General features: G+C 49.9%; 2 protein-coding genes across 2 annotated transcripts; both read right to left on the bottom strand.

Moving 5' to 3' along the window:
• Nucleotides 1–9,539: 9,539 nt before the first annotated feature.
• On the bottom strand, nucleotides 9,540–10,220 carry FGFBP2 (fibroblast growth factor binding protein 2). The gene has a single exon (XM_062212947.1). The coding sequence runs from the start codon at nucleotides 10,218–10,220 to the stop codon at nucleotides 9,540–9,542; it is 681 nt and encodes a 226-aa protein (XP_062068931.1).
• Nucleotides 10,221–23,416: 13,196 nt separating this feature from the next.
• Nucleotides 23,417–121,067, bottom strand: PROM1 (prominin 1). Its single transcript, XM_062213392.1, has 25 exons — nucleotides 121,051–121,067; nucleotides 114,685–115,121; nucleotides 73,181–73,236; nucleotides 66,354–66,559; nucleotides 57,690–57,810; nucleotides 56,870–56,933; nucleotides 56,203–56,292; nucleotides 50,302–50,519; nucleotides 47,546–47,620; nucleotides 46,410–46,473; nucleotides 42,949–43,108; nucleotides 40,789–40,941; nucleotides 37,221–37,344; nucleotides 35,882–35,985; nucleotides 33,177–33,261; nucleotides 31,761–31,907; nucleotides 31,087–31,158; nucleotides 29,627–29,719; nucleotides 27,919–27,972; nucleotides 27,071–27,148; nucleotides 26,881–26,949; nucleotides 25,841–25,933; nucleotides 24,666–24,784; nucleotides 23,973–23,996; nucleotides 23,417–23,554 (listed from the first exon to the last, which is right to left on the bottom strand). Exons 2-25 carry the CDS (start codon nucleotides 114,905–114,907, stop codon nucleotides 23,482–23,484), a joined length of 2,565 nt encoding a protein of 854 aa, XP_062069376.1. The 5' UTR covers nucleotides 114,908–115,121; nucleotides 121,051–121,067; the 3' UTR covers nucleotides 23,417–23,481.
• Between the last annotated feature and the right edge of the window lie 21,950 nt (nucleotides 121,068–143,017).

Genomic DNA, 143,017 nt, shown 5'->3' with positions numbered 1-143,017 from the left:
TTTCATATTTAGCAGTTGTGTCCAGGCTGGTGTAGGAAGACCTTCCCTACAGTGATGGCAAGACTCATTCTTCCAGTTTTCAGAGGCATTGGCGACTTTATCCTGGAAGACAAGTTTGGATACAAACAGGTGTTTCCTTCCCCTTTGATTATGCCCGTCTATTTTCTACCTGTTTGATCATCACATTACACACCTGCACAGCACGGTGTTGTTGTGGAAGCCTTTCACATCTATTACTACATTAGCTCTTTTTTTCCTTATTTTTTTCTGTAAGATCTATTTATTTATTTGAAAGTCAGGGTTATACAGAGAGAATGAGAGGCAAGAGAGAGAGGTCCTCCATCCACTGGTTCACTCTCCAAAAGGCCAGAGCTCCGCCAATCCTAAGCCAAGAGCCAGGAGCCTCCTCCGGGTCTCCCACGTGGGTACAGGGGCCCAAGGAACTAGACCATCTTCGACTGCTTTCCCAGGCCATAGCAGAGAGCTGGATCAGAAGTGGAGCAGCCGGAACTCGAACCTGTGCCCATTTGGGATGCCACACCACAGGCGGTAGCCTTACCCACTATGCCACAGCGCCAGCCCTTACATTACTCTTTATAGCACTCTATACCGGTGGCCGTTATTTATACCTGGATTGAAGATAAGAAACTGACTCAAGAGACCTCTCTAAAGTCATTTCTTGCAGATACTGAACCTGCACAAAGACCTCCTGTTCCAGGTGCAATATTAGCTCTTGCTTTGATACCGAAAGATGAAAAGTGACTTGATGGTTCAGTTAGCTGAGGGCAGACTTCTGGGAAGAAAGCTTTCTGGCGGAAAGCTGCATGCGAAACATCTTGGAGAGATGTCAGCTCTAGGTCTGGCCATCCTGAGCCAGGAGGGGAGGTGGAGGGGGGAGAGGCGCCTCCTGGGGGGTGTGCTGCAGTGAGCAATTCATGGCCCGAGAGGGACGGTGACTGCGCTGTGCAGAAACTGCTCGCTGTCATTTAATAGGGCCCGAATCCTTTCCTACTTGAATTTCTAAGGCATTGATAGAAATATAATGACTTTAGGGGAACATAAAAAATACATTACTGCAGGAACAGCCACAAGACTTCTTGTATGTCTCTGGGATGGCCGCAAGCTTGGGCTGCATAGGTAGGAGATCTTGAGCTGCACAGGGAGGAAAGCATCCTTTAAAGGTTGTGTGATGCTGATCACCTGCAATCATTGTGGGTGCACAGATCCGAATATACGGGCAGCTTACACACTGCAGATGACTTTTCATGCTCATGCTTCCCCTAAGCATTCTGTTCGCTGCAGTTACACCCCATCTGTAATAAGGCATCTCTGGAATTTCTCAAGTCCTTTCACTGGAGAGTGTGCTGGTTGTTAAAAAGGGCAATAATTGGTCTAATGCCATATTGGCCCAAAGCTCAAAGAAATTTTGAATCACTGAGTGTAAGATGAAGATGTATTAGAAATCATGCAGGTTAATGCTATACACTTAAATTTATCCGTTCAATTAATTTGACAAATATGTACTGAATACCTTAAAAAACCCAGACAGGTTATGTGTCACATGTTGAGTTCTACAGAATAGCAGAGTTGGGTAATGCCAGTTGCTATAAAAACTAAATAAACAAAGCCTCAAATCTTGGGGACCTAACATACTAGAATCTTATTTCTGCTTCACATGAAGTCCACGTGGGATGTGTTTAATTCACAGTAGATTGTTGCCAGTTAAATTGATTTGTTGCCTCTTTAGCATCAGCCAGGCTTTGTGGACTGGATAAAGTATCAGTCCATTGTAGTGGACAAGGCTAGAGCCTTGTTCTCCATCTTTCTGATGTTTGGAACTTTGATGCCAAGTGTTTGAAGACCTTTTGCTGTACATGGTCCCCTGGAACTCCAAAACCTGCTCTTGGCCTGTCACAGCAGCCCTGATTTCTCCTACAGTTCGCCGTGAAGGGCTGGGTCAAGCGTGGGTCGAACCTTCTTTCAGAATATATGGGGTTCTACTCCATTGAAGAGACTCTGCTCATTAAAAAAAAAAGAAGAAGAAGGGGCAATATCCACGTAGTAATTCTGCCTGTGTGAAAGTGCAGGGGTGGCTCGTTTGTCCTGAGAAGATACAGAAAACAGCCATCCATGTAAGTCTTGTGAACATGTGGGCTGGGAACCAAAGATTGGAGCTTGAGGCCCTAAAGACAAAGTTACTCATCCCACAGGTATCTCTACCAAAACTGAAAGTCCAGAACTTAATTGGACTAACTGAGGATAAGAGATAAGATAGGCCTCACTCAAGTATTGTTTTGAGATCTAAGGATACATTAACCAGAAAATCCCAGGTTCCAACAGGCGTCTCAGCAACCCTACCCTTGAGGCTCATAACCCCAAGGACCTTGTGAGATTCAGGTTTGTGCAGCTGCTAACTCTACTGCATGGAGCCTCTGGCAAGGGGAGGAAGCCTCTGTCCTGAGTCACCCTCTGAGATATTGATCTCCAGGGACTTGTGGAGACCAGGTTCTTAGAGAGCACTACCAGATACCACCGTACCCAGATACCCCCTTCCTGTAAGGGTCCCTTCAGATGCTAAGAACAGCATTGGACAGGCAAATAGATTGTTCATAGTATGTGAGATGGAACATTCCAGAGAGGTGAGTCTGGTTCCCCAGGCTCGTTCTCGTTACACAAGAAGGTTGAAGCTACATCTTTAGGGGTCTACTGTCCTTCTCTTGATTGATTACTCACAGGGCATCCTCGGATTACATGGAGGCAACTCCTAGGATGTCCCTGAAGATACTTGGACTTGGTCCACTGGAAACTCAGCCCCACTGTCCACCTTGGTGGTAAACACCCACCTACCTCCAGTGACAAGTCTTCTGAACTACAACACTAGAAGCCTATAGCCATAGGAGCTTAATAGAAAGCCATTGCTTTTGCCCCAGACAATGCTCCTAAGGACCAGGCATGCCCAACCTTACCTACTTGTGGCTGTGACTAATAACCTACCTGGTGGGGGACAGCTAATTAAAGACGATCCTCTCTGAGGCCACCAGTTCTGAAAGGCTGCTTGTGCAGCTTGATGTGACACTTTTGGTTTGTGCATACCCTTGGGAAGAGTATATACCCAGATGAGACTGAATGGAACAATGTGGCTTATTGGGCCTGTACAGCACTACTGGCCAGAGCCACCACAATTTAGTATTGGACTGGATGGACACGATAATTTTGTCACTGACAACCACGGGTTCAATATTGGGCTTCTCTCCGTATGCCGTGAGGTAGAAATGGCCTGCCAGGACTGTGGTACATGTTAGCCGTTGGGAAAGGTGAGTTTTAGAGAACAGGCCCTGCTCTGACCAATACAGTACATGGGTCCTATCTCACCACCTGGTGGCCTTTGACTCCTAACACTGGTTGAGTCGCCATTCTGTGAAAATGGCTGTAGTATTGGGGAAGGGCCCAAATGAGGCTCTCTGGTTTTCTCAGCTCCATTTATTAGAAAGAGTGTCCCTTCCTGATTGAATGGTCTTAGCACCCTTGTTGAAAATCTGTGGTCATATGTGTGAAAGCTTATTTTCTGGGCTCTATTCTAACACAGTTGTTTATACATCGAGTTTTATGCCAGTAGATCACTTTTTTGATTAGCACAGCTATGTAGGAAGTTTTGCAGTCAGAAAGTATGGCTCATCCAGTTTGGACCTTCTTTTTTCAAGTTTTTTTTTTATTATTATTATTATTTGGAGGTCCTTGAAGTTTGGAAAGAATTTTAGAATAAATTTTTCTATTGCTTTAAGAGATTTTGATAGGAATTGCTTTCAATCTGTCGTTTGCTTAGGGTGGTATTGACATCTCATCTTCCTTCCCATACCTAGGCTAGCTTTCCATTCATTTAAGTCCTGTTTAATTTTTTCCCTTCATTGTTACTTGGTTTTCAGTCTACTAGTCTTTCAACACCTTGGGCACAAAATTCATTTGTAAGCTTTTATTCTTGCATTGCAATTATTTTCTTAATTTCCTTTTCAGACTGTGCATAGTTAGTGTGTGGAAATGCAGCTGCTCATATGTGTCGACTGGCATATTGTTATTTTGCTGAATGTGGGGCATCTTTGTCTTGTTTTGTCCTTGACATTAGCGAAAATGTTTGTCTTTCATTGGTGAGTATGGTGTTCACCGTGGAGCTTTCACGCATGGCTTCTGTTCTTAGTTGAGTGTTTTTCAGTTATGAAATGTGCTGAATGTTAATGCTTTCTCTGCAGTTAAAGTGCTGCATCTACTGAACCATCTACTGAACCATCCCCTCATTCTAAGAATAAATCCCACTGGACACGAAGTATTATTCTTTAATTTGCTGTTGAATTAAGTTTGCTAGTATGGTGCTGAGGGTTTTACAGAGTACTCATAAGGGACACCACCTCTATGTTTCTGGTGCCTGTCTGGCTTTAGTATCAGAGTAATGATGACCTCATAAATAAACTGGAATTGTTCCTTCCTTCTCCATTTTTGGAAAACTTTGAGAAAGATCTATTTTAGTTCTTTAAATTGGTAAAATTCACCAGGGAAACCAGTGGGTCTAGGACTTTTTTTTAGGAGAAAATTTTTAATTAGTTTCATTTTTCTTTTTTTTTTTTTCTTTTTTTTTTTGTTTTTTTTTTTTTTGTTTGTTTTGTTTTTTTTTTTTTTTTTTGACAGGCAGAGTGGACAGTGAGAGAGAGACAGAGAGAAAGGTCTTCCTTTTTGCCGTTGGTTCACCCTCCAATGGCCGCCGCGGTAGCGCGCTGCGGCCGGCGCACCGCGCTGTTCCGATGGCAGGAGCCAGGTGCTTATCCTGGTCTCCCCTGGGGTGCAGGGCCCAAGGACTTGGGCCGTCCTCCACTGCACTCCCTGGCCACAGCAGAGAGCTGGCCTGGAAGAGGGGCAACCGGGACAGGATCGGTGCCCCGACCGGGACTAGAACCCGGTATGCCGGCGCCGCAAGGCGGAGGATTAGCCTGTTGAGCCACGGCGCCGGCCCCATTTTTCTTAATAGTAATGACTCCATTCAGATTTTCTATTCCTTCAATATAAGCAAGCTGTGTTGGCCAACTTGCTGAGCCTTGCTCTGTGCCCAGCTTCATCCTGGTCATAGTATCCGCCAGTAAGCAGGTGCAATCCCATCCCTGCTTCTCAGAGAGGAGGAGGCTTAGCGAGCTTGTGTTACTTGCTCAAGAGCGAGCCACAACTGAACTGAGGTGTTCGAGGTCCGTTAGTCCACACTCTCTGTAAAAGACTTGGCAATTCAAGAGGCAAGACATGGCCCTTGGCACAGTGTTTGAGAGATTGTGAGGGGAAGAGAAAGGAAACAAACACTAGCCTAGAAGAGGACCATGATGCAGTGAGAGTTGCTGACTAGTGTCTAGGGAACCGTGGCAGCAGGGGCAGCAAGGGCTCCCCAACAAGGGAGATGGGCTTTGGGCTGGATGGCCTAGCAGCCTGCCACACTCGGAGCACCGTGGGTTTAGACTGTGTTCCACCTTTTAAATATGCTGTGAGCGCTACGGGGGTTTCAGTTTGAAGGGTGGGTAGAAATGCTGTGTGACGAATCCCAGACTACCCTGTGCTGTACGTGCACTGACGGCCAGCAGCTACCGAGCGTGGTGGATCCAGATTTCTCTCCTGTCCTCTCTTCCAAGCTCTGGATGACTCACCATTGTAAGCTGTCAAGTGCCTTGGTTTATCCTTGGAAACGAAAATCCTCACCCTACAGGGATGTGGGGCCCAGTGAAAGCAACGGAGACCATATGAGAAGCAAACTTCATGTGTCACAGTGATCATGTCATAGTGATGTATATGAGGGAGCTTTTACAAAGGTTATGGAAAAATGGAAAGGTTTGTTTTAGTATTAAAAAATCTGAAGTTCAAGCAGTTCTTTCTAATACTCATTTCCATGAACTTTTGGAAGACCCATCATAAAAATGGATATCACAATTTTTTTGTGCCAAAATAAGCTTATCTTTCATGCTATTTTCCATGAACTTTTTGAAGCCCATGTGTATTTTTTAGAAGTTCATCTGCAGCAAACTTCCTCTGAGCCCCTGTCCAACAGTGCACTGCATCTCCTCTGTGTCATCCCACATGAAATCGTAGGGTCCTCTTGGTCTCCACCACCTTGGTGAGCCCCTGGGAGGCGGGATCTGGTGTGTTAGTTAGCTCATGCCAGTGCACAGAGGATAGTGGAAGACAAATGAGTGTTTGTACCTAATGCACATAGAGACTCTTAGTAGTTCTCAACCCAGGTTTCACACGAGAATTTCTTGCAATACACTCCTGAGATTCTGATGTAACTAGTCTGCAGCAGTGTTTCCTAGCCTCGGCTTCACATTAGGGTCACCTGGGGAAATTTAAAATCCGACATGCACTGGCCTTAGCCCTGATGGGTTACATCACAGTGTCTGCTGGGGGAACCCAGGCATCAGTGTGTGTACTAAGTTCCCCCAGGTGACTTCACTGTGTAACTGGGACTAGGCACTAATGATTAGGTGAAGAGACGACTTGTGTACACAAGAGTGAATTATTACTACATTCTTGTACAAAGACAAAAATAAAATTAGGAGGGGAGTGAGTCATTCTTTTGCTATGACTAATAAAATTTTATACTCTGCCCTTTCCAACTTTGTTGATCTAATTAAATGCTGAGTTTGCCGGGTGGCCCCTTTCCAAGCGCACTTCTCTGACGTCTTGGCTCTTCGTTGTTGCTATGGGGTAATTGTGCCAGGTTGGATAGCGCCTCTCAAAATTCATGCACCCAGAACGCGTGAAGTTGACCTTATTTGGAAATAGGGTGTTTGCAGATGTAATGAAATGAAGACAAAGTCTTTCTTTTTTAGGATGGGTCGCAGGCCAGTGACTGGTGTCCTGATAAGAGGGAAATTTGGACAGACACACAGAGGAACACGCCAGGTGAGGACAGAGGCAGAGATCGATCGGAGTGATACCTCTTCAAGATAAGGACTGCCAAGGACCATCCACAATGGTAACGCACGAGGGGAGGGGCAGGGACGGACTCTCCCTCACGCCCTCCAGGAGGACACCTTGACCTCAAAGTTCCAGCCTCCCCCACTGAGCGGGGGTGCATTAGTGCTGCTTTAGGCCTCCTGGCTTGTGTGGTTCCTGAAGGCAGCCCTAAGAAAGTAAGAGGGACTGAGTTTTTACCTCTAGCACCAAGGTATCACATCCATTAAGAGAGCTGAGTTATAGTTCTACAATCATTCTTTTATTTTTCATTTGCACAGCTGAAGTTTATTGAGCTTTCTCTAATAACAAGCCCACGTTGCCCCACACAAAATGAGGCCAATCCGGGTCTTGTTCTGAAGGCTCAACTGGAAAAGAATGAATGTGTGAAAAGTTTAAACATTTGTAGGAGGTTCGGGCTGAGAGAGCAAAACTTCTACACGTGAGTTACAGCTGTGCGTGCTTGCCTCTCTTGCTGCCATGGAAACCCCACACTTGAGAAAGGCCGTGTCTGTCCCAGTCTGCAGAGACCCGGTGCGTCCAGACCCGTGTGGCTGGGGCTCCTTGGAAACCAGTGACTCCAGGTGAGAGCACGGCAGCAGGGGACGACGGTGCTCTGGCGGGGAGAGGCCAGCTCTAAAAACAAAGTGTGAGAAGGTCACTGTCAAGTTGTCATGGGCTGGGTTGCGTCCCCCTCCAAAGTCCCTATTGAAGCCCTAATCCCCAGCACCTCACAGTCTGCCTGTATCTGGACAGAGGGCTGCAAGGGAGGTGGTGACGGTGGAGTGGGGTTGCGAGTGTGGCAGAGAAGCCAGTATGACTGGTGTCCTCACAAGGTTAGGACGCAGAGAGATCGAGGCACAGCAGTGAGCAGGCAGCCGTCTGCGAGCCACGGAGAGAGCCTCAGAAGAAACCAAGGCCTTCGCCACCCTGATCGTAGGCTCCCAGCCTCCAGAATGGTGAGAAAAGAAATTTCTGTTGGTGAAGCCCCCCTCGCCCACCGCACCCCCCAGGCCTGTGCTGTGTCGCCGTGGCAGCCCCAGCAAACGAGTACAATGTCAATGTCAGGAGCAGCTCAGCTGCAGACTGGAGGCGCCGCGCTTGGGCGGCCTGTGGAGCGTGTCTGGAAAGGCCGGCGTGCTGGTGTACACGCAGGCTGGTGAAAGACATCACTTATCTCAGGCTGGGGAGACTGTGGGTGTGCGGTTTACGTTTTGAAAAAAGTTCTTTTCGGTTGTATTTTTAAAAATTACTTATATGTAAGTTTCGGTTAAATTTTAAAATACGCTTTCAAAGAAAAGAAAATCAGCAAAGATCTCTGCTCGATAGGGATGAGCAGTTTCTGGCTCGGGCTGTCCCTTTGCTCCTCTGGGACGGAACTGGAACGTCACACAGGCAGACCGCCTCCAGCCAGAGCAGCAAACCGAAACCAACTCTGACGTCACAGCACTTCCTGCTGTGAATTTATTCTATGGTATTAGTTATCAAAGTGACTTGTTATTAGGAAATCAGTTTTTTTTTGCCCTTTCTTCCATAGATAAAGTGAAAACCCCCCAGAAACTCTTTTTTAAACCAAAAAGTGCAGTAGTAGCATAGACATCTGGCTACACTAACTCCTTTCTAGTGCAAGACACTGCTTTTAAGGAGAGAGGTAAATACATCCTTATTTTCACAGGAGAGGAAGTTTGGTCTCCAGGAGGCAGCATTTGGAGGTGATTACACCTGTTATTAATTTGGTCTTCTCTTCTGCAGTGAAGGCTTTGAGAGCTGTGGGGGAGACTCAAGGGTGCTCGCCCCACGCCTTCCTGCCTGCAGGGCTCCCCCACGGGAGAGGGACACGGGCAGCGAGAAGTCTCCCAGGGACGCCTGCACCAAGGCCCACGAGCTCCGCAGCAAAGCAGGGCTTACACCCAAGTCTCCGGTCACCCACGAGCTGTGACTCCCTGCGTGGGCTCCAGAACACCCTTCTATTCACAGTCCCACTCTGTATCAGATCAGGTGTGGAGAGCCCCACATCTCCCTGGCCCCTGACCCCTGTGCTGTGTACCTAGTAATAGCGCTGAAGACAATTCAAGGCGTGGGGCACATACCCTGAACTGTGGCAAAACTCAGGTGCCCACAGGTAACCCCTGGTCTCTCTCACCCTGGCCCCAAAGAGCCGCAGCCCACCGGCGCGGTAGGAAAAGCCTCCACCCCGAATTCCAGTCTTCCAGGTTGGTGCTCTCACACCATGATCCTCAGCCTCAGAGGCACATTCAGATCACTTGGGAAGAAGTTCCTTTTCAGGTTCATGCTCCTGTGCCCCCACCGTGGAGACACTGGTAAAATGGTCGGGGGGGTGGTGGGGAAGTGGGCCTGGGCATCAGCATTTTTAAAGCTCCCCAGGGTCAAGTGCCACTGTGGTCTGTGGTGTCCTTAACCCACGTCCTCCGCGCTGCAACCGAGAGCCTCAAACCCACCCTCAAATGATGCTGAGCCCTCGGCCTGGTCGGAGCAGCTGTGAAGGCAGCGGGGGGGCCCCTTACCTATCTCTGTGAGTTACCTGCCAGGGGTCCTTCATTCTGTCACCCTCGGAAGAGACTGATGAGAAAGGCAAACACGGCCCGAAGGGGCTCCCAGAAGAGCTCTTGGGCCATCTTCCCTGCTTCCTTGTCCCCTCTGGGCCTGGCTCCAGGCTGGGTGGCCTTGACTGTGGGTTCAGTGGTGGCTTTGGCTTTTCCCAGCTTTTCCTCTGAGCCCTGTCTCAGCGGCATTGCATTAGTGGGTTTCACAGGGACCATGGGCTTTGGAGATGGCTCCTTGGCCTCGGCAGTCTCGGGGTGCTGGCTGGGAGCTGGGATGCTCTGGAGGCTGGAGGCCATCTGCTGCATGTGTGCCTGGGGCCCAGCCTTCCGGCACACGGATGGACTCAGCACCGGGGCCTCCTGGCAGGCATGGTTCAGGTGCTTCAGCTGCTGCAGGGCTTGGGTCCAGTAAAGCTTGGGGTTGGCAGTGAAGGCCGGACACAGGCCTGGCTGGCCACTCCACTCACACCAGTACACCTGGCCTTGGCCTCGGCAGTCCACACGGAGCTGGAACTCCCCCGCGCCTTGCCCCAGGCTGCTGGTGCGCATGCTGCAGGAATCTCGCCCTTGGGTCTGGAAATGGAATTCCTCCTGTGTGTGTCCTTGCGTTGGCCTCAGGGACTGTCCCCAAGTCCCCGGGCTGCACAAGGCCAGCAGCAGGAGGCAGAGGATGGACTTCATGGTGAGGAGGCTCCAACAAACCCGCCTGCAGCCGGAGAGCCCAAGGGGGATGAGCCGCCCTTTAAAGGGTGCTGCACAAAGGGCCCTCTGTAAGGCTGGGCAGGGTGCCCTGCAGAGAAAGGAAAACAGGACACAGACCTCAGACCTGTCGCATTTGACGTGGGTGGAGCAGCCACCAGGAGCCACCCACCATAGCACAGGCAAAGGGACCAGCTCTGCCAAGCACGTCACGGGGCCCTGCCACAACAGTGCCTATGTGGCACACAGAGCACCACCCGCAGGCCTGGGGTGGGGCTAGGGGGTCTTGTGTGTTTCCACACTTAGGGATCTTGCTCTATAATTGGCCCTTGTACGGGAATAGCCTTCTTTGTCAACATGGGGGATGTGCCACCGGGTGGCAGTGGAGTTCTACAGACAGGTGTGTGGCTTGGAGCCTGGGGCTGCCTTCTTCTTCCCCTGGGGGCCCTCACTGGGGGAACTTTGGTTTTGTGCATTCAAAGAATGCCAGAGTCTTGGGAGCTTAAGCCTTGTGAGATGGACTAGCAAACGTGAACGAGACTGAGACTGACAAAGCCAACAGCTGTGTGTGTGTGTGGGGGGGGGGGACACAAACAGCCTCACAGCCGCGGGGCTAGCGGGTCACCTGGCCTGCCTCTGTGGCACGCCCTGCCACCTCTGTGGTCACAGTGCCCACCACCCACTGAATGATGGTCATGAAAGCCAAGGCTATGTTGACGCTGGTATTTAAAGTCTACTTCAGACCACACATTCCATTTTCAGTTCAATTGAGAAACCACTGCATTTTAATTTATCGCAAGGAAAAAATGATTTTAAATATTACCATTGTATGAATAAAACGCACAGGAAGTTAAAAATAACTCGGTTCTATCTCAAGAATCACACGTTGGTACAGCCGTAGCCGTCTTTCTGTGACCCCTGCGAGGGCACGGGGGAGCAGACTCAAGGTGACCGCTTACTGTGCGGCAGGGTTAGGTTAGGGTTGGGCCGGCACTGAGCATCCAGGCTGAATAAGAGAAACTGAGTCTTGGCCTGATCCCTAAGAGACAGTGGGGCTCAGCCAAGTCCAGGCGTGTGGTGTGATGGGTCTCCCAGAAGAGGGCGCCACCCCAGCCTAATCAGGAAAGGGGGCAGAGGCAGGGAAGCCGTCACTCAGGAGCCGTGGGAAGGAAACGTTTCCTAGGCAGAGAGAACACTGCCTGCAGAGCAAGATGTTTGGCTCAGCAGTTAAGACGTGGCTTGGGATGTCCACTTCAGATCCGGCATCTTGCTAACGCACACCCTGGGAGCAACTGGTGATGATGGCTCAGGTCCCTGAGTACCTGCCACCCGTGTGGGAGAGCTGGGTGGAGTTCCTGGCTCCTGGCCCCAGCCTGGCCCAACCCTGGCTGTTGTGGGCATCTAGGGAGTGAACCAGTGAATGAGAGCTTTCTCTCTTGCTCTCCCCCACCCTCCACTCCGTTGCTCTGCCCTCCAAATAAATGTTTTGAAAAATTATTTTTAAAAAAGGAGGGAGGGGGGGTGTGTTCCTGGAGTATGGGCTTGTGGGTGGCAAGATGTCAAGGGGCAAAGAGGCAGTGGCCAGAGACAGGCTGGAGAGGTGACCGCAGGTGAGGCTCTGCTGTCCCTGCACCCACACACATGGCCCCAGGGTCAGCCGTGGTGTGCTCCAGGACACAGGAACCTGGCTCCCCCTTGTGGCCAGAGGCGAGCAGAGGGTGGTCAGCTCAGATCCCTTTCTCCACGCATAGCTGTCTTGGGCAGGAAGCCACCTCCCTGGCCATCTTCAGCTGCCCTCAGGAACTGACCAGTCTTTTCTGACACCCTAGGCAGCTTGATTCTACCCTGCATTGGAAATGCATCAAAAGGGAGCTCGAATGTTCTTTTCCTTTCTGCTTTTTGCAAGCCTCAAGGCCTTTGCTCTGTTGCATCCACTGCCTGGAACCCTGTCGTCTCTCTTTGCTGCAGGCTGGCTCCTTCCTGCCTCTTCCCTGTCTATATGACATGAAGGAGCTCTTCCATGATTCTGCCACGTCAACCTGCTTTAATGCTCTTAAGAGCTGTAGTTTTTGCTCTTCTTTGCTCGTCCATCTTCAGGCGGGGAGTGATATGATCCGCTTGCACTTTAAGGGACTTACCTGACTGCCAGGCTGAAAAAGGACAGGGGGTGCTGCAAGGCTGTGCACGTGGCTTGGGCGGGCAAGCAGGTCAGTCACTGGCTTGTATATGCTTGAGCTGCAGTAGCAAAAGACCCCCTCTCCTGAGCTGGTTGCCATGGTTTCAATGTGTGCCCCAAAGTTCATGTGCAAGACATGTAATCCCTAGTGTAATAGCATTGGGAGGCGGGGCATAGTAAGAGGCAGTTAGGGCTCTGCCCCCGTGAGAGAGTCAGTGTTACTGCAGGAGGGGTTTAAGTGTCTTGGGAATGTGATTGTGACAGCAGCGAACAACCTCTTCCTCACTCTCTTCCCAGCACTCCCCCCCCCCCCCACCAATAAACCTTTTATTTAAGGAATACAAACTTCATGCATTTCATAAGAACAACTTCAGGAATATAGTGATTCTTCCCACCATACCTGCCCTCCCATCCCTCTTCCTCCTCCCTCTCCCATTCCCAATCCCATTCTCCACTAAGATCCATTTTCAATTAACTTTATACACAGAAGACCAACTCTATACTAAGTAGAGTTCAACGATCTGCACACATGCACAAAAACTTTCTCAACAGTTGAGACAAGGGCTGCTCAAAGACATTGCATCTCAAAGTTAATTTTACTTGTTTTTTTTAGAAAATTAACTTTAAAGCACCTAATAATGATACATTTCTTGTGAGTGCTTAGACATAACTATGAGACATAAGAATATCCTCTACTTAATACACTAAAATAAAATAAATCTTTGAGAACAAGTTTTACTGTTAACTCTCATAATCCAATTCTTTGAGGACAGAGATCCTGCCTGGGAAGTTAGTGTACAGAGACTCCTGTTAACAATTAACACTCTTATGTATGACATCAGTGACCACCCAAGGCTCTTGACATGAGCTGCCTAGGCTATGGGTGCCTTTTGTCTTCTGAGAGCTCTTACCTGCTGTCACCCTGGGACAACACAGCAGAAGACTCTCACCAGATGCAGATCCCTCAGCGTTGGACTGCCCAGCTTCAATAGTGTAAGCAATAAACCTCTATTTTAGTTAAACTCCCCAATCTTGGGTTTTCTGTTACGGCGATGCAGGGTGGACTAAGACACCAGTCTCCCAAGGTTCACACTACGCAGTTCTTCTGACTTCACACACGACTTCCAAGAGTGGTCTGCTTGAGCCATTTCCAGGAGAGTCCAGGATGAGATACCTCATCCACATGCCCCTGGCCTAGCTCGAGTTACAGAGCCAGCTGCAAGGGAGGCTGGGACATGTAATGCCTACCCAGGCAGTTTATGCCCGGCCAGGATGCAAGGAGCTAAAACCTAAAAGGGACACGTGGGGAGAATGGCCAATAAAAAGCAGACACTGGGGAACCAGAAAGGAGGTAGCAGCAGTGGGGCTTCAGAGGAGAGCCTGGGACCAAGGGCGAGAGGGAGGGAGAGAAGAAGCAGACCTGGCTGACTCCCCTGGCTCAAGTGCCACAGTGAAGGTGGTGCAATTCCAGGTGGCACTGGCCATGAGAATGTGCGTGTGTGTGTGTGCACCTGCACGCATGTGCAGAAAGGGTAGGAGCTCCAGGCAGGGGGCAGTGAGCTGTGACCCACAGGGCTTGTTTTTGTCAAGTTTTCCTCAAACACATCCGTTCCCATTCTCTCCCAGGCTGTCTGTGGCTGCTAGGACAGTCAAAGGAGCTCACCACAGACAGTGTAGTCTGGCGACCTCTGGGTCAGGACACACAATGGGGAGGAGGCTTGCAGTGGGCACAGGGGTCGCTGTGATCGGAGAGAGAAGTAAGGAGGACTGAGAAAGGCAGGGGAAGCTAGGCTCACCCGGGAGAAAGCAAAGGACGGAGCAAGAGAGAACCTGCAGGTGCCAACCACATGTCCAGGCAGGAGGGATGAAGGGTGTTGTGAGGAGAGTGAGGGCCAGCCAGGCCCAGGAAGAGCCCGGGGCATGGGGATCCTTGGAAAGAGGCAGGGGTCAGCACAGCAGCAACACTGGTGACCCTGCCAGGGGCCCTTCGAAGGAGTGGTGGGGATGGGAGCCAGATGGCAGCGGTTCAGGAGCCAGTGCACGTGAGGGAGCGGGGGTAGGGTTAGGGTCCAGAGAAACTCCTTGCATGGGAACTGGGGGAGGAGTGTCGCTACCACGCAGCGGTGTTCCATGGAGAACACTTCACGAGCGTGAGGCCACTTAACACCATTTCCCGCCTCCCGTGTGTTTGGCAGTGACAGGTAATGAAAACAGGTAAACACAGTGGCAAGAGTTAAATGACGGAATATAAAGTTCCATCTTGAGGGCGGGAAGAATTCAAGTGTGACTCCTGGAACCTGAACTGTTCCCTAAGAAACACTGGCTTCAGATCTGAGATTTCGGGGTCTTCACAAGAGCCGGCTGTGAGGGAGGCAGACGGACGTTGATATGCACCTTGCATTGCATCCGTCTTATGGACATTTTAATAAAGCGAAAGCTGTGGAATAAATGTATAACCTAAGCCCAAACCTCATCATCTACCATGTGATGGTCTGTCTCTGGATCTACTCAGGGAAGCATTGCACAGATCAGATTTGACAAGTTCCTCTTTATTGAAATGGATCAGGATGGCGGCCTGCGCACGCAAAGGCCTGGGAAAATGCCTACAAGTTGACTTTAAAACACAGAGGCTGAATTTAATCTGCCCAGTTTTTTACTGCTGACCCCAGGTAAAAACCTCAAAGGAAATGGATATTTACTTTGTGCTTTTAAAGACCAAGCTGAAATGACTCACTCACATTGGGTACCAAACCTAAGAATCCCAACAGGATCTTCTTATACTTGCCTTTAGTATCCAGATGTCATTTATGTTAGCTGCATCCAATCATCGTTTATCCTGATAGATCAGAAAGCTCCATTAAAGTGTACCCCATAACTGGCATCTGTCTAAATCACCCCACTTTCTGAACAGCATCTCTTTCTCAAGATCTCTCTCTCTCTCTCTCATGATAGATCAGAAAGCTCCATTAAAGTGTACCCCATAACTGGCATCTGTCTAACTCACCCCACTTTCTGAACAGCATCTCTTTCTCAAGATCTCTCTCTCTCTCTCTCTCTCTCATTTCCTGGACAGAATAACCACCTTGCTCTCTCGGACTGCTCTTGTAGCCTATTTCCAAAGAGAACTTGACACATCGTGGGCAAAGTAGATGCACATCCCCAACAGGAAGTTCACACTGTGGGTTGGTTCTGTGTATTCTCAGCAAAAACGGATTCTTTTCAGCAGCACCCATAAGTCAACACTGACCCAATAGGGAGTTCATTGAGAAGAAAAATCCTACAATACTCACTTGTGTAAAAATACTCTGATTGTGGTAACAAAAGGTCTATACACAATTTATTAGACACAAAATGCATCTTTCCTGTAAGCCAGATGGTGTTCTGTTGGAAACCCAGCCCCCACAGCTCAACAGCTGCTGACACCGAAACGCATGAACAGGATCCCACACCCTGTGTGTTGTAGTGTCTCGACAGGAACCCGGTGTAAAAAAGTAAAAGTACACAGGCGAGGGGAGGGTCACGCCTGAACAGGGATGGAGACACGGCTGTAGGTGTGATTGTGTTCATTCCCAACAAAGCACAGCCCCGAGACCAAGGACACACTTCCTGGTGCCCGTGCGTCGCTGCATTGCCACCAGAGCTCCTCCAGGACTGGGGAGATCCGTGCAGCCCCAGAAACTACAGAAGTCTGCGATGCTCGCCACTTGGAGTGTCTTGATGCTGAAATGGAGGCCAAAGAACATTTTAGAAACCAGCTTTGAACTTTTTAAAATTTTTCTTTAAAGATTTATTTCACTAATTTGGCAGGCACAGTGACAGAGGGAGACACAGAGATCTTCTATCTGCTGGGTTATGTCCCGAACAGCTGCAGCTAAAGCCAGGAAACTGGAACTCCATCTGGGTCTCCCATGCAGGTGGCAGGGCACCCAAGTATTGGACCGTCTACTGCTGCTTCACATTAGCAGGAAGCCAGATTGGAAGCAGAGCAGCCAGGACTCTGATCAGCACCCCAATCTGGGATGCCAGCGTCACAAGTGGCAGCTCCACCTGCTGTGCCATGATGTGGATCCCAGATTGTGAAGTCAGAATGGCTTTGGGTTATGACAGAGTAAACCAGGAATGCAAAATCTGAACATGGTCCCCAACAGGAACCAAGAACCACAGGAAAGAAAACATTTATTCAAGAGGCCATTTTCCCGGTCTACTCTTTTTGTGTCATTTCATTATTATTTTAGTCTCTGAAATAGCTTTAAAAAATCACCACAAAAATAAATTGTGAAACATTTTTTTGAAACACAGAAATATATTTTTGAAAACTGAAGACCATAACATTCAGATTACATGGCTGATATATAGATACCTATATCTAATTTCTAACTGTAAGTAAAAATAAATGCACACACACACATACTTATTGGAGTACTTCAAAAAAGTTCATGGAAAATGAAATTAAAAGATAAGTTTATTATGGTATAGAAATTTAGCAGTCTATGCATAGTTTCTACATAATACACATTTTTCATGCACTTGTATGCAAGAATTTCAAAAAATGCAGCAAAATAAAATTATATTTTAATTCTACTTTCCACAAACTTTTGGTAGCACCTTCTTTGAATTATTGGGCATACAAAAGTCATTGTATTTTGTAATTGAATTTTGGTCAGTGTGTAAACCTACATACTGACCAAAATTCCACTTAGTATTTAGGATTAGCTATGTTTTCACATTCTCTAACAACTAAAAACTATAATTCTATGAATTCTCTTATATGTAAGCATCAGACTTACCTCAAGCAATTTCAACACCAGCTGTCAATAACGTAAGGGTCTAGAAAACAGAAAACACAAACTGTAACTCTCCCGGCACAGCTGTGTGCTCATAGGCCGGCATGTAGCTCAAGGGAGCAGATGAGCAGGGACCCACTGCTCAGAGAGCTGAGCAGGGGGAGAGTTTGCAGGTGAAAGTTCTGGTAGGCTGTTCTATCTCCTGTTTGTATTGCTTCTAATGAGAAGAGGAGAGAGAGAGAGAGAGAGAGAGAGAGAGAGAGAGAGAGAGACACTTTGACGAGGGGAACTGTGACTATTCAGTCCAAGGCTCAGAGGGGTAGGAGTCACTGGGGACACGTGTTGAAGATGTTGGACTCCCAGAAACCAGGCCATGGCGGTACTTGTCTACCGCACCTGTCTACCGCCCACCTCCAGGGCCAGGAGACAGAAGCACAGGTGAGCCACAGACGGGAGGCCACACAGTGCACCTGTACTCTGAGCAGCCCTACAGTAGTCTGAAGTTATCCCATGATCACGGCCTTGGCAAGCGCAAGAGGTGTACAAGCAAGGGGAAGGAGTGACCCCCACCGGGAAGCCCTGAAAGACACACGGTGCCCGGCCTGCGGTGCTGAGAGACACAGGACATGGCGAGGAGGTGCGCTGAGGACATCAAAGCACCTGCAAGGCAGGACGGTTCTTCCAATGCAGCGATTTTGCTTCAGGACCCCCGCAACACTCTGTTCTCAGTAAAGAAACATGTCCTGTACAACAGGGGCTCTGTCCGCAGCACGGGGCCCGGGGCTGCACACTAGCAGGGACCGCATCTCTAAGGAGCATCTGCTTTGCCTGCCTGAGCAGCAGGATGCTGGGCACGCCAGCTGCACCCCAGGCTCTGCTCGGGTCCCACCACACCGGAGCGGTGCTCCCGGAGGGACCTCCAGACCGCATGTACTGCGCCTTCCCAGTACAAAGGGTGCTCTGGAGACCCAGAAACCAGGAAATGGGCAAAACAAACCAATCCAAGCAACTAAGCTGATCCTGGAAGCTACTGACATGAAGGGAATGATGGCTTCTTAGCTGGGACCGTCGCCACAGGACACGTTTCTTTAGGCCATTAGGATGTGGGCTCTGAACTCTGCAACTTCCTGGCTGCCCAACGTGATCAAACAATGAAAGAAAAGAGGCTGATGCCGGACAGCCAGGTCACCCTGCTCGCCAGGGCAGACATCACTCCCGAGGGCAACACTCGTAGAGGAAGTTTGGATTCAGCCTCCAGAACTCCATCAACACAGGGCTCTGGGCAGCCTGACCCACAGCCGGGAGGCAGAACTTGTTGGCCACAGATGCACTCTTTCTTGCCTTTGGGGAGGAATGGTCCTGCCCTGTAAGACCTGGAACACCACTCAGCAAAGCTCCCAGCACCTTCTGCAAGACCACGCGTGCCGGGGCGTGTGGACCAAGCAGCGGCTGCTCTCTTCCTCCTTGGTGATTCCCTGGTTCCCATCTCCTCCTTCCAGCCGCAGAGAGCCAGCTAAGTGCAGCCTCCCAGCTCAATCAAAGCATCCCCAGCACCCTGCGAGAGAGCTCCCTCTCCAGCAGAAGTAACAAGGTTTGCAGAGGCACAGACCTTGTTGGAACCCATCGTATCTTTTCTCAGCGTCATTAACACTGAAAAGGGACATTTCTGGGGGCCAGCATAGTGGCGTCCCAGATCAGAGTGCTGCTTCGAGTCCCAGGTGCTCCACTTCTGATCCAACTCCAGGCTAATGTGCCTGGGAAGGCAGTGGATGATGGCTCTATAGTGCTTGGGCCCCTGCCACACCCACATGGGAGACCTGGGATGGAATTCCTGGCTCCTGGCTTCAGGCTGGCCCAGTCCTGGCTGTTGTAGCCATTGCGGGGAGTAAACCAGCAGATGGGAGCGATCTCTCTCACACATGAGTCAAATCAATCAATCGGATCTCCCCATGCCAGAGAAACTAGACTTTCTGGCAATGCTCTCCTCACGTGTTCGCCTCTCCGTCAGCTGGAGGGTGCTCAGAGAAGAGTGCGGAAGACTGCTGGGTTCCTCTATGGTTCTCTCCACTTCTTTTCCATGCCTGCCGCCTTTGGGGGACCCAGAGAAGGGTGAGCGTGAACCTCAGCTCGGCCCCCCGCTGGCTCTGGAAGCCTGGGGATGCCTCCTCTCCCCCCAGCCATGCTATAAGAGGGAGGCGGTGTCCTGTAGGAGGGCTGACGTGGGGACTCTGGGGACGATGAGGCCTGCCACTCACACTGTACTCTGCTCCCTCAGGGCTCCGTGGCTGTGCCTGAAGCAACTCTGGGTCGTGATGGCTGGGGCCAGCGCTACAGAGTCGGCGCCTCTCCACGGAAAAATACATAGAAATCCCTAGAGAAAGCACACGACCCTGTGATCCACTAACAGGAGGTCAGTGAGGACCCATTTCACACTCCCCGGGTGGGGGAGCCTCTGCTCGCTCTGCGCACTTCAGCCAGGCCTCTGGGACAGCCTCACGCCTCTTCCTTCAAACCACAGCGACCGGCCAGCCAGTGGCGCTGCGATGGCCTATATCGAAGTTTTCAGGGTCCGTGCGTGTGTGCACATGTGAGTACGGACTTGAATGGAGAACGGCCAAGCCGAACTCACTCCCCACCTTCCCAAACAAGAGAATATTTTCCCGGGGACTCCTCAGCAGGGGAGCTTGGCTGTCCCACCGCTCCTGCCCAGCGAGCGCTGTGGCCGGTGTGCGCAGGGGCCTTCCTCAGGCCTTCCAGACACCTGCAGCCCAGTGGGTGTCGTGAATGGAAGCTGAGGGAGGCCAGGCTGCCAGACCACACGCTGCACCAGCTTCTGAACTGCCCCCAGGGCCCATCAGAAAGTACTAAGGAAATGGAATTAATCCTAATTTTCACAAGCCACAAAGCCACAAGTAAGGGCTTACAGTGGTCAAAGGGTATTTCACCCTCACTACCCATTTAAGTCTCGTGAACATGTGCAAACAGGCCCTCGCTATCCCCCTGTACAAGCGGGGAACCTGAGGCTCCAGAAAATGCAATCAAGTTTCCAAAACGAGGATCTACTCTGAACTGGTCCTATGGGAGGTACCTGTGGGACAGATGTGATTTCCAGTTGGTCTCAAAACTTCCTTAGTTTCTTCAATTACTGTGCCTTCAAAAAGCTGAGTATCTAGAAGATCTACCAGGGCTCCTACTGGAAGACGGGGTATTCAGAAAGGAAAACAAGTCCTGACTTAACGGGTACTGTGAACACTTTCCAGGGAAACTTTGATATGTTTATCTAATTGAGACAAACCAGTTTGGTTTGCCTTCTGGACTCTATTGTTGGTCATAAAACCCAGGCAGCAGAAGGCATTCACCTGTACTGTGGACCACCGATGAAGGGCTTTCAACGTTCAGTCGTCCTGGCTCCATCCCACACAAGCACAGGAAGCCCTTCCCAAGGACAGAATTTCCACCCACTCACAAAGGAGAATTATCACCAAATCACCCTAGAACCTTACTGTATAATACGGCTGGGGTGCTTCATCCACCCTGGATTTTCACAAGAACCACACGGGAGCCAATGTCCATGAGCAAGCGGGAAGGGTGGCGTTTGCTTTGCAACACCAAGCTGTCCCTGCTTCCTGTCATTGTCTTTCCCCTTTCCCTGAGCAACAGATTAAATCCAAGAGTTACCAAGTCCTGCACTGTCCCAGTTTCTGAGGGTCAAGATGGATACATAAGGAGAAGCACCCCACGCTTTTGAGAATTCCGCTCTAGGGGTCGTGCCCCTGAGGCGCTAAAGGGGGTCTTGCCTGTTTATGGATGCTAAAATGCTAGAAGCAGTAGTACGCCATCCTTAGTAGCAACGGGCTCGGCCGGGGCATGGCCAACCCTGCTCTGCTCTCACTCAACTCCAAGGCTGAGAATGCAGGGACCCTCTAGCTGGCTTTGATGCTAGCTCATTCCTAAATGACAAAGGGTCCATGCAGTCTACGTGTGCTGTGAGGCTGCTGGCACCTCAGAGACGGCCACATCAACTTGCAAAGTGACCCCTCCCTTGCAACCCCAGACAGATTTCTTGGAAGCAACACACTCTTTTGGCCCACCAGCCTTCTCCACAGGAGCCACAGGGTTGTACTTTCCAGAGTCCCCTGCTAGCAAGAAGAGGAGCCAGCTGTGGAGACTGTGGTCAACAGAGAGTCCCCTGGCCCTGGCAACCTTCAGGGTCTGGCTCTGTCCAGGGATTCTGGCACTATGGGAGGTAGCCATACAAAGGCTGTTTAGCCAAGGAGGGCAACTCTTGAACAGACAATACTTGCTGCAGAACTGCCCACCAGATGGCCAAGGCTTTGGCAAGCCCACCTCGACTTTTCTCCCGTCGTTCACAACCATGGGTACCTGTAAGCAGCTTGCATGCCACACTGTCTCAGCACTGCTTCCAGAACCCCAGCCTTGCCCACCCAGACTTGCCTCTCTCTCCAGCGTTCTCAGGCAGCCTCAGTGCACTTCTTAATACAGGGAGGACATCTGGAGATTTCACAACCAGGAAGGAAGCACCAGGAACCAATGCTACAAATTCAGAAAGTATTGGGCAGGGGAGGGCTTGGTGTTGTGGCACAGTGGGTTAAGCCACCACCTCCAATGCCGGCATCCCATATGGGTGCTAGTTCAAGTCTCAGCTGCTCCACTTCTGATCCAATGCCCTGCTAATGCGCCTGGGAAAGCAGCAGAAGATGGCCCAAATGCTGGGGTCCCCGCACCTGCATAAGAGACCTGGATGGAGTTCCAGGCTGCCGGCTTTGGCCTGGCCCAGCCCTGGCCATTGTAACCATTTGGGGAGTGAACCACTGGATGGAAGATCTCTCTCTCTCTCTCTCTTTCTCAAATAAGTAAATCTTTAAAAATAAAAAAGCAAAGAAAGTTCTGGAAGATCTGATGTTAAGACAACATAGGTGGTTGAGAACAGGTCTCCTCTGACCTTGAGATTTCCAATCTGTAAATAGCAAGATACCATCTGAGCATGCCATTCTGTGAAAAGAAGGCCAGGATTTGACACAGGCAACGATACTGTCTACTCTGCTCAGAGAAGGCCTGGCTAAGTGATACGTGCCCGGAGTCAGTGTTCACATCCCTCACAATGGGGCGCTAGCATCCAGGTCTAGCACGTTGGAGGTGGCGAACAACAAGTCAATCTGGCATTTCAGAACTTTGTCGTTCCTGGATTTTATTATTCTTACTTCTGCCAAGGACTGAATAGTCATCTTCCTGCCCCCAAATTAGATACTGAAATCCTAGTCACGAAGGTTGGGTAAGTGAAAGTGAAAAATTGCGAAACTCCATAACGCTGAAAGTTGTAAGTCAGGTAAGCCTATATCCTTCGGAAAGGACACATTTTAATAAATTTCTGAGCATTTTTAGAAACCTGATGAGGGTGGTGCATCAGCTGTTAGCAGCCAATACTGCTTAGGACAAGGATGTCCCTGACTGGTCACTTGCACCTGGGCCAGGAGGCCCACGACACAAACACCTGCTGGCAGCGCTGGGGCCTGCCCCTGCCTTTCACGTGGACGTGGCCCATGTGGATCGAGAGGCTTCTTGGACACCGTGGCTCACCCTATGCATCCATGCTAGACTCACTCCTTTGCTCCTGACATCACGTGGGGGCCCACAGACCACTGACTCAGGGCCAGCTGTGTGGACATGAGGAAGGACCATGCCCACTGAAGAGGACGGCCCAGGCGCATACGGGTCCCGCCTCTTCTGAGTGACAGATTCCTGCGTGTGTGTGTGTGTGTGTGTGACGCTTAAGTGAGCCTGGGAAGAGAGGACCCCTGGCAGGGAATGCTCAGTGCTCACTGATAAATACCCAGAACCAAGGGAAACTCCTTAATCTAGAGACTGTAAATTCATAAAGATTTTGGAGTCAGGGTTGGGCTCTTTTTCTAATTGATTACATTTGATTTAGTAGAAGAAAGGTGGAGAGGGAGAGAGAGAAGGAGGAAAAGGTCTGTGTTTATTTGATGCTGAGATGGTAACAGGAAGTATGCATGCATTCAATCCGCAGCAGGATCTAGGGTCCCACAAAGCATTTTAGGGTGACACTCCATTTCAGTCGGTAAACAATCCCACTGTTGAAGAATCTGGTGAACATTTCCTAATGGGGCACCAGGGAACCCTGTGTGGGCATGACTATGGAGGGCACAAGAAAAGTGAGGGTTATATATCGAGAGCGTGCAGAAGGCTCATTGCCACAGCTATAGCAGGTCTACCACGGGCAGGCATGCACCTGCCAGATTGTTTACCTGGTCAGCACAGGGTTGTGGACACCATGGAAGTGGTCTTTATGATAACTATTATTACCATATTCCACACTGTAACAAAAATACATACAGCGAATACACAATGTTATCTCTAAGGTGAAGATGCACTGACATCGTGGGTCACAAAGACAAGAGAATGACCGTGAAAGGCGGGGGTTGGGGGGTCATTTGTTAACTCCACAGGAGGTAGAAGAGCACACGTACAGTCTGCTCCCTTGTAAAACCAAAGACTGAAACTATTACATTACAGGGCAGCGAATACGGCACACAGAATGCCCGCTAGTTCACAAGGGCTTCTTGTGTCTTCTACATGCCAACCCTCTTTTAAAAAGGCACCGCAATTGATTTCCTGCATGTATCTGCTGTTTTTATCTCATTTAAGATGTGACTGATTTTTAAAGTCCATCATATAATAATAAAAACTTCCCCTGTTCCACCTATGAATATAGTTAAAATAAAAAAAGCTTACTTTTTCAGGGGTACAGTTTCAACACTATAAAATACAAAAAAGGGAGATATAATAATTATTATTTTTTGACTATTGAAGCTCAACAGTTCCACCCTCTACATTTTTCCACAAATTCAGACACTGACAGTGTGGATTCCAGAGAAACAGGTGTTGAGATGGGTGAAATGAAAAACCAAACACAACACACTGGCCAGACAGACAGTGCGGGGCAGGCTACAGAGGAGCCGTGACAACAGTTATCATAAAGTGAAATGCCAGGTTCCCGAGGGAGAGGAACTGCGAACGAGAAAGAAGAGGGCAGGTTAGGCGAGTGAAAAGATCGAGCAGGAGAAAAACCCCAGATCAAACAAGCCCAAGCAAAGTGGCACCGGAGAGAAACCACGACTGCTGAGCAGAAGTAGGCCATACTTAAAAACACAGAAGGTCAAGTTTAGCAGAGCTCATCCCTGGCAGGTCAGCACCACAGAGAAAATGACCCCCAGTTGCCACGGTCAATTGAATGTTTTCACCACCAAAAGAAAAAAATATAGTCAGGGGGGATGGGTCTGTTAATTAGTTAGATTTAATAGTTATATAAGGTATATACAGCTCAAAATATCACCCTGTGCCCCCATAAACAGACACAATTAGGAGCTGCCATTTAATATTAAATAAAAAATACAAGAAGAAGACCCACAGCCTGCACATACTTACTCGTCGTCATACACATCCTCTGACTCCATCCGACGATAGTACTTGGCCAGCTTTATACCAAGAATTAGAGCCGGAAGCAAAAGCAAAGTAGCTTTTCCTATGCCAAACCAAAACAAATTCTGGGGAGGAAAAAGGAAAATTAAATGCTTAAAAGATAGGAATTGGAAAGCAATAGTTGTTTGCAGAAAAATAATTGTGATTTTGTTACAAGTTTTCATTTTGTTCCTTAATACCATTTGTGAACCTATCACGAGCCGGCCACTATGTGAATTACTGCCTGATTTTGTAGCTCATTCTTTCTAAAACTCTGCGCAGATCCTATCGTCTTTGGTGGAGGCTGGATCTGAGTCTAGGACCCTCCCAACCAGCTCCTAAGCAGCCCCATTGGGTGGCCTGCCTTTGTCATCCCAAGAATCGCACAGTCAGAGCGGGGTTGGCCAGCAGGTCCAAGCTGAGTTCCCTTTCAGGAGCTGTTTCATGGTAAGATGATGGATCTACCTCATGCAGAAGCAAGGCCTGGTATATACTAAGATCTAAACAAACGCCTCATGTGAGTTCAACCAATGTTGAAGGGCCACCTCGGCCCCAATTCAGCCACTTTCCACCAAAAAAAGCAACAGTCAAGCATTCTTTTTTCCAAATGGCTGCTAACATTTGTAAGTCAGCTCCCACGTGGAAACCTGGACTTGACACAATTTCTTTAAAAACTAGAAGTTCTATCTCATGGCACTGAACCCTTGGTTCCAAGACAATGGCCAATGGCAGCTGACCAAGCCCTTCCTGCAAGAGGGGCCGTTGTCCTCAGTTTGGCACAACCCACACCACTGGTGACACTGAAGATGATGTAGGCTTAGGAAGCAATCAGAGCAGATGCAGTGGGCCTAGCTCGCATGACCCAGTGGGCACTGTACACAGTTGGACACCACTTTGGCCAGCAGCGTCCCCTTGGCCTGCCTTGGAAACCTACAACCTGCCAGGTTCCTATGGAAGCCCAAGTCTGAGGCCGCTGCTTTAGAATAGCACTATAAACAACACCATAGCCACTGTCCTCTGCCAGCAGGAGACTGACTGCGGCTGGGACCCACAGCAGCCGTGCAGTCCCTCCTGTCTTGCTCTGGGCCGAGGCCAGTGCTGCACGGCAATACCTCTTTATCTTCAGAAGATGAAGTGCTTACCAGAGGGTCGGTGAGGTAGGTACAAAAAACGACTTGGACAGTGGAGTCCAGGGCCGTGGCCACGGGTTTGCAGGATGCCAGTTTCTCAGTGATCTACAGGGTAAGAAACACAGGCAAATTCCAACTGACCCACACCCGCAATATCCCAGGAGAATTAGATGTGCATTCCCCTTTGGCCTGGTTCTAGCAAAAGGATCTCCAGGAGCGTTCTCTACAATGTGGAGCTGACGGTGGACTTGCCTGGGTGAGTTCCACAGCATATAAAATCACACATGGTTATGCGTTGCTTGGGGACAGGGAATAAATTCTGAGAAAGGCAGCACGAGGCAATGCCATCCCCATGCAACATCACAGGGTACACGTCCCAGACCTGGATGGCACAGCCTGCCGCACACCTAGGCTCCATGGTATTGCCTATTGCTGCTGTGTTGCAAGGCAAACCTGCACGGCACATTCCTGTGCTGATTACCGCAAGCCGTGTTAGCACAATGGTAAGTGTCTGTGGATCCATACATATCGCCATGTAGAAAAGGCACAGGGAAATACAGCTTTCACGGCTTCATTACAAGTCTATGGGACCACTGTGCCATGTGTGGTCTATCACTGACCAAAACGTCATTTTGCGGCTTATGACTGCGCTCCAGCACAGAATCATCATTGCCTCATTGCTTGCGAGTGTCAGGTCCCAGCCTCCCCATCTATTATCTGGAACCATACGAGCCAGCACAGCATTTCAGTCCTAGCTTCCCACCTGACCCCTTTGTTATCCACCCGAAGGATGCAGGAAGCAAGTGGAAGACCCCATCTGATACAGGTAAGTCTTAGAAGTGACAAGGGAGGCCTTGGTGGGTGGGGGATGTCCTCACACCTGGTGGTCAGGCCCCGGATGTCTTGGTCATCATCCAAGGATGTCTCCAGCGGCCTTTTGCTTACCTCCTACCAAATTATTACTCAGTTTATTTGCTCCAGATTGTGTTCTAGAAAATGAGACACCCAAGACTTGGCGCCCCCTTCTGTTCATAAAAAAATCAACTACTTACAGCATACTCAACCCACTGCAGATAATATTCAAAATGTGATGTTATAGTTCTCCCAAACTTCTTAGTTTCCTGCAAAGAAATCAAACATTGGTAAAACCATTCAAGCGTTGACAGCATGTTTGAACACTCTACGTGCTGCATTTAATCAGGAAATGCCCTCCATGCCCATGCATAGACATCAAAAACTCACTTGAATAATAATAGATGAAATATTTCTTGTGACGAAGTTCTGGGCGTCATCCAAAGAGTAAAGGGTCTTGTTCACTCCCTTTTGAAAACAAAACAAAACAGCAACAGTGGGCAGTGGATGAAGTGAGAAAAGGATTTAATTAGTGTGCACAGCGGTTTAAGAGGCATTGTCCCCAGAACCCCAAGAACATTCATGGTCCCCACTGGCTTCACAGCCTTCCCTGCACTTACAGCCCCATCCTGAAGCAGCAGCTCCTGCCCGGGCCACCTTGTGCTGTCTTAGAAGAAGAAAAGTTCACAGGAGGAATGGAAATACAGGTGGCCCTGGGAGTGATCCCCTGTGCACACACAGGGCTGACAGGCTGGGCATGTGACTTGCTCTGGACAGGGCAACGTCAGCAATGGTGGCAATGCAGGGGTTCTGAGCAGTGGCTCCAAGGACTTCCTGTGTTTCCATTCATCCTCTGAGCTCCTGCGCTTCCCTGGGTGAGCATGAGGTGGCCCGGGCAGGAGCCATTCCTTCAGCCTGCGGAGAAGCCAAGCAGTGACCACGAACCTCTGCGGTGGAAGACATCGAGGTTGTGGACAGATAGGCTAGGCAACGTTACCTCCTTAAAAGTGGGCCCCTCACATTTTAAAGCTTGCTTCCAACACATCAAGTCACAGATTTCACCTACGTACCAGCAACCTGCAGAAATAAGGGCTGCAGGAAAGAATCAGCAAGCAGTTTGGTCAACTGCTGAGCCTTGTCTGTTCTTCCGTCAAGTGCCTACAAAGGTCAATGCCTCCGACTCTCTGCTGGTGTCGTCTAACAAAACCTCACAACAGCCAAAGGAAACCAAGGCTTACCTGCAAGCTGCCGCTAGTGCGCTGCAGTGTCTTGACACTTCTGTGCAAAGTGACCTGGAGCACAAACACACACAAAGTTTGCACGCATCAGCAAGACCACCTGCCTCGGGTCCCAGGTCCTCCTTCCCCCCAACACAGCCATCAGGTCCGGCTTTACTGGGTAATCATGGTTTCCTTCTAGAAAAAGCAACAGACACAAGCAGCAAAGCGTGCCTCTGATGTAAAAAGTTTAAAGACCACACGTTCTCAAGCTTTGATGGGCAGTGCATGGCAGGCCAAGCTGTCCAGGAGATCCCTAGGAACTAAGTTTGCCCAGAGGGCGAGGCACTAAAATAAAGGCCAGGGATGGCCTGCCTGCATGGCTTAGGTCAGAGATTGGCAAACTTCATCTGTGCAGGGCCAGACGGTAAAGACTTCGGGCTTTGCAGGCCATGGCTATACCAAAGACTCAACTTTCCCTCTGTAGACATAGCAGCCACAGACAGCTTGTAAATAAGTGAGGGTGGCTGTGTTCCAATAAAACTGTATTTAAAAAAAACTAGCAACATTTTGAGTTGGCTGCTGGGCTCTGGTTTGTGGGGGGCCCTAGCTTGCCAATCCACTGTATTATCTTCTTAAAAATTTTTAAAAGAGTTTATTTATTTGAAAAGCAGAATTACAGAGAAAGAGGGAGGATGAGAGAAAGATCTTCCATCTGGTGGTTCACTCCCCAGATGGCCACAATGACCGGGGCCAGAGCAGGCCAAAGCCAGGGGCCTGAATTCCACCCTGGTCTCCCATATGGATGGCAGGGGCCCACGCGATTGAGCCAAGGTTGCCCCAGTCAAGGAGTCCTGCCTACTTCAAGTTTCCTTTCGCATTCACATTTTAGGAAAATGCAAAAACAGCTTCAAATGGTAACAAACTTGTGTTGGACACAAACAAGGACAGCAGAGAACCGTGATGAGCACAGCACATAGATTGAGAACATTTAATAGGAGGACTTTGTGAATACCCGGATGAGTTAGGAAATCAGAGGGAAGAAACAAAAAAGAGAGACAGAATACAAACGAGATCCAGAAGGTTCGGACGTCGCTTCTCTGAACGAGCCACTGACTCAAGAACCCAGTTTCCACACAGCTGCGACCTTGACAGAGACAAGCCACAGGCAAGAAGAATGATAATTCCTCCTACTGCTGGGGCCCTCAGAGGTCAGGTTTACATCATCCTGAGCCAGGTAAGAGCCAGGCAGAAATTGCCCCCCTCCTTTAATTTTATTTAATTGTAAGTTTAGATGAAGAGACTGAGAAGTTGTAATATTTTGGAGACGCAGGATTTGAAACCAGGGCTGTCTTTATCTAAAACTGCTTTGACTGCATTGAGGCCAGAAGCCAGAGGAGCTGAGACGGGAAGGGGACAGGAGAGAGAAGAGGGGAGGCCCAGGCACTGAGACAGCCCCAGGTGCTAATGGGTGCAGAACTAAAAGTATCTGGGAAAGAGGCCTGATGGCTCCTGCCTGTCCCCATGCAAATGGGAAAAGAAAGGAAACAAGAGGCGCACTGTGCCATTTAAGTTCTGCCATCTTTCAAGTTCAGCTCAGTTTCCGAGGCTGAGGCCGGTGGGGTGGGTTGGAGCAGGTGTCTCTATGCTACATGTGGGCCAGCTAGGTGCAAGCGGCTTTGCTCGGGGTCCAGTGAAATGCCAGAGGCTGCCAACGAGCAAGCATTACCAGTGACTGTTCCATCGGAATGACTTGCTGCTCATGAATTGCTGTAATATTTTGTGCAGCCTCCTTCATGGAGTTTTTCAAATTTCCTGGGGGCTACAAGGAGAAGAAAACACACACAGATCAACACCATCTTTCCAGATTCTGAGGGACTCTCTCTACGGTCAGGAGCCCAAGCAGCCACAGCATAAGCATGCACACCACTGTGGGTGTGCACGGGGCTGCAAATCCAAGAACAATGGGCTCTCGGCATCACCCCACACTCATGAGCCCTTTCTGAGCACCAGAACCCGTTCTCTCTCTCTCCACCCCACTGCAGTGTAGCCACTATCACGTTCCCATTTTACAGATGAGGGAAGTAAGGCACAGAAGGATGAAATATGTTCCCTGCTAAGCTTCTACTGTTAGGAAGAGGCTGAGTCAGGATTCACACTCTGGTCTTCCTCTAGAGCCCGGGTTGCTCTTGATGGTGGGATGCTGCTTCTTGGAGGGGACCACAAGGCCATTTGGTCACCAGCTGGCCGGGGAGTTAATGAAGGGGAGTTAATGGAGGAGTTAATGAAGGGGGAGCTTTGGTGGCTCTACCCTCTCTGCTGTGGACTCTTGTGTCAATGTGGCTGAACTGAGCGATGCTTAGATGGCTGGGCGTGTCTGTGCAGGTGTTTCCAGGAAAGCTTGGCCTCCATATGGGAGCCCCATGCAACCACTGGGAGGCTGGGTGCAAAATGACAAGGGGGAGATAAAGGGAATCCCACGTCCTCACTCCCTCTCTGCCCTGGAGAAGAGAGTCAAGCAGATGTCCTTCTCCTCCTGCCCTTGGACATCAGGACTCCAGGCTCTTGGCCTCTGGCCCCACTCCCTGCACCCAAGGCGCCCACCCCTAGGGCTCTCAGGCCCTTACCTCTGACTTGGGGCCACACGGTTGACTTCCCCGCTGGGGCTGTCATGCTACCAATTCCTCTGGCTCTTCGGTTTGCAGTTGGCCTAACGTGGGACCTCTCATCCTCCAAGACTGTGGGGCCGATTCCCCTAGTAAGTACCCTCAGTGTTTCTGGCTCTCGGGGGAGTGCTGTCTAATACCCCCACTATCCACTTCCCTTCAGGGGTGCAAAGCTCTGCATCGGAATTGTCCTCCCACATCCCCGTTGCTACTCCCTACACTGTGAGAAAAATGTCATGTGCGTGTGCATGTGTGAGCACACGTGCATATGTGTGTGTGTGTGTGTGTGTGTGGAGGTGGAGGGGCCATTGCGGTGAAAGCAGAGACACAGTGAAAGCCAAGAGGCTGCCCTGCATACTGGCTGCTCACGGAGTTCAGACCATGCAGTGATGCCGCCGGCAGGAGCTGCTGCCGCTCCCAGGGATGCGTTCAGCAGGGAGCCACCTTCACTGCCTGCCCTAAGAATGGCACTGCCCTTGACATCTACGACCATGGCAACACAAATGGGACTGTGTGAACTCACCAAATGGTTGGCTTTGGCTTCTAGATCGTATGCAAATGATAAAAGGTTCACTTTTGTGGGGGATTTTCCAGTCTACAAGAGAAGTTAAAAAAAAAAAAAGAAAGGTGTCATGGATACAGGATTTTTCAACCTTGACAATTATCTGACAGGCAGCAGATTGACCATGAACCCATACCATAAAGTAATAAAGGAAGGTGAGAAACCATAGCACAGCTGACAACATCCGCATTTTCATTTGTACACCTTATTTTTATTCAACCACGTTATTTAACCAAAAAGGGGAAATGGTCACTACAACAAGGATGAAACTCAGCACACGAAGTCAAAGAAGCTGCACACACAAGGTTACATATGTAGGACTCCAGCTGTATGAAGTTTCAGGGTAGGTAAATCCACAGAAACAGAACACATATCGGTGGTTAGGGTAGGAAGAAATGGGACAAGTGCTAATGGGTACTGTGCTTCCCAGGGATGATGGCGACGTTTGGGAACTAAACATAGAACAAATGCCACTAAACCGCTTACTTTAGAATGGCTGGCTTTAGGTTATGTGAATCTCATCTGAATCAGAAAAACAGAAAAAAAGAAACACACATATCCAGTGTTCTAACTCCCCCACACCACCACCACCAAAAAAAAAAAAAAAAGATCAGGCACACTCACACGGGTCATACCTGTGTGAGGTAGCTGGCATAATCGATTTTGTCTATTCCACATTCAGAAAATTCCTGCAGGTTTCTTTTTCCTGAGTCCCCCAGCAGAACGATGCCGTCAAGATTTATGTTCATGCTTTCAAATTCCCTGACTAGTTTTTGAGTATGCTGCATGAAAAAGAAAGGATTACAAATCAATCCATTATTCTCCAAGGATGTCACATCCTTAGTGCTTGAGGACAGCAACGAACCTGCATGGGACAAAAACAAGGATGACAGTATGCACACACATAACTGCCATTCTTCCTGGTACTCCTCTCCCTAGCTTTCCTCCCTCCTGGACTCCCTGTTCCTCCTTGGTTATGCCCTGGGGGGAGGTGGGACACAAAACAGAATGCATGCCATCTCCACCCTCACTGACCTCAAAGGGGAGAGGCTGTGTGGCCAGAGTAAGGAACCGCATCAGGACACCAGGGGTGGGGTGGGCAGAGGCCTCCACAAGGGGACAAGGGAGCACACTCAGGAGCATGGGGCCTGTGCACCCCAGCTCAAAGAGATAAAAAAAGGATGCTCAAAGGAACAAGGTAGGCAGTCACCTGGGAGGGGACCAGCCTCAGGGTCTTAACACTCAAGACTGGGGCAGGGGTCCAGGCAAAGGAGGAAGGAAGTCACTCTGTTCCACCTGCTCCCAACCCCTCTGCCTCCTGCCAAGTGTCAGCACAGTTCACTGGAGCCCGCCTTGGAGCTCTGGGGGACACGCATGATTCACAGAAATGAGGACACAGTGAGCTGTGGTCTCCATGCCAAGTCCCCAGTTCCAGACCTGGAAGGAAAGAGGGGCTGGTCTTGGAGTGCCAGTCCCTGTGGGAAGCAGGTGGGGCTTGTTCCCATAGGAAGGCAATCTGACACGAGGAGGGGTTCCAGCTGAGACCCTGCGAGACAGCTGGTTGCAAGGAGGGGAGTGAGAAAATGTTTCACAACTCGCGAGGGGTGAGGATTTGCACAACCTTGTGAATGTGCTCAATGCCACTTTAAAAAGGTTAATTTTAGGGACTGGTGTTAAGGCACAGTGGGTTAAGCCGCTATTTGCAATGCTGGCATCCCATATGGGTGCCAGTTCAAGACCCAATTGTTCCACTTCTGATCCAGCTCCCTGCTAAGGTGCTTGGGAAGGCAGTGGAAGATGGCCCCAAGTGCTTGGACCCCTGTCTCCCATGTGGGAGACCAGAATGTGGCCATCTTGGGAGGGAACCAGCAGATAGAAGATGTGTCTCTATCTCTCACTCTGCTTTTCAAATAAATAAATAAATCTTGGGGTAAAAAAAGATAATTTTAGTTTACATGAATTTTGATCTCAAAATAATAATAATAATAATAAAACCCAGCCAGATTTAGAAAGACAATTTATTAGTTCCAGGACTGGTTCTAGGCACTCACCTGTCCGATGTTGAGCTGTTCGGTGATGTTGAAGCGGTTCTGCAGCTGAAGTGTGGTATAAATGCCTTTATCATCTTTGCAGTCGCTATGGGAAGAAACAGAGAAATCATGACTCAGGACAGCAGCCGTAGCTACTGGCTACCACCGTCCAATGCTAAGGATGAGAACAGGCGACTGTTGCCCTCTGTACAAACTGGATGTAAAACGAGTGGTCACAGGAGTCTCCTTCAGCCCCTAGCCCCTGTCATTCCTGACTTTATTCCCTGCTTTGCCAATGGTCCCATTTTTGGAATAGATATGATAGGATGGATAAATTTCCTTCTGCTCTTGTGCTGTTTCTAATACTGCTGTGGACAACAAACTGGGAAGAAATAAATTCTCATTAAAATCCCACAAAACGATACTTGGTGGGAAATGTGCACCGTGAAGTAGAGTCACATGTCATTTACTGGTGAGGATTTGTTCTGAGAGATGCATCCAAGGGCGATTTTGACATTGTGGGAACCATCAACAGGGTGTACTTAGACCAGCGACGGCAGCTGTGATGTCACCCGTAACGTGCTCTTAGGGACCACTGGCTGCAACCTCTGTCACTGATCTCAACGTCGGTATGTGGACCACAACTATGTCTCACTGGCTTCATTAAAAGACTCCTGCAGGTCCTTGACAAAACTGTTTCTCCTCCATATTTCCAGGGCTGGACTTCACTTACTACATAGATGCTTAGACACATATTCTAAAGGTGATGAGGAAGATAAGAAGGGGCCACAGGCATCCAGACGTTCAGTGTAGTTTGGCTGTCAACCCAACTTGGCCACCTGTGTGAAATGGCCTCACTGCTCTGTGCCTCCATCCCCTCTCTAAATGCCTGCTCAGCTGAACCAAGAAGACTGGTCCCCATCCAACGTGTGCCCCGCCACAAAGACAGGTACATTCCAGAGCTCCAAACTTGGGAGCCAAGAACTCAGTACAAGACTCCCACGTGGGTGGCAGGAATCCAATTACATGAGCCATCAACGCTGCCTCCTAGGGTCTGCATTACCAGGAAACTGGAGTCAGGAGCCAGAGGCAGGAGTCAAATCCAGGCCATGGGTGGATGTGGGCCATGGGTGTCTTAACCACTAGGCTGAATGCGTAGTGGCATTCTACCAACATGCTTACAGGTCAAGGATAGAAAAATCTATATGAATGAACAATCATAAGAATAGGTATTCTTACAATGTGTTGGGCACTGTTAGATTCTCAAGTATCTCACTGAACCCTAAAATACTCCCAGCATTAGATTCCTGTTATCATGATTCCTGTTAACAAAGAGGAAGTGGAGTCGTCACAGGGTCCCCAGGAGTGGAGCTGGGACTGGAGCCCACGTGGTTCTGGCTGCACAGAACAGCCCTTTGGCTGCATGGCCACCATCACATCTGTGATTTGGATCTGTTCAGGGAGTTCTTGTCATTTGGCTTTGATCCTGGGCGAGGCCGTTCTTGAACAAGGCTTCTCATGGGATCCCGTGAATGCTTCTTAGGGTCACCCCAAGGACAATTGGAGAGAGGGACCCTGAGATGTCAGCATTCCAAGTTCTCAAAGGTTTCCAGTGTACTTAGGGTCACCCCAAGGACAATTGGAGAGAGGGACCCTGAGATGTCAGCATTCCAAGTTCTCAAAGGTTTCCAGTGTAAGGATTCTCTTTTTGGTCAATTTCTACAATCTCTTTTCTTTTTTTTTTTTTTTTATATTTTAATTCTTTTTTTTTTGACAGGCAGAGTTAGACAGTGAGAGAGAAGAGACAGACAGGAAGGTCTTCCTTCCGTTGGTTCACCCCCTAAATGGCCATTATGGCCGGCGCCCCAAATGGCCATTATGGCCAGCGTGCTGCACTGATCTGAAGCCAGGAGCCAGGTGCTTCCTCCTGGTCTCCCATGCAGGTGCAGGGCCCAAGCACTTGGGCCATCCTCCACTGCCTTCCTGGGCCACAGCAGAGAGCTGGCCTGGAAGAGGAGCAACCAGGACAGAATCCAGCGCCCCAACCAGGACTAGAACTCGGAGTGCTGGTGCCGCAGGCGGAGGATTAGCCTAGTGAGCTGAAGCGTCGGCCTACAATCTCTTTTCTAAGACTAAAGAGCAGCTTATCTCTGAAATTGGAATTTCTTACCAGTAAGGTAAAAAATATTTTTGAGGGGCAGGCACTGTGGTGTAGAAGGTTAAGCCTCCGCCTACAGGGCTAGCATCCCATGTGGGCACCAGTTCAAGTCCTGGCTGCTCCACTTGTGATCCAGCTCCCTGCTGATGACCTGGGAAAGCAGTGGAAGATGGCCCAAGTGCTTGGGCCCCTGCACCCATGTAGGGGACTAGGAAAAAGCTCCTGGCTCTCTTGGCTTCGGATCGGACCAGCTCCTGCCATTGTGGCCACTCGGGGAGTGAACCAGAGGATGGAAGACCCCTCTCTCTGTCTGTAGCTCTACCTCTCAAATAAATAAGTAAAGTCTTTAAAAAATATATTTTATCTTTCCTATGTCATTAATAGTTGCTTTTCACTGGAGCCTTGAAGAGGCCATTTGGGGAGTGAACCAAATGATGGAACATCTCTCTCCTTCTTTCTCTGCATCTCTGCTTTTCAAATAAATGAGTAAATCTTTAAAAAATACTTTTGAAAGCAAACTTTTTGCCCTGGAAAAAACATTTTAAGTAGAAAATGTCATGACTGATACCTGTAAACTTGTTCAAAAGTGAGCTTAATGTCTGGTTTACTAAGAACCAGGCCAGAGAGGTAGTACTTCCATTCCTCATTCAGAAGATAGGGTGTGTCCAAAACCTACAACACATAGAAAAGTGGGTTCTTTTTAAAAAAGTGTATGTAAGGTAAACAAATTTCATATATACAGATTTAAGAATATAGTGATACTCCCACCTTACCCTCCCTCCCACCCATACTCCAATCCTTCCTCCTCCTTCCTCTCTTATTCCCTTTCTTAATTTTTATAGCGATCTACTTTCAGTATACTTTATACTCACAAGATTAACCCTACACTACATAAGAAGCTCAACAAGTAGTAAGAAGGAAAAAAACACTGATCCTCAACAGCAGAGACAAAGGCTGTAAACAACCACCAAACCTCAACGTGTCAACTTCACTCCAGTACATGGTTTTACACCTACATGCATGAAACAAAATGAATATTCTGTTCAACTTGTTTTTGAGATGCTTTTCATATGCTTTTTCTCATTAATTTCTAACTTAGAAAAAATAGTGTGGTTGGAATAAATCAATTGACTACTGGGTAACACAAACCAGAATTATCGAAATGATTTTTATTTCTTGAGAGCTCTTAGCTTTACGTTAGTAAAACAAAGACACTAGAAACAGGAGTGCAAGAGCGAGCTTGATTCGGAATAACTAACTAAAGCCAGAGTAGCGGACTCAGCTCCTCTCTACCTGGACTGGAGTAAAAACTCACCCACTCTCCGGCTCTGCACCATATGTATTTGGTGAGAAATTTAGCTCACAACTCTGTATGTGCTTGAGAAAAACAGGCTGACTCTCACGTTTCCAAAATGCTTGGGACCAGCACTGGTTGCCAATCTCGGATTTGTGCAGATTTTGGAATATCTGCATGCGTACAATGAGATACACTGGGTATGAGACCACGTCTAGCCAAATTCCTTTGTGTTTCATACACGACCGACACGTGGAGCCCACAGGCACGTCTCTGAGAGGAGAGTGGCAGGGGCACCCGGGCATTCATGTTCGATGCTCTCAGTGACATTTGGAAACTACTGCTGAGGAAAATACCACACCCTCCCTCCCGCAAATACTACAATCCACACCTTAGTGAGCATGCCTTAGCCCCTGGCACTGATTATACTTACCATTCAAAAATAAGAATACCACCTTTTGTTGTCATTGTTCTTACAAATAGAAAGAATCCCAAGTTAAGGAATTAAAACCAAACTGCTCCCACTGCGGAGCTGCCCTGGAAGTAACACACAAGACACTGCGGGGTTTCCACAGAAACGTCCTCCCATCCTGAGTAGGAAAACCACATTTACCCGGAATAGCTTCCTGTTCGCGTAAGGTTCACAGATCAGTTTTTCCATATTTGCACCAACGATAAAAGCAACAACCAGGAGGAGCATCAATATCCAGGAAAAGAGGAAGCTCAATCCAGCCCCTCTGGAAACAAACAAAAATAAGTCAGTAATTATGCAAGGGATGCGTCAATATTGCCTACCAGCAGTTAGCAGATCTAACTACTCTGCCTAGGAGATGGAGGTGGAGTCTCCAGCAGCTTGTGGGCTGAACAGATCAGCCTACCCAGGAGTGAGGAGAGAAGGGCTTTGTACCATGATCTCTCAGCATATCCACAGACCATACGGTCTACTCGCTGTCTGGCGTGAGGATTAGAGCTTGGGCTCTGGAGTCAGCTGAACAGCCAATGCAGAGAGCAGAGGATACAGCAAGTAGGGAGGGTCAGAGCCTTTGAGAAGGGGCTAAAAGGGGACAACGTCTCCCTCCTTCCACAGGGATGGTGGGCAGCGGCAGGAAGAACAACCAAAGAGGCAGGCAGGGGTGTGCTGCAGAGGGCCTGGGGGCTCCAGGGAGGGGGAGCCTCTGAGGGGCTTAAAGCACAGGAGAAACACAGCCCATTCTCTCTCGGAAGAACACTCTCCGCATGGCGTGAAGGCTGGGTTTGACAGGTGCCAGTGCGGCTGGGCTACCCCTGCAGAGGCTCTTCCCAGAGCCTGGGGGTGGAGAGGAGTCAGTGGGTGGAGGAGATGTAAAAAGGGAGGGGATGGTGAAGGCAAGGCTAGGGTCCAAGGGTGACGCAGGAACACGGATGTTCTGGGCGGGAAGGGAAGATGGAGCGAGTGTGGGTCATGGCACCAGCAGCACATCACAGGGGCGATGCGTGGGAGTGAGATGCCCCTGCGGAGCTCAGCCGTCTGGGTTAGAGACATACATCAGAACACTGCGGAACACTGGGGTGGGAGCTGTCAGGAAAGAAGGGGCGGGGTGGGCGTTTGGAGCAGCAGTGAAGATGCCACTTGGGATGCCTCCATCCCAGACCGCAGTGCCTGGGTTCGAGTCCTGGCCCCTCTGCTGATTCCACGTTCCCGCTCATGTGCTCCCTGGGAGGCAGACTGAGTGTGGGGCTCCTGGCTTCAGTCTGGCCCTGCCCCCAGCTCTCGCGGGCTTTTGGAGAATGAACCAATGAGTAGAAGCTTTCTGTTTCTTTGTCTCTCTCCCTCCCTCAAATTAAAAGCATAAATAAATAAATAATAAAAAGTGAAAAAAAAAAAAAAAAAAAAGGAAAGAGGAACGCAGGTGCAGTTTTGGCTGCCGCAGGGCTCAACACGCGTTCTGGTTTCTCCAGCGAGTAAACCGCTTTACGGAGGAAGCAGCGCCATTGCCGACCCTCGGATGAAAGTGACTGCGCTTGTGTCGTCTCCCACTGCGCATGTGTCCAGCTGCATCCAGGAGGCCTTTGGAGCCAGAGAAAAGTCGGCCATGCAGGGGGGTGAGGGTGGGAGTCCCTCAGGAAAGAACTCGGAGCCACCCGAGGGCCGCAGTGCGGCTGAAATGAATCTGGCAGCACCTGAACGTTACCAGCCTTTCTCCCACTGCTGAGATAAATCCCTAGAGGCCCCAAGCCGCGGCTTTGTCTCTGTGAGTCCGGCCTCTGCAGCAGTATCTAAACAGGTGCCTCCATCAATTTCTTCATGGCTTCTCCTCTTTCCCATGAAGCTGGATAACAGTGTATTGAGTTATATGTCTTCTTTTATTATTTTTATTTTTTGGTAAGATTTATTCATTTATTTAAAAAGCAGCTGGCCAGGCAGAGAAAGAGAGCAGGATCTTCCCTCTGCTGTTTCACTCCCTAGATCATAACAACTGGGGCTGGGCCAGGCTGAAGTCAGGAGCCAGGAGCTCCATCCAGGTCTCCAATGTGGGTGGCAGGGGCCCAAACACTTGCACCATCATCTGCTGCCTTCCCCGGAGTGTTAGCAGGGAACTGGATCAGAAGCAGAGCAGCTGGGACATGAACTGGCGCTTCAGTATGCGATGCTGGCATCGCAAGTAGTGGCTTAACCCGCTGGACCGCAACACCGGCCACTTCGGGTTAGATTTCTAATAAAGTATGAACAGAATTTTATGAATTTTTTTCAGAGCAACTTTCTCCTTCCTTTAAGCAGTTAAAGAGGTCGATTGTGTACACTCACCACCAAAATGCTTATAAAACAGTCAAGTTATCAGGATTATTAAGTTCTTAACATCAAACTAATTTTCTACCTACAAAAGGCAACACAAATACATTTTTAGTTGCCAGTGTGATTTCTTCTTCTTTTCCCTTCTTTGTCCAGAAGTACTGGCAGTTAAGTATAAGGGAACTTCAAAACAATTTGTGGGAAAATGGAATTAAAAGATAAGCTTAGTTTGGTGTAAAATGTTTTAAATTCATGCATAACTTTTCATAAGATGCATTTTTTCGTGAAATTTTTGAAGCCCTTTTGTTTACGCATGGATTTAAAATTTTTCTGTGCCCACATAAACATTTTTTAATGCCATTTTCCACAAGCATTTGAAGTCCCCTTGTGGGGACTCAGTTTAAGTCTGTGAGCAGGTGGGCTTCTCCATGGGTGCGGTCCTTTGCCTAGTCTTGGCAGACCCCAGGCCATTGGCTTCACACTTGCTTTCTAAGACTTTTGTGCTTGCATTCATGTTAATGGAAGCTTGTACCGCACTGGGGCTCGATTGTATTAGGGAAAGGACTTAGAGCTCACGAGAAGTCTGTGACTCCTTGTTTAATGCATGTCACTTGCCCTGTGGCTTCTTCCACCCCACATCAGTGAAACAAGAAGTTAAACAGGACTGAGGTCCGTTCTCTATTCCCTAACCTCCTCGAGCCCCATCAGGCTCCTCTCACTGATTCTCAATGAGCTCATCACAAAGGAGGCTGCAGACCTGGCGCACACACAGCTTCCTTCCCTTGAAGCCTTCAACACCAACAGCTGCTTCCTAGCTTACCTTTCTAGAGCCATCTCCAGGTGCACCTGGTCCTTGCCTGCCCTGATGGGTTCAAGGTCTTTTCATGCCCATGACTCGGGTGTGGACGGCTTTGAAGCAGACACCGTGGCTCCAGGTGCATTCCCCACTACCTGGCACCTGCTCTCCTCCTGGACTCAGACTACTGGGCTAAATGCCAAGCTTGCTGGGCTGGCAGCCTTTGTCCCCAGTCAGTTCTGGAGTCTCAAGCTAGGGATACTACCGACCATCTGCAGCAGTGTCTGACATGAGGTCAGCTCATCTTCTGGTGAATGAACGGATGAATGAATGAAAAGAAGGAACAGAGGAATCAAGGACATCAATTTGGGAATGACTTCCAGGACAGCTGCTTTATCAAGGAGCCCACTATGTGTACACAGTGCTTTTCAGCTCGTCTATCAAACCGCCATCAACTTAGAATTTTCTTTGACTTCCTACACTAGATGAAAATACACAAACCAAGGAAGGTTCACTCACACCAAGACGTCTACTACACTGGAGCCCCTAGTGTGTGACCTTGGTCCCCTCCCTGTGTTCCCGCCCGGCACAGGACAAAGAAGAGCGGACACTCACACCATGAGGAAGATGCCTCCAGTGTTGGAGACGCAGCCCCTGGTGGTGGGGGTGGCCAGTCTGTTGTAGCCACATACGCCCAGCAGTAAGCCCAAGTTAAAGAAAATTATGATGAGAGTCAACAGGAAGCAGATGATCAAGCAAACCAGCCACCTGGTGGAGCAAACACAGTGACGTTACATAAAACTCATCGGGCTATGGCCAGAGCAGCTGAGAGCTACTTGACAATCTACTCACAGAGGGCCACACTGCTGGGGAAATTTCCCTACCCACCAACTCCTCCAACCCAGCTAGAAACAGCCATTGTTCTTGTAGGTTTGAGGTTCTCTCTCTCTCTCTCTGGACATGGCACTATTGCTTTCTTCCTTATCTTGAACCCCAAAGGTATTACATGGGTTCCTTGAATAGGGCTTGGAAGTTTCTCCAAGGCTACAGATCGAAATGCCCCTTCCGACTTTGAAGTGCCTTCCGTGTCCCTGACGCCGGAAGTGCCTATGGGAATGCTAACCAAGACGTGGACAGATCATGGTTAACCTACAGATAAGGAAATGGTGTGCTCTTTTCCCCTGGGCTTTCTCTCTTTAGTAAACCAGCAGCACTCAATGTGGCGGATACGTGGAGTATTTAGCATGTTCCGAGCATCCCCAGTCAGATGTCTGCAGGATGCAAGGCTCCTGGGAGACAGCTGAGGATAACTGATCCTCCCCACCAAGTCTCTCGCATTCCCAGAAGGTGCAGGTTTTCCCAGAAGCTGATGGGTATCCCAGGGTACAAATTAAGAGGCTGGAAAACCGAGAATTTGCTTCTGCTCGGTTCCTCTTGACAGAAGTCACCGCTGAAGCTTTTCATTGGATTAAGAGCAATCTTGTAATTACACACTAGCCGTCAGCAGCTGTGCTATGGAGGCTCGTTCCAGATATTGGAGACACAAAATTAAATAAGTCATAGAGTCTGACCTCAGGAAGTCTTTTAGTGTTAATAATAAATCATCTTCTTAGTTAAATTTCTTTTTAAAGCAAGTTTAAGCCCTGGGGCAGGAGGACGAAGGTGGGAGAGTGGATGGCAGACAGGGGGACAGATGGTGCTATGGTTCTTTCTCATTTGTGAGATGGAGCTCGAATGAGATGGTAAGGTCTCGGACAAAGGGTCTGCTTAGGTCTGTCCTGACACCTGCTGGCGTGGATGCCCGGCAGGGATCCAGGGAGCTTGTCGAATACAGGGCAATGGCTCAGCCGCACAGTTTGAAAACCAACCTCTGCCATGTTCTAGCTGAACTTGACTTCCTCGAACCCACATTTCCCTGGGGGGCTCAGATTTTGGTGAATATTAAATGAGACATCGTGTACAAGGTGCTTTGTGGACACACTGTAATTCTCCCCAAAATGCTAGCCATTATTGTTACTGTCTTATTCTTTGTTCTCTTGCGTGAGAAAGAACCCCAGTGGGAACGAGTCTCCCCTTCTCATGGGCTGGGGCAGCATGCATGGTTCTGCTGAGAGGCCCTGGGCTGGGACTTCACAGGGGTACTGCGACTGAGGTGTCAGGGAGCCTGTCAGTCTCTGCACCCCCCAAGTCCTTCCCTCCCCAGCGCTCTGTCTGAGACGTCAGCCATCCTGTCATTCCCCCAGGGCTGAGCCTCATCTGCATTTCTAACCATTGGGCACAGCGGCCACTCACCTAAGCTCTCACCCAGGCAATTTATAGCTAGGAAGAGGATGCTCTTTTAGTAAGAACTATCCTCTATGTTTTTTTTTTTTTAATAAACCAACTTGAAGAGAATATTTTTCAAATGTCCCTCTTCATTACTTTTAAGCTTCAAACTCCCATTGTATGCCTGAAAATTATAATGAAGATTCTAGAAGCCACCAATGACATCAACATTGCAGGGCATTAAATAGGTGGCTTTCTCCAGTCTTCAACATTTTTAGAAAAAGGACACTTGACAAACTCACATGGGGAGCCACACAACTCTGCTCCGAGCCACTCCAATTTCAGTGGCCATTTTACCTAAGGGACCAGATATTGCTCTTGTTATGAACATCGCCTAGGGCTGACAGGATTTGCTCTCCTAAGATTATCCTTGGGAAACCTCACACATTTATCCTGTCCTGTACACCAAGTTTCGTTCTCCTCGTCTACGAGCTCAAAGGAGGCGCTCACCAGTAGGAATCAGCTTCTTCCACCTTGGGCAAAATGTCGTGGAGGTACTTCTCAGATTCATTCATGTAACCGATGAAATTGTCCAGGGTCTCCTTGATAGGGAGCTGCTGGGTTACACTGTCGATTTCTGAACCAGTGGAATCCAAGACCTTTTTGATCTCTGACAACAAAGGCACCTGGGTTATGCATTTTTCAAACATAGAAGAAAAGGCAAACTTGGACTTTTTCCCATGCTGTGTGTGTGTTTAACATGTTAAGATTCTACAGCAAGCATCAGTACAGCCGAGACCATGGCAAAGCAATGAGTTAACCAGAGAGCAAGGTGGGACTACAGATGGCAGTGAGATAGCAAAGTCAAGCCAGGGTGTTTTTTCTTCTACTTACTTTGCTAAAAATAACAACAATAACACTAAAACGGATCCCGTGGTGAGAATGTCTACTGTGCCAACCACATGCCAGGTGCTTCCATAGCCACAGCTCACTTGTTCTGCTGATGTCAGCATTGCCAGTCCCCCCTGGACTCACAGCCACCAGAGGCAGGGATGTCCCATTACCTGCCCACACATCTCTTTTTCAGAAAGCACTGGCAATGGGCCTGGAACTGGTGTGAGTCTAACTCGGAAGTCCTTGTTCCATGATTTTGGAAAATAAATAAAAGCGATTCCTCCAGGTATGGTTGTATTTTCATTAACATTTCACTTGACGTACAAATTGGGACTTCTTTAAAAAGTACCTGTGTGGCCCCTACATGCAAAAAACCAAGAGTATTCCTGGTCCTCACACAGGAGACAAGATCAAAGAAATGTCAGCTTTCGGGAAAGTGTCTGTCACCTGTGACAGGCCCTAGCCTAGGATCAACACTTCCTGGGGTGCACTCAGCTGCACCAATGCTTTGAGGTTGGCCACATGGAGGCTTTTGATAGGGACACACTAGGACCCCCAGTGGTCCAAAGTCCCTGCTCCCTCGGTGGGCTGGGGCAGGGTGGGGGAGGGGTGGAGCTTTTCGCCTCAGCAGGCAGAGGGCAGAGGAGCAGTTCCCAGAAGCGTCCTGGCCCCGGAAGATGGCAGCGTGGTCCAAAAGGCCACTCATTGGGCAGGGAGCTGCTCCCAAGTGGGCTTTTCAGAGACTGAAATGGAGGCATCAAAGACACGGAATGGGGTGGCCGAGCCCTGGGGGTTTGCTCGCTCCACAGTGGTTTGTGTGAGAAAGCACCCAAGGACCCTGGGCTGAGACAACTCTGCGGAACTTTGAGAGTGTGATGTGTAGACTCGTGGCGGCTGGGGGCCCTTGTCGCGTGGCATGGCTGCCCCCACGCACCATACAGTTCCCCCCGGCCAGGCTACCCTGGGCTCTCGCATGTGTGGCTGGGCCTTCTCAGCAAACCCCTTTTGCAGGCTCAGTTACAGGCTACTTTCTCCAAGAAGTCTGCCCTGCCCTCTCCCCACCTCGGCTCCCGGCGTGGTCCGTGTGACAAATGACATGTGTGGGCACGCCTGGCCGAAGGTCAAGCGGGGGACGTGCCTTTTGCATCCCACATCCCCAGCGCCTGGCAGAACCTGGCACGAAGCTGGCGCTCAGAAAGTGCGTTTGGAGTAGGACAGAACAACCCCAACGTGGGAGCCGAGGAGGTGACCATGAACGCCTGACTCCGAGGCTGGCGGGGCCTCCCGTGTGTTTAGGCAGCGACCCCACGTGCCGTGGGCCTCGCTCCTGCATGCTGTGCTCTTTGCTTGGTCAGACTTACAAGGGAAGGTGCACACACGGGCAGGAGAAGTCCAGAGAGGGGAAACAAACAAAATGACAGATTAGTAAGCAGGTGGCTACAGCCACACAGCATGCGTTTGCCTTCTGATGTTAGCGGGGAAAGTTCACGCTGGGAACTCCGTCTTCAACATCTCCATACTTCAAAGTAGAATCTTACATTAAACACAAACTATCTAAAGCCTAGGGAACAGGATCAAGATCTTTTTCCCAAACTCTTAATGGGGTGAAGGAACACCATTAGAAAAACAAAAAACACACACACACAAATACTCCTACCCGAATATTTTAAAAACCACTTGGTCAGGGGAAAAAGAATCAATGAGGGGGTGATTTTCTGACAAACACAGAAGGTAGCCGTAACAGCTTCAGGGAGTTCTCCAAGCAAACGGCCCAGCCTGGTGCCCCTCAGTTCTGCACTAAGACTGTGGACACTGCGTTCTCCCTCTGTGTGCTCACTCCAGATGCCACCACTGGATGCAGCACAAAGCCACTATCGAAGGCATTGCCTCTGCTCTCCCCGCCCCCAAGCAACCTTGGGAGCCCTAAACACCCTGTAGCAGCTTCAGCAGACAAACAGGAACCTTCCTTAAAGACAAAATAAGTTCTTAGCTACAGGATTCCTAAAACAAAGCAAAAACAATTTTAAGTTCTTTTAGAAAATACAATAATGCCCAGCTTTTCCCCAGTGAAAACAGTCAGGCTATAATTCTCTTTTCTATGGCTGTTGTCTGCTCTGTAGGAACGCACAGGGATTCACCCCAGTGCAGCCCTCACCATATAGCACTGGCCACCTAGGTGATGTCACAGTGTTAAATAAAAGCATTATTTTGATTTATTTATTCATTTGACAGATAGAGTTAGACAGAGAGAGACAGAGGGAAAGGTCTTCTTTCCGCTGGTTCACCCCCCAAATGGCTGCCACGGCCGGCGTTGCACCAATCCGAAGCCAGGAGCCAGGTACTTGCTCCTGGTCTCCCATGGGGGTGCAGGGGCCCAAGCACATGGGCCATCTTCCACTGCCCTCCCAGGCCACAGTAGAGAGCTGGACTGGAAGAAGAGCAACCGGGACTAGAACCCGGTGCCCATATGAGATGCCCGTGCCACAGGCAGAGGATTAACCAAGTGAGCCACGGCGTCGGCCCCAATAAAAGCATTATTATGTTTTTAAAATCTACATCGTTTCTCTAATTGAAAAGCTCTGATGTTCATTTGGTTTTCAAGGTTTAACTGAGAGACCACTTTTTATTTACAGTTTTTTCTATTTTGACCAACAGCTTAATTTTTAAAAAATGTATTTGATTTCATTTTATTTGAAAAGCAGAGAGATAGATAGAATGAGATCTTTTATCCTCTGATCCACTCTCCAAATGCCCACAACAGCCAGGACTGGGCCAGGCTGCACCCAGAAGCCCAGAGTTCAATGCAGGCTTTTCACTGAGGCCACTGTCTCCTGCCTCTCAGGCATATTGGCAGGAAGCTGAGTGGAAAGTGTGGCAGCCGGGGCCTGACCCAGTGCTCAGATACTGGATGCAGGCGTCCCAAGTGGAGACTTCAGGGCCGCACCACGTGCCTGAGCCTGACAGTTTTTTTAAGAGGAAAAGGGCAATGCCATCCTTAATGACACATTTCCGTGTACTGTAGCCATGCAGTTCCCAACAGTGAGAGAGACAGAATGACCTCGGAGTGGGAGGCTCACCTGCTATGACGGCCGAGCTTTGGTTTTGTACCCTCTCAGGTATGTCATTGAAGGATTTGTAGCCCTAGAAAATATTTCAAATAAATGGACGCACACAGGAAAATGAAGACCAGATGACTTAGTACTCATTTTTCTGCTTGAGGTGGAGTAGAGAAATAAATTGAAAATATAACACTTTTCTTGAAGCTGAAATTATAATATGGTCATCAAGAATCTAAAAAAGAAAAACCCTCAAGAAAACATTTTTTTTAATTTAAATCAACGATCATGTTAGAAGCTTTCATACAGACCAATGACCAAGCCTTTCAAATGCCTGTTTTGTCAGGACACACAGACAAGGAGTTAATCAATGTGAGATGCTTTTGAGTCAAGCATGAAACTTCCCTCTCCCTTTCCTGTACACCGAGGGCACGCTATTAAACCATAATCTACAAACATGTTTCCTGTGGAGGAGGTACCTACTGGTTGCCTAAATAGCAACAACTAGTGAGCTCCTAGGTAAATCATGGTGTTCTAGACCACACTGTCCCGACTTTTGGGGGCTAACGGCCTAGCAGGGAGGACAGAGATGTTAAAGAAATAATTACAGTTAGGAAGAACTTAGCAGAATATTTGCAATGCTGCGAGAGTGTATTAGAAAAGGTTTTGGCCTGGCCAAGGTGCTAGGAAAGGCCTGTTTAGAGAAGCGATGTAGGAAGCTTTAAAGATTAAATAGGTAGGTGAAGGAAGAGGAGAAAGAAGAGAGAGCCAGGCAGAGGCATTGCAAGTGCACAATGTGGCAGCCAGAAAGCAGCGTGGCTGAGGCGTCGGCAGAGTGGGCAGCAGTTGGAATCAGAACTCCTGTGGGGTCTGGCACTGGACCTGCTAAGTTCCGTGCCCAGGAAAGCAGAGGGTGTTTGGTGCTTTCTCTAGCATATGGGGCTTTGCACTTAGTAGGAGCTTAGCAAAAGTGTCTTGAATTGAAATGGTGAACAAAATTACCTGGAAGATAATAGCTACCCCCCTTCATGACAACCCTTGAATTTCAATGCTTTGGTGTTTTTTGTTTTGTTCTGTTTTTTGCTGGTTTCTATTTTCTTACGTACTACTGATATAAAACAAGCTACCGCATTTTCCCCAACAAACAAACAACATACCTGTTCAACCATGCCATCCAAATCAGTACTCAGAACATCATTAACTTTGTTAAGTTCTGCATCCACTGATGGGAGCTGAAATTTTATAAAACAAAACATAAGGCAAGGAGGTTACCCACAAAATAATTCCTCATAAAAAAAAGTCCTTTTGTAGCCAAGTTGCAAAGCGACAATATTACGGAGCAGGGCCTCAGTTTCTTTTGTACAATACAGCATTGTTGGGGGAAATCACTTAGCGCTCAGAACGGCCCCGACAAGTACCAGCCTGTGGCCGTCTGGAGGTCTCTTGCTGTGACCAGCTAGAAATGAGGCATAGAAATCAGTACAGATGCAGCATCCGTGACCTTACACTTGCAAGAACTGCATGTTGTTGGAGAAAGTAGGATGCAACCTTTGAAACATGACTTTGAAAAGTCACCCAGTCAGTGGCTGTATTCCTGCGTAGACTGGACTGGGTTTTCCACTGATGGCCCCACACATGAACCTGCAGGGAGTGTTTCAGTGATCAGCAGGACGCAGTCTCACTCTGAGACGTTTCCTTGGCTGGCACTGTATGAGAAACTTCCATCTAATCACAAGAGGACATCAGACAAACCTGAAGGGGAGGCTGCTCTGCACAACAAACGGCCAGCTAAAAAAAATCAGTGTCGCAAAAGGAAAAAGACTGAGAAACTATTCCAGATGAAAAGGAGAGAGAGCCAACTACAACATGAGCCAGGCCTGGACCCTGGGCTGGAAGAGGAAGAGACCCTTGGAAAAGGCCGGGGCGGTGTGGGTCAATGTTCCGTGCCCTGATCTTGATAACCACATAATGGTTATGTAAAGTGAGGAAATGCCCTAAAACACGTAGGGGCAAAGAGACATGAAGTCGGTAACTTATCCTCCACTTATCTTTTCAGGAAAGAACAAAAGGCCTAGCATTGTATGCATTTATGTAACAATGTGAATAGATGGGCAAACAGAGAAAATGATATGGCAAGGCAAATGGGACATGACCAAGGCTGCAGGCTGGTGTTCCATGTCCTACGCTTGTAGCTTTTCTGCATTTTGAAGCCTCATTAAAATAAAAAAAAATTACCTCTGAACAACTTACATGCAGCTCAGCTCTAAATAACTGTCTGAGAGGCAGATTGCTAGGGTGCAGTGGATTTAGCCATCGCTTGGGACGCCCACATCCCACATCCAAGTGCCTGAGATGGACTCTCTCCACCTCCGGGCCAGCTCCTGGGAGGCAGCAGATAACGGCCCAAGTGCTTGGGTCCCTGCCACTCATGTGGGAGACCTGACCCCTGGCTTTGGCCTAGCCCAGCCCAGGCTGTTGCAGGCATTTGAAGAATGAACCAGTGGTTGGGAGATCCATCTCACTCTCGTTCTCTGTCACCCTTCCTTTCAAATAAATAAATAAAACTTTAGAGAATAAATAACTGTTTCAGGGCAGGCATTTGGCCTAGTAGTTAACATGCTGTATCCCACAGGGAGCACTTTGATACTCAGCGCCTGAATCCAGCTTCCTGCTAACGCAGACCTCGGGAGGCTGCGCTGACGACTCAAGTCACCAATCCCAGCCACTCATGTGGGAAACCCGGACTGAGTCCCCAGCTCCCAGCTTCAGCCGAGCCCAGCCTCAGCTGTTGTGGGAATTTGGGGAATGAACCATCGAATGGCAGCTCTCTCTCACTCTTTCTTAAATAAATAAGTAAATGAATTTAAAAGACCACAAAACTTCAGAAGAATTAAAAAAAACCTTAATAATTCCAAAAGGGATGATAGTGGATTGCAAACCGAGATGTCGCCTAGAAGTGCTTCATAGGAGGTCGATTGATGAAATATGAAAGTGAAAAAACTATACCTATTTTAAGCATTACTTTTTTACATTAATTCCTGTTTCTATTTTAAATTTAATTATTTTATAGCCGATTCAATGAGATTTGTAGATACAATTCTAAGAACATAATGATTAAATTCCCTTCCTCCCCCTCCCTCCCACCCTTCTTCCTTCTACTGTTCTTTTTAGTTTTTGAGATAACATATTTTAAATATACAGTAAAAAGGCTTAGTTAGTACTTCACCAAATAAGAAGTTCAACAAGCAAAAAGCAAAATGACCCTAGTTTAGTGGGAATACAGACGATGGCTATAAAAAATAATTGAATGGAAAAATGACCATTTCACCCATATACAGTAATTTTTAAACTAATCACAGATCATTAAAACCACAGTAGTACAACATTTTTACTTTTTGAAAGAGTTATTGATTTGGGAGGCAGAGTGACAGATAGAGAGGGAAAGAGCTCTCATCTGCTGGTTCACTCCCCAGATGCCCACAACAGCCAGGGCTGGGCCAGGTCCAAGCCAGGCACCAGGAACCCAGAACTTGAGCCGTCCCCTGCTGCCTCCCAGGGTGTGCATTAGCAGGAAGACAGAATTGGGAGCAGAGCCAAGACTCAGACCCAGGCAGTGCAACATGGGGTGCAGGTGTCCCAAGTGGCACCTTAACTATTATGGCAAATGCCTACAGCAGTATTTTAAATGTTAAAAATCTACATGAATGTACTCGGATTCCTTTCTTCTTTTCTAAATAGCAGGAACTCCCTTCACTCCACTGCTCCTGCTGCAGTAATCCTACATGGTGGTCAGATGACCCAGGGAGGCGTGGAAGTTAGCCCAGTCCAACTCAGCCCACTGCGCCCCTGACAGGTGCACCCACGCCTAGCCCTGCCCAGGGGTCCCAGCACACCGCCCCCAGCCCCTGCTCACCTGACCCAGCTCAGAGTTGCCCTGCAGTTGGCTCAGAGATGTCTGGATGCTGTTGCAAGTCTCCATCCCCGGCGGCACCAAGCACAGGGGGTCGTTGAGGGACTGCTCCATGCTGGTTTTGACGTCCGTCAGACTCCTGTTCAGCTGCTCACTGCCGCTGTCCAGGCTGTCCAAGCTGCTCTTCATGTTCTCCAGGGCCTCCTTGGTCTCTTTGATGGCTGTGGAGATACAGCCTGCTTCAGAGCAGAGCACGCACGCCCAGCACACGTGCCGTCTACAAGAGAGCTCCAAAGGCAGTTGAGATGAACTTGGAAATGACATGGGATGGTAGCCAGAGAAGTCTGCTGTGAAGGGGAGTGTGGGGGCACTGCTGGCCTCCCACGCCAGCTCCCCCAGCCAGCTCAGCTCCCTCATATGGGTTTCTCTCAAACAAGAAGCAGGGGGCAAGCGCCAGCCCAGGAACATGTTGGGGATCTTGGTGCAGCATGAAGTGGCTGCCCGCAGCCAGCAAAGGTGTCACTGCCCAAACTCAAAGAGCTCAGTCCAAACAAGTCCCCATCCCAAGCAGCTACAGCCCACATAGAAACGGAGCCCACCCGGTCATGTCGGGGCTGGAATGAAACCCAGAACAGTGGCTAAGAGCACGGATTTACATCCAGGCTGGTCTTCTGCAGATCCCGCAGCCTGGCTACATGCTGTGTGACCAGAAGTAGATTCCTGAACCACTCTGAGCTGATTTCCTCATCTTAAAATGCTGACACGAAAGGCCAGCCTTGTGGCACAGCAGGTTAAGCTGCCCCTTGCAATGCCAGAACCCCGTATCACGGTGCTGGTTTGAGTCCCGGCTCTTCCTTTTCTGATCCAGCTCCTTGTTAATGTGCCTGGGAAGGGAGCAGACAATGGCTCGAATACTTGGGTCCCTGCCACCTGCAGGGCTCAGCCCTGGATGTTGGGGCTGTATGGGGAGCAATCCAGCAGATACAAGATCCACTCTCAATCTCTTTCAATCTCTCTCTCTCTCTCTCTCCTTTCCTGCCACTCTGCCTTCCAAATAAGTCTTTAAAAACAAAAGTCTCTGTGGGAAAAGCTGTGATATTTAAACCAGAGGGCGTTATTCTTCTAAGATCTGGTAGATCTCCACTCTGTGGTCACAAACATGTGGCACTCATTGGCTGTTACAAGCAAAAATGGGAGTGCCCTTAAAAATTGGCTGCTCTACCCTTCCCTGGAAACCACATAAAATCTGAATATTAAAACCAGACATTGGCTGGCGCCGCAGCTCAATAGGCACACCAGGTTCTAGTCCCGGTCGGGGCGCCAGCTTCTGTCCCGGTTGCTCCTCTTCTAGGCCAGCTCTCTGCTATGGCCCTGGAGTGCAGTGGAGGATGGCCCAAGTGCTTGGGCCCTGCACCCGCATGGGAGACCAGGAGAAGCACCTGGCTCCTGGCTTCAGATCAGTGCAGTGCACCACCGCGGCGGCCATTGAAGGGTGAACCAATGGCAAAGGAAAACTTTCTCTCTGTATCTTCTCTCTCACTGTCCACTCTGCCTGTCAAGGAAAACAAACAAACAAACAAACAAAAAAACAAAAAACAAAAAAACCAGACACACAGGGGCCGGTGCTGTGAGGTAACAGGAAAAGCCACTGCCTGTGATGCCAGCACCCCACATGGTGCCGGTTCATCTCTTGGCTGCTCCACTTCCAATCCAGCTCCTTGCTGATGCACCTGGGAAAAGCAGTGGGAGATGGCCCAAGTGCTTGGGGCCCTGCCACCCACACAGGAGAGCCGGAAGAAGCTCCTGGCTGCTGGTTTCTGGCAGCCATGTGGGGAGTGAACCAGCAGATCGAAGATCTCTCTCTCGTCTCTCTGTAACTCTTTCAAACAAATAAATTAATCTTTAAAAATAAATAAATGGGCCAGCGCCGTGGCTCAACAGGCTAATCCTCTGCCTTGCGGCGCCGGCACACCGGGTTCTAGTCCCGGTCGGGGCACCGAATTCTGTCCCGGTTGCCCCTCTTCCAGGCCAGCTCTCTGCTGGGCCTGGGGAAGGCAGTGGAGGATGGCCCAAGTGCTTGGGCCCTGCACCCGCATGGGAGACCAGGAGAAGCACCTGGCTCCTGCCTTCGGATCAGCACGGTGCGCCAGCCGCAGCGCGCTACTGCGGCGGCCATTGGAGGGTGAACCAACGGCAAAAGGAAGACCTTTCTCTCTGTCTCTCTCTCTCTCACTGTCCACTCTGCCTGTCAAAAAAAATAAATAAAAATAAATAAATAAGTAAATAAATAAAACCAGACACATACATGCATACACACACATGAATGAACTTCTAAAAGTCTGTGGGAAGATAGCATTGAAAGTCAAATTTGGTTTGGTGCAAAAAGACTATGAAATCCACAAACAGGTTTTTTTGACAATATGCCCTTTCTGTGAGCTTTTCGAGGAATCTTTGTTATGTGTGAATTTCAAAATATTTTCGCAGCTGATTTATGTCTTTTCACTGCATTTCCCACAGGCTGTCTGCAGCGCCTTCACGTGTGTGTGTGTGCACCCACATACCTGCTGGTGCTGCGCGGACTCTCGCCAAAAGGAGGTTGAGGGCTCATGCCAGGTCTGCTGCCACCTGGCCGTGGCACCTCTGGCAAACACCTTCACCTCTCAGGAACTCAGTGCCCTCGGCTGTACATTTGGGAGCTCGGGGAGTTGCTTCCTCATTACTCCAAGAGTCCGTGACTCTATGCCCCGGCCTAACAGGTTTGGGGGCTGAATTCTCTGGAGATGACGTCACCGTGCTAACCAGGTCTCACCAGGTGGCACAACCCAGAGACAGAGGGAAGCCTCTGAATTGGGCTGTCTGACCCTTGGTCCCAAAGTCTATCACCTTATCTGAACAGAACACCTCCGGATTTGCTTCAAGCAGTCTTTGCTCTTGAACTTCGGTCCAATCATTATGTTAACATTAAGACGACCAAACAGTGCTCGGGCATCAGCTTCTGTCTCCTACTGGCCTCCAAGCGTCCACAGCAAAGCGTGAAGCCTGGTGTCCAGCTCACAGTAGAGGCTCCATAAACACCCACCACAGCAACACAAAAGACAAAAGCTCAGCAACCAGTAGCCCAGAAGGGAACGCAAGAGCACCTGCTGAACGACACCTCACCACACACCTCCCGCTTCAGCATCCTGAGGTTTATCTCTCATGGCCTTTTCCACTCTGACTTCAAGATGAGTAATTTTGGGGCAGGAAATCAACAACAGCCAAGATTAAATAAACCGATGGTCCAGGAAGGTGGCATTTAGGCACCCCACATCGACGTTGTGAGTCATAAGTAATACTTGGTCACGTCCCAGGAAGGATGTAGAGGTAATAAATAGGTACTTTCCAGAAACCTATAAAATATTCACTGGCAGTCCCTCCAGGCCTATCAAAACCACATGTATCAGGAATCTGAACTGAGTGGAAAAGACATTTCGGATTCTCGGTTTTGGTTCATTAACATTTCATCAGCCCAGAGCCCATTTCCTTCTGCAGCACCTGCAGCCCAACACCACGGGCACAAAGGAACTGGCGCGTGTTTGCCCTCCTCAGCGTCCACTAGCTGCAGAGCACTTTTAGCAAGACTATTCTGGGTCAGATTATTGAACATACTTCATGAAACTCTGTCAACACCCAGAGGCTGACCTTTAACTTATTTAGGCTGCCTTAAAAAGAAAGAATGAAAATTGGCAGAAAGAAAGGAGAGAATGGAGGAAGGAAAAGAACTTTAATAATAATTCAAGAAGCCCTCAAAGAAAAATAAAATCTAATGTGTCTTTTATGTAAAAAGCGCTATAATTCAAATATTAAAAATTGTCAGAACATTGGCAGAAAGGAAAGGTATATGCCAGGCACAGTGCATTGTTTGTACGCCTTTTTTAAAAAATGACTTGTTCTTTATTTATTTGAAAGGCAGAGTTACAGAGAGAGAGAGAGAGAGAGAGACTCTTCCACCCGCTGGTTCACTCCTCAAATGGCTGCAATAGTCAGAGCTGGGCCAGACTGAAGCTCGGAGCCCAGAACTCCACGTGGATCTTCCACATGGGTAGCAAGGACCCAAGCACTCGAGCCGTCTTCTGCCGCCTTCCCAGGCATATCAGCAGGGAACTAAGTCAGAAGTAGAGCAGCTGGGACTTGAACTCTTGCTCCGATATGGGATGCAGGCTTTGCGGGCAGTGGCCTATGTCACTGCACCACTGCACCAGCCCCTGATCGTGTACTTTAGCACAGCCTTTCTCACTGCAGAATATCTGAGCTGGAAACAAACCTTAGATCTTTCTCATGCACTGAGGCTCAGGACCCAGGGTGCAGGGATGCCGGCATCACCTGTGGCTGCACAAACCCCAGAGTCCCAGAGTCCCAACTCTTTGCCAAGGGACCCAGTGTGGCCTTGCCATGGTTGGCACAGCAGCATCACGCATGCAAACACTGCCTGGCATACACAGGCTTTCGGTAGACTGGGTTCTGTATCCCAACTCCACCACTCCCCCAGTTACCCCACTGCCGGGGCTGAATTCAGGGCTCCCACCACCAATCCCTGTGCTGAAACCCTAACTCCCAGTGTGAGTGCATTTGGAGACAAGGCCTTTAGGGAGGAAACAGATTAACTGAGGTCACGAGGGTGGGGCCCTGATCCAATTGATCCAATAGGACTTGGTGTCTTTCTAAGGAGAAGAGGAAGAGACCCAGTGTTAGTCTCAAACAGGAAGTGAGACTGGAGTAACAGACAGGGAGGTGTGGAGGGAGGGAGGAAGCAAGGAGGAAGGAAGGATGGGTGGATGGATGGATGGATGGATGAGAGGGAGGGAGGGAGGGTGCACTTTTTGAAAATTCATGGTTCTGATCCTTATACCATGACTGTGTGGTTTAAGATACATAGAGAGATTCCTTGCTGCTAAAAGTTGTCCTTCCAAGGGGAAAATGAAAAGATAATAATCAAGAAACTCCAATGAGGGCAGCATTGTGGCATAGCAGGTCAAGCCAACTGCTGTGATGCCAGCATCCCACATGGGCACCCGTTCGAGTCTCGGCTGCTCCACTTCCAATCCAGCTCCCTGCTATGGCCTGGAAAAGCAGTAGAAGATGGCCCACGTGTTTGGGCCCCTGCTACTCACATGGGAGACCCAGATGAAGCTCCTGGCTTCACCCTGGCCCAGCCTGGCCATTGGGACCATTTGGGGAGTGAATCAGCAGATAGAAGTTTCTTTCTCTCTCTCTCTCAATTTTGAATTAATAAGTAAATCAGGAAGGAAAAGGAAAGGAAAGGAGAGGAGAGGAGAGGAGAGGAGAGGAAAGGAGAGGAAAGGAGAGGAAAGGAGAGGAAAGGAGAGGAAAGGAGAAAGAAAACGTAAAGAACCTAGAATTCTATGGGGGTCTCATCTTCTGTACCAGGGGTCCACAGCTTTTTCCTGTAGAAGCCTTGAGAGCAGACATTTAGGGCTTGTGCCTGCGACAACCACTATATCCTCTCAACACTGCCGTCACAGTACGAAGCCAGAGATGACAGTGGGACAAAGGCACACGGCTGTGTCCCCATAAAACTTTTTTGTAATAGAAAGCTTTTATTTAATAAATATAAATTTCACCCATAATATTTTATTTGAGAAAAGAAGTGGTGGCCCCTAGCAAAAGCCGCCACCCTGTTTGAGATGAGTTTCCCCCCATCACCACCGCAGCTCCGGCACAAACGTAACAGAAAACAAAGAACGCCAGGTGCAGTACAACCCAGTGTCTTTGCCTGGTCTGTGTGTGGTCGCAGACCCCAGCGGTCCCTCTGGCCAGCCCTCTGGGAAACGAGGGAGGAGGACAGTGCCCTGAGGCCCGGGGGCCTGGGTGGGACATTCTCCATCATTTTCGCCACGGGCTTACCTGAGGCCATGGCCTTGATGTCATCGAGGACTGGAATCACCACAGGCTTCAGTTGTTCACAGATCTCACCTCCCAGTTTCGAGTTAACATCTAGATTCAAAGGAGCAGAAGGCAGAGTGAAGGCAGGCTCCCGGCATCCGCACAGCCCGCACCACCTGCTCTCCTCCCACGGCCTCCAGGCTGGGTTTTTCAGTCCGGCCGTCAGCCAGGTGTAGACTCCAGCATGTAGATTTTTGTCTGACTCTTCAAAGTCTCCCCAGAGGCTGGGCCCCGTGACCAAGTCGCCACCACAGACGGATGGGGTCCATATTTAGAGAGGGGCACACGGTCGCCTGGAGCTATGTGGACTATGTGTGACTGCTGTGTCGCTGGCCAGGCACTGTCCACTTTCAGACCAGACACTCTTTGTGGTGGGCAGGGCTGCGCTTCCTCTCACGCAGGGCGTGAAGGTGCTGTGCCTGCAGGAAAGCAAATGCTTCCCAAGAAACAAAGTCAGGATACTACTAAAAGGCCCTGCTCACCGCAAGACAGCCGCTTTCAACCAATGTGAGGTTCTGCTCATGGAATTGTAAGCGGTTTCTTTGTTTGCCCCCTCCATTCCCTCTTCTATGGCCAAAGCAAACAAAGAAGCAAACCAAAGTCCAATGCAACTTGCAATTTCACTCACTGTTCAAATCGGAGAATGCCAGGTCCTTGGTGGTGTTGTACTGGGCCAATATGTACTTGATTTGCTGGAAAAACAAACCAAAAAATTGCATCTCTCCTTCCAAGGTTCAAAGCCACAGGAGAACGACAAGATTTAACACAGACAAAAGGATCCTGAATCAAACATTTTAAAAAGAAATAACCAGGGGCCGGCACTGTGGTGTAGCGAGTAAAGCCGCCACCTGCAGTGCCGGCATCCTATATAGGCGTCAGTTCAAGTCCCAGCTGTTCCACTTCCAATCCAGCTCTCTGCTATGGCCAGGGAAAGCGGTAGAAGATGGCCCAAGTCCTTGGGCCCCTGCACCCACGTGGGAGACCCAGAGAAAGCTCCTGGCTCCTGGCTTCGATGGGCATGGCTCTAGCTGTTGTGGCTATCTGGGGAGTGAACCAATGGATGGAAGACCTCTTTCTCTTTCTCTCTCTCCCTCCCTCCCTCCCTCTGCCTCTCTGTAACTCTTTCAAATAAACAAATAAATCTTAAAAAAAAATAACCAGTAAAAGTTATTGGTGATTTTTTTAAAAAGTTAAGCAATTTTAGAATTTGTACTCTAACTTTTTATGCCAAAATAAAATAAAGCAACATAAAAACACCAAGGCCAAAACAATGCTCTTGTATTCTTTTGAAAATGACTCGCAGAGTCTTTACTTCCTTGCCCTGGACATTAACCAGTAACAGCCGTCTACACCGATTCACTGGGCTTCTAGAAGGTTCCACCATGCACAGGAACTCTGGACAGCCAAAAGCACAAAGCTCTGTGGGACACGCAGATCGCGCTCCTCACCTTCGGAGTCTCGTTCAGGAAGGTCCGCAGGTCTCTGAAGGTGTTGTCCGCCAGTCTCCGCGTCCTTTTCACCCGCGTCCTCACCTGGTGGTTCGCCACTAAGCCGTAGATGATACCAAGGCTGTGCAAGAGGAAGGGACAAGGGCCATCACCGCGTGATGCGGGGGCCTCCAGGGAGCAGGAGCCACTCGGCCCTGGTCCCCCACCCCCAGCCACCCTACAAACAGGGCCTCAGACAGGAGCCAGTCCTCTGAGAAGACGAATTTCCACTGAAGGAGATGCATCTTGTCCACACGGACCCTCCTCAAAGGAGCGACGTGCACGCAACTCTGGGGACAGAAGTCACCCGGGAATAAGGCACACGTGTGACCTGGCCTTGCTGGTCCAGGTGCAAGCGTGTGGGCGCACACACACACACATGCATGCCCACACGTGCACACCCACACCCACGCGCACACAGAGATGCACACACATGCACACATGTGTACACACACGCATACACACCTGAACACATGTGCATACATGCACACGCATATGTACACATGTACGTACATGTGCATGCCCACACACACATGCCCACACACACATACATGCACACACACACACTCCCCGCACACCTCTGTTCTGCCCCAGAGAAGACTCCAGGGAACACGTCCACAAGACCAGTGACTGAGGCCTTGCTGGTCTCTCGGTAACTGTCTCCTAGTTTCCGTGTGGCTCAGGTTGAACACAATAGCTCACCTACTGTATTGTTTCACTGACACAAAGCACAAAACAAAAAATTGAGCAAACTGACGATGTTAAATCCAAGTCAGCGGTTACACGCAGAGGAGGGGTGGCTAAGGGGCAGGTGTTCTGTTCACAGGTGTGTTCACCTCATGGGAATGCATGTCTATGCACTTGGGAAAAGACACTGTCCTCCATGCAAAGTGTACTTCAACCACAAGTTTCCAAACCGCTCTATGGAAGGCACCTTGCAGGAAAGACTACTAGATGGAAAATCAAAAAGCAAATTCTCAAGCCATCTAAAATAGCCATATTTCACAATTTTAAGAACTCCTGGCCGGTGCCATGGCTCAATAGGCTAATCCTCCACCTTGCGGCACCAGCACACTGGATTCTAGCCCCAGTCGGGGCACTGGATTCTGTCCCGGTTGCCCCTCTTCCAGGCCAGCTCTCTGCTGTGGCCCGGGAGTGCAGTGGAGGATGGCCCAAGTGCTTGGGCCCTGCACCCCATGGGAGACCGGGATAAGCGCCTGGCTCCTGCCTTCGGATCAGCACGGTACGCCAACCGCAGCGCGCTGGCCGAGGCGGCCATTGGAGGGTGAACCAACGGCAAAAGGAGGACCTTTCTCTCTCTCTCTCTCACTGTCCACTCTGCCTGTCAAAAAAAAATTAAATAAATAAAATTAAAAAATAAAAATAAAAAAGGAACTCCTAATGTTGGCTAGTTACTAATAATCCTTTGACTTAATTTGACCAGTTGCTTTGTTTTTGTGACAAAACCTTGGACTACTGACAGCTAAATTTAAAAGTGCACATTGCCAAGGTCCTGTGGAATTTGGACACTAGGGGGCAGCATGGAATTACACGAACACATCACAATATTTTACCTTCAGAAGCAAATAACAATATAACCATCCCATGGAAAATGCACATGCTTTGAGAACCAAGTTTTACAAGTCATGCGCAAACTTGTGGGGGGGACAGGAATCAAATGCAAAAAACGAACGCATTGCCTCCTAAGTCGTTATCGCGGGACTTTATGCATGCACACATTTACAGGGAGGGCGACCAGTCTCCCATTTTCTGCCCTGGAGATCCCGTGCCCCCAGACCAGTCCGCAGTCCTGGGTAAAGGTGGACAGCCATTCACCCCCTTGCAGGAGCAGTACACGCCAAGGAGCCCTGACTCTGTTGGTCCCACTTAGGACATATTTTCCTGCAACGATATTAATAGGTCTGTTAGCTTTCCGCAGCTGATCCATCTGGTGGATGTAACCCAACCCTGAGCCACACCTGCAGGGCTAACAGGCTGCAGAGGAGGGGGTACTGGAGCAGGAACATGAGGTTTGGGTTCTGGTCGCCTGACTACTACCAGCTCACTGTGCAAGCTTGAAAAAGACCCGTCTTCTGTGAGCTTCAGCTAACATCTCAGAAATGAAAAGATCTTTAGCCTTAATTTGACAGATTTAGATCTAATCTAACAGATAAGTGAATCTTTGGGAGGATATTGGGTCTGGCGGTTAATATACCCACATCACATATTGCAGTCTGGGTTGGACTGCTGGCTCGCTCCCGAGGGCTCGTCCTCAGGCTCTGAGGGTATTGCTCACTTCCTGCTTCTCTCCTGTCTGTATGCTGCATTTCCGAGATGGGAACTATTTCTTTGTCAACTTTGCCTAACTCAGTGGTGTCCACAGTGGGTGCTGGGTGAAGGTGGTTGGAGGATTGGATTTCAATTTCCTGTGGCCTGTTTAGAAGATTAACCACATGTCTGAAGAGCCTAAGTCAGAAATGGTCTTAGTTCCTTTATTAGACAAACGCCTTCACTCACAAGAAGATCAGTCAATAAAATGAAGTGCAGTGCAACACTGAGTATCAACACTACATGGTAAAGAAGACCTACAGGGCGTGCGCTGTGGCGTAGCAGGTTAAGCTGTTCCCTGGCCACACCAGCACCCGATATGTGCACTGGTTCCAGTCCCGGCTGCTCCTCTTCCAATCCAGCTCCCTACTAATGTGCCTGGGAAAGCAGTGGAAGATGGCCCAAGTCCTTGGGCCCCTGCACCCATGTGGGAGACCTAGAAGCTCCTAGTTTCAGTCTGGCCCAGCCCCAACTGTTGTGGCCATTTGGGGAGTGAACCAGTGGATAGAAAATGTCACTCTCCCTCTAACTCTGCCTTTCAAATAAATAAATAAATAAATAAATAAAACCCACATTTCTGCTGAACAGGGGATCCAGTGAAAATGAAAATATTCATGATATTTTTAATGTACCATCCAGAATTCTAGAGTGGAATTCAGCGACATTGAAAGCCGGTTTTCAAACTCATGCGCAGTATACATTTTATGTTTGAGTTAGGGATGGCAAAGCCAGTGCCTACATGCCCAGGCTGAAAGCACAAGGGAAAGCAAGAGGCAGGGTGATGGGGGCAGCACCTGTGTGGGCCTCTAGGGCACCACCACAGCGGGGGGGCGCCAATGGCAGACCAGTGTTGCCCCATCATCCCCTGAGCCACCAGCATCGGGAAAGCTAGATTCTTTTTTTTTTTTTTGGACAGGCAGAGTGGACAGTGAGAGAGAGAGACAGAGAGAGAGGTCTTCCTTTTTGCCGTTGGTTCACCCTCCAATGGCCGCTGTGGTAGGTGCGCTGCGGCCGGCGCACTGCGCTGATCCGATGGCAGGAGCCAGGTGCTTCTCCTGGTCTCCCATGGGGTGCAGGGCCCAAGCACTCCCTGGCCACAGCAGAGAGCTGGCCTGGAAGAGGGGCAACCGGGACAGGATCGGTGCCCTGACCGGGACTAGAACCCGGTGTGCCGGCGCCGCAAGATGGAGGATTAGCCTATTGAGCCACAGCGCCGGCCGGGAAAGCTAGATTCTTATGTGAAGTTTGCCGATCTTGAAAAATTAGCATCTGATAAACACTTAAAATACTACCTAGACACCCTGTTAATGGTCTCCAATTGTAATCTCTAAACCTTTTAGTTACACAAAGAGAGAGTAAAGAATTTATCATTTTTGTTTCCAATTCAGATACTTCCTATTGTCCAATATATTTTTAAGCCAAAAAAAAAAAAATAGCCCATTAATGTTTTTGTTTTTAACAGTCAGCAGCCAACTGCTTGGATGTAAGAAACTTGGCAAAAATTCACATAATCAAGAAAGGAAATAAAATTCTACGACTCTCAGTTCTCTGGCATTTGACATAAAATATGAGCTTTTATGCAGTACCACAAAATCTGTTGAAATTTTTAGCTTTATAGTATATTAGCATATCTATACTTATTATGGAAAATCTGACTTCTCACATACACACTTGTAAATAAAAAAGCTTTTAAAGAGTAAAGCTAGAACTTTAAAATTTCCCTCTATTTTCTACTGTTATTGACATTAGTCAATGAAAACCAAATAAATGCTTTCAGTCTGTAACTGACCTCTTATTTTCTAAGACAAAATTTTAATTTAAATTTTAAATAACTGGAACTCACTCTCTTTAAGAAAATCTCATGTGGCCGGCACTGTGGCATAGTGGGTGAAGCCGCCGTCTACAGTGCCAGTATCCCATATGGGCGCCAGTTCGAGTCCTGGCTGCTCCACTTCTGATCTAGCTCTCTGCTATGGCCTGGGAAAGCAGTAGAAGATGGCCCAAGTGCTTGGGCCCCTGCGTTCACCTGGGAGACCCGGAAGAAGCTCCTGGCTCCTGGTTCCTGGTTCCTGGCTTCAGATCAGCACAGCTCTGGCCGTTGCAGCTAACTGGGGGGTGAACCAGTGGATGAAAGACCTCTCTCTCTCTCTCTCTGCCTCTCTCTCTCTTCCTCTCCTTCTCTCTCTGTGTAACTCTGACTTTCAAATAAATAAATATTAAAAAAAAAAAAATCCCATGATTTCCAGGCACTGCTCTCGTCCCTTTTTCTTTCTGTTTCTTTTCTTTTCTAGAATTTTCTAGATGTGACACTCACATCCTAACCCAGATGAATGCTGTCTGGGATGCAGTTCACCATGACACCTAGTTAGCAAGGCTGACTTAACCGAACTCCGAAACCCAGGACTACAGGGAAGTCAGGCGTGGCTGCCCTTTTTCTTGCCGTGAGCTTTCTGAAATTCTGAAAAATGCGGGGATGACAAGTGTGGAAGGAAGGAAGGAGAGAGGCCTGGCTTGTTTGGGGCACATGTGCAGCAAGAGGTGGACACTCCGTCTCCTGCGATGACCAGACAAACGCCGAGATTCTACGTGCCACAGCCGCCCGGGGAGGCTCACAGCACAGGACCACATGTACCCCACATTCCAGGGAGTAGTTGAAGAGAACGGGTGAAAAATTAACAGTAATCAAGACGAATTTTAAAACCCATTCCATTCCATTTCATTGTAATACTTAAAGCCACAAAACGGAATTGAACCCACTAAAGATATGTGGAATTTTTTTAATACCAAGTTCATTTACCCAGAGCATCCGGTCTCTGCTGAGGTCCAGGTAAGCAGGAGCCCTACACCGGACAAGAGAGCCACCAGTCCCTCTTCTCTGTATCTGGTTTTATGATCTGGCTGGCACACCTGCTTCCCCACTATCTGCTCATCGCACAGACACCTCCGCTTTCCCCAGGAACTTCCTGGCCGGCTTTGATTACTTGCCAACATAGAGCTAATAACAACTCACAGCGTTTAAACACTTGCAAGCCGGCAGGGATTTCAAAAGGAAGGCAGCCACACAGTAAACTGACAAGTTCACAGCAGAACAGCTTAAGCTGCTCGTCTGAGTTTAATAAGCGAAACAACAAACACTCACATCCTTACTCTAATTTAGATCTAATTATACATGAATAGTAATATATATAACATATCAATTATATACAAATTCAATATATTATGAAAATTCAAAACTAGTCATAAACTTTCCACTTAACATCAAATAGTTGCTCAACTTTGGTTTAATTATGCCAAAATCTAAAATCATGATTTTTTTCAAATTAATGTTTTACTCTGATGAAAAAAACTTAACTGAATATGTAAAAGGCTATAGATACAGTATTTTTTTTTTAAAGAATGTTCTCAGGGGGCCAACGCTGTGGCACAGTGGGTTAACGCCCTGGCCTAAAGCGCCAGCATCCCATATGGGCATGGGTTCGAGACTCGGTTGCTTCACTTCCAATCCAGCTCTCTGCTGTGGCCTGGGAAAGCAGCAGAAGATGGCCCAAGTCCTTGGGCCCCTGCACCCATGTGGGAGACCAGGAAGAAGCTCCTGGCTCCTGGCTTCGGATCGGCAGAGCTCTGGCCGTTGCAGCCATTTGGGGAGTGAACCAACAGATGGAAGACCTCTCCCTCTCTCTCTCTCTCTCTCTCTCTCTCTCTCTCTCTCTGCCTCTCCTCTCTCTGTGTAACTCTGACTTTCAAATAAATAAATACATCTTTAAAAAAAAAGAATGTTCTCAGGGCCAGTGTTGTGGTAGAGAGTAGAGCTGCCTGTGACACTAGCATCCCACATGGGTGCCACAGAACAGGACCACTTCTTGTGTGAGAGTGGGTTCCCGACTTCCAAGGAAGCGCCCTGCGAGTGGGCCTGGGAAAGCAGTGGAAGATGCACGTGCTTGGGGCCCTGCACCCATGTGGGAGGCCCAGAAAAAGCTCCTGGCTCCTGGCTTCAGATAGGCTCAGCTCTGGCCATTGCAGCCATCTGAGGAATGAACCAGCAAATGGAAGACCTTTCTCTCTGTCTCTCCCTCTCTCTCTGTAAATGCTGCCTTTCAGATAAATAAATAAATCTTTTTTAAAAAAAAGTTTTCAAAATAGAAGGAAAAAAACATCTCAATTTGTTTGATGGGTCTGAATTTTCAAAAATAAAATTATAGATTACTTATGTATTTTGATATCATGCATTTTCAATAATTATATTATAAATAATTCAATTAGTTCAGGGTGAACTCTAACACATATAACACATAGTTACATGTAATGCAAACAGAAGCCCAGTGTAAAAGGAAGAACTCAGCATACATGCCTCATTCAGAAAAAGAAAACTAACGAAAGGTCATTATGACCAAAGTAAACACTGCTCGGGTAAATGAATAACTGCACGCAATAAAGAACCTACAATAAAGAAACTACAACGTAGGCATTTACATCGAGTGAACACTATGACCTGGCCAGGTAAGTAATCACTCTAGCCAGGCTCCATACGGGCAGTATTTTCAGCTGGCACTGTGCCTTCTCAGCCTCATCTGAGATGTCCTGGAGAATGGAGGGGAGAGACCCGGCTCCCTGTTGGGTCGCTGACACAGCTCTGCAGCGCCGAGGGTGTAACCGCCCAGGCTGTGGGGGTCTGTGTTCCTGAGAGCACCCGGAAGGCAGAGCAGGCAGACAAGGACATCTGGAATCCCCAGAGGCTGGGGCCTCCAGGGCCTTTCAGAATCTAATGCGAAGAAACAGCCAGATCCACGTCATTTCCAGAGACAGAAAAGAGAGAGAGAGAGACAGGTACAGAAAGAGACAGACAGGGACGCCCACACCCAATCTCGCAGAATGAACACAGAGAACTCCCTGGCCAACCCACAGCCCATAACAGCAGCCAACATGCTCCTTGGATCCTGTGGACACAAACAGTCGTTAAGGGTAGTACTGCACCATTTCCAGCACAATCCCGTCTGGCTTGACCACCAGTGTCCTGGAATGACTTTGGCTTTTGTCTGTTGTGGAGATTTCTGCGCTGTTCAATGAGCAGTCAATTCCACAGGCAACACCTGAGCGTGGCCCAAACCCAACGTAGGCCAAACGTCTCTGTGGGGCAGGGAGTGAGTGTCTCCCCGCCTTCCACTGGCCCCCACGCCCTTTCCGGAGGAGGGCCCCCGTGGCTGGCTTCTTGCCAAGCCTTTCACAGACAATGGGCAAGTCTGACCTGGTCTTCTTGTCTCCCTCCTTTCATTCTGATCGGAGTTAGCGCGTTCTACACTCGGTCTGCAACCTGCTGCTTCCACCGCGTCTCGCCCAGAGACTGTCTCCTAGCAGCCTGGCTGGGGCTGCCCAGTCCTTCTCACCTGTGCGCCTTGCTCGCCAAGGACTGGGCACCCCCAGCCACCTCTGCTGTATTGGACAATACTCTCAGATTTCCACTTCCAAGGACTGCACTCCTCCATCACGATTCCGTGGGAATCAAGGAGCAAAATGGCGAGCAAGCGCACGGGTGCTGGCTTCCTCTCAGCAGCGACATGAGAGGGAGCTGCTGGCCAGGAGGGTCCTTGTTTCTACAGCCCCCGGCTACAGGAGGAAATCAGCGCAACGGGCTTGGCTCCTCATGGAGCTGGGCAGCTCCCTTGCAGGGCTAACTTCAGGTGGTGGCACCTTTTTGATTCTCCCTAGACAGCACTGGCCATCTCCCTCCTCTGCTTCAAGGCGCTTTCTTGTTGGCACTGCTGAGGCTGTCATTTTGTTCTGTTTTCAACTCAAGGCTCTGCAGGTGAAACATGAGACATTCCTCACCGCCCTAAAACACCATCAGCAAACACTGACGGAGTTTGTGGACTCAAAAGGCTTCCATAGCCTTGGCAGCTCATGTCAAGAGCCTCAGGTGATCACTGACGTCATAAGTAAGAGTGTTAATTGTTAAGTCAACAACAGGAGTCACTGTGCACTAACTTCCCATATGGGTAGGACTTCTGTCCTTAATGAGTTGTACTATGAGAATTAACGGTAAAACTTGTTCCCAAACAGTACTTTATATTTTGCGTGGGTGGGTGCGTGCAAAGTGTTGCAATCTTAGGATAGAATTGGTCTCCTGTGCATAAAGTTAATTAATGAAGAATGAAATGGGAGGGGGAAGGGAATGTGGGACAGGGTAGGGGTGGAAGGATGGGTATGGTGGGAAGAACCACTATACTCCTAAGAAATTCGTATTCATTAAATAAGAGCTTTCTTATAGAAAAAACCACCAGCCGTGGCCCGGAGTCCGCTTGCCTGATGAGGATGCTGATCACCAGGAGGGCGGCGCCCAGGCACTTCCTGCGGAACAGCATGTCCTCTTTCTCCCGCTGGTGCATCTTCCCCCCGCACTTGTTGCAGCAGCGACACACGCAGACGAAGCAGCCCACCAGGGGCATCAGGAGGATAAAGAGCAGTCCCAGGAAACTGCAGATGATGATCCCCATCTCGTAGTAGACAACCTGCAGGTCAGGCAAGAGAGTCAGAACACGCCGTCACACTGCGTAGCAACAACACCGCGGTGCACCCAACACCGCCGCGCACGCGGTTCTTTTTTTCCAACCTGTTCGCCATCGTGAGCGGAATGTTAGGGTGCATGCGCAGATTTTTCCAGCTTGAAGCTCCTTCTTGAAACAGAGGTGGAGAACTGTGTCATTAGAACCTGGGACACAGTGCTTATTGTCTTCCTTTCAAGTCCTAGCATGAAGCCCCTCTGCAGGGTCCAATTGCGAACTGTGTAATGGGAACCCCAAAAGTATTGTTTGCTTTTCAATAGTCTAGAACAACCAGGCAGGAGCACCTGCACAAACTGTCTACAGAGGAGGCACCTTACATTGGAGAGGTTGAAGACCTGGAGCAAGTTGGGTTGGATACCTTAGTCACAAATTCAGAGTTGGTTGCAAAAGAATCTGGAACATATTTAAATTTAGGGGGAAAAAAAGGCTTTCTGAGTCAGACAGTTAACCAGGACCACTGGGGCTGGTGCTGTGGTGCAGCAAGTTAAAGCCCTGGCCTGAATTACCGGCATTCCACATGGGCACCAGTTCGAGTCCTGGCTGCTACACGTCTAATTCAACTCTCTACTAATGTTCCTGGGAAAGCAGTAGAAGAGGGCCCAAGGGCTTGGGCCCCTGCACCCATGTGGGAGACCCACAAGAAGCTCCTAGCTCCTGACTTTGGATCAGCGTAGCTCTGACCATTGCGGCCATCTGAGGAGTGAACCAGTGGATGGAAGACCTCTCTCTCTGTCTCTACCTCTCCCTGTAACTCTGCCTTTAAAATAAATAAAATAAATCTTAAAAAAAAAAAAAAGACCGCTCACTTAGCTTTTCCATCATGCACTGGAAATAATAGTGTGTACTTTGTCACATTGCTGTGATAATTAGAGGTGACCTCTGTTACAGACAACGTGCCATGTCCAATACCAGGCACACAGCACAGTGGAGCAGTGTGGCCCCTCTGCCACCATGCCCATGAAGCTTAGCCCTGCTGAAGCACGAGGCTCAGAGCCTGAGTCCCAGACAGTTTTAAGTCTCTAAGAACCAATATAACTTCTAGATACGATCAGTCATGTGACCTGAATGTATTTCCATTATCATTGCTGCGTTTATTCTGGGATAAACGAAAAATGAATGCAATTAGGTGACAGAAGTCGGCCTCACTCTAATTCACGCAGTCACATTTCCAAAGGATGGCAGAAAGTTACAGGTTGGTAGTTTGTGACCGATGGACAAGTTAGACAGCCATGGCTGCCAAAGCCCAGCTGAGCAAAGACAACCCAAGTCTTGTCCTGCAAATGCATTGTTTTGGAAGACGACCTGAACCTGGAGCCAGAAGACCTGACTGACATCCCAGCCTGGGGTGCTGGCTCCCTGAAGTGGGAAGTGTTACATCTGCATTGACCTCGGATGCACCTTGTGATGGACAGGTATTAGGAGAGTCAATGCGAAAGCAACGAATCTCACGTCCAGCCTGCAGTAAGTATTCAATGAACAGCAGTTAATTCCATGAGCAAATGTTGGCCAGTATTAGATTATGTGTACCTGGCACTTGAGTACTTCAATGTTAAGGCTAAAGTGTAAAAAAGAATAAAAAGTGACTGCATTTTGTTACATTCATCAAGTTCATGCTCATTCTCAAGCTAACCCTTGTCTCATGTCCACATAAAGCCATCATGAAAAAACTCTAAAGCTTCCTTAAGGACTAGTATCACTAGACAATTAAGAAATCAGTCCAGGGGCCGGCACTGTGGCATAGTAGGCTAAGCCTCTGTCTGGCGCTGGCATCCATCTCTGGTTCTAGTTCTGGCTATTCCTCTTCTGATCCAGCTCTCTGCTATGGCCTGGGAAAGCAGTAGAAGGTGGACCAACTACTTGGGCCCCTGCACCCACAAGGGAGACCCAGAAGAGGTTCCTGATTCCTGGCTTTAGATTGGCCTGGCTTTGGCCGTTGCAGCCATTTGGAGAGTGAACCAGTGGGAGGAAGACTTCTGTCTCTCCCTCTCTCTGTCTGTAACTCTATCTCTCAAATAAATAAAAAAAATCAGTCTAGACACTCCAAACTCATGTCTTTTTTTTTAAGGGAGGGACGCAGTGATGAGAATGAGCGATCTTCACTGGTTCACTCGGCAATGCCCACAACAGCCAACCCTGGGTCAGACAGAGGCCAGGAGCCTGGAGCTTCATCCAGGTCTCCTGCACGAATGGCAGCACCTACGTATCTGAGTCATCATCATGTGCCTCCCAGGATGCATTAGCAGGAAGCTGGACTGGAAGTGGAGGAGCTGAGACTCAACCTGTCTCTCCAGTATTGGAGGCACCTACCCTAAGTGGCAGCTTAACCTGCTACACCACAATGCCCACCCCACAAATTCTTAATTACATATTTTACTATTATTTCTCAACAAATATTCTAAATTATTTACTATTCTTGAGTGAATTTTAACTTTTTAAAAAATTCTTATTTATTTGAGGGGTAGAAAGACAAGAGTTCTCATCACTGGTTCACGCTTCAAATGCCTGCAAGGACTAGCGCGTGGCTAGGGCCAGAGCCAGAAGCTGGGAACAAAATCCAGGGCTCCTACATGGATGCCATGAACTTGAACCACTACTGCTGCCTCCCAAGGTTCCCCATTGGCAGGAAGCTGGGACTGGGAAACTGCACTCAGGCACTCGAATGTGGGGTGTGGGCGTTACAACTACTGAGATAAACGTCCACTCCCTAAAGAATTTTAAAGTTCTGAACTCCAGGATGTACTGATAATATATATGACTGTATGAGTGAGCGAGAGTATATTGAAATGCTTTAAATGCACTTTTGAAAACACACATTTTCATCTTTCATGCACAGCTTTTCCAATGGCACTGGCTAAATACCAGACAGCATCAGGAACAACCTACTCCTTTTCAAGAGGTCGCTGCTAGGCTTAAGTCTAGCCAAGGAGGGCAGTTTCTATATTTCCCGAAGCACCAAGATCTTACAGCACTGTGTAGAGTGTTTGAAGGGCAGATCAAGACTGAAATGCACAGAGGTATGATGCTATCCACTCGAGCACTATTAAAACAGAGAGAAGGTTCCAGACAACGGCGGAAACAAAAGTGGAATGCTTTACAATCACAGGAGAGCCGACAGAGACCAGGACGTTGTGACAAGTGACGCTGCCGCACACTGGCTTTAGACAAAGCAACACAAAATAGTCAGCGGACGAGGACTTTACCTTCAGAGCCAGGACTATGTTTTCTGGCTGTGGAAGTCAAAGCAACGGAGGAGGTAGCGGCAGAGGCAGCATCAAGAAAACAGAGAAAGTCACATGAGTGATTGACACGGCCCAGAATGTTCACATCTCACACAGAGAAAAATCTAGCGGTGGAAGGACCAATGGAGAAACGGAGTGAAGATGCTCGGAACAGCGTTTGAGTAGAGTCCAGTTCTGGGATTAACATCTGGATTTCTTGCTAGGTTCTTATCAGCGGGCTGATGAGTTGTGGAAAGAGAATTGGAATTGGAAAGGGTGCTGCAAATGCTCCACTCTTGACGCCTGTGATCTTCATACAACAGAACCAGCTACTGCCTCCAGCCCCAAGCCTTGTCTTCCAAAGTGCCTTTCAAAAGTGAAACTCTGATGGCGGCGTCCCTTCCTTCCTTAATGGCATTCAGTGGGTTCCCGCCATTTTTGATGCACGCTTCTCAACGTGGCCCTATGTGCCCTAATCCCACCTCCAGACCCCCATTCTTCTTGGCTGTCCCTTATCGTTCTCGTCCCCAGGAAGCACCAGGAGTTCTCCCCTTCCCCACTCTGGACTCTTCTGCTGCCTTCTCTTCCCCAGTGAAGCTCAAACCTAATTGTAGACGTGACCTTCTCCAGGAAGTCTTCCCAGCTGTCCTGGAGCCCTGCACTTTACTCGGTGGACAGCACTTTACTCGGTTCCCATGGGACCACGTCCTGCCTAGTGCTGCCCATCTGGGAAGCAAGACCCACGCCTGTCACACTCACCACTCCCTGGCATGCACCCAGCATGGGACCTGGCACCCTACAGTCGTCCAATCAAAATCAGACAAACTGATGCATGCAGGAATGGGAGTCTTCCCCTCAGACCAACGGTCCCTACAGTTCAGTGCAGAGACAGAGGCTGCACGGGCCAAGCCGGTGAAGCGAGTGCCATGACTCTTGTGATACGGCAATGTGAGTTCGCCTCCTAAGCCGGTCCTTCTGTGGCCATCCTGTGTATGAGGGGGGCGAGGCTGGGATGGTTGTCGGGGTCGATTTCAGACACTCTTCTATGGCAAAAGAGAGCTAGGTGGCTCTGGGTCTTTCTCTAGAGCACTTTTTTGAAATTTCCTGGTCCAAGAAACGCAAGAGGGTAGGAACCCCTGCTCTCCGGCGGCAAATCTTCACCCATGGGAATGAACGCTGCGTGTGATACCAGATGCTCTCATGTGAGGCATCCCAAAGGCTGGGTGTGGGGGCAGGGAGAGGTCCAGCCTTGGGCATTCCAGCAGCATCTTCACTACCCCTCCCTTCCTCACCTGGGCGAGGCTCCCTGAGGCTCTCAAAGGTGCCAACCAGCAGCAGCTTGTGGGTGTTGGAAGGAGCCCCGTGTAGGGACATGTGACCCATGTGAGGCAGCAGCTTGAAGCCCAGCTCCAGTGCTTAGCTTCCGTGATTTGCTACTCCAGCTGCCATCACCAGCCAACCCTGCCCAACTATTTCTGAATCCCTGGGGAACAGGGCTTAGGTGTTGCCTCTAATAGGCTGGGAAGCAACAGAGGCCACCGGTGATGGCGTCGTTGGGAGAATGCCCTGAGAAGCCAGCAGGCACATAGGTCTTGCTCTAAGCACTTCGGTTGTACGTTGTAGTGTATAGTGAGTGTGACGTGCTCAGGGCAGCACCTGCCGGAGAAGTCATTCAATGCGCTTGGGTGTCATGCTCGTCTCCAGCCTCAGAGAAGGACTCCCAGTCACATGCTACCTTGTTCTTGCCTCTTTCTAAATGTCCTCTGAGAGCCCCAAAATGTACCTCCCTCACGAGGGATGGAGAGCGTGCAGCCTTGCTGGGGCGGGGCAGAGGGGGGACAAGAAACAAGCAGCTAAGTCACTCCCCTCTCCTGGACATGCAAGTGGGATCCAATCAACATCACAACCCACCAGTCCCCCTCTGCGTGATGACCTGGCATTGACTGAGTGCCAGCCTGGCAGGTGTCCAGCGACGTGAGTGGTAGTGGACAGTCAGGTCTGGGGGACAGAGGTGAAGGCAGTGGTGCGACAGCCTGAGACGCACCCACAGGGAGGACCCTGAGCACCAGGGACTGGCTTGTGCAGCGCTCAGCGTCTTCTACGGTCTTCCCGGCTGCCGAAGGCACACATGGCATTTAAATGAGGCTTTCGCTTCGGTTTCTGCCCTCACTTTTCTCTTGAGTTTTACTGCACTGCAAATTGAGAACCCTATGGGGCCCTTCGTCACCTCGGTGACACCGTGTGGCAATGCTAGCATTCAGCCGGGCCAGATGCGGGCCAGTACAGAGTGCCCACCTGCACGTCCGCTTTGGGCCCTGGGTGAGCAGCTTCATGGCAGGAGAGACAGAGCCAGGCGCCCAACTCAGCCTGCAGTGCTGCGAACACGGCAGATTTTACCCACTTTCATTGTCCTACCGGCAACGCAACCTCTGTCCGTTTGTGTCCTGGGCAACCTGCACGCGTAACAAACCCAAATCAAAAGATCTGTTCTTCTGTGTAGGTGCTCAGTCATGGAGGGCCATGGGGTGATGTAGCAGTCCGTGGGGTTGTTAAGGAGAGACACACGAGGCGCGGTGACACTTCCTGGAGATACTGGCCCCTGGCCTCAGTGGGATTGGTAAGTTGCCAACCACCCCACCCCAACCCACCCGCCCAGACTCCAACTCCCGATCCTTGTTCCTTCCTCTCCCTCGACCAAGGGCTCCCACAGCCTGTGGTGTGCAGAGCGGCCCCTGCCCACCGTCCTCGGCCTTCTTGGTCTTTCTGCAAACCCCCAAGGTGCTTCCTCTGGGGACAGCTTCTTCGCAGAACTCAAGACTCTGCTTTCTCTGCCTGTAACTCACGGGTCAGCTTACTGCACCCCTCCTCCTTAGAGTCACCAGGTACCACCTCTGCCACTTTGGGGACCGCCACCTGCCTCCCGATTTCAGTACACACACACACACACACACACGGCAGGTGCACAGTAACCTCTCTTCCAACCTGATGTGAACTCTTACAGTCTTATAAAAGAAAGCACAGAATTGCTGCTTCCGGGAATTCTCAAACAACTCTACTCAGGGCGTACTCCTTCCTTCCCTAAATGTTAGTAGCATAATATTTCCTTTTAAAGAATTAAAGTTTTTAAATAACATGCAGCTTGCAAGGTTTTCTTCACACGCTACTTTTGAAATGTCTGTAGTTCAAATGGGATCTATATGGTGGTTCAACAGTCCATAAAAATCTTACTCAAACAGGATTGCTAAAAATTCAGATTAAACAACTGATGGCTAAGAGATTTATTTTCAAGTAAGTCATAATTGTTATCATATATCTTATTTTTAATAACAAATATATCAATAAAAATTACCTTTTCATAGTCAACTGAAGGCTCAAACTTCTTCTGTATGATTTTTCTTACAGTATCTGGAAAAAGATCCATAAAATAGCAAAATCATTTTTTCAGTAAGAGTACCAAATGCATATTTAGAAAAGGGAGACCTATGTATGTGAACAAGTTATTATATGTGCAGCATTCTTATAATTCCTACTTATTTTTCTAAAAGTTTATTTAATTTGAGAAATGAAGAAGGACAAGCAGAGAGAGCGAGCGCACTTCCATCTGGTGGCTCACTCCCCAAATGCCCACAACAGCCCTGGCTGGGCCAGGCCAAAGCCAGCAGCTGGGAAGTCAATTCAGATCTTCCATGTGGGTGGCAGGGACCTGAGCACTTGAGCCATCACCTGCCGCCTCTCAGTGTGCACGTTAGCAGGATGCTGAAATCAGGAGTAGAGCGGACTTGAACTCAGACACTGCAATATGGAACGCGGGGCTCTCAGCCGCTAGGTTAACCACCCATCCCCACCTCCTAATTCACGGTGTAGGCAAATGATTGCATTAACGAGCCTCTATCCAGAAGCAGAAAATGAAGGGCTCACGTTTTTGATGGGCAGACTAAAGGGTTCTCATGTTTAAGAGCTCACAGTGTCTCATCATGCACCTTCATGTTTGCTGGCAAACCACACAGAACTCATTAATAACCACGGCTTAAATGTAGCATTGAAATCACACATTCTTAACTACCTGGAACCACAGATGCAATTTATTTTTCGATAATCCCGCATTTGCATAATATTGTTTAAAATGAAAGGAATCTTAGAATTGACCTAATTCAAGCATACTTATGATCTGAGAAATCCCTCTCTTCCAGTCTCTGAACAGGGCATGAAAACCCTGGGATGCTACACAAAATTGGATTTTTTCCATCCACGTCCATCTTAAACCTCAACAAATTCTCCTGTAGGTCTCAGACGTTAGTGTGAGCCACCATCCAGGGGTGACTTGGGCAGCCGAGGCCTGGACAGACTTGAGAGAGGCCAGAGCCAGGCCAAGGGCGCCCTCCCTCACGTCGTCTCCCCTCCCAGGAATGAGCTCCTGAGAACAGAGTTTAGATTCAGAGGCTTGAGAAAAAGCACACTTCCTACTAGGTCTTTCTGGAAAACTACCTCCCTCCTGTGAAGGCGGAGGTGAGAGCAGATGTCTACAGATTATCTGCAGGACCAAGGGTTTTCCAACTGGCTGATGGCACAGGAACCCCAGACACTGCTCTGCAGAGGGAACCCAGGGAGAGAAGGGAGCCTGAGGCTGCCCCACCCCTTCAACCAGTCCACCTTGCTTTGCTCTTTTATAGATCAGACTTCTGCATGTGGGGCCGGTGCTGTGACACAGAAGGTTACACCTCCGCCTGCAGGGCCAGCATGGCATATGGGGACCAGTTCAAGTCTTGGTTGCTCCACTTCCCATCCAGCTCCCTACTAATGCACCTGGGAAAGCACTGGAAGATGGCCCACATACTTGGCCTCTGTACCCGTGTGGGAGACCTGGAAGAAATTTCTGGCTCCTGGCTTCAGATTAGTGCAGTTTCAGCCATTGTGGCCATTTGGGGAGTGAACCAATGTGTGGAAGATGGACTGATATTCATTCTCTCTCTCTCTGCCCTCCCTCTCTCTCCCCCCTTTCCTCCCTCCCTCCTTCTCTCTCTCTATTTCTGCCTCTCAATAAATAAATAAATCTTTAAGAAACTTGCACTGGGTGGAAGGTTCTATTGTTGACTAAAAGTGATTAAAAATCATGCATTTCTTAAGATCCACTTAACACAGTCATGTCCATGACATGTTGCAGTTTGGGATCTTGACCTAGCATAAGAGATAGCAGCGAAGTCAAGCTCCACCACTTACCAGGTAAGTCCCTACTTGCAAAGGGGACTTAGCTTAGTGCTAAGTGAGAGAATATCTGTAGACAAAACAATACTCCAGGACCCAGTGTACCCTGTGGTTGTGACTATAGAAAGGGACTTAGCAAACACAGATTACAGAAAGTATACACGGTAGGTAGTGTAGTTCACTTTTCATTAAAGAACATTATTGGGGCAGGTGTTGTAGTATAGCAGGTGAATGCCCCCTTGGGACACCTGTATCCCACACTGGAGTGTCTGGGAAGAAGTCCCACATCCGCTTCCCATCCAGCTTCCCGCTAATGCACACCCTGGAAGGCAGCAGATCATGTGTCACCTCTGATACAGTTAGAGCTTTACAGCACAAGGAGGAGGAGCAGGGTGGAGAGCGGGTGGGAGGGTGGAAAGAGTCACTATGTTCCTAAAGTTGTATTTTTGAAACACATGAATTTGCATACCTTAAATAAGAGGTTTCTGGGGGGAAAAAGGAGAAAGAAAGAAAAAGCCCAGGAACCACTGTTCTAAAAAAAATAATAAAGCAAATATTGGAATTTTGCAAAGTTTGTCTCCACTGTGATGAGGTGAATAGCATCCCAATACTCACACTTGTCTAATGAGACCAGTGAGAATTAGGGGATTGTTGATATTATACAATGAAACATGTCTACATTTGGAAGATCTATGGCACTCAGGAAATCAACATTTTCCAAAATGATCAACGTACAATGTTACAAAATCCTGCCCAGGAAAAGATCCACGCAGAGTGAGAAACAGACCCATGGGCTCCAATGTATCAACCGAGAAAAATTCATTCCCAAGGTTCCTTTTTGCAAACAGCCTTCAAAAAAAAAACCCAAAAAGTCGCCACTTGCAGATACAAGGACATGCACACATACCTAGAGAGACTATTAACATACCCTCTTGTTTATAGCCACACACCCCAGCGAGACGGGATGCTGCTCTTAACCCAAACAGACATCCCCAGGAGAGCCAGCAAACTCCCACCAGGCCAGATGTTAGAGAGATTTGCAAACACACAAAACCCAGGGCTGGTCTTTTCATATTTTTTGGTGGGGAGGGGCGGGGGGGGGGGAGGAGCTGGAAATGCATGTACTAATAAAACTGTGTGAGACTTGTGGAACTTACCAATACATGTAAAAATATTCTCCATTTTCCCTCTAATATGGGGAATACTGATAGACACAAATGGAAACCTTCTGGGGCCCACAGCAGCTTTTTTTTTTGACAGGCAGAGCAGACAGTGAGAGAGAGAGACAGAGAGAAAGGTCTTCCTTTTTTTTGTTGGTTCACCCCCCAATGGCCGCTGCTGCGCTGATCTGAAGCTAGGAGCCAGGTGCTTCTCCTGGTCTCCCATGGGGTGCAGGGCCCAAGCACTTGGACCATCCTCCACTGCACTCCTGGGCCACAGCAGAGAGCTGGACAGGAAGAGGAGCGACCGGGACAGAATCTGGTGCCCCAACTGGGACTAGAACCCGCTATGCTGGCGCCGCAGGCTGAGGATTAGCCTAGTGAGCCGTGGTGCTGGCCCACAGCAGCTTTTAAGAGCTAAAGAGCAGGGCCAGTACTGTGGTGTAGCAGGTAAAGCTGCAGCCTGCAGTGCCGCTGGTTCGAGTCCTGGCTGCTCCACTTCCGATCCAGCTCTCTGCTATGGCCTGGGAAAGCAGTAGAAGATGGCCCAAGTTCTTGGGCCCCTGGACCCAAGTGGGAGACCTGAAAGAAGCTCTGGGCTCCTGGCTTTGAATCGGCTCAGCTCCGGCTGTTGTAGCCATTTGGGGAGTGAACTAGTGGATGGAAGACCTCTCTCTTTCTCTCTCTTTGCCTCCGCCTCTCTGTAAATCTGCCTTTCAAATAAATAAATAAATCTTCAAAAAAAAAAAAAAAAAAGAGCTCAGGAACTTCGAGACTCACAAGGGATGAGAGCTTCCAGACTGCCCTGCACTGGACTGAGCCAAGCGGCACATGGCCAGCCCCGACGTTCCGCCATAGTGCTTGGCCCTGGAGTGGGGGAGCAGAGTACCAACTGCAGCTGATGAGAGGGACCCAAGTCTTGGCTCTACGGGGAGAGAAATGCACTCGCTTTCTCTCCGCCCCCCCCCGTCATCCCTCCCCCCGCCCTTCCCCTCTCCGTCCCTCGCTCCCTCCTTCTGTCTGCCCACTCCCTGGCTGGTGGAAGTGGATGCTGATCTGGAGCCTTGACCAGGATCCCCCAAGCCCAAGCAAGAGACTGAGAAGGAAGCCAGCCCCTGAGAACCAGTGCCCAAAGGCCCTGGCTGACAGGACCAGAGTCTCGCTCCGAAAGGAAGTTTTTCCACCCTGCGCTGCGGAGGAGGAGGCATCAGGGACGCGCTGTAGCCCAGGAGGGCGCCCAGGCTGTCTTTGCCGAGACACCTGCTGTCCTGAAATGCGACTGGCTGGCACAGGGTTCAGCGCCTTCCCACCAACCACGCAGACGGGGCCTTCCTTGCTGGTCTCTGCCGCCTTCCAGGGAGTGAACCGCAGGAGCTGAGTCTCTGGAGACTGTTCTAGAACTCAGGGCCTCTCTGTCTCTCCTTACCCCCACCCCACCCCCTGAGGCGTGGGCCAGCATCCACAGAAAGTGTACAGTTTTGCGAGATTCTATCGCATTGTGCTTACTGCACTCTGGCAGGGCTTCGACAAGAACACAAGCAGCAGAAGTTTCTCCCACAGACATCAGAGAACTTGGATCTGGGCCAGTGGGGGCCCCAGGCAGGCAGATGCTATGCTGAGAGCTCCCATTTTGCTTACCTTTCTCTCTTCAGCCCTGATAAGGAGTGCACAGCGCAGCAAAGGGTGTAAAAGCCGAGAGAGGCGCATCCTCCATGTGTGGGGAGTGTGCTCTTTGTTTGGACTTGACCCAGGCCTCAAGGTCATTCAACAATATACAGCCATATGCCCAGTGCCCGTGTTGGGACACAGGACAGGAGGGAGTAAGTCCCAGATGCCATCGTAGGGAAACCAGTCCTGCCCCGCCCACCAGGAGACCCAGCAGTGAGGACCTCCTTCCCGATCCCTGGCAGCGCCCACTGAGAAAGAGCTCTGGGCCACGTGGTGTGGAGCAGACGCCTGTGGGAGGCACTGTCTGGTGACTCACTTCCCACCGCTCCAATTTTAAGCTCTTTGGCACAGCGAAACATCGGCCCCTAAGATGCTTGGCTGGGAGGGCAATATGGAAGCCCGGGGATGAGGACCGAATTTTCCTGGTACAAGACCGTTTCTCAACATCTAGTCTCAGGAAGTCACGAATGAGCTCCTCCCCAGACAGGGACTCCATGAGTCATTTTAGAACCACGGTGACTGCGGACCTCTCTCCAGTCACCTCCATATGTTACAATGTCTCCTCCCCGGCGCTGTGCTTTAAATCTCACGGGATGAGATAAACGAAGAAACACAGCAGCAGCAGACGGAATTCTGATCCCGCAAGCTCCCGTTCTGAGCCCTCGTGTCTGCCCTCGGCTGATGGGGCAGCGTGGTTGGGGTTTTTGGCCTGTGTGTGTAAAGCTCCCTCTGAGTTTCCCAAAGTCTGAAGCCACAGAGCAGATTCCTTTTCCTATTTTAGCCAAAGCTCATGTTTGGCCAAGACATTTCTGGCCCCTAACCGGCTTCTCCTAGGTGTGAGGACAGGTGCAGGTTCTGGCCCGAGCGGGGCCGAATGAAAGTCCACCTCTGTAACGTTTCCTTGCAAAACGCGTATGGTCAACTTAAAATCCCCAGTTGTTTGTGGTGGCTCTGTGGGACTCGTGCCAAGCTGAAGTGCTCTTGGGGAGACCGTGCCGATCCTATCTGTCGTCGGGCCTCCTGGGCTCTTGTGTTGATTTGGAAATACGGTTCATCAGGAGCATAAGGAAGCACCTGTCTGTGGAGGGCCCGCAGGGCCCCTCTTGTCACTGGTTCATCCTAAACACACAGAGTGGGGGTCTTTGGGGGGGGGGGCTCCCAGCACATGGCTGTGGGCTAAAAAGTCTGTCATGTGTTCACTTGTGTTACATTAACACTGAGCCAAGGGTAAATCATTCACATTTTTACTAAAAGAATTTGTTTGGGAAATAGAGTGACACTTGAGTTCAATTTAGAGTCTTGCAAATGCTAGGTTTGTACCTGCCTAAGTTTAGTAAATAAAATATTAATTAAAACCCAACCATAATTATTTCTTTCCTGCACACAAAGGCTTTTTACGGGCACTCAGAAATAAATTTGAAGAGCTGGTGCTGAGGTGCAGCAGGTTAAGCCAATGCTTGGGATACCTGCAGCCCACATTGGAGGGCCTGGGTCTGAGGCCCACCTCAGCTTCCAATCTAGTTCCCTACTAATGTGCATCATGGCACATCAGCCAGGTGTGGGCCAGGCCAAAGCCAGGAACCAGGAACTGCATCTGGGTCTCCCACAGGGGCGGGGTGGCAAGCAGCCAAGGACTCAGCCATCATCTGGGGCCTCCCGGGGTGCATTAGCAGGAAGCTGGAGAGGAAGCAGAGGCAGGACTTGAGCCCAGGCACGGTGAGATAGGGCACAGGGGTCCCGAGCAGTGGCCTAACCAGCTGTGCCACAGGCCCACCCCTAACCTTTGGTCTTCTAGCAGAAAAATACACATTCACTTGGCAATCGCTCATTTGAGACAAAGCCAAGTCCTTTTTTGAGATTGGATCTTCTGGTTACACTAGAGATGAGCTAAGATAGCAACTATGGTGAACGAAAGTTACTGACTTATTTAAAGGTAGATTTGTGCCCTCAGCTGTTACATAAAACTGGAGGCCATTGTCTGAGAGTAAGTTCCTGTCATTAGGCCCCTACAGACAAGGCTAAAAAATCAAAACAGAGGGTGGGCCTTTGTTGCTGTAGTTCAGACACCACGTGGAATGCTGGCATCCCACATCAAAGTGCTGGGCATGGCTTCCAATTCCAGCTCCAGCTTCCTGCTCTTAATGCGCAACCTGGGAGGCGGCAGGTGACAGCTGGAATGCTGGGCCCCTGCCACCACAGGGGAACTTGGACTGAGTTCCCGGCTCTCAGCTTCAGCACGGTCCAACATCAGCTGTTGCGGGAACCTGGGGTGTAAACCGGCAGACGTGAGATCTTTCTCTGTCCATCTATCTGTCTCTCTGCCTTTCAAATACATATTTTTAAAAATATCTAAATAAGGTAGAACTTGCTAAAGTTCTGCCACACCAAACTGAAACTAAGCCGCTTATCTGATCTTCCAAGAAACCAGGAGAAATGAGAGCCAACAGCCAGGATGATCATAGTTTCCTGTGCCTTTGAGCCTTACAGAAACTAACCAGGGGTAACCTGATGTTAGCCAATCGGGTATTTTTCTATTGTTCTCTTTCCCTGTCTCACACGGAAAATTACTGAAATGTCCAGTGCAATTTTTGTTCTTTTGTTTCTGCTTTCTTCAGCCTTTCCATCTGCATAAACAGCCCTGTCCGCCCAGCCACCCAGTACTTTTTCCACTTTATGGAATGGAGTGGTGCCAACTCTATAGTGGACAGCGAAGCCCACTAAGATCTAGAAACCCAACGTGTTTTTGGACACACCCCATCTCCAGACCTCAAGCTCAACACAGGTGAGGATGGCTTCCCTGGCTCCCAAGGTCACAGGGTCTACTACAGTATCGGGTACTTCCCAGGATGCACTGGGTGGTAACAGAGCCTGCTTCAAGACCCAAGGACTTTGCTTATTTGACAGCTCAGTGACAGGCTACATTGCCCCTCCCCACCCTAATCCCTAATCCCCAGACAGTGGGAATAACAGCCCATGTCTTCAAGTTCTCCAGAGACCCAGATCAATAAGGGACAGAGGCCAGCAGACAGGGACAGAGGCCAGCAGACAGATATAGAGCCAGGTAGACGCTCACTTTTAGGCACCACGGAGGCCAGTGAGCCTAGAACACACAGGGCAAGCTGGCGACTGGAACCCACACAGGTACCGGTGCTGCAGTCTGGAGGCAGAGTTTCTTCTTTCTCCAGGAACCTCAGTTTTTGTGCCTAAGACCTTCAACTGATTGGATGAGGCCCACCCACCTTGTCAAGGACAACATCCTTCATCTGAAGTCAACTCAGTGTAGCTGTTAGACACAGCAACCAAATACTTTCACAGAAACACCTAGAGTAGAAGTGGATATGACACACAGCCTGGCCAAGCTGACCGAAAAGTAGCCATCACTCTCCCCAAGCTAGTTCAGGCTGAATGTCATGGCCAGTAGGTGTGTCAGAGAGGCCCTGTTTCAGAGCAGGTGGGTAAAGCCTCAGTAATGACAACCTGGGCTCCAAACACAGGGACTGGACCCAGGCCTGGGCAGCAGCGGGGCACAGTTAGGGCAAGGACAGAACACACAGTGTTGGAAAACAGCTGACCTTGAACGATGACACTTGACCTGCCCCTCAGGAATCCGTTTATGTTTGATGTGTACTAGATTAAAAGGCCAGCAAATACATGCCTTTTGAGAAGGTTTCCATGGGAATTGACAGAGCTAAAGAAGTCTTCTCACTTGAAAGGTTAAGTGTCACTAATCGGAAAAACTACTCACCAGCCCATCATCTCGCCGCAGGGCCACTGTGCACCTGAGTTCAATGCCATGTGAAACAGAACACGCACAGTGTGCTTGATCCTGGGCTCACACTTCCCTGAGGCTGGTGTGGGTGAGGCTGAGACCAAAGAAGAGATTTTGCTGGAGGAACTCAAACCGCACACAACCTTGGGTCCTGGAGGCCACCAGGTGCCTTGGTTGGACACGTTTCCTTTGGATGTGGCCCAGCCCAGCCCATCTGAGCTGAACACATGAGTGACACGCATTCAGCAACCACTTCCTGCCGCAATCGTCAGATTCTTGGAGCAGTTTTCATTGAAATGTTCAAGTCCTCATGTAGATGAATTAATAAAAGCATCGAAGCTTCAGGTATTCAGAAGCCAAGTCAGTTTATTAAATCCTTTCATTGACGGGGAACGACGCCCTGCAGTGACACACACACCGGCTTTTACTGGAAGGAAAGGCAGTACTTAGCACGGTACTCACACGCTCAGGGAGGAGATGCTGCCCGGGAAGTTATGTTGTGAAACCGCCCGGGGCCAGCCTGGCCCCCTTAGCCTTCTGCCAGCCACATGTTCACACCGCCCGGTGCCTGTGGACACGCCATGTGGTATGGTCCAGCCTCTGTGTGGGCAGGTCTGCCCTTCAGTCACCCCATTCCTAGGGCTGCACAGGCCCAAGCTGATAAGAGCTGGGGCTCGGGGGCCTGCCTGATGCTGGGGTTGGGCTGGCTGTGCCGGCTGATGAATCCAGAAACAGTGGGGTCAAGATCATTGCCAAAACACTTGCGGATTCCCGAGGTATTTCCTCCCCTGAGACATTCCTGGAAAGCGTGGATTCTCTTTTCCACCTCTGTCTCTCCTGGGCCTGGGGGCTCTTGGAAAAGGAGATGGGGGGAATCCCAGTTTCTGGTCTATACTGGGGATCCCATGTTCTCAATGACACAGCTGTGAGGACCACGGTCAATTCAAACCACGTTTGTTCTGCCTGACGCAGGTTTAGCTGTGGGCAATGGCTTCCCTGGACAGCGAGACTGGGCCACAGGGAAAGGAAACTTGTTTTCCTGTATATAGTTTGAATTCACTTGATTTTTAAATTATTTTTATTTTTTAAAATAAAATAATTTTATTGCTATATGTTTCTAATTCCCGCCCCTCCCCCGCCAAAGGGTACCTAAGAAAGACCTTTCTTAGTACAAAAAAGTGACAAACCTGGTTCCTCTAAATGTAAATGTGTAGGATGTATGACCTAGAGCAATCTTTGTAGCACTTCCACATATGGTACAGTATTTGTCACAGGGAAAAACTCTCCAAACGCCTGGCCATCACCGTATTGAAAAGGAGGGCCACTCCCCTTAAACTAGTCCATACGTACAAAGGTCTTCAGACGGTTCGCGGAGAATGCACGGCACCTTTTAGTTCTGTCTCCACAAACTGTGTCAACCACCCATTAGTGCATTACAACACCCGCCCCTGCTCTCCAACCTATAGACTAAGTTTCCTCCTTCTGTGTCTTCCTCCCAGTGCTTCAGAGGAAGCCGAGTGGAGAGCAAAGAGGATGTGCTTCCATGGCGAGTCGCCCACGGAGCCAAGTACTTGGTGCCCTAGCTGAGTGGCAGAGCCAGAGGGGAACGCATTTTGGGATCTGGGAGAATTGGCTCCCAGTGCTGGCTCCAGAACTCATGGGCTCTGCCCCTGGTTTGAATACAGGTCAAGTCACAGACATTCCCTGGGCCTCAACCTCCTCATCTGTGACCCGAGAGACAGCAATCACTCCCTTGCAATCTTACCAGAAAGAAAAAGATAACACCCGGGGGTCCCTTCCCAGAAGGCTCCAGCAATCCTGCAGGGGAAACTGAGGCTCAGGACAGGTGAAGGAGAGGCGGAGATCACTGTCAGTGATGGGTGGGAACACAGGATCTTTTTCTGTGTCTATTTGAAAGGCAGAGAGTCAGAGACGGACAGACAGAGATCTGCCATCCACTGGTCTACTCCTCAAATGCCCACAACAGCTTGTACCTGGGCAAGGCCAAAACGAAGAGCCAGGAACACCACCTAGGTCTCCTCTATGGGTAACAGGGGTCCAACAACGTGAGCCATCATCCACTGCCTCCCAGGGTGTGCATTGGCAGGAAGGTGGAATCAGGGGTGGAGCTGGGACTGGAAGTAGGCGCTTCGATGTAGGATGCAAGTGTCCCAAGCAGCATCTTCAATGCTACACCAAACACTGGCTGCAGGATCCTGTCAGTACCAACGCCCACAGCTCTTTCCTCATCATTCAGTTCTGCCCTTGTGTCTGTGTGTGTGCATGAGGAGTGACAGATTTTACTTTTTTCTCTGTACTTCCGTCTCTCCATCTATAGAGCGTGATAGTACTTAACATCGCAGGATTAGTCTAAGCTATGAAAATAACTTGTGTGCAACACTTAGGACAGTACCTGACCCAACAGGAACCTAAAGTGATGGTGGTGGTAGTGGCAGCTACACTGGCAGGTCAGGAATAGAGAATTCTCTGGACTTCTCAATCTAAGACCAATATTGGCAAAACATCTGTGCACACAGGCAAGAGGGTAAGACTGGGAGGTGAGAGCTTGGGGTCTTAGCTCTGGTCCTCCGTTTCCTGGCTCCATTATACTGGGCAAGTCACTTACTTTTTCAGGGGTCCATGTCTGCCTACATATACATGAAGGGAGAGCAGGCTGTATGTCCAAAAACGTTTAATAGGCACGAACACAAGTACGTCCCAGACCTGTGCTGGGGAACAAGGACCCCAAAGTGAAAAGATGCAACCCGTGCTGGAAGTGGGCTCCTGGTCTACTGGAAGACAGAGAAGGAAATAAAGATGTAGGCGAGCTGTGTGGGCGATGCACCACACAAGACTCAGCATCAGCGGGCTAAATGGGAGGGATGGGCACAGCAAAGGCTTACAAGAGCACAGGACACTGGAGTTGCGTCTTAAATAAGAAGTAGCGGGGGTGCTGTCGTGGTGTCTGGGTTAAGCCACGCCTGCAAGGCTGGCATTGCATACAAGCAGCGGCGCGAGTCCCAGTTGTTCCTCTTCTGATTCTTCTGATCCAGATCCCTACCAATGGCCTGGAAGAGCAGAAGAAGATGGTCCAAGTACTCAGACCCCTGCCACCCACATGGGAGACCTGGATGGGGATGCCCTGGCTGTTGCTGCCATTTGGGGAATGAAGCAGCAGATGGAAGATCTCTCTCCCTTTCTCTCTCTCACTCTCTCTCTCTCTCTTTTAAAGATTTATTTATTTATTTGAAAATCAGTTACACAGAGAGGGGAGAGGCAGAGAGAGAGAGAGAGGTCTTCCATCCGCTGGTTCACTTCCCAACTGGCCACAAGGACTGGAGCTACGCCAATCTGAAGTCAGGATCCAGGAGCTTCTTCCAGGTCTCCCATGCAGATGCAAGGACCCAAGGACTTGGGCCATCTTCTACTGCTTTCGCAGGCCATAGCAGAGAGCTGGATTGGAAGTAGAGCAGCCAGGACTTGAACTGGCACCCATATGGGATGCCAGCACTGCAGGAGGCAGCTTTACCCGCTATGCCACAGCGCTGGCCCCTGTAAGATATCTCTTTACCTCTCTCTCTCTTTCTCTCTCTCTCCCCTTCCTTCCCTCCCTCCCTTTCTCCCTCTTTCTGCCTTTCAAATAAATAAATTAAATAAATCTTGGGGAAAGAAAAGAAATAGAAGTAGAAATGCCCATCTATTAAGTGATGGGAGGAACTCCAGGGAGAACAGCAGGTGCAAAGTCAGAGGCAGGAAATGAAATGACAGGCTTAAGGAGCTGCTTAAATAAAAAATCCAAAATAGATGAAGAAAGACAGGAAATGAGCACAGGGGCTAAGGATAGAAAACTCCAGCCCTGCTGTTAAATGGCTGTGTGGCCTTGAGCAGGTGCCTTAAACACTCTGTGCCTTGGTTTCCTCATCTTTAAAAGCCAAGCCATTATTGTCAGTGACGTGCTGTTGAGTTCCAGGGACCATGAACAAAGGATTAGCTCTGCACTCTCCAACAGTTCTAAATACCCTTCACCCCGTGAAGTGGCGGGTGCCCCTACTGTGTGATGGATGCCCCTACTGTGTGTCCAGCCTTCTCTAAGCATGCACTGAACACATTCTGTCCTAAAATGCTAAGTGCAGGGCTTTGCCTACAGGCCAGGTGGGTCAGGGATGACTTCCTCGGGATGTGCTTTGGGAGTTCAGACTCCAACCTCCTCTGTGGTGACCCATTGTGGCTGACTGGTCAGGTGGCCAAGATCCAAGGTTGTCTTTGGACACAAAATTACTTTTCTCCCAAACAAGCAAACTGGTACCAGGCTTCTGACCATGGCTTAGTGAGCCAGCATTTTGATGAAGTCTTCCAATTATTCCTTACCATGTGATGAGAGAAGAGGCAGAAACTCAGACTGAGGGCACTGGCGTTGTGGCAAAGCAGGAAAAGCCACCACCTGCCATGCCGGCATCCCAGGTGGGTGCCAGATTGTGTTCCGGCTGCTCCACTTCCAATCCAGCTCCCTGCTAAGGGTCTGGGAAAAGCAGCAAAAGATGGCCCAAGTGCTTGGGACCCAGCTACCTACATGGGAGACAAGGAAGAAGCTCCTATGTCCTGGCTTCAGCCTGGTCCAGCACTGGCCATTGTGGCCATCTGGAGAGTGAACCAGAGGATGGAAGACTGCCCCCGGCCATCTCTCTCTCTCTCTTAAGCAAATAAATCTTTATCAAAAAGAAACTCAGAATGAGACTGGGATTAGTAAGAGCCTGGTAGTCCCTGACTTCCTAGAATCCAACACAAATATGACTTCTTCCTATTTTCTTTGGCTCTTTCCTGCTTCAAGCTCTTTAATGTTAGGAAAAGGAAGGGCGTGGAATGCCCAAAGCCCACCTTCTTTCCATTTAAACACAAAGTAAACCAACTTCTGATGGACTTCTACCCATGCCTCTCTATTGGCTGTGGGATCAGAAAGCCTGCTGCCAGTGCAGAGATAACAGGGAATACTTTCTGATGCCTGAGCCTGAAGCCCTGTGAGTGCCCACTGAGGCTGTCTGGGGAACAAAGCCACAGAAGAAGCACACAGTCTTTCCTCCCCTTTGCTTCTACATCCCCCTGCTCCTCCCCTCCCCCAGAATCCAAAGCCCCGAGCTCTCCTGGATCATTCACAAAATCACCAGCAAGGTTTTGAGAAAGGCTGAAATATGCAGGCTTTCCCAGACCTGTAACACAATAGCAGATGCCCCTGAGAGAGCAGAAAGACTACCAACAAATGAAAAAAGAAAGAATAGAAATAGAATATCACCATTTTGCAACCAGTATACTGGTGGTTTATCAAGGCAAGAATTATCTATGGCTGCTAAATGCAGGAAGCATATAATTGCTGGATGAAAGAAAAATCTAGAAGAGACCACCTTAATCTAATAATCCAACTTAATTTCACCAGTGATGGGATCAACTGACATTGTGTACCTCCTCAGGGTGATACACTGAAAGGATATGACATTCATGTGACACTCCTATTTAGTCTGAACAAACACTATGAAGAACATTAATGTGAAAATTCAGAAGTGTACACGTGGACCATAATATAGATTATAGTGTTGTCCTCAGTGTCTCATCTGCATGTGGTTATCTAAGAGAATGACTCATGTGATCATGCTGCAGTATCCAGTAGGAGAGCAAAATATTAACAATGGATGAATCCAGGTATAGCACAGACAAGCGTTCATTTGTACTATTCTTGCGCTAGTTCTAAAGGCTTGAAATTATTCACAATAAAGACTTGACCCGCCCCCGCCATGCATCTTTCTCCACACTTTCCCTTAAACTCTACTTCTAAGACTCAGTCATCTGAGTCTTAGATTTTCTGTCTCTGATTTTCTGAGGTTTTCAAATTCAAAACCTTTCGACTCAGTTTTTTTTTTTTTTTTAATTTCACATGTAGAGTTATACACAGTGAGAAAGAGACAGAGAGAAAGGTCTTCCTTCTGTTGGTTCTCTCCCCTAATGACCACCACGGCCGGCGCTGCACCGATCCGAAGCCAGGAGCCGGTACCTCCTCCCGGTCTCCCATGCAGGTGCAGGGACCCAAGCAGTTGGGCCATCCTCTGCTGCCCTCCCGGGCCACAGCAGAGAGCTGGACTGGAAGAGGAGCAACCAGGACTAGAACCCAGGGTGCTGGCGCCGCAGGTGGAGGATTAGCCAAGTGAGCCACGGCGCCGGCCCTCGACTCAAGTTTTTAAAAACACAATGTTTTATGGTTTCTTCCTTATGACTCAAGGGAAAGTGAAAAAAAAAAGTAAAAAGATAATTGGGAAAATGTGGGCATTAAGCTTAATACTTATAATGATAAAAATTAGGATTCTTATTCATTTTGATAGGTTGAAATGAGATTGGGGATAGTAAAAAAATCTTCATTCTTCAGAAATGCATATTATGGTAGAAGGGGGAACTGAAATCAGGCTAGGTTTGCTTTAAATGCTTCAGCAAAGAAAACTGGAAGGAAAAAAAAGAAAGACAAGAGATGAGGCGAATACGACAAAACCAGGGATTTATTGTATTCTTTCCAGTTTTAAGTCAGTTTGACGTTTTTCTTGAAAAACAATGGGTAGGAAATCTTACCTCCCTTGGACTCCATCAGTCAGCTCAGCTCTCCATCACCACTAATCCACCTTTAATAAAGTCACCTCGAGGCCAGTGTTCTGTGACTCTGGCATCCCATATGGGAGCACTGGTTTGAGTCCTGGAGCTCCTAATCCAGCTCCCTGCTAATGCGCCTGGGAAGGCAGCAGAAGATGGCCAAGTACTTAGGATCCTGCTACCCATGTGACAGACAGCGCCGGCTCCAACACATCTTTTAAGTAATAATAACAAAGTCACCTCCTACTTATTCCTTAGGTACTCATCTCTCTTCCACTTCCTTCTGCTCTGTATAGTGCTGTGAGCTTAATTAGCCCTATAATCAATTTTAGAAGGAATTTACCAATTATCTTTAAAGCTACTTTTACTGCGACCCTGCCCTTCGAACTCAAACTCAGATCATAGTGATGTGGGCTTTGGAGTCAGGGTGACCAAGCACATGCCTTGGTTTGCCCAAAGGATCCTGGTTTAAATTCATCCTAGTGTAATCATTACCGATATTCTCTTTTACTCTCAAAATGTCCTGCAGATGTTATATATATGTTACAGGATAAATGATATGATTGTGATAAATTGAGGGAGCCCAAGTGCAAGTTCCAAGTCTAGTACTCAAGGCTGTGTAATCTTGGCAAAGTAATTAACTTCCTTGGGCCTTAATTTTCTCATATGTAAAATAGAGGTAATAATACCCATCATTAAAAAAATACTATAAAAAGCCCTTATCAAAATGTCCAACACATTAACAGACAGTTGCTATAATTACAATTTCCTTCAACAAGACCTCACCAGTCTAGCCAGATCCCTGACCCCTAAAACATGCCTCATTCATGACCCCTCTGCGGCTTCCTGATGCTATTCCCCCCCCACCTATCAAAGCCCCTGCTATCCTCCGGAGTTAAAATCTGAGTTCCTCAGCCTCAGCTGACGTCTCTCATTATCAAATGCCTCTAACTCATCACTCACTTGCGACATCAAATGATCCAAGGGCTTACTTGTTCCCAGAAATACTTATGCTATGTAATCTCTTTGGTCTCTTCCAGTAGATAAACTGCGCATTCCTTCAAAAACTATTTCCCCTCCCACATAAATTCTGTACCCCCTAGCCAGTGCCATGTGCCTCTGGCAAGCACTCAGTTGCATGCCCTAAACAAGACACCTCCATGAGAGCTAAGAAGCCAGTATTATTCTAGGCAGGAATATTTCCCTTGGGAAAAAAATCTGAAAATCCAATCATGCCATGGTCTTAACATGTTTTAAGAACTTTCTGCATTTGCTACAGCTCAGTGTCTTCATTTAGCACCAAAGCAGCATGGGGTGGAAAGTCAAGGACTTCTTACAAATGAAAACACAAATCCCCAATCACCATTATCAAGTAACTGTAAAACCCCAGCCATTCCAAGGGTAGATTAAACATCAAATAAAACCCGGAGCCGGCGCTGTGGCACAGTGGGTTAACTCCCTGGCCTGAGCGCTGGCATCCCATATGGGCACTGTTCGAGACCCAGCTGTTCCCCTTCCAATCCAGCTCTCTGCTACGGCCTGCGAAAGCAGTAGAAGATGGCCCAAGTCCTTGGGCTTCTGCACCCACGTGGGAGACACGGAAGAGGCTCCTGGCTTCGGATTGGCGCAGCTCCAGCCGTTGTGGCCAACTAGGGAGTGAACCATCAGATGGAAGACCTCTCTCTCTCTCTCTCTCTCTCTCTCTGCGTCTCCTCTCTGTGTAACTCTTTTAAATAAATAAATAAATCTTTTTAAAAAGACCAGATACAACCCAATTTCCCTACAGCTGTAAGTCTATCATTCAGGCTAATTTTTAAAGGCTAAACTCAGCTTTTAAAAAGTTTCATATTTTAACAAAGAACCATTAGATGCTCCTGTGCCAACAGCTCTTGATAATCTGCATACACAAGAGACCTGTGGGTAAATGGCTCAAAACCAGACCTGATCCAGAACTCTGCTTTTCTTCTGGGTCATACCTTTGTGCTTATAGTCTATATGGGGAACAGCGTGAATGTAGCCATGAAAACGAACAAGAGCAACAGGAAACCCTCTGCCTGGGCAGGGGAAGAAGTCTGTAAGACAATAGACCAAAATGTAAAGAAGAAGTTACCTTTGGGTAGGGATGGACTCTTATGTTTCTTTCAGTGTGTCTTATTTGAGCACTTGCCATTTGTAAAACAGAAATAAATAAAGGTATGCATGTCCTGGCTGCAGTTGTTACAAAAAATAAACAATGTGGCTCCTTCGTCAACCAAGCACACTGGTGCAAGAACAGCTCCTCCTATGCTCCACCTGCCAGGGATCCAATTTGGAACAACAGCGAATGGGACACTGATCATACCCCCTTCCCTGCCTGCATATCCTACCAGCTCTCATTCAAGTGGAGGCTCTTACATGAGCAAGGTTCCTCTCTCTGGGCCTTCATGCTCTCATCTGTAAAATGGAAGTAAGAAATCGCACGATCACTTCTGATCAAATGAGCTCCACTAGTGACAAATTTCCCGCAGCCCAGTGGCCTGATGTCAGCGCCCAGTAAACTGGTAAGGCACAGGTTTTCTGCAGAGGAGCAGCTGTCAAGGAATCCATAATAAAAAGAGACTGCGACACAACTAGGCAAGGGCATTTCAGAGACAAAGCCCTCAGAAAAGGAAACAAATGGATGGGAAAGCAGCCGACCTCACTAGCAACCAGAAATACGGATTAAAGCAATGCTGGGGCCAGCACTGTGGCGCAGCGGGGAAAGCCTCTGCGTGTGATGCTGGCATCCCTCATGGAAACCGGTTGAGTCCCAGCTGCTCCACTTCCGATCCAGCTCTCTTCTATGGCCTGGGAAAGCAGCAGAAGATGGCCCAAGTGTCTGGGTCACTGCAACCCACTGGGAGACCCAGAAGAAGCTTCTGGCTACCGGCTTTGACCTGGCCTAGCCTTGATTATTGAAGCCATTGAGGGAGCGAACCAACAGAAGGAAGATCTCTCTAACTCTGCCTTTCAAAGAAATAAAATCTTTTAAAAATAAAAAGAAAAATTGGGCCGGCGCCGCGGCTCACTAGGCTAATCCTCCGCCTTGTGGCGCCGGCACACTGGGTTCTAGTCCCGGTTGGGGCACCGATCCTGTCCCGGTTGCCCCTCTTCCAGGCCAGCTCTCTGCTGTGGCCAGGGAGTGCAGTGGAGGATGGCCCAAGTGCTTGGGCCCTGCACCCCATGGGAGACCAGGAGAAGCACCTGGCTCCTGCCATCGGATCAGCGCGGTGCGCCGGCCGCAGTGCGCCTACCGCGGCGGCCATTGGAGGGTGAACCAACGGCAAAAGGAAGACCTTTCTCTCTGTCTCTCACTGTCCACTCTGCCTGTCCAAAAAAAAAAAAAAAAAATCAAGCAACGTTATATCCTGGCAATTTTTTAAAATGATTTTTTAAAATGCCCAGCATATTACTAGTGGTGGCATACATAATGATAGGACTTCTGGAAGATTGATAATTCTTTCATAACCATTCAAAGTGATCATATCTTTTGATTTATACCCGTACTCAGGGAGAAGACTCCTAAAGACAAGGAAAGGCTGTGTACATATGTAATCCAGTGGGAAAAAGCAAGAAGAGATGAGTTCGTCTGCATGTGACTCCAGCCATTTCCTTGGCGAACAACGAGCTCACTGGCTGGCAGAGCAGGGATTCGGGCAGATATTTGAGAAGGGGAGAGAAAGTGCGCAATTAGGAAAACCAAGCCGAGACCGTCTGCAGTGTGTGTGCCCTTGGAGAGCTGTGGATATTCTTCTAGGTTTAAAGTGGGTTCAGTTGGCACAGCTACAATCTCTCTTGGAGGCAGTCGGCTGTTGGGATACAGGCACAAGAAAATGAAGTAGACAGAAAACACCGTCACCAGATTGTGGAATTCGCCGGAAGATAATCGCGGTGAGAGAGGAGGGCAATGGGGTATTTCCAACACAGGACTGGGGGTGCTCACAGGCAAGGGAGGGTCTCAGAACAAGATCCGAGGGTGTCAAGTTAGAGAAGAATAACCGGGCAGCCGGCTCCACCTGAGCAGGTAAGGTGGGCAGAGACTTGGAAGATGCAAAGGAGCTACCCATGCACCTCCCAGGAGGATGCAGAACCCTCGCAAGGCACAGCACGTGCAGAAGCCCAACGGCAGCAAGCAGCCCGGAGCCTTCTAGGATCTAAAAGGCCTGTGAGTGTGCAGCACAGCGAGCAGGCACAGAGTGGCTGGAGGCATGCTCAGAGCAGTGAGCAGAGGCCAGTGCTGCTCGGGGAGTGGGCACAAGGCTGCATCAGCTCAGGCACACAACACATTTTCAGAGCCCTTGCTGCTTGGGGCTCTGTTCCAACCCCTGAGGATACAGTGCTGATGAGCTAAACTAAAGCACTAGGGCCCAAGTCTCAGGTTGTTTACAGTGTAATAAATGAGATAACGGCAGGGGATATGACCTAAGACCTCCAGTAGACGCCTGAAACCACAGACAGATAGAACCAAACCCAAATATGCAAACTCTGTAATACCATGGTAGTCAATCTGATTACTGAGACAGCTACCAACTAACGGGCAGGGAGTGCATACACTGCGGATACGCTGGACAAAAGGATTCACGTTCCAGGTGATGCAGCAGAGCAATGTGACCTCAAACAGAGAGAGATTCCATTACATCACGCAGAATGCTGCACAGTGTAAAACTCCAGAACTGTTTCTTTGCGGAACTTTCCATTCGCTATTTCTAGACAGTGGTTAACTGCAGCTGAGATGTCAGAAAATGAAGATGCAGGTACAGGGGGGACTAGTGTGAGGCCAGGAGAGGTGCTATAGAGACAAGTGAGGGGCTGGCATTGGGTGGCAGTGGTCACGGTTCCGGGCACCTGCATCCCAGGCTGGAGTGTCTGGGGCTCAAGTTCCAGATCGTCTACTTCTGATCCAGCTTTGTGATAATGTGCACCTGGGAGACACAGGTAACTGGGTTCCTGCTACCCACATGGAAGACCCGCATGGAGTTCCTTGCCCTTGGCTTCAGCCGGGCCCAGCCCCAGGTATTGTATGTATTTGAGGAGTGAACCAGAAGATGGGAGATCTCTCTGCCTGTCTTTCAAATAAAAAGTGAAAATAAAATTCTTAAAAAGCACTGAAATGAAAAATGAAGCAAGGTAAGGGAGGCGGGGAGCAGCAGGTAGGAAACAATCTGGGGAGATGACACAGGAGTGGAATGAAAAGCTAGCGATGGAGAAAAGTGATCCAGGCAAGGGGAAGAGTGAGATGCAAAGGGCCTGAGGCAGGGCAGGACTCAGCAGGTTCCGGGAAGCGGAGGGAAGCCAGCTGGTGCAGCCGTATAGGTGCTCAGAGGCTATTGTGCACCCCTCTTCATTCTCTATGTTAGGAGGCCCCGGCCCTGGTCCAGGGGACTGGCAGCCTGAGCTGGGAGGGCAGTCCTGCTGGAGAGAAGGGAACTTTCACAGAACAGCTGACTTCGTGTGAGCAAGACTGGCCTGCTCCCCCTTACAGCGATGCGATGCACACATAGGCAGCTCTCCTCTCTGAAGTCAGTGGAGCCCTTCCTTAAATGTCAGACGTAGAGATATTCCATCTGCGCAGCTTTATTTTTGTGCACAAGTTATGCTTTAAAGAAATGCAGTGCCTTGCTAGGCAGGCGTCTGGGGATTGACAGCCCAGTGGATCTGGGGAGTTAAATGCTGCGTGTCACAATCAATCAGCCTTCTAGAAGCCTGCTGTCCAAATCTCATTAGGCTGAGCTTCTGGGTCAGCCAATTTCCAGGAGGGTGGTAAAAGATACACAACCTCCTCTCCCCAGGGCACGAGGCTACTACCTTGCAATCAGGTTCCAAGGGAGCCTTCATCTCAAGGAACAAATACAGTCAGATTTAATCTGCGGCAGCAACAAATTGAAACCTTTTACCATCATGATAGTCCTGCCGGCAGGAGGGAATAAGAAATGGTAAGGAAATACCACACAGGAACAAGCAGCCACACCACCACCACGTGGCTCCCAGGACTGACTTAGAAGATTGTGGCCACCGGATCACTCCCCAGAAGCGGCTTCCTGGAAACTCGGCCCCACCCTCTGGGCAGAGCCAAACACTACTGCTGGGACACTCAGTCTTCTCCCACCTGCTCCTCCAGCTTGAAATGATCCACTCTTTTTTTCTTTAAACCCATTTTGTTCTGCCTTCAGCATTTTTTTTATTTCCAATTTTTATTTTATGTATTTATTCTGCAGATTTTAAATTTTTATTCATACCTTCCAAGGCTGATGGGATACACATGATTGAGATAACATAGATGAGAAAGAGACAAAGAGTAGCAAGCTCCAAGGACCTCAGGGGGAAAGCCCAGAGCTCCACACAGGTAGACACCCTGGGACCCACAGTGCCATCCCCCACCGCACTCTCTGAACTCCTGTTTGCCGAAAGGGGGACACATGGGGCGGGTGTTTGGGGTAGCACCTACGACACCATATCACAGTGCCTCGGTTCGAGTCCTGGCTCTGCTCCCAGTCCCTGCTCCCTGCTAATGCGTTTCCTAGGAGGCAGCAGGACATGGCTCAAGTGGTTGGGTTCCTGCCGCCCAGGTGGGAGACCAAAATGTAGTTCTGGCTCCTGGCTTCAGCTGGGCCCAGCTTGGGCTGTGGTAAGCATTTGGGAACTGAACCACTGGATGGAAGATCTCTCCCTCTCTTTCTCTCTCTCTCTCTTTCTTTCAAATTAAAGGAATAAATTTATATATATATATATATATGTGTGTGTGTGTGTGTGTATAAATTTATATGTGTGTGTGTGTGTATATATATATATATTTATTTATATGAAGCAAAGGGCACACCAGAGAGTCCCACGCGAAGCTCAGGGTGAGCCACTGTCCTAAAATTTCTGAGCAGCATTATTCAAGTAATTGTCCAGGAAAAACTGTAGACTACAAAGTAGATTTTGCATTTCCTTTTTTCCCTAGGGCTGGCTTTAGCTCAGCAGTTCCTTCGTCCACTGAATCAGACCTAATCACCAAGTGCTCTCAAGGAATGGAAACCCTGCCATTACCAACTGCCCCAACAATGCCCCACAGGTAGCTAAGGGAACTCTTCTCATGAGTGATTCCAGAACACAGCAAGCAGAGAGAGCCCAGAAGGCACCAGCGAATCACTCTCCAGCTGTGACCCCTGGCTCAGGACAGAGCCCAGGTCGGCTGGATTCACCTATTTTTTATTTTTATGTATTTATTTGAAAGGCAAACAGAGAAAGAGACAGAAAGGGAGAGACAGCGAGCGAGCGAGAGCTCTCCCATCTGCTGGTTCACTACCCAAATGCCCTCAAAAGCCAGGGCTGGGCCAGGCCGAAAACTCATCCCAGTCTCCCATGCGGGTGGCAGGGGCTCAAGTGCTAGAACTATCACTGGCGACCACTCAGGGCGCATATTAGCAGGAAGTTGAATGGAGAGCGGAGCCAGAACTTGAACCAGGTACTCCAATACAGGATGCAGGTGTCCCAAGCAGAGTCTTAACCACTGCGCCAAACTTCTGCCTCCCAGGTAAAGCTAAGAACGTATGTTTGGAGGCTGGCATTGTGGCACAGTGGGTAAAGCCGTCACCTACGACTCCAGCATCCCCTATGGGTGAGATATGTGTATGTGTGTGTGTGTGTGTGTGTATTCCCAGGTGCTCCACTTCCGATCCAGCTCCCTACTGATGGCCTAGGAAAAGCAGCGGAAGATGGCTCAAGTACCTGGGCCCCTGCCACCCACATGGGAGACCCAGAAAAACCTCCAGGTCCCTGGCTTTGCCGTGGCCCAGTCCTGGCCATTGCAGCCATTTGGGGAGTGAATCAGTGGGTGGAAGATCTCTCCCTCTCTCCCCACACTGTAAATATTTTTTTAAAAGAATATATGTTTGAAGAGATTAAAATTTTTAAATAAAGTGAACATCCCAACTCATACTGATTCTTTCTCATTGTCTTTCGAAAAGGTAAAATTTGCTCAATTGGCATTAGTCCCACCAAGAAAATGGGAAAACTGAAGTGATCAACTATTAGAAATAAAAAAATGATGGGGCCGGCAACTGTGGCACAGCAGGTTAATGCCCTGGCCTGAAGGGCCAGCATCCCATATGGGCGCCAGTTCAAGTCCTGGCTGCTTTACTTCTGATCCAGCTCTCTGGTATGGGCTGGGAAAGCAGCAGAAGATGGCCCAAGTGCTTGGGCCCCTGCACCCATGTGGGAGACCCGGAGGAGGCTCCTGGCTTCGGATTGGCACAGCTCCGGCCGTTGCGGCCCTCTGGGGAGTGAACCATCAGATGGAAGATCTCTCTCTCTCTCTCTCTACCTCTCCTCTCTCTGTGTAACTCTGACTTTCAAATAAATAAATAAATCTTAAAAAAAAAAAAAGGAAAGAAAAAATGAGGACATTTCAAATCTACAGAATGAAGCCCAACCTGTTCTCAGGAGAAATTTCTTAGTCTTAAAAGCATTAATTAGGAAAGAAGAATAAAATTGAAAGAAATATTTAACTCAAAAGGCTTATTTAAAAATAGTTAAATAAGCTTCTAAAAATAGAAGAGAATTTACTGAAAGCAGACTGAACAAACGGAAGGAACTAATTGTTCATCTAAGACGCCTTCAGGGCTGGTGAAATCCAGCCCTGCACTCTGATGTCTGCTCCTGGTGCAGCCGGAAGACTTATTGGGAAAACAAGCAGCACAGGGTCGAGAAAGGCACCTTGGAAATACTCAAAAGTCTCAAGGGATGGCTGGGCAGAATTCTTTTGGTAAAGATTTATTTATCTACCCAGAAAGTACAACGACTGGCAGAGACAGAGAGGTCCTCCATCTGCTAGTCCACTCCCTAAATGCCTGCAACAGCTAGGCCTAGGCCAGGCCATAGCCAGGAGCCAGGGACTCCAGGCAGGTCTCCCACATTGGGAGGGCGGGGGGCAGGAACCCAAGGATTGAGCCATCAGCGGCTACCTTCCCAGACACATTAGCAGGAAGCTGCGTGGGAAGGGAGGACTCAAACAGGCACTCGGGGGTGGGACGCAGGTGTCCTTAAGTGACAGCTTAACCTGCTGTGTCACAATACCACCTTCGGAAGTTTTTTACCAGAAATTCGAAGGGCCAGCGCTGTGGCCTAGAGGGTAAAGCCACTGCCTGCAGCGCCGGCATTCCATATGGGCGCCAGTTCAAGTCCTGGCTGCTCCTCTTGCAATCCAGCTCTCTGCTATGGCCTGGGAAAGCAGTAGAAGATGACCCAAGGCCTTGGGCTCCTGCACCCCCATGGGAGACCTGGAAGAAGCTCCTGGCTCCTGGCTTCAGACCGGCACAGCTCTGGCCGTTGCGGCCAATTTGAGAGTGAACCATCGGATAGAAGACCTCTCTCTCTGCCTCTCGTTCTCTCTCTCTGTAACTCTTTCAAACAAATAAAATCTTTAAAAAAAATAGAAATTCGAGATCATTCAACTTTGTCCTTTCTAGACTTCTACGGCGTACAACAACTTACACAGTGTTTTCCGTGAGGTGCACTGTTCAATCCCACTAAAGGTACTGTGTCATAGCCTGGCCTAAAAAGAAGAGCAAGATTCTGAAGTCAGACAGATCCGAGATCAAATGCCTGCTCCGCACACTCACCACTCTGTGACCCTATGTGTGTCGACCTCTCTGGGCCTCTATCTTCATGTACACAAAACAGATGCCGGACAAAATTCAGTGGGGTTTTTCTGTATTCCTGATGTAGGGTAAATTGGTTCAGCTTTTAAGGAGTGCAAATGAAGAAAGATCTATCAAAAGCCCAAATTCACAACATTATAAATTGCCTTGGCAATTCTATTTCTTGGAATTTATTTTAGATAAGAACTCACTTGCATGAGTGAGATAAAGTTATTTATAACGGTATTCGTAACAAGAAAATGGTGGAAATGAATTCATAAACTATTTTGAAATAACAAGGAAGCTTTCACAGAGTAATAAATGTAATGACAAGTTATACATTTAAAAAGAAAACAAGGGTGCCAGTGTTGCTGTGCAGCAAGTTAAGGTGCTACTTGGGAAGCCCACATCCCATACTGGAGTGCCAGCTCAAATCCTGGCTACTCCACGCTTCTAATCCGGCCCCGGCTAGTGTGCCTGGGAGTCAGCGGAGGATGGCTCAAGTACTTGAGTTCCTGCCACCCTGGCTCCTGGCTTCAGCCTAGCCCAGACCCAGCTGTTGCAGCCATTTGGGGAGTGAACCAGTAGACAGAAGATTGAGCTCTCTCTCTCTCTCTCTTATATATGTACATATAAATATATATGTACACACACATATATGTATCACTCTGCCTTTCAAATAAATAAATCTAAAAGAAAGAAAAAAAGCTGCCAAGCAATATATATACAAAATGCTATCATTTGCAGAGAAAAAAAAAGTCTATACACACTGGAAGCATAAGCATAAAATATGTCTGAAAATACGGACATACATATATACCCAAAACCTGGTGACTAGGGCCAGCGCTGTGGCATTGTAGGTTAAGCCTCAACCTGAAGTGCCCTATGGGAGCTGGTTTGTGTCCCAGCTACTCCATTTCTGATCCAGCTCTCTCTCTCCTTATGGGCTGGGATGGCAGTGGAAGATGACCCAAGTGCTTGGGCCCCTGCACCCATGTGGGAGACCCAGAAGATCCCCTGAATCCTGGCTTCAGATGGGCTCAGCTCCAGCTGTTGCAGCCATTTGGAGAGTGAACCAATGGATGGAAGATCTCTCTCTCTGTCTCCCTCTCTCTGTCTGTAACTCTACCTCTCAAATAAATAAATAAATAAATCTTAAAAAAAAAAAAAAAACAAACTGTTGACTGATTGCTTATAGCCGGTGCCTGAGAATTAAGAAAGGGACAGAGCTAGAAGCTTCTCACTGCATATCCTCTTGTATTTGTAAATGTTGAGTCATGTAAATAGTTTACCTACTCAAGATATTAAGTACTTTTTAATTTTGATAATGTACTGGAACAAATCAAAGAGGAAAATATCAGTAATTCAACTGAAAACTCAGCAAAGGAAGAACAGGACACTTTTTGAAAAAAAACAAACCAAAAATGAATCAAAGGATGACTTACGATTAAACATGGTCAATTTATAGAGATTTATTTATTTATTTGAGAGGCAGAGTTACAGAGAGAGAGAGAGAGAGAGAGAGAGAGAGAGAGAGAGATTGTCTTTGATCTGCTGGTTCATTCCCCAAATGGCTGAAATGGCCGGAGCTAGGCCAATTAGAAGCCAGGAGCCAGGAGCTTCTTCTAGGTCTCCCACATAGGTGTAGGGGCCCAAGCACGTGGGCCATCCTGCGCTGCTTTCCCAGGTGCATTAGCAGGGAGCTGGATCAGAAGTGGAGCAGCTGGGACTCGAATCAGTGCCAATATGAGATGCCAACATCACAGGCAGAGGCTTTACCCACTGTCTTGTGATGCCAGGCCCCCTAATTTTTTTTCTATAACAGATCAGACTGACAGTAATAAAGACTTAATAACCAGAGCTGAAGAACGCTGGGAGAAAGCATTTCTGTGAACTAATTCTGGGAGCACAAATCAAATCATGAACCAGAAAGCAATTTGGTAACACCAATGGAAATTCTAAGTGCATGGCATGTGCCATTTGCCATGTTAGTTCCTTTTCTAGACTCCTTCTCTTTGGTTTTATTCACCCAAGTACACAAAAACAGGAGTCAAAAGCAGTCTTTGTAGCAGTCTGAAACAACAAGGAGCTGAAAGCAACCCAAATATCCATCAAGAGTGAAATAAATTGCCTGGGGGCCAGCACTACGGCACAGCTGCACAGCGATTTAAAGCCTGATATGTAGCACTGGCATCCCATGTGGGTGCTGGTTCACATCCCAGCTGCTCTACTTCTGATCAAGCTCTCTGCTATGGCCTGGGAAAGCAGTAGAAGATGGCCCAAGTTCTTAAGCCCCTGAGCCCGCATGGGAGACCTGGAAGAAGCTCCTGGCTGCTCTTGACTTTGGATCGGCACAGCTCTGGCTGTTGCAGCCATTTGGGGAGTGAACCAGCAGATGGAAGGCCTCTTTCTCTCTCTCTCTCTCTCCTTCTCTGCCTCTGACTCTCTGTAACTCTGCCTTTCAAATAAACAAATATTTTTTAAAAAGAAGAAGAAAGAAAAAGAAATTGCCTGATCAGTGGAGTATTATGCAGCAGTTAAATAACAGAGGGATGGGGGCTGGTGCTGGGGCAGGTAAAGCCACCACCTGCAGTGCCGGCATCCCATATGAGCAGCGGTTCGAGTCCCAGCTGTTCCATTTCCACTCCAGCTCTCTGTTGTGGCCCGGGAAGGCAGTGGAGGATGACCCAAATGCTTGGGCCCCTGCACCCACATTGGAGACCTGGAGGAAGCTTCTGGCTCCTGGCTTCGGATCGGTTCAGCTCTGGCCATTGCAGCCATCTGGGGAGTAAACCAGCGGATGAGAGACTTTCTCTCTCTCTCTCTTTCTCTGTGTGTATGTGTGTGTGTGTGTGTAACTCTGCCTTTCAAATAAACAAATCTTTTTAAAAAATAGGGGGGAACAACTAAAAATCATCACAAGGTAACAGGATACACACAGTTTGGGCCAGCCTCATAGAGGGACTTCAGATCATGACTCAAATGAATGGACTAGATCCAAGGATTTCAAGGTGGAGAGAAAGCAAACATATTTCAAAATCAGACAGAAAGCCAACATTGTAGCAGAAGTGAGTCCGAGTCCATAAAAGCATGCTCTGCAGGCTTCCTGGCTGCTCCACTTTCTGTACAGCTTCCTAGAAGGCTGAGAGGATGGCCCAAGTACAGTGGAGACCCAGATGGAGTGCCTGGCTCCTGGCTTCAGCTGCCCCACCCTGGCTGTTGTGGCTATTTGGAGAGTGAGCCAGCGAAAGGTAGCTCTCTCTCTCCCTCCGTCTCTTTCTCTGTTGCTTTGCCTTTCAAGTAAATCAGTAATAAATCTTTTCTAAAAGACAAAGGCACTGGAGGGGTCTGAGCCTGTGGAGCAGGACATGAGGGCAAGCAGAGGGGACGGAGCTCAGGGACGGCAGGCGAGGGCTTGCCCACTTGTCCATGCTTACTTGCTTTTTCTTTTAATTCTCCAGCTCTGATGTTGCAGAATTAAGCTTTTCTGCCTCGTTTCTTTATTTGTACAACATTTTAATTGATGCATATCTATTTGTATAATAATACTTTAATTGCCACATAGTACATATTGACACAGTATGTGATGGCATTTCAGCACTTGTATACGCTGTATCCTGATCAGATCAGGGTGATTGTCTTATCCATCACCTTAGTACCTCTTCATACTGGGAACACTCAAAATCCTCTCTACAAGGTATTTTCAAATATTCCATTGGCTTTTTGTTGTCAACCACAGTTATCCTGCTATGGGATAGTGGAAGGCATTCCTCCTCTCCAACCGCAGCCCTGTGATAATGTTTTACTTAAAACAGCCTGACGACGTGTCCATTCTGGGGGGATGAGTACACAAGCAATGTCTGAGGCAACTGCTCTCTGCCCTTCTCCATGCTTTTTCAAATTAAAGTGAAATGGAATGGATGTTCAGAATTACCTCCCAGACATCTCCCGGTACCGATCCATTATCTTCTCTTGTCTGCCAGGTTACGTTTTAAAAGCAAGGGGCAGGCCGGCGCCGCGGCTCACTAGGCTAATCCTCCGCCTTGCGGCGCCGGCACACCGGGTTCTAGTCCCGGTTGGGGCACTGATCCTGTCCCGGTTGCCCCTCTTCCAGGCCAGCTCTCTGCTGTGGCCAGGGAGTGCAGTGGAGGATGGCCCAAGTTCTTGGGCCCTGCACCCCATGGGAGACCAGGAGAAGCACCTGGCTCCTGCCATCGGATCAGCGCGGTGCGCCGGCCGCAGCGCGCCTACCGCAGCGGCCATTGGAGGGTGAACCAACAGCAAAAGGAAGACCTTTCTCTCTGTCTCTCTCTCACTGTCCACTCTGCCTGTCAAAAATTAAAAACAAACAAACAAACAAAAAAAAAGATAAAAGCAAGGGGCAGAAGAGCATGTAAAATAATTTCTTCTGAAAAATAAAAACAAGTGTGTGTGTGTGTGTAAAACATTTTGTGAGTGTGTATTCCCTAGAGCCTGGAACAGAGCCTCTGCTGAGTAAATTCTCACTAAGTATCTACTAAGTGATTGCATCAGTGAATCAGCGAGCAGTTCCACACACTTTGTAGCTCTCATTACCTCCGGAAAATGCAGTGCGGTGGTTTTACTTTTCCATTATTTCCCTTGAAATGCTATTTGCTTTTCTTCCTAAGACGTCCATATCAATATGTTTAAAAGCAAACTTAATTTCCAATCAGCGTACTAAACAGTGAGCATGAAAGCAATGTGTATGACCAAACTCATCCACTGATTTTGACTTAAGTCGATGCTTGTCCCTGTCTCAGGTCAGGCAGCTCCTTCACCCTGAGACACACCAGGTGATCCTCACATCACAGCTGATCCCTGCCCTGAGCCCTCACAGGTACTTAACAACCGCCAAGTTTGGGAATCCCATTGGCTAAGAGATGATCAACTTGAATTTCCTCATGGAAGTAAAAACCAGTACTGTTGTAAATAAGTATTTCTGTCCCTAAACATAAATAGCGTCACAAAGTCCATGAACTTTGAATTGTACAGGAAAAGTGGAGCCACCCATAGGCAGCCACACAGAGCTGTACAAAATGAATCCTTAGGATCTGAAGGAGAGGTGCGTTAAAAGCTGACAGCAGAGAAACAAGAAGAAAAAAATGTCAAACCGCACAGTAAGTTCTAGAAGAAAATGTAAGGGCACAGCAAGAAGCCCCAGAAAGGATGTAGGCCAGGAGGTGTCCTGTGTGATGGCTCAGGCTCTGTCCTGATCACGTGACACTGCTATTTCCAGAAGCTACACAGAGCGAGCCCTTGACCTTTGTGGAGTGGCTGCAGAACCAAACCGTGTGCGTTCAGAATTACCAAATAAAAGAGAGTGACGATGGAGGCTCTCCCAGGTCCAAGGTCCTGCTGGCTTCCAGGACTGCAAGCTCTGGCAAGGCGGAGGAGGTGACGTGACAGGCACCGCAGCCAGCACACGTGAAAGATGCGAAACAGGACGGCGTGAGAGGACCGGCTCTCCCTGGTCCGCACCACATGGGGAAGCAGCTGGAGTTCGCCAGGAGGCAAGGAGAGGAGAGGGGGTGAAGGAGGTGGGTTCTTCAGCCCAGGCACGGGGTGGAGAGCAGGCGAAGTGCAGGCGGAGAGGAAGCATCCCTGCAAGTCCCCAAGTCGCTTGGCCTCACCGGACAAGAACAGTGGGGGCGGCAGCCTCTCCAGCTGAGTACCTCGCGCACAGCTGCAAGAGAGCAGCAGGAGCCACGGGTGCTGTTGTTTCCTTCACTCTTTTCCCGCACACGGAGGAGAAATGCTGTGAATTTAATACGCGGATGATGCGCCTCTGCGGTAGGTGGAGACCCTGACGCTTTCTCTGAAGACCAGGTCACCCGGCCATCAGCGCCTCCCTCGACAACACGGCTGCACCTGTCCCTCGAGGAGGTGACCATTCTGCCCAGTGCCCTGGGACTCTGCCAGCACAGGCTCACTGTCCACCTATCAGATGCATGCCCTGGCTTGCGCCGTTGTAACCAAGAACCACCAACCAAAGGGCTCACAGCGGGAAACCAGAGCTCATGGCGCCCAGGCACATGCCCTTGCACGCCTCCAGGGAACTTGTGGTCAGGTCTCGCCAGCTCCCAGTACTTGCTTGCCTTGTGGCTGCGTCATTCCAATCTTCTCCCAGTTCTCTCTCGTGCGTGGGCATCTGCGAATTTACCCATCTGAACACCAGTCGTGTTGGGGTATGACCTCATCTTCACCAACTGCACCTGCAGTGACCCTTTCTCCAGAGGTATCTCCACGTAGGAACTGTGCGAGGACACAACTCAGCCCTGAACACGAGGATGCCTCCTAAACTGCTTTCTGCCTTTTCCAATTGAATGTAAAGAGAATGAACTTTACAAATTAAGTCAAATCTTTCTATAAAGGGTGAATAAGGGCCAGTCATTTGGATGAAATTCCATGTGGGTAAATGCTAAAACTGAGGATAAGGAAAACAAGCTAAATATCTAGAACGCTCAACTCCAAGTGTTTTAGTTTTTGCGCAACTTCAAAGAAACCAAAACAAAGAAGCCAAAAACTTATAAAGGATGCATTTTGAGTGTGATTTATGTGAGAAACTCTAAGTTTGACACTTCAAACAATTAGCTCGTGATAAAAACAAATTTTTAAGCCTTGGCCCTACATCAAAAGATTGGTGAGTGACTGTTTTAAGTGCACAGTTGAAAGATGTTTTAATTTAGGGAACACTGTAATAGGAACTTCCATGGAAAGATGCCCACGTTATAAGGTTAAGTGAAAAATTCAAGTAATGAAATATGCAAAATATCTTGTTTTTTTTCTTAAAAGTTTCAACATATCTGAGAGCATGTTTGTGAATGATTTTGAAAGCACTGCACCCTTTGCGAATGAATAAATCTAAACAGTGACTGTCAGTAATGCTAACATCACACAGAGGGACAACCAGACATTGTCCATTCTCCTGTTGCAAATGAATGACGTTATCTCTCAACCGGTTTTGCTCCCAAAATAGACTCAAATTTGATCTCTTTGTTCACAGTTCCATATGTTCCGTATCTGTGGGCTCAACTAGCCACAGACTGAAAATATTCAGGTAACGCCTTTTTCTTTCCTGTCATCATTCTCTAACAAATGCAGTTAATTATTTACATAACATTTACATGAAAAACAAAATTAAGATAAGTTTGTTTTGGTTCAAATCCATGCATAGTTCTTATAAAATATGTAGTTCCTAAGAACTTCTTGAAGGCCCCTCATATGCAAAGATTCAAAATTTTTTGCAAAATAAACTTATCTTTTAATTATATTTTTCCATAAACTTTTAGCACTACTTTTTTTTAAAAAAAGATTATTTATTTATTTATTTGGCAGGCAGATTTACTGACAGAGAGAGGGAGAGACAGAGACAAAGATCTTCCATCCACTGGCTCGCTCCCTAGATGGCCACAACAGCTGGAGCTGAGCCAATCCGAAGCCAGGAGCCAGCTTCTTCCGAGTCTCCCATGTGGGTGCAGGGGCCTAAGCACTTGGGCCATCTCCCACTGCTTTGCAAGGCCATAGCAGAGAGCTGGATCATAAGAGGAACCGCTGGCACTCAAACTGGTGCCCATATGGGATTCCAATGCCACAGGTAGGGGTTTAGCCCACTACGCCACAGTGCCGGCCCTACCACTACTCTTGTAGTAGGGAAATGCAATATACCATATTTTGTGAGGAACGTAAACATGGATGAATTTTGGTATGAGAGAGAGCCCTGGAGCCAATCCTCCATGAATACTGAGACACAATGGTGCTCATTTATAGGAAACACAGGAGACAGAGGCCATGATAAAGAACACCATGAAGATGCAACCAGCAAGTTCCACCTATGGGCAATACTGTAGGAAACCTGGTTCTTCAACAAATAAATTGCAAAGGGGAAAGACCTGGAGAGGCACCCTCTCAACTGAAAATAAATGTTACGAAGCTCCATCAGCTGCAAAATATGATCATTATTTAGATCCTGATGCTGTATCAATGTGATAATCAAGAATTATGAACACTTCCTTAATGTTTAACATTGCAGAACTAGTGATAACTTTGTAGAGCATGATAATAGTATTAGGTCTTGGGGCTGGCACTGTGGGGTAGCAGGTAAAGCTGCCACCTGCAGTGCTGGCATCACATATGGGCACTGGGTCAAGCTCTGCTCTACTTCTAATCTAGCTCTCTGCCATGGCCTGGGAAAGCAGTGGAAGATGGCCCAAGTCCTTGGGCCCCTGCACCCACATGGGAGACCCAGAAGAAGCTCCTGGCTCCTGGTTTCAGATCGGCGCAGCTCCGGCGTTGCAGCCATCTAGGAAGTGAACCAGCAGGTGGAAGACCTCTCTCTCTGTCTCTACCTCTCTCTGTATCTCTTTCAAATACGTAAAATAAATCTTAAAAAAAAAGTACTAGATTTTCATTTTTAGAGATCTATAATGAAATAATTAAGCATAAAATGATAGAACAACTGGAATTTGCTTCCAAATAAAGGGAGGAGATGGCCCAGAACTGAAAGTCGCTGAAGCTGGGTGACGAGAAAATGAGGCCTCTTCCCCCTTCCTTTGCACCTATTTGAAATCCGCCCTGATAATCTTTTTAAAGGATCTGGCTGGCATATTCACTCAGGAGCCCCATGTGTTAGCGTTACTAAAGGTGAAAGATGCATTCCCCACGGTGCAGCCAGTCACTCCTAGGTACACACCCAACAGAAATGTGCAAGTATCGTCTCCAAAAGATGCACAGGAAAGTCTCCATAGCAGCATTACTGCCCAGACTGGAAACTTCTAAAATGGCCATCCAGGAGGCTGGACGAAACCTTATGCCATCATTGCATAACAGAATGGTAGGCAATTCTGAGAATGAATATTTATGATGACACAGAACAATATGGATGCAAATAAAATGTTGCACCTAGGAAGCCAGAAAGCAGAGTATATATGGTGCGATTTCACCAAGAATAACTCACCTGCACCACTGAAATCCAGGTGAGTGCACCCCGGGGAGGAGCTGGATTAAGCAACAGGAAGTGAGGAAATGCTCCTGGGGACTCATTCTTTGTCTCAGCCCCAGTGCTACTTACATAGATGCGTGCAATTTATGAAAAGTCCACAAGCTGGAACCTTATGTGCATTTTTCTATGTGAAGAGTATTCTTAACATAAAGGTTTCACAATATTTTTAAATAAAAAAATGTGGGAAATTATGATTCAGAAGTTATGGGAGAGGGCCCAAGAATCTGCATTTCCAACAAGCTCCCAGCTGACACTGAACCTGTTGGCCAAAGGCTACGCTTTGAACAGCACTGAGCTAGGCCTCTAGCATCCAAACATATGTGAGAGTTTTCAGAAACAAGTTCAGTTCAGGTTCACCCTCCCCACAGCCTCCTTGCCCATAGCGTAGGTGAGGGTTACAAGAGTGTGACGGCCGCAGAACCTGCGACAGAGGTGTCAGCATGATGTCCAGAGCCTGTCCCCCTCTCTGCCCCAGCTCAGGTCCTAGGACCTTGCAGACATGCAGGGCTCCAGCCTCACTGCTCCCCGGGCCGTTGCCTGCGCCGTGGTCGCCAGCTGCATCCCTCAGGTCCCGGCCTGTGCACTCTGCTCTTCCTGGAAGCGCCCTGCCTCCTCAGTCCTTCCACACACTCACAGCTCAGTTCAAAGGCTGCTTCCTAGAATCTGCTGATCTGTAGACACGTTATCCATTGCGCCACTGGCCCACCCACTAAAGGCTGCTTCCTTCACAGTGAGCATGGGCGGTCCCTCAGCCTTTGGAGAGCCAGGCAACCCAGGCCATGACTCCCGGGAGGAGCTCACTCCGTGCAAAATTGAAAGGGCAGCACGCAGAACCAGCTTGAGCTTGGGCACATTGCCTATTATCTTTGAATGGCACAAACTTAGTGTCCCCACCCCGAAATGATACACCCAAGTCTTAACCCCCAGAATGTGGGAATGTGATCTTATCTGGAGTCAGGGTCTTTGCAGACTTAATTAAGCGATGAATCTTCAGGTGTGATTATTCTGCACTGACTGGGTGCCCTAAACACGCTAACAGGTGTCATCACAAAATAAAGGTGGGGAGATTCGGGCTAGAGACCCAGAAAATGGCCATGTGAGGCAGGCAGAGATGGGCTGGAGGCTGCCCCAGGCTAGTAACACGGAGCCACCAGAAGCTGAAAGAAACAAGGAAGGATTCTGCCCCCCAGCTTTCAGAGGGAGCAGGACCCTGCCCACAACTGGCTCTGGGACTGCTGGCCCCCGAACCAGGAGAGAATCCGTTGTTCCTTTCAGCCACTCAGTTTGGGATGGTTCCTTACAGTTGCTGTGCAAAACCCACACAGTGGGGTCAAAGAGACACTTTGGTGGCCATGTGATTACCAGCACCTGAGGTTAACTCAAAGCTTTTAGGAACAGATAAGCCATTATCTACTATTCTATTTGACAAGCACTGGCAGATAGCCCTTAATCTCCAACAAGTGCTATTGGGAGTGCTTGATAAATATTATCTATTTAAATATGATGATGACCTGAAAAGCAGGTATCATTTTACAAAGGGAGAGCTACAGAACAGAGAGGTTAAGCAACTTGTCCAACATCACGGAGCTAGCTAATGTAAAACAGGGATTCAAACGCAGGCAGTGGTGCCAGGAGCAGGCTCTTCACCGTCACTCGGGGGCCAGCAGCTGTGGTCATCTCTCCTGGTAACGTGCATCCCGCTCTGCAGCTCTGGCCTGGCACCACCCTGGGGGCTCAGCCAAGTGCAGGCCTGAACACTTCCCTTCTGCCCACCCCCAGCAGACGAGAGGGACGGCTCACACCGCCTGAGCTTCATGCAGCGGCTGCTCCGGCCGCTCTTGGTTTACATTCACACTTAATCTCCCGTTTCCTTCGTGTGTCTGAGGGCCTCCCAGACGGATGGGCAGACACCATCGCAGGCATCAGCAGAGAAGGAAGCTCTGCTTCCGGGATCCTCGGCAAGGCGTATCCCAGCAGCACACAGCCTGCCCCTGCTACTATCTCATGCAAGCGGTGGGACTTTGCAGACAAGGGGGTGGGGTAACAATCGGCAGAACGAGTATTATCTATTATTTATTTATTTATTCATTCATTCATTTAAATGCAGAATTACGGAGAGAGAGGGAGAGAGAGAGATCTTCCAGGTGCTCGTTCACTTCCCAAATGGTCGCAGCGGCCAGGGCTATGCCAGGCAGAAGTCAGGACCCTGAACTCCATCCAGGTGTGCCATGTAGGTGGCAGGGACACAAGCACTGGAGCCACTTTCCACGGCTTCCCCAGGTGCATTAGCAAGGAGCTGGGTTGGAAGCAGAGCAGCTGAGACTTCAACCAGCAGCCATATGGGATGCTGGTGTTGAAGGCAGTGGCTTAACTCAGAGTCCCATTGAGGGCCCCAGCAGTACGGGAGTGACAGTTCAGATACAAGAACCATCCTATGAAGCTGCAGACACTCAAGGAGGATGACGAGTACCTGTGACAGCTGCAGACTTGCCACTTCCCTCCGAGACCCTCCCCACATTCTCGGGTCACTGATGCTCTATCAGTGCCAGCTCAACGGCAGAACTCCTCTGTGTAGACAACCTCCAAGCTAAGGGCGCCCCAGGGCCCTGGGCCAAATGCTGACTCCACCTCTTAACCATCAGCATACGCAACCCTGGGGCACTCATTCAACCCCCTTCAGTCTCAGTTTCTGTATCAGAAAAATACATGCAGGTTTAGGAGCCCAGTTCTTTTTTTTTTTTTTTACAGGCAGAGTGGATAGTGAGAGAGAGAGAGAGAAAGGTCTTCCTTTTTGCCGTTGGTTCACATCCAATGGCCGCTGCAGCCGGCGCGCTGATCCGAAGCCAGGAGCCAGGTGCTTCTCCTGGTCTCCCATGCGGGTGCAGGGCCCAAGGACCTGGGCCATCCTCCACTGCTTTCCCGGGCCACAGCAGAGAGCTGGCCTGGAAGAGGGGCAACCGGAATAGAATCCGGTGCCCCAACTGGAACTAGAACCCGGTGTGCTGGCCGGTGCCGCAAGGCGGAGGATTAGCCTGTTAAGCCACGGCGCCAGCCTTGGAGCCCAGTTCTACATGGGCATTGGTGTAGATGGGCCTATTGGTCTGTCCATCTGGTCAAACCACCCCTTTCCTGGACCCCTGTCTGAGCACCAAATGCCACAGTGACAGTACCCACACCATGCCACCATAGCCATTTTAAGTCAAGGGATCCAAGGCTGGCGATTGGCCCAGGTGGATGGAGGCCCACATCTGCCCCCCTGGTAACTCAGGAATTGAGACTGGAAAGGAAAGAACTTCCGGTCAACTCTCCAGAGAGCTAGTATAAAACCTGAGCGCACCATGAGGCAACCTGGAGTCCCAGTGAGAGACCCCTTGTTTTGATTACCTTGGCTAATGGACCTCTTAGCTGCAAGAGAGGAGCGAGCCAGCCCTTCTACTCACTCCAACATCCTTAGGGCATCTCAAATTCCACAGAAACCAAGCCTAACCCCCCCCCCAAGCCCAACTCCCCTCCCTGCGCCCCCCTCCCCCTGCTTCTACCTCTTACCCAAACCAGATCCCAGGAGCAAATCAGATTAGTCTGAAATGCTTTCAGAAATAGGTCAACCATCCTAAAATCTAGTTTGAAAAATATGCCAAAACAGAGGAGAATCAGAGAATTTCTACAAAACTCAAAGCAGAAGCATTTTTTTTTCCTTTGCTTGCTCCATTAGCATGGCTCCAATCTGGGTCCTAACTTTGCCAGATTCATCACAGCCACATTAAACTGAAAAAGGCACTTCTCACCACCAATATCCAATAACCTTCTGCAATGTGGAAAAATCGCCATTTTTTCCATACAAAGCCATGAATCATTTTAAAAGCACCACGGTAAAACAAAAGGCATACATATCGCATACACGGGAGCTTTGGAGTACAGGAGAAGTAACTCATCTTAAGAGACCGTCACTCACAAGTGTGTACCTTGGATTTAAACCCAGGCTTTGCGTACTCTCACTTCACACAAACGAGAGCTCTTATAAAGCGGGTTATAATTATGATTATGATTTGCGCTAATACAGAAGAGGGTCTGAAAGTTAAACAACGTGACCGAGCTCACCCAGCAGGTCCCATGCAAAAGCTCCAATATGTCAAGTTCTTTGGACATAAAATCGTCCCCATTACCTTTTGCTACATTCTAAGTTCATTATCACCTCCACCTGGGCCATTGCAGAAGCTCCTCTGAACCCCCATGATCTAGCCCACCAGCTGTTGTTGGGTCCTTTCCCCAAAATCCAATTCCACGGCCACCCTCGCTCACAGCAGCCAGCAAGGTGCACCTCAGGAAGTGGTCATCTTTAATAGACACTAGTCCCATGAACGGAGCCTCTGCCACTCCTTTCTTCCCTCTGCAAAACTCCTTGGCATGGCAGTCAAGGTCCTCCAGCCCTGGCTCTCCTTGACCTTGGCCAACTTGTTCCACCAACACCCATCTCGCCCATTGCTGTCCACTGAGTATCAGCCCCCATAGGTTGAAACCCTAACCCCCAGGATGGCAGCATTTGGAGGTGGCGCCTTTGGGAAGTAATGAGGCTCAGATGAGGGTCCTGCCCTCGTGATGATGAGCATTCCTGATGGAAGTCGAGGAAAAGAGGGAGAGTCTGCCCTCCATTGCTCACGCTCTCTCCACAAGCATGCGCCAATAAAAGGCCGTGTGGGCACACCTGGTGGAGGAGCAGCCACGATCTGGCCCTCCCCAGACACCAGCACCTTGATCCTGGACTTCTGGCCTCCAGAATTGTGAGAAATAAGTGCTGCCTGTGGCACTCGTCTATAACGTTCCATCACAACAACTCGGATGCACTGAGGCCCCCCAGACGGGAACCACTGTCCCCCCGGCCGTGTCCCTCCCTCTGAAAGCCCTTCCTTGACTCTCCTGGGGATCATCCTGCCACTAACACCCTCTCGTTCCTGAGCGTAAACCCAGCACACAGCTTCGCTTCTGCAGCCTCAGGCCAGGAGGTTTGGGAAATGCCCACGGCAGGGTGTAGCACACATTCTGCCCTGCCACCTGGGTACCCCGGCTCCTGGTCTGAGGAAAACTAGTCTCTTCCACTCAAGTTCCAGCCAAGCAAGCCCCTTCTAGCTCAGGAGACAACATGAACTCTTTTGTGGTTCTTTTTTTCCTATTATCTATTGTAATTATTTCAAAGGGAGAGAGAGAAAGACCACCCATCTGCTGATTCACTCCCCAAATGCCTGCCACAGTCAGGGCTGGGCAAAACCGAAACTGGGAGCCAGGACGTCAGTCCAGGCTTTCCAGGTGGGTGGCAGGGACCCAACTGCTTGAGCCATCACTGCTGCCTCCCAGGGAGTCCATTAGCAGGAAGCTGGGGGTGGAGCCAGGACCCAAGCCCAGGCACCCTGAGAGGGGACACAGGTGCCCCACGCACTGTCCTAACCGCTGTGCCGGCTGTCCTTCCCCGCCAGGAGCTTCTTTTATAACTTCCAATGGTAAACAGTCTCGGCTGGTCACAGGCACAGAGTGAAACGCTGCTGCCCAGCCAGGCGCCAGAGCCGTCCCTTCCTCTCCCACGGCTCGCCCAGCACTGGAACTGCAACTCCTTCAAATGAAGGAGTGACGCTACGGGAAGAATCCTCCAGACTTCGCAGACGGCTGGTCTTCAAGCTTTGTTCCAGTTCATGGACTTAGCTAGTTAAACTAATAAACGAGAAACACGCACCTCTCTTTCCACCCACCCCCTTACGTGTGTGTGAGTGTGTGTGTGTGTTTCTAGTTTTTTTGAGTTTTGGGTTTTTTTTTTTTTCTTCTGGGCTTTTTGTCTGGTTCTGCATCTTCAGTTATGCAGACATCAGTGGCCCCACAGAGAAAAATCACGATTGTCTCCTGTGTGTCATTTAAATTGCAAAGCACCCAGAGATGGCTAAGAAATCTAGAAACGAACTGAGACTATTTAAAAATGGGATGGCAGAAGAAAACAGCTAACACTCCAAGGTATCACCTGCTACATTCAATATTATGTTATTTAAGCAAACTCACAAAAAAGAACCCTTCCTCCCCCATGCTCAAAGGGGCAATACTGGTCCACTCTGGCCTATTACTAAAACCTTTAGAGATTTCTTTCTCCAAGAAAATAAGTATTGATGAAGGTCAAGCGTGAACTTGACTAACACCCTCAGGTTACATTAGGATTTAAATTCTCCTTACACCCCCTCTTAGACTGATAATGTTGGTGTCCAAAACCTCAGTACACATCAGAAGTCTTGGGTAAAGTTCAAGGATATCTTCTACTTTGACTATTTCAACGAAGACTTTTACAACACAGTTTTCCCTTGCAAAATAAATATGAGGAAGCCTTCTTAGGGAAACAGAGAGGGAGCAAAATAGAAGAACATATGGAAAGAGATTATGGGATTAACTAATTAAATGATGTCTTAAAATGAGACAAGGGGAGTTTCCCAACCTTTTGGAAGAAGACATGGTAAATTCATGTTGACCAACTGAATTCTATGCCATCTACATACATATTTGTGTACACATACATATACACTCATTTACATATGAAGTAAAGAGCAGAAACACTAGATAGGTATGTGCTTGTCCAATAACACTTACAGTAAGTCTACAAACAGACAGACATCTAGTCAGAACAGTAAATTTGTATTCAACATTGAACAAACTCGGTTTATTTTCCACATCCATCTCTGGGATTTCCAGATTGAGTCTTTTAAGCAGTGACATGAACAGTGAACAGCCCAAGTCCAGGATGGTCTTCAACAATAATAAGGGCTCAGAGTGATTGATTTCATGGAATCGAAATCCAAACCAACAACAACCCAAAACTAACAACTACTCTTTCTCATGCTTTAACTGCTTAACCTAAGACAAATAAATGCAAAAATTCAATAAAATGTAAACAAATGGTAAAATTCATGAAATGCATTCTTGTTCATTGTCTCTCTCACAGACACACACACACACACGTGCACACACACAAACAGTAGCTGATAGCTAAGGAAAATGATAAAGACGACTACAAATTTTATACTCTGTGATAGCAGTCAAACCTTGTCCGCTTAAAGCACAAACCTGATACAGACTTAACATTAAGTCATCAGAAATGTAGGCCACCAAACCTAGCAGCAGCCACTTCCTGCAACCCTGTCCATGCAACGCAAACCGCTCACCCCTGACTCCAGCATGAGTGGGGGTAACCAATGGTAAGAAGGCCGAAGTGGCAAAGGAGCAGTACCATGCGACAGTGAGTGACCCTCCCTGTTTTCCTCTTAGACCTGAAGCAAAGGGTTAACCAGGAGAGCAGGTGAGGACGGGCCTGTCCAGGCCCTGGGGAGTGACAAAATGGTGTTCTGTGGTGGGCAGGGCAGAGCTAAAATGTTAAGTGCTAACAAGGCCACAGGACACCAGGTGTTAACTTCTTACTTGATGATCGAGAGTTTGCATTTTTACCCTAATTTTTACCTTTGGTATCTGTTTTAGAAAACATCATTGCTCTAACCCAAAACAAGAAAAAGGTAAAGAACTGGAAAACCGTAACAACACAGCTTGATTCCATCTCTGACTGTCACCTGCCCGTCAACCTATCACACCTGGTTCAAGTGTTCTTCACTCCCGGCTACACAGTTCCTATCCCTGCTCAAATCAATCCCTTTGAACCTCATACTTCAAAATGCTGAATACACGGTGAGTTGTTTTGTCATTGGAATCCTGTGCGTTTGAGGACCAGGCCCGTGTGTCCCTGTGCTAGGCACTTACCTTCAGGGAAGGCATGCGGCTGGACCACGTACAGGAAGACATGCACCATGCGGAAGAGAGCGCCGATGGGCCCCACCTCGTAGGCTTGCTGGATCCTGTATTTCGCTGTAGGCAATGTGTAGTTCAAAGCGTCCGGAGGGCGTGGGGCTGAGGGCTGCCCTCCTGAAACCAGATCCCCACAGAGCCCCAGCAGCAGCAGCAGGAAGCAGAGTAGGCGCGCCATGGCCAGCGAGGTCCCCCACACATGAGCCAGGACTGGGCGCCTCTCGTCTCCAGGCTCCTGGAAGCCACGGAGCAGATAGGAGTCTTGCTGTGCAGAAGAGGCCCGGGGGGCACGGGGTCTGCGGAGCCTTCCTCCGTTTTCTGGCTGGGCTGGGTCACAGCGAGGGACACGGAAGATCTCTCTCCAAAGCGGTCATTCACTCAAGGCACCATCCCTGGCAGAGAGAGAGCAGGCAGCAGTGTCACCCACCCCTGTGACCTCCCCCTGCCCCGCCCCCGTCCCTCACCCCGCAAAGCCTCTGAGCAAGCCCCGCAGCCTAATCCAGGTGGGTGGAAGCTGCATACCCTGCAGAGCCCGAGGGGAGGGGCAGGCAGGAAAGTGGGACCCAGAGAGCCTACAGGGCCAGAGGCTGAAACACCACGCAGCCTCCAGGAGGTTTGGTCTTGGAGACAGCCATGGACTGAGCACTGAACCAGACTCTAGAGACCATTCTGCGTGCTGCATAGTAGGATCTTGCTCATGGCACAAACCCATTTACACATGCGGAAACTGACGCCCAGAGGGTTTGGGTGGCTTGCCTGATGCCACAGGCAGGTGATGGTGAGGCCGGAACGCACACCCAGCAGTCTGCCTTCCGGAGCCCAAGCTCTCACTGTGACACCAGGACACTGTCCCCACGGAGCCCTGTCTGGCAGGCTCCTTTCAGAGCTGCACAGGTCCCCAGCAACAGCCTCTGTGCTTACTCCCCCGCCGACCCCCTGGGAAACAGGAATCCTCAGAACAGCCACCACTGCCGTGTCGGGAGGGCAAGGGGCGCAAAGGGTCCGAGAAGGGCCCCGCCCTACTCGTCTTTCTGTCCCCAGGATCTCTCTCTCTCTCAGTCTCTCTCTCTCTCTCCACCCCCCACCCCCCTCTTGCTCTGTTCTGGGTTTCTGGCACAGATGCGTGCTATACTTACCAGCTTTCAAGGTAAGTGCAGGGTGCCCCCCAAACACATGCTATGAGAAGGGGAGATGGGATCAAGAAATGGCACACCAGAGCCAGCACTGTGGTGTAGCCGGTAAAGCCGCCGCCTGCAGTGCCGGCATCCCATATGGGCGCCGGTTCGAGTCCTGGCTGCTCCACTTCTGATCCTGCTCTCTGCTATGGCCTGGGAAAGCAGTAGAGGATGGCCCAAGTCCTTGGGCCCCTGCACCCACACAGGAGACCTGGAAGAAGCTTCTGGCTCCTGGCTTCAGATGGGTGCAGCTCTGACAGTTGCGGCCATCTAGGGAGTGAACCAGTGGACGGAAGACCTCTCTCTCTCTCTCTCTCTCTGCCTCTTCTCTCTGTGTAACTCTGACTTTCAAATAAATCAATAAATCTTTAACAAGAAATGGCACACCGTACAAGGGGTCAGAGGATGCATTACCTACATTCCAAGTCAGAGAAATCTCTAGACGAGGTAGAATTTGGGAGCTACATGAACTCATATCTCATCCCCTTAGCTACGGCCTCATCTTCTAAGTCTCACCCCACTCCAGTCCCTGCTGCACAGAACGCCCAGTAGAATGATCTTCTGTATATAAAGAGAATTGAAAATGAATCTTGATGCAAATGGAAGGGGAGAGGGAGCGGGAGAGGGGAGGGTTGCGGGTGGGAGGGAAGTTATGGGGGGGGGGGGAGCCATTGTAATCCATAAGCTGTACACTGGAAATTTATATTCATTGAATAAAAGTTAAAAACAAAACAAAACAAAACAAAACAAAAAAACAAAACAAAACAAACAAAAAAAAAGAATGATCCAAATTCTCCCTTCACCACGTCACGGCTGCTCAGATCCCTACGTGGCTTCCCGTGGCAGGCTGGTTCACCCCACGCTTTGGTTCCGGCCCTCCATCACACCCACAGTCTACACCACAGTCCCGGTGACTGCTCCCAAATACCTCCCTTTGAACCCCGCCCCCCACACACACACAGGCACATACCTCTCCACCCCCCACCCACAGCTCATCTTGTGTTTTGCTGAAGGACAGGCAGGGAGTTAAACCTCAAGCGCAGCACCTGGAAGGATTAAAGGCTCAACTGCTGAGAAAGGCTCGCTTCCTGGTAATGCCGCGGAGCAGAGAGAGAGAGAGAGAGAGAAAGAGAGAGAGAGAGCGAGCTAGCTCAGGGAGAGCTAAGAATAAACAGGCTTTCAAACTGTCTCAACAGAAAAAGCAGAGGGAGGGAGCTCTCCAAAGCGGCAAGACCTTACTGTTCACCACCACAGGTGGTTGTCAGACAGTAAAGCGAGTGCATGTCCGTATTTCTTTGCATCTTGCTCCAAATTCCAGAACAGCTAAGAAGATACTGACGCCTCACTCACTATGCCACACTACAGAGAGCTGTTTAAAGTCAAGTCCAAGAGGAGGTGTTCATTGGCGGTGCCCAAAGAGGTGGGGTGGGGACTTCCCTGCTGGGCCCCACCACCACCAGAGCAGCCCACAGAACTGTCAGCCTGAAACCTAGGAAAGCTGGCCGCAGCATCAGCATCGAGCATAAAATAGGTGCTCACTTAAAACTCAGAGCTGCTGGACCTACTCATGGTCCATTCATCTGCATTTTTGACAAAGTTTGCCGGTGACTGATTTTTAAGAGCAATGGATGGGGCTGGCGCTGTGGCACAGTGGGTTAATGCCCTGGCCTGAAGCGCCGGCATCCCATATGGGCGCCAATTCGAGGCCCACATGCTCCACTTCCGATCTGGCTCTCTGCTGTGGCCTGGGATAGCAGTGGAGGATGGCCCAAGTCCTTGGGCCCCTGCACCCACGTGGGAGACCTGGAAGAAGCTCCTGGCTCCTGGCTTCGGATCAGTGCAGCTCTGGCCACTGTGGCCATCTGGGGAATGAACCAGCGGATGGAAGACCTCTCTCTGTCTCTCTCTCTCTCTGCTTCTCCTCTCTCTGTGTAACTCTGACTTTCAAATAAAAAAATAAATAAAAAATAAAAATAAGATAGCAATGGTACAAAATGAGCACCGTTCCCCGATTTGATCTGTCTGCTGCTTTCCAAGGGGGTTCAGGCTTCCCGGGCGCAGCTGCTGTCTGGTGCAGGACCCAGGTGAAACTGGAAAGCTCCCCTTGTATATCTTCCCATCTCCCATCCCTGTGAACTGATATCTTCCACCTGACTTACATCTGTATCTCCAGGGCCTGGCACACAACAGGCACTCAATTTAAAAAAACAAAACAAAACAACACATATACACACACGTGCTGAAATAAAATGGTGGAGTGGGGAGTGGGGCAGGACTGACATGGAACAGTTATTTTAATCTATTTCCAGGTCATGTCAAGCATCTGTTGATAGGAAGCTTCCGGATGGCTGAGTTCTGTGCTCCCTATGAGACTGCTCGTGTCTTTGTCCTCGAATGCAGGCAGCAAGACTCTCCACACCAGAGCCAGCTGTGGCAGAACAACTAACTGGTCTACCTTCCCATCTTTGGCAGTTGCTCACCCCAGGTGCTAGACAATCAGTAAGGCCAAGTCACCCTTCTCCTGGGCAAAGGGCAGCCGACTGTGGTTTCCACTCCCAAGGCGCGGAATTCCAAGGGAGAGGGGCCTGAGAAGGTCCGTTTTAAACAAATACCTCACATGTTTCTGAGCCTGGAGTCCAAAGAGCCACATTTCCGCAGACACCGGTTTAAAAGCAAATAATAAGGTAACCAACCCACTTCATTTCTTCTTTCCTTTCGATGGAACTCTTGACATGTTTCTTCCCTAACAGGACCCGGGGGAGCTGTTTCTCACCTGCTGGTGCTTTGAGGGGAATGTGGGCACTGCCCACCCTCTGAGCCCACCTTTGTGAGTCCTGTGGGAAGCAGCCCTGCCTGTCATTGTGATGCCAGCTGAGGGGCCCGAATGTGTCCTGGGGCTGAGCCCAGCTCCACCAATCAGATGCTTTCTCCTGGGCCTGGGCCTGGAGGGCACTGCTGCAGCCATGGTTTCTTATCCATCCTAGCAATGATGGAGGCAGGGCCAACAGCCACCTCCAGAGTCCCTTGCTGACATCCATAGCCATACACCCATCAGGAGCCCTGTCCTGTGTCCTGGGTTCCTGAGCCTGGCTTGCCAGGCTTCCTGCCACCTCCCTGAGCCACCCTGTCCCCAGATTCCAAGTCCTTCTTCTGCCCCAGTCCCACAAAGTCAGCATCTACTGTAGGTAACAAAACATCCTGATCCGGAAGCAAACCCCAGAGGTAGCCCTTGGCCGCTGGGAAAACCTGTTGCCTTCATGTTTTAAACAGCACCAACCACTCACTACTTGGGTTTAAACTCTTGTTTTTTTTTTGTTTTGTTTTGTTTTTAACCTGTCCTTTGATGCACCAGTTTACTGCACAGAACTAGAACACAAAGAAACAGCCCAGTAGAGAAATCATAAGGAAGTTCATAAAATTAAATTATGGGACACGTTTAAAAAAAAAAAAACAAACAAACTAAAGGGCACTGCTGTTTAAACAGACAGCTGCCAAGCTCCGATCCCACCTATCAACTCTGTGGTGGTGACTTTGCTGAGAGTCTGCAGTCCTTCCTCTATTGCTCTGTGAAATGGGGGTTTCCGCAGGATGGCTGGGTTGGAGCTCCCTTAAGCACCTGGCACACAGCTGGGATACAGCGTAGCCCGTGGGCACCACCACAGCCACAGTCTAAGCTCAGCTCCATCCTGGCCCCGGGCTCATCCTCAGTGCAATGACACCTCCCTGGGTGCTGAAAGAGGAAACCCACACACGACTGAGAAAAGTCACCTAAGTAACATCACACAGGTTGAATCCGATGAAGTTGACGATATTCGAATCTTTGATGCCCCCCTAACTCCCCTCCAAAAAGACATGCACGTGGTTCCTCCTATAATGCTGCAGCCGTTGTTTGAGCGAGTGTGGGAGTGGGAGTGGGGGTGGCGGACATTCAAGGGCCCCAGTCTCGTCCTTGGTTATTTCAGCAAAGGCCAGCCGGCGCCCACGGGAACCCGGCGATCCTGGCCGCACAAAGGCCGGTGGCCGCCGCGGGCTCCGGGAGCAACCTGTAGCTGCTGGCAGCGCGGGGCGCCGGCTTCCCCCAGCCTTCGCTCCAAGGCGCCGGGCCGGCCCCGCCTGCCCTCGCCGCCCCAGGCCAGCACCGTCTCCAGAGCTGTGGGACACAAAAGAATGGGCGGCGGGGCGGGAGCGGGAAGCCCGTAGCCGGGGGGCGGGGTTGTCGGAGCAACTTGGCAGCTCCAGGCGCGTAGGCTCCGGTTCCCGGGCAGGGATGGGGGCGCCCCCCACCCCATCCGAGGGAAGGAGACCCGGGACGACGCTCTCGGCTCGGATCCGACCCTCTGCCCCTGGCGGGACGCGCTCCCTGGGAGACAGGGCCCCCACGGGCTCTCCCACAGCGTGAGCTCTCGGGCTGTCCAAGCTCCCCTTTGTTGTCTAGGTCTGCACCTACTGGCTGAGTGCGCGCGGAGCAGCCAGATCTCCATCCCGCGACAGCCCAAATCCCAGGGCGGTGCACCCAGAAGGGCCTGGGGATGGAGGCGTAAGGCCAGGGGTGCGTGCTCGCTCACCGGCACACGGGGAGACGGCTGCCCTCTGCACCCGCCAAGAGCCGCCTCCTGCCGCTCCATGGCACCGCGCAGACACTGGGCAAAGCTGAAAGCCGGAGGCTTTTAGTGCTTGGCCGGAGAGTTCCCAAACCCTGGGAAGCCTCCCCGACCCCGCCCGCCCAGAGCAACCCCGGGCCTCGGGGACCCGGTCCCAAGGGCGCCCCCGGCGTCTGCTGGAACCCCGGGATCGCAGGAGCCACAGCCGCCAACTTCCCTCCAGCGGAGGGAAAGCAAGCCCGAGAGACGCGCGGGGCGGCGCGGGCCACCACGCAGCTGGAAAAGTTTGCGCTCCCCGCCGGGATCTCCCAGAAAGGCGCGGGGTCTGCCGCGGGCCGGGCACCGCGACCACCGCTCTCTACCCTCGGCTGCGCCAGCTCGCAGGCCGCAATCCGGGCTCGCGCCGCCTGCGGGGCCGGGGACAGAGTGCAGAGAGGACCCCTCCACTCCGCGTCCCCTGGCCCCAGTTCTGGGAGAGATGAGCTCAGCCCCGGGCCAGTCCGCAGCCGCGTCCCGCGCTCCGAAGCGAGGAGGCAGCTACTCACCGTGCGCACGGCTCCCACTCCTGCCCCTCTCCCCGCGGCCACCGCCCCTTCCCCTTGCAGCTCGGCTCACCGGATCCCGGCTCATGAATTATTTATGATCCGGCTTCGGGGACCACCCGGTCGGCTTCCCGAGGGCCCGCCCCACGGCACCCGCCAACCCCACCTCGGGGCGCGGCGGGAGGCGGGCCAGAGAGGCTCAGGGGTGCCCGCCGAGACCTGTTGCAGCCTCTCCGATCCTCCGGCCGGGACTTGGGGCTGGAGCCGCCGCCGGGGTGGGAATGATTTCTTTAAGCGTACTCACCCGCGTCAGGAGAGCTGAGCGCGAGGCCAGGTACCGGTCAGGCTCCGGCTCTGTAATGTACAGCTCGCTAAGCCTGGGGCTCTGCCCGCGCTCTGATTGGACCAGGGCGCTCACCGGGACCTGAACTGCATCTCGGCGGCGGGAGCCCAGCTGACCCCCGCACGCCCTCGCGGCACGCACGCCTGTTTGCAGGGCTTGCTAGGCAGCTGCCCTCCGGAAAGCTCGAGTCTTCGAACGTGCCTCGGCTGACTCCTCCCGGCCGCTTTAGACACTTCTGCTTCCTGCTCCAGTGCACTTTTTCTTTTCTCCCCTCCCCTCCCCTCCCCTCCCCTCCTCTCCTCTCCTCTCCTCTTCTCTACCAAAACACATCACTGGGCTCCTTCGTGTACACCAAACACAAGGCTAGCAGCTGAAGTTTTAAGAAGCTGCATACAGCAGTCCTAGCTCCCATAAATGCGTACAGGCAGCCCCTGCGGAGCAACGCATAGTGCCCCTGAACCACATCCCCACTGCCTCCACACCAGCTAGGAGACGGCGGAAACTTTCTGCCAAAAGTGATCACCCCTCTCTAGCTCCCTCACCGATGGGCACCTCACCCCCACGGAGGCACCCACATGTCCCCAACTGGGGAAAGAAAATACAGGAGGGGAGGCGGTGAGCTCATACAGAACATGTATGGACTTCTTTTCTTGCCATTACTCCCTAAAGGATGCGATGTAAGCACAGTTTACAGAGCACTTACATGGTGTTAGGTGTCAGCAACCTACAGATGATTTCTCATATACAGCAGCAGGGTGTATGTGGGTTACACTATAACATTTTACTGGTATATAAGGGATCTGAATGTCCCAGATTTGGGTACCTGCAGGAGTCCTGGAGCAAAGGATAACTCTTCCGTCTGGTGGGGGGAAAAAAATCAGACAAAGAGAAGAAAAGCACCTTCAGGATGGAGTGCAGCACACAGCAGGTGCTTAATTAATGTTTGTGAAATGGATGGATGGGTGGGTGGGTGGAAGAATGGAAGGGGCTGTGCACAGACCCACAAGTGAGTGATAGACACGAACATCAACTCAACAGCTCTCTGCCTGACCCCTAGCATAAATCAGGCAGTGGAGAAACAAAGCATTGTTTGGGAAGGTTCAGGCGATCTTGAACATGCATCTTTCCGGGACAAAAACTTCTGGAAATTGCACTAGGACGTGGCAAGGTCAGGTGTGCCTGGGATTCCCCCATTCGGGGCCTCTGCCTGAGTTTCTTCAGGACCTGGGCTCACCTTCCTGGGCCTGGGACTGCCTGGCAAGGTGACTTCCCCCTCCCATGAGCACCCTGCTCTGAGCAGCCTCAGATTCTCATCCTGCCCCTTGTTTTCACTGTGATTTTCTGAGGCTCGGTTTTCTTGCTTTGCCAAATGAAGACAGGTGTGACTTGAGGGGCTCACTCATTGCTGCCGGAAACACTATCAACAACGGCAGTCACAGTGGTGGTGAGCACTACACAGGGTGAGCATTTGCCATGAATGAGGCACCGTGCCAAGAGCTTTCAATGAATTCCTTTATGTAACCAGGGCACCACCAGTAGGCTTGAGACCATATTATTGTTATCTCATCATAATGATAAAGCTACAACAAATTCCCTATAACCTGAATGTACTCTGAGGTCGCACTGCTAGTAAGCGGAGCCCTGAATGGGAACCCAGTACTGGTCTCCAGGACCATGATCACCAGTGCACCAGCAAGGGTGAAGCCCTCTCTGACCACTGCTGCCCTGGGTGGAAACAGCTGGCCCTTTGCCTTCTTGCTGGGTGCTGCCTGCTTCAACTATTGTTACCCACTTCCATGTCCCACTCCAAAACAAACCCCGGGAGCCACTGTAAGTGTTCAATAGGCGAGTGAATAAATAATAAGTGTGAGACGCAGTATTAGACCTGTTCTGATAGGCAGACAATGGCCAGTCCCAACAAGCTGTCCTGTCCAATCTGCTCAGCGCCCTAAGAATCCCACCGTCCCATCACTTACGCGCATACACACTCACAGTAATTCGATGCACAAATCCGGTCTTGCTTTCTGGAAAGCACTTCCTTGTTTTTCCTGCCCCAGTGACATCTGAAGATGAGGCGATGAGGCATTCTGGAAAGAGCACTGGGCTGAAAGTTGGGAGGTTTGTCCAGGTTCTGTTACTAACGGCCAAGGTGGCCCCTACATCATGAGACCCCTCTGGGCCTCACCCCCTCCTCGGACCCATTAAGGTGCTCAATGATGACCTCAGTCACCAAATGGTGACCACCGATTTGGGCATCGCCAATACGGGACATTTCTGTCTTGGCACAAAGCTCTATTGGGAGTGTTAGGGTAATCACAGTAGGTAGGACAGTCCATAATAGTCACAACAGAGGAAAAATTATAATGAGACTGCAATAAGCAACCCCAAGTTTCCACACAAGTCACATTAGAAATGAACTGTTAACTGGGATTGATTAGTGTCGGGACACAAATGTTGATTATTCAACAATCTCCTCTCCTTGACAAGACGTCTCTGCTGAAGGGTTTCAGATGTTTCTCTGAGTCCTGAAGATGAAACAAAATCAGTCTGAGGACAATATTCTGGTTCGCCTGCCAATTCCCATCATGGATAAATATGCTCTGAAACCAGAGGCATCTGTGTGCATTTGCGTGGCAGCATCTGACCGCTCCGTCACATCCTCTGAGCTCTCAGGGCTCTGCCCTCTTTAGACCGAAACTTGTGTAAAACAATAGCCAGCAGAGAGAGAGAAGGCAGGAGAGAGGAGGGAGGAGAGAGAGATCCCGCAGGCCCAGGCCCTCCTGTCAATTTGCTGTCCCTCCTGCTTTTCTCTCCCTTGCCTCTGGGCCCCAAGACCAAAAGAGCATTGCAGGTGTTTAATAACCAAAGGCCAGGAAAACATGCTTCCCGTGCCTCGAGCACCTTCAGGTCCGGTCGGTACCTCATCCATCAAACCCACTGCACACTAATTCAAAGCAGGGGACAAACGCTTCAACCCAGCTGGAGCAAAGGCAGCTGGGGGCGAGGGGGCCAGGCAAAGACAGGGACTCAGAGCTTGGATTCTGAACATGTAGCTGAGAAGTTGGAAAAAAATCAAGCCACATTTTGATGAGGGCAACGTGGGGTTCGTTCTTTCTCTCTTTCTTTTGCTTGTTTTTGCACCAAAATCTGTCTTCTGACAACCATTTCAAATCAATGCCTCCACGTCTAGAGTCAGCTTTCATCTGGGCCTTCCCCTCTGATGTGTTTTTTAAAATGCACCAACTCTAATGGACACTGTAATTTGTCTTTAGTAATTATGTGGGGGGAAATGAGAGCAACTAAAAGGCAAAGACACCCCCCCCCCCGCCATGTCACGTTCTCAAGGAAGGCCCTGGCTCCCTCCTCCCCCATTTAAACACAACTCTGAAGCTGCTGAAGGAGGCAGGAAGGGAAACTCTGTAATTTTTGATTGTGTGGTTGTCATTTTTTTTTATCATAACCTATAAAAGCTTCACATGTAGTTTATGCAACAGGCAATAGCAGAACTCTGCTAACTACTGTTTCAGCCCAGGAGGGATAATGACTCTTATTATCTTCCTCTAAACAATAATTACTTCGCACTTCTTATCATCACTATCGGAAAGCACTTACTAAGCATCTGTCAGTCAGTCATCCCTGCAGTAACCCTCGGCACCTCTGCAGCAGTGAGGATCTCGTTGCTGACACGACCTCTGACCCAGCACCTGCTTATGAAAATACACTTTCTACAAAAGGTTGTAGAGAGACGTGAAGGGGGAAAAAGCATTATTGTGACACAGTGCCAGTTTGAGTCCCAGGGGCTCTGCTTCTGAGCCAGTTTCTTGCTCATGCGCCTGGGAAGACAGCGGAGGATGGCCCAAGTACTTGGGTCCCCGCCATCCATGTAGGAGGACAGACTTCCTGCCTCATGGCTTCAGCCTGGCCCAGATCTCACTGTTGCAGCCATCTGGGGAGTGAAGCAGTGGATGGAAGATCTCTCCTCTCTCTGGCTCTGCCTTTCAAATAAATAAATCTCAAAAAACCAACAAACCAATCTACCTGTTACCCACACTACAGCCTGATTGCTAATGAGACCCAGCAAATGTTGTGCTGATCAAAACACTCTTCATTTAGGGGAGGGGGCAGAATAGGGAAGTCAATGAGAAAACACTCTTCATTTTGATCAGAATAATGAAAACTTCCAGCTCTGGTAATCAGTTACTCACACCAGAGTGTGTGTGTGTGTGTGTGTGTGTGTGTGTGTGTGTGGTTGGCGGCAGGCATGGGCAGTATGCGGTGGGAAAACATGGACTGGGGGAGCTGAAACAGATGTGAGGATGAGTCCAAGCTCTGATCAAGGCAGTCACTTGTTCTTGCATCCTCCCATACATGCATTCAACAAACGTTGATTGAACACTTCTACAGTTCAGACCGAGCAAAGAGATACATATGGCAGAAGAAAACTAAAGAGACCCTTGGTCTTCAGGCCTTCCTACCTGATGGAGGAGATCACTAAACAAGCCACCAGTTGATAAGCATCTTAATGTACAGCTTTGAACAAGGTACTTAACCTCTCTGAACTTCAGTGTGCTCGCCAACAACATAAAGGTTTTACAAAGATCCCATGAGACGGCATACACCGTATCTACAATGCACCTGGCACACTAGACAGTAAAGAGCAGCTGTTATCTCTGCTCCTTCTATTTCTCTGTCAAACTCTCTGTCACCCCCACCCCATCCTTCTTAAAACTTGTAATTTCATAAATTAGGAGGGTAGCACTATAGAATCCACAAGCTGACGGGTCATTTCATGAACACTTAACATATTACACCCTAGGCCTGCAAAGCTCCAGGCCAGCAAGGTCTAGGCAACTGGGCATATTCTGACCTCTGCTCTGTCAGAAGAAATTGTCCAAGACCTGGAAATGTGCAAAGGAGATAACTGTGTGCCCTTACTGCAGCCTCCTGGGGTGTGTGCCTCTGATCATGTTTCTGCATTTTTTAAATTTCATTTTTTTTCTTTGAAAGGCAGAGACAGAGAGACACAAAGAGAATGCTCCCAGCCCCTGGTTCATTCCCCAAAAGCCCACAGCAGATAGAGTTGGGCCAACTGGAAGCCAGGAGCCTGGAACTCAATCTGTGTCTTTGCCGGTGCCCTTAATTCAGACTTGGCTAATTGCTGTCAGGCAGTGCTATTTGGAGATGTCCAGGAAATTTCACTCTCAGTGGAAATTCAGGAAACTTCTAGCAGGCCCCCAGAATAATTCACGTAAACATCAGGCTTCAGTTGCCAAGTTTCTTGTTATAAAATAGGCCCTGCGTTCTTGTTCTTATCCCCTTCTTGGCCTCTCTCTTTGGGCTGTGCCCTGTGAGAAGGAGTCTGGTTCAGACCTATTTCTGAGACCTCTTTGGTGGGGCTGGTGATGCTATGCAGCAGTTTAAGTCACCTGCCGGCATCTCTCATAGCGCACTGGATTCGTGTCCTCGCTGCTCCAGTTCCCATCCAGCTCCCTACTAACACACCCGAGAAAGCAGCAGCAGATGACCCAAGTGCTTGGGCCCCTGAGAGTCCAGGATGGAGTTTCAGGCTCTTGGCTTTTTGGCTTGGCCCACCCCTGGCCACTGTGGCTGGCCAGTTGGAGAGTGAACCAGCAGATGGAAGGTCTGTCTCTATGATGTTCTTTCAAATAGATAAATATTTAAAAAGAAAACAAAAACCCCACCTGGTAGTAACAATCACCTGAGTCCTAAATCTGTCTTTTGAAGCTGGGATTCTACAGGTGGGGATGAGGCCCAAATAAATATCCTTAAGAAACAACGCAGGGCCGAGGAGATGCTGTGGTCAGGGGAACTGGGGCACGCTTGCAGAATGCTACAGTGCTGTCAGATTTGGTTTTTTAAAGATTTATTTTGAAAGAGTTACAGAGAGAGAGGGAGAGACAGAGAAAGAGCTTCCATCCACTGGAAGATAATCCACTCCCCAAGTGGCTGCAAAGGCCAAGGCTGGGCCAGGTCAGCTAGCATCCAGGAGCTTCATCTGGGTTTCACAGGTAGGTGGCAGGGGCCCAAGGACTTGGGCCATCCTCTGCTGCTTTCCCAGGCCATTGGCAGTGAGCTGGATTGGAAGTGGAGCAGCCAGGACAAGAACTGGTGTCCATATGAGATGCTGGCCTCACACTACAATGCTGGCCCTATGCTGTCAGATTTTTGAATGCGTGCACCCGGCTTAAGTTCACCTGACGATGTGACCTGTGCTTGGTGATTTGAGGCCCAGTGAGAGGGGATCTGTAGATGTACCAAGCCTAGTTGGCCAGGTCTGCAGGGGGCGGGGTGGACTTCCCTGAGAAAAATGTGGGTAAGGACTCCAAGTGTGAGTGGGCCTTAGCAAGGTGACAAAGTGGAGGCGAACTTTGCAGCTGTCAGGGGAAATGTGCAAAGGCCAGGTAAGCAGCGAGAATGAGGTAAGCCGAGAGCAGCCCGAGGGCAGTGGTGTAGTAAGGAACCAGCGCCCCCTGCAGGATCCTGTGGGCATGCACGTGTGCTCTTCTAATGGCCCAGGGAGGCCAGCCAAGGATTCAGGACAGTCATGGCACCGTCAGCTTTCCGAGTCAGTCTGTGAGCCTCAGAATCCTCATGTGAAAACCAAGGGTCTGCTGGCGCCGCGGCTCACTAGGCTAATCCTCCGCCGTGCGGCGCCGGCACACCGGGTTCTAGTCCTGGTCGGGGCGCCGGATTCTGTCCCAGTTGCCCCTCTTCCAGGCCAGCTCTCTGCTATGGCCCAGGAGTGCAGTGGAGGATGGCCCAAGTGCTTGGGCCCTGCACTCCATGGGAGACCAAGAGAAGCACCTGGCTCCTGGCTTCAGATCAGCGCAGTGCGCCCGTCTCAGCGGCCATTGGAGGGTGAACCAACAGTAAAGGAAGACCTTTCTCTCTGTCTCTCTCTCTCACTGTCCACTCTGCCTGTCAATAAATAAATAAATAAATAAAAATTAAAAAATAAAAGGAAACCAAGGGTCCAGCACTAACCTCAGCTCCCACCTCCGCTCTTTCTAACCAGACACCAGCCACGCCGGCCCCCTGCTGTCGCTGCTGAACACCCTCCTCTTGGGGCCGCTTGTGCTGCTCACCCCCACTGCCTGGGGGGCCCAGACACCCCCAGCTCCAGGCTGCTCCTGCCCGTCCAGCACTCGTGGCCCCTTCGGGTGGCTCCACTTCCCCTTGCAGCACTTACACCCGTGCACCGGTTTGGCCCCTTCTTGCCTGTCTGCTCCCGCCCCGGACCATGGGTGGCAGTGAGGAGCGTCTGTTTGCAGCTGTGTCCACTGTGTCTGGCCCAGAGCCGCAAGCCAGCAACGGCTGTTGAGTCAGTGGCTGAACAACACCCACCTTGTGCTTTTGTTGTAGAAGCTGGAAGAATGGAATCGAGGCTTTTGCAGCACCGCGTATAGCGCTCAGCGAGGGGAACCTTCTTCAGCTCTTACTATTCCAGACTCCCAATTACAAGTTCTTCCCAGGACACTGTTCTCCCGTGGGCCCCCAAGTGGCCCCTGTCACTTGATCCTCCAGCACCCTACTCTGCACCCAACGAGCTTACCCAGAGTCAGCTGTGCGGCGTCCCCGGGGAGCAGGCAGAGGTGCACAGGCACCCCTTGCCCAGCTGAGGAGGGGCTTTGCAAGTTGGCCCCTCTTGCATCAAGTCATTGTCTGGGTTCCTCTGGACCGTGGAGGTGGTCAGGGCCCAGGCGCGGCCATCACACCCAGGCGGTGTCAGAGACAAGCCAGAGCATGCAATGAATGAAGACCATGTTGTAGGGACGGAGAAAACAAAGGCTTCCCTGAGCCCTGGCTGCTGCGTCCTGCTCCCGTGACCCTGACACAAATCCACTGTGCTGACCGGTCGTCCTGGTTGTGTGCACCTGGGGCCACGTGCCCAGGCCCGCCTGCCTCCCTCCCTCCAGCGCAGCTTCAGGACTCTCAGCGAGGGTGCCAGCGCTGTCCGTGGTGCAGAGGCCCACTTTGGGCAAGGACGTTCTCCTCGTGCTGCCAGGGACTTGACAGCAGAGACCCTGGCAAGCTTCCCTGACAAGGCGGAGCTGCACACTGTCAGGGAGCCTTTAAAAAACCACCTGGTTAGGGCTGGTTCATCTGAGGCTCCAGGACTTATAAGGGGTTGGGACATGGGCCATGAACTTGAAAGCAAATGAGTCTACGGGTGCCTGTGTGGGCAGAGAACCTGCTGCCCTTTTTCAGACTCTCAGAGCCAACCTGCGTACGTCTCTGGCTCAGCCGTGAGAAACCACTCACTGCATGACAGCATCAGTGGCAGCTCGGCCTCTGCTCCCAGATCCTGTGGCCGCGGGTGACCTCCCTCCACAAGGTCAGTGGCACCGTTCAGAGTAAAATGGGAAGCAAATAAATAACAGCAAACACAAGGGCTATGGAAACCAAGCTTAGATGGGAGAAGGAGTGCGTTGGCAGGGTAACCAAGACGGTCTCCATGAGCACTAGGGCAAGTTTCTTTCCTCCTCTGTTCTTAAGTCTTAATGTTTGTTTAATTAAAACCATTTAATCTTGGGGGTTTTTGTTGTTCATTTGAAAGGCTGAGAGAGGGAAAGAAAGAGACAAAGAGGAAGAGAGAGATCTTCCATCCACTGATTCCCTTCCCGAACACCTGTACCAGTAAGGGCTGAGCCAGGCTGAAGCCAGATGCCCAGAACCCCACCCGGGTCTCCCACATGGATGGCAGGACCCAAGGGCTTGCCCTCTCACCTGCTGCCCACCCCCCAGGGTGTTGCATTCGCAGGAAACTGGAATCGGACGTGGGGCTGGGACTTGAAGCCAGGCACTCTGATATGGGCTGTGGAGACTTAACTGCTGTGCCAAATGTCTGCCCCTGCTTTTAGTTTTAAGCTTTATTTATTTATTTGAGAGGGAAGAGAGGAGAGAGGGAGACAGACAGAGAGGATGCTCCATCCACCAGTTCACTGTCCAAATGCCTAGGACCTGGCCAGGCCAAAGAAGAACCGGGAGCTCAAGCCAGGTCTCCCATATGGGAAGCAGAACCCGATGACTTTAGCCATTGCTTCTGCCTCCAAAGGTCTGTGTTAGCAGGAAGCCGGAGCCAGGGACGGAACCCAGGAGTCCCAGCGTGAGATACTGACCTCTTAACCAGCATCTTAAATGCCAAGCTAAAAGCCTGTGCCCTTTTTTTTTTCCTGTCTTTTCCAAATTTGCTATGCAGAAGCATTTAGAGGAGTTAATGGAAGTGCTCTAAAGGATAATTTTCCTTCCCCATAGGCTCCATCATGTGGCAGACTGCACCCTTCAGAAAGGTGCTCCTAGTGCATAGTGTTGAGGTGGGAAAGGCTTCAGTGCACTTGAACTGCTGTAAAGTTTTGCTTCTTGGGGGACCAAGTGCAATTCAGCAGCTAAATTTGCTCTAAGGGACCCCCTCCACCCCAGGACATCCCTCTGTTTTTCTACTCTCAGCTTCTATGGAGGTTTTAAAAATATCTTTCAACTGTTGCTTCAGCTGAGGAGCCCAGAATGTCTGCGATGAGACTCCCTATTCCTAGGGTTTCCTAGAATAAATTTAATTGGCATAAAAATACTTGCAATCAGCTGTAAGTGTTGCTGTGAATACCCTCTTCCCTTTTCCAGTCCTGAGTGAGCCAACCGCTGTTTCTGGCCTCAAAAACAGAAGTTAATTAAGCAACACTAATCCATAGGACCTCAATGTAGCCAATTGTTTTGCTCCATGGGGCAGAAGTCTGTGTAGTTTAGGATGTCCTCACACAAAAATGCTGTAGAAAGTTGTCCTCATGCAATGGGAAAAGGACGCATCGTTTCGATTTACCCACAGTGAGTTAAGATCAGGTGTACAGGGGTCGATGTTGGGGTGCAGTGTGGTAAGTCACCACCTGCAATGCCGGCATCCCATATTGGAGTGCTGATTAAGTCCTGGCTGCTCTGCTTCTGGTCCAGCTCCCTGCTACTGCACCTGGGAACACAGCAGAAGATGGCTGAAGTACCTGGGCCCCTGCACCCACACGGGAGAGCCAGATGGAGTTCCAGTCTCCTGGCTTCAGCCTAGCCCAGCTCTGGCTGTTTTAGCCATTTGGGGAGTGGATCAGTGAATGGAAGCTCTCTCTTGCTCTATCTCTTCTACTCTTTGTCACTCTGCCTTTCAAATAAATCTTAAAAAAAAAAATTCTTAAAAAAAACGCACTTACAGTCCATGCCAGTTTATCTTCTAGAATTTTTTTAAGATTTATTTATTTGAGAGGCAGAGTTACAGGAAGGGGGAGAAGAAGGGGAGAGGGGGAGAGGGGGAGAGGAGAGAGGGGGAGAGGGGGAGAGGGGGAGAGGGGGAGAGGGAGAGAAGCTTCTATCCACTGGTTTACTCCCCAAATGGCTTCAACTGCCGGAGCTGCACTGATCCAAAGCCAGGATCCAGAAGCATCTTCTGGGTCTCCCACACTGGTATAGAGACCCAAAGACTTGGGCCATCTTTCACTGCTTTCCTAGGCCATAGCAGACAGCTGAATTGGAAATGGAACAGCCAGAGCTCGAACTGGCGCCCATATGGGATGCCGGTGCTGCAGGCAGAGACTTAGCTCACCCTCTTCTAGAACTCCATACTGAATTTTGTCAGGATAAAAATAACTTAAATGAATAGGGGATGTTCTGTCCTTAAATATACGTGTGACTCCAAACCCTGGTTCTAGCTTTTCCTTGCTGTGCACGCCTGAGCAGCTCACATCACCTCTCTGACTCTGATCTGTAGCACCTCTGGTAAGATCTGTTGTGAGGATTTCCAGAAACAAAGAACATCATGGCATTGTCAGCACAGTGTACAGCACACGGCACACGTGTGAATCCACTTCTTTGTCCTCAACTAATTCTCAGAGGATAATGTGCATTTTATTCAACCGAGCAAACATCAGCTGGACACTTGATGCGTGCCTTCGAGTCCCACCACCTTCTGGGGAGGACAGAACCTGGTTATGTCCCAGCGATGTCAGCCTGTGAAAACTTCTTTAACCGGGGTATAAGGAAAGTGCTCTCCAACCCAAGGGAAAGGAATATGAGTTGGGATTTTACCAACAGGTTAAGGCGCCTCCATAGTCCTCAAGGGATGAATTCTGTGCCCCTGGCCTTAACTCATTGGCAAGAGTTTGGAAAAGCTAAGAAAAAATCCTTGGACCAGAGCCCAGGTCCCAGAGAGTGAAGGTGTGCAATGTGGTCAGAGAGTTCTGGGAGGAGCACAGCCCCTCGGGAGAAATGACCAAGTTCCAGGAGGGGCTGGGGGCTGAGTGCCGAGGGCCAGGTGGGAGTCACTGGGTGCTTCCGCATCCCCTCTGCCATGGGCCTGCCCTGGAAGCCAGCCTCACAGCCCACAAAGGCAAGTCTTAGGAACGCAGTAGCAGCCAAGTAAGTACACACTGCTGACTTAGCTCAGCACACTGCTTGTAAGAAGCCCCTGCTGGGTAGCACACTCTGCTCCAGGCCCTAAGGAGTCAACAGGGAGCAAGACACAGTGCCTTCTTTCATGGGCTTACGAGCTACTGGGGACAACAGACACTGGTCAGAGAAACGAGTGAAAGAAGGCAAAGCAGCAGGTGTCTGGTGCAGCATTTAGGGTGCTGCCTGGGGCGTCTGCACCCCATGTTGGAGAGCCTGGGTTCAAGTCTTGGCTCCAATCCTGATACCAGCTTCCTGCTGCTATCTATGCAGCTTGGAAGGAGGCAGTGATGGTTCAACTACTTGGGTTCCCATCACCTATATGGAACACTGGGATTGAGTTCCCAGCTCCTGGGATCCAGCCTGTCCAACCCTGGCTGTTGCAGGTATCTGGAGATTGAACTATTAGATGGGAGCTCACTCACTTGTTCTCTCTCATAAATAAATGAATTTTTACAAAAGATATATACTGAGGCCAGTGTTGTGGCACAGCGGGTTAACCTACACCCTGTAACACCAGCAACCTGACTTGGAGTGCTTGTTTGAGTCCCAGCTGCTCCATGTCCAAGCCAACTTCTTGCTAAGGTGCCTGTGAAGGCAGCAGAGGATGGTCCAAGTGCTTGGATCCCTGTCACTCTTGTGGGAGACCAGGGTGGAGTTCCTGGCCCAGCCTTGACTATTGTGGCTGTCCGGTAAGTGAACCAATGGATGCAAGATCTCTATCTCCTTCTCTCTGTGTCACTGTGCCTTTCAAATACATACATTTTTATTTTTAAAAAATACATACTGTAAGATATAATTTAAAGAAATAAGTGTTGTCAAGTAAAAGAAAGTATAGAGGGATAGACAAGAATCGCTCTTTTTCCGTGTGTGTGTGGGGGGCGGGGCGGGGGCTGACATTTGAGCAGAGACTCAAATGAGGGGGAAGAAGTTTCCAGGGAAATACACAGCAGTGCAAAGGCCCTGAGACAGGCCTGCTTCACATGCTCCTGGGGCAGCAAGGAGGCCTGGTGGGCCCAGGGCTGTGACAGGAAATGAGTCAGACAAGTTCATGAGGGGTCGGCGCCGTGGCTCACTGGGTTAATCCTCTGCCTGCAGCGCCGGCATCCCATATGGGCGCCGGGTTCTAATCCTGGTTGCTCTTCTTCCAGTCCAGCTCTCTGCTGTGGCCCCGGAAGGCAGTGGAGGATGGCCCAAGTGCTTGGGCCCCTGCACCCACATGGGAGACTGGGGGGGAAGCACCTGGCTCCTGGCTTCAGATCGGCATAACTCTAGCCGTGGCAGTCATTTGGGGGGTGAACCAACAGAAAGAAGACCTTTCCCTCTGTCTCTCTCTCACTGTCTATCTGTCAAATAAAAAACAAAACAAACAAAAAAACAAGTTCATGAAGTGCACAGATGAATGTCTCCTATCCCCAACTCTGGAACCCATCTCCTGCCCCCATCTGCTCCCCTGAGCGTGGTCCTCCAGGACTTTGAAGCCGGCCTTCCCAGGACCCGTTCTTCGGGCTCCTGCCAGCTCCCCCTGCTCTGTGGGAGCCCCACAATGGCTGTGGCCCTCAGCACACACTCCTTGAAAGCTGCAGAGAAGGGATGCGGTTGCCGGGGTGACCGGGCCCCAGCAACCTGCTCAGCCACACACTTGGTCCTTGGAGGTGGCAGCGGCAGGAAGGGCCCCACCGCACAGGGCCGTGGCAGCTTGCTTCTGAGACCAGCTCTCCTCAGATCGGGCAGCAGTGTCCACACACCGTGGCAGCTCAGCCTACACCCTCCGGTTTGCCCCTGAACACAGACCTTCCCGCCCCCAACCCAAGTTGCTGGACCGTTCAGCCTACGGCAGGCCTAAATAGAAACAGAATCAACTGACAACTGGCACCAGCATGGCTGCTCTCGGAACCCTCAAGGCTGTGCGTGGCTGTCCCCTACCTGGCTGACTCCTAGGCAGCAACCGCCGCCTATAACACCTGGGCACCCCTTCTCCCTCCCCTGAACACCTGGGGTCCAGGTCTAGGAGAAAGGAACCTGCCAAGAAAACGCCAACTTCTAACCAGCCTAAGTCCCACCTGCCAAGCCACTTCCTGTCCCAGCAGCCTCCTCTTCCTGCTTGATTGACACTGGGAATGACCACTCATTCTTAATGAACTCCTCCAGCACCTTGGAGCTTGGAGTCCCAGCTGAGTCACCTCAGAGCATCCGAGTGCTTACCTCTCAACGTCCCAGCGGAGATCCCAGCTCCCCAGGAGGAGGGCTGCTCATCGCCCCCATGGGTGCCCCTGCACCCCTCCTGCCCCGGCCCTGAGCCACTTGGGGCTGGAGCTCCCCCCTGCTCTGGCTCCTTGAAGCTCGTCATGCCCACAGTCCCAGCACAGGGAGCCTGGCAAGGCTGGCTTTTTGTCGCCACTCGCCACCTCGGCGGAGGGACCAATGCTGGGTCTGCGGCCCAGAGGACATGGTGGGCTTACGAGGGGTTCCCCATTGAGGGTTCCTTCAGCCCTACCAGGCTCAGGGAGGCGCGTGGCTCCCTCTCCTCATCCCTCCTCACACTGACACACAGGATTGATTCTGATTTGCAAGGTGAAGAGACCAGGCACAGAGCCGCTGCCGAGGGCTGGAGGTGCGGAATTAGAAGGCAGATGGGCTGGCTCTGGGCTGGGATTTGGGCCCCCACCCCGGGCTGCTCATCAGGGGAAGATGTCAAAGGCTGCAAAAGGGCAAACAGGTCTGGAAGAACTCAAGGAGCCCAGGCTTTGGGCTCCTGGGACACTTGACCCTGAGCCCATGGCCCATTTCCATCATGTGTGTGAGCTGGAATCATCCAGAACAGGGCGGGCAGCCATCCTACTCCAGTCTCATGAGTCATTACTCCTGCCCAACAAAATGAGGACAATACAAATGTCCCCAGGAATGGGGCTGCTGTTGTGCTACAGTGTCCCCGAAGTGTGGACAAACTCGGGATCAGGGTAGCCTGATGGCGGAGGTCGGGAGCCACAAGGGAGAAAGGTCCAGGCCATCAGATTGCTTGGGGCTTCTGAGTCCTCCTGCCCTGTTTGGATTCCATCAGTTACGTGGGATCAGCTTTCAGGGGGTGATGACCACACTCCAGGTGAAGAACCCTGAGAAGGGTCAGAAAGAGGCACAAGGCCATTTGTTCCCCCTCCCTGCTGAGGCCTGGGCGCACTGCTGGGTGGAGGGAGGAAGGGGCAGGCTTTCCAAGAGGGAGGGGCTGGTGACAGCCTCTCACCCCAGGCAGGGCTGGCTCTGCCCACAGCCAGGCAAGGCTGAAACCAGGAGCCAGGGGCCTCCTCCAGGTCTCCCACATGAGGGCAGGGGCCCAAGCACCTGGGCCATCCCCTGCTGGTTTCCCAGGCCATTAGCAGGAAGCTGAACCAGAAATGGACCAGCTGGGACTCGAACGGGCACCTTTATGGGATGCTGGCATTGCGGGCAGCAGCTTTACCTGTGCATCACAGCGCCGGCTACCCAGGCAGTGTTTTAACCACTGAGCCACACACACACCCCTCTGTCTGGTATATTTTGGCTTTTACTGCAATGGTTTTGTGTGTAATAGTGAATGTTATATACTTCCTGGTAGAAAACCCAGAAATAGAGGAAGTGCAAAGGAGGAACTTAAAGTTAGTTAAGTCCTATCGGAATAACTACACCAACGTTTCATAGACAAACCTTCCATTGCCCCTATGCAAATGCGATGGCCAAGCTGGCTGCTGCCTTCTCAGCCGCTCTGCGTCCCGTGCCCTCAGCTGTAACAGGGAGCGGCTAACTGTGTTCACGTCATAGGCTTTCTGAGGGGAGAAGGAGTGGAGGCAGGGTGAGCCACGGGGTAAGTGCGCAGCCGGTGCAGTGCCTGTCCAGTCTTGCTGTGCTTGTCACCATGACTCAAGGCCATGGAGATCATTGTCCCTGCAGAGCTCAAAGCCACAGGTCGCGGAAGTCAGGGAACTCACCAGAGTAAGCAAATATCCTCTCCGTGTGCCTCTGTGTGCTAGCTTATTCTTCTTAACAATTTTATTTATTTTTATGTATTTGACAGGCAGAGAGAGAGATCTTGGTAACTCCATCCTGGTCTCCCACATGAGGGGCAGGGACCCAAGTGCTGAAGCCACCATCTGCTGTCTCCTGGGTGTGTCAGCAGGCAGTGTGGATGGGACTCAATTCTAGACACTCCAATATGGGATGTGGGGGTCCCAAGCGGTGGCTTAGCCTGCTGATCCATAATACGCACCGGTCCTAGCCCATTACTGTTGTCCCAGTTTACAGAGATGGGAACTGAGGCACTGAGAAGCTAAGTGTGTCCAGCAGCGCTGGACTGGTGAGGGGCAGAGCTGGTAGTCACGTAGGCTGTGTTCCTCCTGCCTCCTCCTGTGCCACGGCAGCCACTTGTCCAGGATGTAGACTCATCCCACCCAGCACGCATGCCGAGGCCCCTTCCCAGCATGTACGCACTAAACGAACTGGGACAGACGCCCAGCTTAACAAATATTTGCCGACAGACAACAGGATTGAGGTTCAGCAGAAACTCGATAGAAAAGGCTCCATTGAGACTTCCCTGGCTAATGTACACCCACTGCACTTGCTCTTTGGAGATCACGTGCCCAAGACATACACATTCCCACGGGCTGCAAGACCTCAGCAGCTCAGTCTCTCTTTCTACCAACCCCTCTGATCGCACTGTTGGGAGCTTCTCTTCTTCTTGCTTAAATAAAACCTCACCTCTTCTGCTCTCACCGTTGTGTCCTGTCCCGTAAATCGGCATTGAGTCCAGGACAAGAACTTGGACTCACCTTACCAGGTTTCCCAGAACGCCATGGCCAGTGTCCCTCACCTCTGTGTGGTTCCAAGCCGCCATCCGATGCTGCTTGCCCTGCTACCCCGGCCAGTTGCTTGCTTCCTCCTCGGCTTCTTGCCTGGTCATTTCCTAGCTGTCACTGGTGGTACCCTGCAGCCCTCCCTGAAGGCAGGGGCAGGGGCCAGCTCTGAGCCACAGGCTTCTCGTCCTTGCATTTCTGCCCGGAGCCACGCAGGCACGGCTGGGAGGCCCTGAGGGCTCCTGGGGCGAGGCTGTGCCAAGGTGCAAGGCAGGCTGCTGCCCCCGAGGCACTTGCTGCCCTGCCCTTTGCCCACAGCTCTCCATTAAGTCTCCCAGCTCTGCCCTGGGCGAAGAGTGCCACCCTCCAAAGCGAGGGAGAGATGCCGCAGGGCCTGGCTACGCAAGGACGCCCTGTCTCAGGCCTGGCTTTACCTCCAGAGGTGCTGTCTGCTCACAGGTCGGTGTTAAGTCTTGTTACCAAAACAGTGTGATGGCACCACGGCGCTTTCTCTGAGATGCCACAGGCTGCCTTCTCCCAGGATACTAATTAAGCAGCGTAAATAGTTCAGCTTGGAGGCACAAATCCCTCCAGAGCCCTAGTCCTCACAGGCTGCGGTCTTTCTGGAGAGTGCTCAGAGAGGCGGGTGCTCACGGCAGACAGCTCTCCCCAACCCCTGGGGACTCCCGGGGCTGGAGGCCTACCCGGTTGCATTGCACTTGGCAGCGCCTGGCATGTGCCCACTGATGGAGCCCACCTGGGCTGCTTCCGGGCGTGGGAGTCAGTGCAGCGTGTCCAGGGACAGCCGAGTCTCTTCCACTGGGCACCAGGCCTGGACTCCAGGGGGCCTTTGCCTGTCCGACTTACACCCCGGCACGCCAGCCTGCTGTTGTCACTGCCTGTGCCCGTCAGAGTCCCCGAAGCCCAGCCAGCACTGTTGGTGTGTTGCAAAGCAGCACATGGCCTGGGGTTGTGGATCTTGAGAGGGAGTGGAGGCAGGCTGCGAAGCCCCCCAGTGCTGTTCCGAGTGCCCCGCCACCCTCATCCCCACCCTCGCTGGAGGCTGGAACTTCCTTAGCACCGCTCTGTGGCAGGCACTTCCCGAGCACAGCCCGTCCTCCTCCTTCATGTCCGCTCTCACGATCCCCATCTTGCAGAGAGCAGCTGGCGTCCACAGAGGGGATGTACATTGCCCAAGGTCATCCATGGCTAGTTAGTGCTGGGTCTGGGGTCAAGTTCAGACAGGTTGACTCCAGAGCCCAGTCCTGACAAAGGCCAAGGGAAGTCTCAGGATGGGTTATACGGTTCACACTTTGTGGTAGGAAGAGGAAGAAATCAGGGGATGGTGAAGAGGAGACAAGGATGCTTCAGCTGAAAAGAAGATGTGCAGAAAGAGGAAGTTCAGGTAACGGCAGAATCTGCAGGGAAACTGCGCTCAGGTTTCCCATGTGGACTTCTCTGATTTTCTTTTGAAGATTTATTTATTTGTTTGAAAGGCAGAGATAAAGAGAGAGAAAGACAGACAGAGAGAGAGACAGAGACAGATCTTCCATCTGCTAGTTCACTTCCCAAATGGCTGCAATGGCCAGGGCTGGGCAAGGCTGAAGCCAGGAGCCCATTGCCTCCTCTGGGTCTTCCACGTGGGTGCAGGGGCCCAAGCACCTGGATCATCCTCTGCTGCTTTTCCCAGGTGCATCAGCAGGGAGCTGGATGGGAAGTGGAGCAGCCAGGATTTGAACTCGTGCCCACATGGGATGCCAGTACTGCAGGTGGAGGCTTAATACTCCATGCCACAGCATTGCCCCCATATGTGGGCTTCTTAACTGGGTGATTTTGAGGCACACGCTCAATACACTCTCCTGGGCCCCTGACCTGTCTCTTTCCCACCCTGAACCAGATAGAGAGGATGTGTGGCATTTATAGGTCTAACAACCCACTTATTACCATTTTTCTTTTTAAGTCTTACTTATACGAAAGACAGAGAAACAGAAGCAGAGACTGAGACAGCGAGACAGAAGGAGATCTTCCATTCGCTTCCCCATGCCTGCAACAGCCAAGACTGTGCCAAGCAGAACCCAGAACTCAAGCCAGGTCTCCCAGGTGGGTGGCAGGAGCCCAAGCTTGAGCTGTCACTGCTGTCTCCCAGGGAGCAATTAGCAGGGAGCTGGAAACAGAAGCGGAGCTGGGAGGCAAACTCAGGTTCCCTGACATGAGATGCAGCTGTGGTAAGCAGTGTCTTCACCACCACAGCACCTGCCTGCCCCTTTCAGAGCCAAGAATTTAAGTTGTGGACAGCGGCAGGTTAGACTAGGCTCCCAATCTAAATAATGTTGTGTCTCATAACTTGAAAGTTAGCCAGGGAACCAAAACCAAGACTCCTTCCCTTGTCAGGTGTGTGTTTAAACCTCATTTCTTTCTTTTGCTTACCATGTATCTCCCCTTATCTTCAAAATACATGAGAGTACTGCAAAACTTTGTGGAAAAAGGAACTGAAAGATGTCTGCTTTGGCACAGAAATGTTTGAAATCCATGCATAGTTTTTTTTAAAAATAAATATAATACATATTTTCCATGGAGATTTTGGAAGACTTCCTCATATGCATGGATTTTAAATTTTTTGTGGGTGTGTTTGGTAGAGCAGTTAAATGACTGGTTGGGTTGCCTACACCCAAGTCAGAGTACTGAGTCCAGCTTCTGCTGTAGAGGACCCTGGAAGACAGCTGTGATGGCTCAGAATCCAGTCCATGCCACTCGGGAAATCTGGATTAAGCTCCTGGCTTCCAACTTCGGCTCTGGCCCTTGTGGACATTTGGGGAATGAATTGGTGGATGGGAGCCCTCTCTTATTTTCACAGCAAGGTGGGGCTGTTGTGCAGGGAGAGGCCTTGGATGGTGCGCGAGCCAAGCTGCCCACCCGGCACCCACCTCTCAATGGGGGTGCATAGTCCTCACCACACCTGCAGACATTGCCGTGAAATATACCAGGCACACGTTATGAGGGAGCTTACCTGCTGCAGTCACGTTCCCTGCCTGGCAACCCATCCCCTGAGAACGTCAGACACCCACTTGGTGCTGAGGTCAATGAGCTGAGCGAGTGCAGGACTGAAACAGGAAGGCTTCTGCTGTTAGGGATTGGGCCAGGGCATCGGGGGAGGTCTAGCGCACTCACTGCACATAGACCCATGGGTCAGGTCTCAGGTGGCCTTGGCTCTTGGCTTGTCTGAGATGACAAAAAGCTCCCAGGGTGCGCCTTTTAAAAAGATACATATCATCCGTGAACCATGGAGGATGCCAACGCGTGGAGAAGCTTCCCAGGAATTTCCACAGCCAAGTCTGTGATTTGACTGTGGTTGGTGAGCAGGGTGACAAAGCATCGTAGGTGGTGTTCTCTACTCTGGTCTGTTCCCCATTCTCTGCGGGGCATCCCCTCCGATTGTTTCCTACTGCTGCCCCACCCTCTTCCCTTCCCTGACCAGGCCTGGAAAGTCATTCTTCCACGTGCTTGGGGGAGCGACCCCCCTGCAGCAACAGACAGTGAGATGAAAGCAGCCAAGTCCAAGACCGTGTGGCCACTTCCTTCCCCAAGGCCATGACCACTCAAGTACCGGCATGGGGTGCAACCGCAGCTCCGGAGGCAGGAGGGGAGGGCCTGTGGGGGGACGTCTGGGGAACGATTTCCTCCCTGATAATAATAATGACAACAACGTGTGCAGAGAAGCTGCCCTTCCCATTCTTGACCAGGATTGCATGCAGATCCGTGACGGGGGCTGATGTGAACCTTTCAGGACCTCAAGAGAAACCTGGGGACATAAGCAATGAACTGATGAGCAGCAGGGCCCTTGATACATTCTGTTGTTGGGTTGTTTTTTTTTTTTTTTTTTTTTTTTTTTTTTTTTTTTTTTGGACAGGCAGAGTGGACAGTGAGAGAGAGAGAGACAGAGAGAAAGGTCTTCCTTTTGCCGTTGGTTCACCCTCCAATGGCCACTGCGGCTGGCGCGCTGCGGCTGGCGCACCACACTGATCCGAAGGCAGGAGCCAGGTGCTTCTCCTGGTCTCCCATGGGGTGCAGGGTCCAAGCACTTGGGCCATCCTCCACTGCCTTCCCGGGCCACAGCAGAGGACTGGCCTGGAAGAGGGGCAACCGGGACAGAATCCGGCGCCCCGACCGGCACTAGGACCCCGTGTGCCAGCGCCGCAAGGCGGAGGATTAGCCTGTTGAGCTATGGTGCTGGCCGACACATTCTGTTAAACCACCTGCTCCCCCACCTTTGGACCACGGGTTATACCTGATCACAAGGGCTTTGCTGCTAAAGCCGCTGGTTTCCAAAGGTAGGTGTGCCTAATACTCACTTAGCAGGCTGGTTGGAGCACAGCCATCCTGACCGAGGGTAGGCTCCCAGATGAGGCTGTGGCCGATGCCAGTCCAGGGACCACTCTTTGAGTAGCCATGGCTTAAACCCATCTTAGCTGCATACTTGAACCCACAGCCTTGTCCCCCTAAGTGCTTGTGGAGGACATGCGACAAGGACTGCTTGCCTTTGTATTTACAAAGCTCTGATGCAACACTCATTCACTGGATCCTCACCACAGACCCAGGAAGTAGCTGATTTTGCATAAGAGGAAACAGACGCAGAAAATTATGTGCTGTACACCTTTGTTTGCCAGTGACAGAAACCTGATTCCAGAGGGGTTTAGACACAAAAGGGAAGTTGACAAAGGGTTCTAGAAAGAACAGGGCAAGCCTCAGGCATCAGCGAATCCAGGGACTCAGATGGTGTTGCTAGGGCTCTGTCAAGTTTATTTTTTCCTTCTTGGTGGCCAGCTTTCTTCAAGTAGCAGAGAACTTGACCATGAACATCCTGGGGGGCCCACTATTCACGCCGGATCAGGACTCTGGAGCAGAGTGTGTCCCTGGCACAGGATCCCCGTGTAAAACTCCTTGAAGGGGCCAGCGCTGTGCTGTGGTGTAACGGGTAAAGCCACTGCCTTCAGTGCCGGCATCCATATGGGCACCACTTTGAGTCCCAACTGCTCCACTTCTAATCCAGCTCTCTCCTAGGGCCTGGGAAAGCAGTGGAAAGCAGTCCTTGGGAGACCCGGAAGAAGCTCCTGGCTCTTGTCTCCTGGCTCCTGGCTTCGGATCAGCCCAGCTCTGGCCATTACAGCCATGTGGGGAGTGAACCAGCGGAGGAAGACCTCTCTCTCTCTCTCTCTCTCTCTCTCTGCTTCTGCCTCTCTGTAACTCTGCCTTTCAAATAAATAAATCTTAAAACAAAAACACCCCTTGAAGAACTTGCAGAAGGTAGGAGTGACACAATGAGACCCACAAGGAAGAAGCGTGTTGCTGAGCATGAGATGGGGGG

The sequence above is a fragment of the Lepus europaeus genome, chromosome 16 (assembly GCF_033115175.1).
Source record: "Lepus europaeus isolate LE1 chromosome 16, mLepTim1.pri, whole genome shotgun sequence".
NCBI classification, from domain to species: domain Eukaryota; kingdom Metazoa; phylum Chordata; class Mammalia; order Lagomorpha; family Leporidae; genus Lepus; species Lepus europaeus.
The sequence above is the reverse complement of the archived record's forward strand: the minus strand, read 5'-3'. Positions and strand labels throughout refer to the sequence as shown.

Bases quoted from the DNA above. Each gene is read 5' to 3' on its own strand.
- PROM1 (XM_062213392.1), bottom strand. From the start codon at position 114,907: ATGGCGCGCCTACTCTGCTTCCTGCTGCTGCTGCTGGGGCTCTGTGGG. The intron at 56,293-56,869 runs GTGAGTGAAATT...CTTTGAATCTAG, and splicing joins GGCATTCTCCGATTTGAACA to ATGTTAACTCGAAACTGGGA. The intron at 29,720-31,086 runs GTGAGTTCACAC...TTCTCCTTGTAG, and splicing joins AAGCCAAAGCCAACCATTTG to CCCCCAGGAAATTTGAAAAA.
- FGFBP2 (XM_062212947.1), bottom strand. From the start codon at position 10,220: ATGAAGTCCATCCTCTGCCTCCTGCTGCTGGCCTTGTGCAGCCCGGGG.